This window comes from Aricia agestis, chromosome 7, assembly GCF_905147365.1.
Source record: "Aricia agestis chromosome 7, ilAriAges1.1, whole genome shotgun sequence".
NCBI classification, from domain to species: Eukaryota; Metazoa; Arthropoda; class Insecta; order Lepidoptera; family Lycaenidae; genus Aricia; species Aricia agestis.
Genome location: NC_056412.1, coordinates 14,027,530 through 14,168,788, shown reverse-complemented (window position 1 = coordinate 14,168,788; position 141,259 = coordinate 14,027,530). Strand labels below are relative to the sequence as shown.

General features: G+C 35.8%; 2 protein-coding genes and 1 long non-coding RNA gene across 3 annotated transcripts; 1 reads left to right on the top strand and 2 right to left on the bottom strand.

Annotated features, from left to right (window-relative positions):
* Positions 1 to 26,159: 26,159 nt before the first annotated feature.
* LOC121728609 (cytochrome P450 4d2-like) lies at positions 26,160 to 72,657 on the bottom strand. Its single transcript, XM_042116784.1, has 11 exons — positions 72,491 to 72,657; positions 50,227 to 50,333; positions 49,598 to 49,688; positions 40,213 to 40,398; positions 39,917 to 39,986; positions 39,014 to 39,207; positions 36,786 to 36,895; positions 35,439 to 35,572; positions 35,139 to 35,239; positions 26,760 to 26,942; positions 26,160 to 26,318 (listed from the first exon to the last, which is right to left on the bottom strand). Exons 1-11 carry the CDS (start codon positions 72,627 to 72,629, stop codon positions 26,164 to 26,166), a joined length of 1,470 nt encoding a protein of 489 aa, XP_041972718.1. The 5' UTR covers positions 72,630 to 72,657; the 3' UTR covers positions 26,160 to 26,163.
* Positions 72,658 to 75,413: 2,756 nt separating this feature from the next.
* On the top strand, positions 75,414 to 76,230 carry LOC121728733 (50S ribosomal protein L27). The gene is made up of 3 exons (XM_042116973.1): positions 75,414 to 75,459; positions 75,545 to 75,708; positions 75,971 to 76,230. Exons 1-3 carry the CDS (start codon positions 75,414 to 75,416, stop codon positions 76,172 to 76,174), a joined length of 414 nt encoding a protein of 137 aa, XP_041972907.1. The 3' UTR covers positions 76,175 to 76,230.
* Positions 76,231 to 102,882: 26,652 nt separating this feature from the next.
* LOC121728876 lies at positions 102,883 to 109,587 on the bottom strand. The gene is made up of 3 exons (XR_006035880.1): positions 109,578 to 109,587; positions 103,760 to 103,766; positions 102,883 to 103,068 (listed from the first exon to the last, which is right to left on the bottom strand). It is a non-coding gene; the product is annotated as an uncharacterized LOC121728876 (long non-coding RNA).
* Between the last annotated feature and the right edge of the window lie 31,672 nt (positions 109,588 to 141,259).

Sequence of the window (141,259 nt, the reverse complement as noted above, 5' to 3'; positions counted from 1 at the left end):
ATATTCGCGAAACCTATCAACTACTCGTGGGTCAATGGGGTTCCTGGATGTGGGAAGACAACTTGGATCATTAATAACTTCAATAAGGAAACAGACGTTATAATAACAACGACAATCGAAGCAGCCGAGGATCTAAAGCAAAGGCTATCGCTACGAACTGGCAACAAAGTTAAAGATAAAGTTCGTACCATGGCCTCTTTGCTGGTAAATGGGACAAAAGAAACCTACAAAAGGTTGATAGTTGACGAGGCCCTCATGAACCATTTCGGCTCAATCGTCATGGCGAATCAGTTAACAGGCGCCAACGATGTCATCCTCATTGGAGATATTAACCAACTCCCGTTTATAGAGCGTGAAAACCTCTTTAAACTTAATTACACTCGTCCAAACCTGGTAACCAGCATCACCCAGGAGTTGTCTTGCACACACAGGAGCCCTATGGATGTGGCATACGCCTTAAGCATGGTCTATAATAACATCTATTCATCGAAGGAAATTGTGCGGTCCCTAAAGCTAATGAAGTATACAGGAGCGAGAATACCTAAAACCAATCTAAATACCCTGTATCTTGTCCACACACAAGAGGAGAAAGCAGCCCTCACTAATACAGGCTATGGATCGGGAACGGACTCTCGCGTCCTCACAATCCATGAAGCTCAGGGATTAACGAGTCCCTCGGTGATCATTATACAGACCAAGTCCCGAAAGCTGGCAATCCATGACAGCGTTCCTCATGCAGTTGTAGCCATATCCCGGCACACTAACACCTGTGTCTATTACACTGACACTGATGGAGACGCTGTGGCAAGCTTCATAAAAAGAGCCACGGAGGTGTCAACCGAACACATAAAAGATTATAACATAAAAATGGCTATAAAAGACAGGAACGATAAAGTCCTAAGCCACATGGCGGGTAGATTCGACACAGAACGATATCTCTTTAACACCCTAGAAACTCCACCCAGCTTGAGTGACCCCTCTCCACCAAGCCAATGTCACAACATCTAAAGGCAAAGGGTGGAGCAGCATAAAATCTAAGGAAATCGTAAAATGTCGGACCTACTGGCCGCCACACCGACTAGGACCTCACCGTTCAAAACATTAATATTATTATTATGTAATTTATAAAACAATAAATATATATTTATTTATTATATGTATAATATATTATAGTCTATTCTACTAAGTATATATATATATATATTACTTATATTAAAAAAAAAAAAAAGTGTCCATGGCGTGATGGACCACAATTAATTAAAATTCATAATATTATTTCAATTATCCTTGGTGCGAAAAATCTAAATAATAAAATAACAAAAAAAGGATATGGACAAACAGTCCATAGACGGCCACAATTTTATAATAAAAAAAAAAAAAACCTATTCGGTTAACAAAAACCACTTTTAAAAACAACTTATTATTAGGCGTAACCGAAATTAAACGTTAAAATCGATAATTCATAAAATTAGCAAAAAATTTGACAGATTGCACTCCATCAAAACCAATTAAAGGTAGAGACCTTTTTCTTATGAATGCTGAGTAATTTGCTTTGAAGCAAATTACTCATAAGAAAAACAGTCATGAAAGGTGAATTATATGGCGGTCAGCAAATATTAATAGCATCTATGCTATATTAATAACTTTTTTTCATATGAAAAGAAGTTATCTCAGCATTCATAAGAAAAACAGTCATGAAAGGTGAATTATATGGCGGTCAGCAAATATTAATAGCTACTAGGCTATATTAATAACTTCTAATTGGCGAAAAGCTGTATAGATGGAACTTACTTGGCTAGAAATTACTGTATTGGGAGCTTCCACATGACAGCTGTGTAAAAACGCTATATAGAACGTCTACAGCGTAATTTTACACAGCTTTTAATGAAAAAATATAGTTGGCTATGTAATATGGCGCTATTTGGCTTTTTCTAATGTAAATCACCGCTACATCACTGCAATATGACCAAAAACGATATAAGCCAAATCGTACATAGCATTTGTGCTACCTGGGATGTGTCGTAACCTAACGTAAACGATTTGATATATTTGATTTGTGTAATACTAAAAACAAAAGGTTTTTACTCCTATTTTCTATTATCAAGGCACGCGGCGAGCGCGTAACCGGCACTGTACAAGGCGCGCTGATATGAATGTTATTTTAATGTGCTTAACGTCGACATTCGTACTGACAGACATCGACCTGCTAATTTTAGGGACTACTGGGCCTTAAGAGTCTAAAGTCTAAACATAAAAAATGACCAACTTAAAAATATATATTGGAAAAGTAGGATCACCGCGGAAAAGTGCAAACTATGCCTTAATATCTAAACTTAGTTGATCTTTTTTGGTTTCTTAGGAGCTGTTTATAAAATATTATCTTGATAATAATTTTAATCATTGCTTTTTTCTTCCTTGATATAAATGCGTCTCTAATGGCTACTTAATAAAGTTAATTAATGGAGCAATAATATTATTGTTTTATATAAAAGTTATTGTAATTGTAAACATCAGCACGTTACGTTGTATTCGTTGTTTTTTTAACATTGACCTGAGGGCCTGGACAAGCGGCAAGCGATTATCATAAACGCCAACACCAACGCCACAAAATGTATGGGATTTGACATTAGTATTCGCTAGCGAAGCGATTACTTATGTCAAATCGCATACATTTTGTTAGCGTTTACGATAATCGCTTGCCACTTGTCTACTAGGGCTGACGTCCCGTCATATCGGCCAAGTGCGAGTCGGTTGTATCGTACTACCATTATCGACGGAGAGCTGGCGACCAAATCGGTCATGTGGTTTCAGCTGTATTAAAACTCCGTTAGCTACGAACCTTTTCTTATAATCTGCGTGCTGGCAGGCCGTGGGCGGTGGGTGTGGGAGTAGTGGGGTGGGAATAAAGAAGGGAAAAAAATGTAGGCTCAGCGACTTCATTTTTTTTCAAACAGCTGCTCTGTACTTCCTGTGCACCCAAAATTTTTTTTAAATGATCTGGTGGTGGGAGGGAGTTTCCAGCATTAATTAAAAGTAAGAAAATTATTATTATTTTCATGTCGGCTCAGCTGTGTTGGCTTTTTTCTGACGCGAGATTAGTTAGTAGGTATGTACCCAAAAAAATAGCCATACAAAAATATCGGTGGAAAACAATAATTTCTTGAAATCGGCGAATTTTCGTACAAATTCAACTTTTTCGAGAATTTTTGTTTTCGGTAAACAATTATTGAAAACGTTGATTTTCTTGTTATGTGAAATTTTTTGCTCATTAAAATTTAAATAGCTCAAACACTTAAAGAAAAAACTTTAACTCAATTCAACACCTTTTTGTAACAGCTTTAAAAAAAGACAAAATTGAAAAGTTTAAGGCAGGGGTTCCCAAAATTATTTTGTCTACTGCCCACTTTGCGAAAAACATATGTTTTAGCGCCCCCCCCCCCCCCCCCAAGCCTCTACACAACGCCCCCATTTTTTTCTGGGTCCCACACCGCCCCCCTTTAGACCTCCAGCGCCCACAAGGGGGCGTTATCGCCCGCTTTAGGAAAGACTGGTTTTAGGTTTAATAAGGTTTGCTATGTTGGCTTTTTTCTATCAAATATTTTATCATAATCACCATCGAAACCACAATATTTCAGGATATATTATATTTAGAATGCAAATTGGTGTTTGTTACACTTTCATGAGTTTCACACAGTAGTTAATCTTAATGTACTTACTTCGTATTGTACTTGATACCTAATTGATAAAGTAGAGAAAAAGAGGTAGAAAAAAATATTAAGAAAAATGAGAAAACAAATGACAATAAAATAGAGTTGCCATCTATAAACTGAAATGTAATATTTCCACTTACAAGTAAGATAAAATGTAATATTTCAAAATTTGACAATTACCACCAGCTAAATAAATCCAGACAAAAAAAAAATCTTACCATTAGGTTTCATCCATGCAACGTATAGCATGTTTCCTATTATAGGCAAAGGGTTCGGTCCAGGCATCGATCTATTATTTTTGAAATAAATAACAGATCTCACGGCTATAACAATTAAAAATATAAGCAACAGAATAGGTAATCAACATTTTTTCTTATAACTGAAACCACTTATGAGTTCGGTCCAGGCATCGATCTATTATTTTTGAAATAAATAACAGATCTCATGGCTATAACAATTAAAAATATAAGCAACAGAATAGGTAATCAACATTTTTTCTTATAACTGAAACCACTTATGAGTGTATCACAGACTGGACTGACCGAAAGGATTGAGTCTGCAGTGTTTCCGACCGGTATCAGAAATTATGTGAAATATTAACATGCTAGCTTTTGCCCGCGGCTTCGCCCGCGTGGTATTCTGAGAACGAACATATAAATTAAAAAAAATACTAATCTGAATAAGTTATAGTCTACCAATATGCCAAACATCCAGTTTTATACGGTGCCAGCCGCACATTATAATTTCTGATCAGAAAAATTCGGACGCCCGCCGGACCACTGCACCGCACCGTACACCTATCCGAAATTTCCTTACGGCAAGTCCGATTTTAGTTAGTGGTTGGCCGGCAGCCTTGCTAGAATGTTCTGGGGTTTACTAAAGTAATAAAAAAAAATAGAATGGACGACGATAAATTACGTTTATTAGCGTTATAGTTCTCAATCTTCATCCTAAGTCGGTACCAGCTTACTTATGTGTAAGTTCCAGATTAGGATCTAAAAAAAATTCCGGGCTGGTACCGACTAGACTTCAAGAGAATGAAGTTAAATAGTTGAAATTTAGACGAATTATGAAGAAGGCACTAAAAAGCTACTTACATACGGTTTTGCTCGATCGAGCAATAACGTCGAGCAAGACCCGCGGCTTGGGATTTCGTCCACACATTCAGCATTGCTCGATAGTTTTATTCTAAATCGATACATTTAATTCCATCAAGCCGGCTCGATGCGAGCCTTCGAGCTGTGAGTTTTGCGGTCCACACATTAATTATTACTCGATTTGGAGTAAAACTAAAAACCGCATGTGAGTACTTACTTACCTTAAAAGAGTAAGTAATAATTATTTTTAGTTATTTACCTCAAAGTAAGCTGTCAATTGTAGGTAGATAGGATTTAGGTATGAAACTATCACAACTATTAACTGTACTTAGGCGGTTTTCTAAAAAGTTATACACTACGTCTAAAAAGCCATGACACTACCCTAAATATACATTACAGACCTTTATAAATTTCTTATTTTAACATTAATAATGTATATTTTATTGTTACAAAATATCATTAAAAATAAACCATATATCGACCAACTGCATGGCAGTTCGTTGGCGGTTAAGGTACTGTTACTTGGTGATGAAAAAAATAACTTTTCTTAAAACAGGAATAATTTTATTCAGAAAATTTAATATTAATCTTAATAAAAGAAGACCTGCACCCGACGAAGGTACAATTCGATCTGATCAAAAATCTGGAAAATAGAATAATAGAAACTCATGGAAATGCATCTGAAAACTTAAGCGTTTTTACCACACATACATAATAATAATAATAATAATAATAATAAGGGGGTGAAGCCGGTGCCTCCTAGTTGGTGTCCCCGGGCAACACTTGGGTACGCCACCCCACCTTCTTCGGGGTGAGGTGCTCACGTGGCTGATCGTCGGTTCTTTCCTTTTATTCACTGTCGTTTCCACCATCTTTTTATTTGTCAATTCTTGTGTTTTGCACCGTTTTTGTTTTGTTTTGTCTATCTTTCACCGCCTTCGTTTCTTCTCGTACTGTCTTTCCTTTTTGGTTATCTCTTCAATAGTGTTAATATTTTAGAATTTATGAAATGCGTCTCCGAAATAGAATTATACCCCAGGCGGGTACCGGAGCTCTACGCAATGGAGAATCCCGCCCCGGGCCTTCGGGCTCGGGCTGCCCCTCGTATTCTGGGGGGGGCAACGAGTTGCAACAAGCTGCCCAGTCTAGAGCTGCTGCAGCAAGTGTTCATCCTTTATCACCGACCTCATCAACTAAATCACTATTTTCATCCCCATCATCGTCACCTCCATCTTACCTTGATATTCGCCAGTTAAGATCCTCTAGTTCATCAACATCTTCATCATTACCAACCTCTGCCGGGGATGTTGTGCAGGAGGTTACTACAGCCAAGCATACTGCACCCACCCTAGGTTCACGACGCACGCGTAAAACGTGGACGAAAGAGATGAATACGTTTATAATGCGTCATTATTTCATAATCACCGATTTAGAAACTAAGAAAAGAGCATATCTCACACAGCTACATACTCTATTTACAAGTGAATACCCCGAAATGGACGCGAGCAAGCAACGTGTAGGAGACCAAAGACGGGCTATTGTAAATTGCAACCTTCTTTCCAAGCAGGAACTATTACAGATCAATGAAGAAATTAAAGACACTCTACATAATTCACAATCCCTACTAAATATCCATAAAGATGCACCAGACACATTAAATCACAATAGATTAAATTGGACAGACGAACTAAACGAATGCATAATTAAAAACTATTATCGGATCACACATTTAGAGACAAACAGGACCTCATATAGAAAACCACTACACGAAGCCTTCATAAATAATTTTCCTTCTCTAGCACATCTAAGCGAGCAACGAATAAGTGATCAATTAAGAGCAATTATTAACAATAAGTATATAAATGACCAAAGACTTAACACCATAAAGCAGGAAGTAGCTGAAGAGCTTACAATAACTGACGATAAATTAGGTTCGCAAGAAGTAGCTCAGAATAGTTTTAGTTTTGAGAATGATACACAAATACAAATTTTAGAGCCAGACAACCAACAAGTTAATCCTGACAACACACATCTACCTAACAGAAATGCAGACATTGATGAAACATTTAATTTAGTACTGGAACACTTTAAAGGTACAAACCCTACAGACAGAATATTTATACCGAAACAGAAGACTTCAAAAAATCTAGCTAAGACAGTCAACTACATAGATAAATTTATTATTCTAGAACATATAAATGAAGAGACAGACTTTGATTACTTTCAAACAGTTATATATTGTGCAGCGTGGACAGCTGCCAAAATGAATAAGACCAGGTTATCATTTACTATTACCAATATGTCACATCCGGCCAAAAATAATAAGAAACCACAATGGCAAATAAGACTAGAAAAAAGAGTGCAAGATATACGAGCAAAAATAGGTAGAGTAATGCAGTACAATAATGGAGGTCGAAGTAGAAAACTGATTGCACATGTCAATAAAATTAAAGAAATATACAAAATTCATTCTATACATGAGGAACCAAACACACAAATCGCTCAGATTCTAGACACATTAAAACAAAAGCTTTCAATATTGACATGTCGTTTAAAGAGATATAATGCGTGCACACAAAGAAAACAACAAAATAACCAGTTTAATCACAACGAAAAAGAATTCTACAGACACATTAGGACGGCCGCTACTAACCTACCACATACTGAAAATACACATACTGAGATACCTGATGCTGGTGATTTCCAAAGATTTTGGGCTGGAATTTGGGAGCAGCCTATAAATCATAATTTAGAAGCAGAGTGGATAAAAGCCGAGAGAAAAAAGTACGATAAAGATCTACTAGAAATGACATTTGAAAAAATTCCTTTTAACATATTTCAGCAGGTAATACGTAAGTTACACAATTGGAAGTCACCAGGATCAGATTATATTCACAATTACTGGTATAAAAAACTTACAAACACTCATAGCATTCTATACAAATACCTAAATAAATTTATTGAAGACCCTAATTCAATCCCCCCGTACATTACATCTGGAACAACATTAATGATACCCAAAGACTGCAACGAACTTACAAACCCCGCTAAATATAGACCACTAACGTGTTTACAAACGATATATAAAATATTATCTTCTTGTATGGCTGAATTAATATATAAACATGTAAATGATAACAATATACTAGCTGAACAGCAAAAAGGATGTAGAAAATTTAGCCAAGGTTGTAAAGAGCAATTAATTATAGACTCAGTTATTTTAAAACACGCTACTAAAACAAAATCTGACCTATATTCTATTTATATTGATTACAAAAAAGCATATGACTCTGTGCCTCACTCTTGGTTATTGCATGTTCTGGAAATTTATAAAATACACCCAAAAATAATACATTTGCTGAAAACTACGATGACTCTGTGGAATACTAAACTTAAACTTAAAACCCCAACTACTTCAATAGAGACCCAACCAATTAAAATTCAAAGAGGCATTTTTCAGGGAGATGCACTTAGCCCGATATGGTTTTGTCTTGCGTTGAACCCACTCTCCAATATATTAAATTCTTTAGAAGCAGGATACCGCATTAATTATAATGACACAAACAGACATACTGAGACTATAATCAACCACTTACTGTATATGGATGACTTAAAAATATATGCTGATAATGAATTTGACCTGTACAAGCTGACTGAACTGACTGAACAATTTTCAAATGATATTAAAATGGAATTTGGGGTGGATAAAACTAAAATAAATTCTGTTAGGGCGGGAAAAATATATCTACACTCATACACACTACAATCTGGGGAACGAATAGAACCTCTTGACGAAGGAGAAACATATAAATATTTAGGTTACCATCAGTCTCAACAAATTCTATCTAAAGATACTAAATGTAAATTAAAACAAAACTTTCAACATCGGCTTAACACAATACTGAAATCTAAGTTATACTCTAGAAATATGATAAAAGCCATAAACACATTTGCTATCCCAATATTGACCTATTCTTTTGGCATAATTAACTGGAACAAAACAGAACTCATAGGAATACAAAGAAAAATTAATACAACGATGACCAAGTACCGTAAACACCATCCAAGATCATGCATACAGAGACTGACGTTGCCAAGAAAAGATGGTGAAAGAGGCATCATTGATATTGTAAACCTACATAACAGACAGATCTTAAATTTAAAGCAGTATTTCTTAACTAGATCAGAACTTTCTACAATACATAAAGCAATAGTTACAAATGATAATAATTTTACACCTCTCAATTTACAGGATTTACATAGCAACAAACATAAAATAACTGATGATAAAACCAAACTTTCCGAATGGGCTAAAAAAGCTCTCCATGGTAGACATCTGCACGACCAAACCAATGTGGACAAGGAAGCATCGAACACGTGGCTGAGTCGTGGAGATCTCTTCCCGGAGACTGAAGGATTTATAATTGCAATACAAGACCAAACAATAGAAACAAGGAACTACCAACGATACATTACTAAGACCCTTACGACAGACAGTTGCAGAAAATGCCATAGTTGCCCGGAAACCATCCAACACATTACAGGAGCTTGCAGAACAATCGTACAGACTGACTATAAACACCGACATGACCAAGTTGCAAGTATAATGCATCAGAGCCTCGCCCAACAACGAAATTTTATTGCTGACCTAGAACCATATTACAAATATAAGCCTCAAACTATACTAGATAATGCCGCCACCAAAATCTATTTTGGCCGAACTATACTTACTGACAGAACTATACAACAGACCAGATATTACAGTAGTAGATAAAATAAACAAAACTGCATATCTTATCGACATAGCCATACCTAACACTCATAACTTACAAAGTACAATAGCTGAAAAATTCACAAAATATATTGAACTTAAAGACGAAATAGCCCGCCTCTGGAACCTGCAAAAGGTAACAATAGTACCAATAGTATTATCTACTACAGGTGTAATCCCTATTCAGCTATTTAAGTCTCTTGATACCCTTCAACTACCCCATAATTTAGTCTATTTAATGCAAAAAGCTGTAATATTAAACACTTGTCGTATAGTAAGAAAGTTTTTACAAACAGATGATGAGCTAACAACATTACATACTCCACAAACACAACCAAATTCACACATTCATACATCACACATAATATCACAACCTGATCATACAGCACATCACCCTTCGCCTGACACACCTTCGTCCATTCATACTAACAATTTAAATATTTAATTTTTAAGTACTTACCTGGTATGTACTTGGCTTCGGCCCGTACATACTAGTTTGCCGGTGAGAACCGAGATATTTAGAATTAAAACATAATAATAATAATAATAATAATAATAATAATAATAATAATAATGTGAATCAAACCTCACCGCTTTCAGACCATCACTGCATAAAAAATTTATTGAAGTTTTCCCAGAATTAAGTCATATATCCGAACAAAGGCTAGCAGACCAGATTCGAGTCATTCATCGCAATAATAGAATATCACTTCCAAATAGAAATAAAATAAAAGCAGCTGTTGCCCAAATTATTAATAATTCCGATTTAGACACTCAAGATAACCTAACACAAAATTCAGATATACAAACTACACCATCTACTACGCTGCATACAGATAGTTATCCTTCCACCAATGATGCAATCCCATATCACTCTCCCATCACAACCACAAACCCACCAATCAGCTCGCCAAATATTCCGGATACCTTCGAACAAACCATTACGATTGAGTCAATTAACACAAATGTTAATACCGATTCCGCTGAAATTCAGAAAATTGAAAACATCTTTACAGAAATGTTAATAAAGTATTCTGGTACTGACCCAACTCTTAGACCTATTATCCCAAAACTTCATGTAACGCGCAACATAATTAAAACTGTTAATGTACTCAATAACTTAATTGCAAAATATTTAGAGGGAAAGGAGTTCCCTGGCCTAGATGAAATCCACATAGCCATATACAGTGCAGCTATGACAGCTGCAACTTTACACAACAAAATAAAAAAAACACCTGAAAATACAAACACAAATAAAACAATAGATCACAGCAACCCAAAATGGCAACAAAGAATTGAAAACAGAATTAAGGATTTACGCAAGAAAATAGGACAATTGACTCAATATCTCGCAGGCAACCTCTCCCCAAGAAAGCAGCAAAAAGTATACCCGAAAAATCTCTCCAACGCACAACTATTAGACCTCCTAGATAACTTCAAACAAAAACTTCAAGCCCAATCAAAACGATTGCGGCGGCTTAAAATCAGCAACTCGCGAAGAAAAGATAACATCCTATTTCATAGTAATCAAAAAATATTTTATCAAAACCTCACTAATGAAAATTTCAAAATCACACAACCGCCTAATATAGATGAAGTAAAAAGCTACTGGGAAAATCTATGGTCCAAACCTGTCAATCATAACATGCAGTCTTCTTGGCTTGATTCTGAAATACAGGAATGTCAAAATTTGATCCCAATGCCTGAGATTAAAATCAGCAAAAATGATGTCACCGTTGCAATAAAGAAAACCCTAAATTGGAAAGCCCCGGGACCGGATAAAATACAAAACTACTGGATAAAATACTTCACAGCAACGCACCGATACATCGCAGAAATTTTCAACACATTCATAGATGATCCCCGAACAATACCTTCATATCTGACACGGGGAATCACATACCTAAAACCTAAAGATAGTAATAACACAACTGACCCAACGAAATACCGTCCCATAACTTGCCTCCCAACCATATATAAATTGCTTACATCCATAATAACACAAAAACTTAATACGCATATTACACAAAACACAATTATACCAGAAGAACAAAAAGGATGCGCTAAAGGGTCTAAAGGTTGTAAAGAACAGCTAATCATAGATGCTGAGGTACATAATCACGCTAAACAAAACCATAAAAACTTATACTACTCATACATTGACTATCAAAAGGCGACTAAAATCCTTAATAAATGCCACGGTTATATAATAGATAAGACAAACAAAATTAAACTAACACACTTGCTATATATGGACGACATAAAAATCTATGCTACAGATAGGCAACAACTGGAACAACTACTGAGACTAACGGAAAAATTTAGTACAGACATAAAAATGACATTCGGGACCGATAAATGTAAGATTAACTGTGTCCTCAATGGCAAGCACACTCAAACGGAACCTCATAATCTGGAACTACAAGAAGGCACTATAGACAGTATGCAAGAGAAAGACACATATAAATACTTAGGATATATACAGAGTACAGCAATTAATCATAAGGAAATTAAGAATATGCTAAAATCTAAATATAAATTAAGACTAAATAAAATACTATCTACCCAATTATCAGGCCGAAATAAAATCAAAGCTATTAATACTTACGCCGTACCAATATTGACATACTCTTTTGGAATAATAAAATGGACAGACACAGAACTCGAAGCTCTTAATATCGCAACCCGAACCGCTAGCTATAAGCATAATATACATCATATCCATTCCGCAACCGAACGATTTACGCTAAAAAGAAAATTAGGTGGCCGCGGAGTCATAGACATAAAAAATCTGCACTATAATCAAATACATAACTTAAGAACTTATTTTTTAACTAAAGCCAATACGAGTCCACTACACAATGCATTAATGAATATTCCCCACTCAGGTACAACTTTAAAACTAAATAATAACCAATTCGATCCAAAACATAAAATAGTAAAAGATAGTGATAAAATAATAAAATGGAAAGGCAAAGCACTCCATGGCAAGTTCCCACATCAGATAGAACAAGAACACATAGACCAAGAGGCATCCTTCAGCTGGCTAACAAAAGGTAATATTTACAGTGAAACGGAAGGCTTTCTCATAGCAATACAGGATCAAATAATCAAAACACGAAATTACTCTACATATATACTAAAAGAAAATATAGAAACCGATAAGTGCAGACTATGTCACCAAACAACCGAAACCATAGACCATATCACTGGAGGATGTAGCGCTTTAGCCAGCAAAGAATATACACATCGTCATGACAATGTAGCCAAACAAATACACCAACTACTAGCAATAAAACACAACCTTATAGATACACATACACCATACTATAAGTACAAACCTAGTAATATCCTTGAAAACAGCTCTGTTAAACTTTACTGGGATCACGACATTGTCACAGATCGAACCATCCTCAGCAATAGGCCAGACATAGCTCTCACAATAAAATCTGAAAAGACTACATACCTTATAGATATCGCCGTCCCCAACACCAATAACCTAAAACAAAAGCATACTGAAAAAATACAAAAATACATTCCCCTCGCAGACGAGATTAAGCAAATGTGGCGTCAAAATACTGTTAAAATTGTACCTGTTATCATATCCTCAACCGGCGTCATCCCTAAAACTCTACATTCTGCCCTGAAAACAATAGATTTACATAAAAATTCATACATACCAATGCAAAAAGCCATTGTCATTGATACATGCTCTATAGTTCGTCGATTTCTTAACCCGTCGTCATCTTTCACCTCATCACAATCATAACTGTGCTTAAGAATCAGGTTACTTGGCATTAGCCCGTACCTGAATCTTTTATCCGGTTAATAGCCGAGACTCGAATTGTTTACAACATAATAATAATAATAATAATAATAATAATAATAAGTTTGTGGCGAGCTGTTGGGGAGTAGCGACCCCACGAACCCGAGTGCTCCCAGGGAAGCCCCTGTTCTCCATCTCCGGCTTGCCTTCACCGGCCGGCCGGAGTGAACACTGACGGAGAATCAGGCCCTACCTCTGCCTTGCCTTAACCGGCCGGTCAGAGTGGAGTCGCAAGAGCTTCGGCTCAGAGGGAGGATGTGAAGCGTAAGTGGCGAGTGGGCGACGTGATGGGACCCTCTGAGGGTGCAAATGATCGGCGTTTAAAGTCCAGCGACACCTCTCCTGCCTCAAGCCGCTCTGTCAATGTTGCCGCCTCGGTGCACCGTGAGTGCGACCATTTTGAGGGGCCCATTCAAAGAGTTGGCGAGTCACCGTCTGCCAATTTTTTGATACATGTTTCCACGTTGTATCGGCAGACGCCATAGTCCTTCCATAGTCCTAGTTACCCAGTCCACTAGCACCTCACCCCCATAGCCCGGTATCATTTCTAATATCCATTCCCTGTAATAGTCCTACACTGGCCGCTGGCTCTCCTTGGTTGTACTCCCATAGTGCGGACAGGGAGAGTCGCCGGCCAGTGTCACATAACATTTAGATTAAAACTGTGTAACGGGCCTCTACGTGTTGGCTTCGGCCCCACGCATGCCTTCCAAAGGTCCGGGATTTAATTGCCCGTGAGCAAGGAATACCTTACACAAACATAATAATAATAATAATAATAATGTTTATTCGACAATATGACACAGCATTACACTACAATAATAAATTACACGTTACAATACAAAGAAAGGAAATTAAAAACATCTCATACTTACGCAAAAGACACAAAATTATAAAAAAAGAGAAAATAAAAAAGGAGGAATAATTCATGAGACACGGTGATAAGACAGTAGGTATGCATAACGTAAGGACGTAAACTATGGGGACATCCCCATAGTGCTTATGGGTCAGCCATACGAGTAGTGTATTGTTATGTCTATTGTAGAAAAGGATACCACTCAGGCTTATTACCGTGGTGTGCACCACAGTGCCTGGTGTTATGTGGTTCCTAAAAACAGTCATCTAGAAATAGGGACAGATATGCACTCAGCGTTAACATTTTAACCTAAAAAAATGTATTTTAAATATTACTTATATAATTATTATTATACATTCTATAACAATGATGAAATACTCAAAGCAGATATGTTACTACCGCGCCCGTTGTGAAGATTCAAATACGGCCCAATTGGGCCGTCTGTTGTTTAGTCTGCATCGAGCGCAGTCACGAACGTGCCGCGTCTTGTCTTACCTACATAATTGAAATTGACATGCGACTTTCGATATTGTTACGGTACATGGTATACGGACACGTAATGCCATCTAGCGACAAACCAGCGAAACTTACCGAGGGAACACAGGCAACCTAAATCCCCTACTCAATACTAGATGGAGTGAGATGCGCAAGAACATACTCGAACCTTCTAGAAAAGTCCAATATTTGTTTACGTATTTACCGGTTAATTTTGTTTACGTATTTAGTTGTTTATGTTTATTGTGGTACATGCTCGAGCCTCCTAGAAAGTTCCCATACTTGTTTAGTTGTTTACGTGAATCGGGAACTTTCTGGAATTCGTCTCGCCATATAAAAAGCCGCAGGTAGACGGCCAGTCAGTTCAGTTCGATCTGAACGATCTTCGAGGCGACAACAGGTGATCAATAGTGAGTGAACCAGTGAAACCTGCGACTTGGCTACGACCTAGGACGATAGTGCTTAGTGATTGGACCTAGTGATTAGTGTTTGGACTTATTGCTAAGTGTTGTGACCTAGTGTTTAGTGCAGTGTTAATAAAGTCTTCAAGAGAGTCACCAGGTCTTTCTCTCCAAATCTTCGAACCCTAGCACGTAACAATATAATAGTACCATCGAAGAAATTGACTCATAGGCAGTTGATGGATCTGCGGCATTTGGTCGGATTATATCATAGAGTTAATATACCTAGCGGAATAGAGCAACAATCTCGAGCTGTCAAACGAAACCAAAATTGGTTTTCATCTGTGTGAAAAATATGTATGCGTATACACTTACACAAGCATGATTGAACATGATTTCTATGAGATTAAATTGTCAACGTGCGGCACGTGCCGACTGGACGTCAAAAAAAGAGTGCTGCTGTCATGTATCACACGTTTCTTTTTACCACGCAGTGTTACTGATAGTGACATCTCTCTTGCTCAGGCCTTTGTTTCTCTATTCCGCTAGGTATATTAACTTTATGGATTATATCAACTTGCGCCTCTAATCCACCGACGCTGCGAACTGCGAAATATCTAAGCTGCGTGAGCCTGCGTGTCATCTGTCGGCTGACAAAACGCGACTAAAATAAGTAGGTCCGCCATACGTCAGTCAGACGTGGGAGAGCCATATAGACGTGGGAGAGCCATGCTTCGGCACGAATGGGCCGGCTCGACCGGAGAAATACCACGTTCTCACAGAAAACCGGCGTGAAACAGCGCTTGCGCTGTGTTTCGCCGAGTGAGTGAGTTTACCGGAGGCCCAATCTCCTACCCTATTCCCTTCCCTACCCTCCCCTATTCCCTTCCCTTCCCATCCCTACCTATTACCCTATTCCCTCTTAAAAGGCCGGCAACGCACTTGCAGCTCTTCTGATGCTGCGAGTGTCGATGGGCGACGGAAGTTGCTTTCCATCAGGTGACCCGTTTGCTCGTTTGCCCTCTTATTTCATAAAAAATATATATCAGACTATAAATCAACTTCTGTGATAGTATGTAGTTGGTAACAAAATAAACATATACCTAATTTTTTATTATCATAATCATAATCATAATATCTTTATTTGCTCGAAATGTGGTTACAAAGGATGACAAAAAGTGATACAGTACCGCACTTCGCTAATATATTGTTAGCATGCAAATGTTCATTTCTTAACAAGAGTAAGACAATATTAAATATAAACATTCTCACAAAATAACAAAATCAAATTTCAATAAGTAATACAGTGCTAAGTGTCATTTAAAGAGTAATTAATCATCTTTATAAAATGTTTTATTTATATTTTTGATGGTCATCATCCAAAATGTCATAAGATACAGATTTAAGTCAATAGATTGAATTAATTATTGAAAATATTGTCATAATTATGGGTATAAAATTGGTCATTGATTAGTAAAATATTAATAAGTAATGTTAAAGAAATATATTAATAAAAAAAATAATGATAATAATATATACTTAGTGTCAAAATTAGTTCAATAATAAGAAAAGTAAAATGTCAAAAATAATAATATTAATAGTAATATGTCGAAGATTAATAAAATAATAATAATAATAATAAAATAAAATGTCAATTAGTCGAGATTACATTAACAATAATATGTGATGTCATTAATTTCATTATAATAACAATAATTTCTAATGTCTAGGTTAAAATTAATGATAACTAAAACTCTTTATATTATTTTGTTGTTATCATTGAAATAATCAGAAAGGTTATAATAGCATTTGCTTATTAAAAGTTCTTTGACAGATTTTTTGAACAAGTTTATACTGACATTAGTTTTTCTTATAGATAGTGGCAATTTATTATAAATTTTGGATGACATACCTAATACACTTTTACAAACAAGTGACGTTTTATAATTGTTTGTGTATATTTTATCATTGTCACGCCCACAGTATAGCAATATGACATATCCCTACAGTAGTGAAACGAATGTACTTGCGCAGAGCAACGGAGGGGTACCCGCGGGGAAGCGGGCGGCGCGGGCCCGCGTACACAAACTCGCGGAGTTTGTATACGGTCTGCGCCCACAGGGGTGACGTTGGCGCGTTGTCTACGAATTTTGTGTTGTAAAACGATAACTTATCTTATAAACAATGGGATTTTATAATAAATGTTCAGTGTACGGATGTAAATCTGAATCAAAAAACAAAAAGGATTTAAATTTCCATAAATATCGGCTCACAGTTTACACTAATATTGTGTTGGCCTTGGCGGCATTTATTTGCATCTCTGTTTTATTGTTTACGTTGTAAGAAGTGTAATAAATTAAAAATCTGTCAATTACCCTGTTACATACTAATTAGTACCTACCTAGCTAGGTACACACACCAAGTGTAACATTTTGTCCTTTGGACCGCCCTTACCGCGCACGTAATAAGAGTTTTAATCAGGGATGTTAGACGGCCACTTGGAAATCCTTGTATCGAGCTGGCTGAATACTGGTATCGGAGACAGAAAACTGGTACGCCTGTGCTTCGCTCCGGCGCTGCGAACACTGATGACTCATGACTAGAGATGGGCGATGGGTAAATACCCAATCTACCCACCTGGGTATTTACCGGGTAGATTGGGTATTTACCGGGTAGATTGGGTAAATACCCAAAAATGGTGGGTATTTATAATTTAGCGTACGTTTTCACATATTTTTTTTTAGTAAATCCTTAGTAAAACCTCCATTAAATAATGCAAATTTGGTCACTAGTTCGTAACTGTTCGAATAAGCCCCTTTAAGTCTTAAACTAATGTATGTTTGCAATACAAAACCATGTTTTTCATGAATTTCGGCCGCAAGTCACGCTGTGTTTTTGAACTTTTTTCCTAAATTTTGGTTTTGTATGTGTGATATTAATATTCTTTAAAGTATACCGCCTTTTAATGGTGATAACATTTTGAGAATTGAGTAAATCGTCTTAGTGGACGCCTTCATCGTTAAGGGAAACACGCGTGCGAAATTTCAAAACATTCATCCCTCCTTTAGGCTAAACTTTGAAAAATTCTAATATACATAGGTTCTCGTAATTCAATATTTGTTAGTAATTGTAGGCACTTAATACGAAATATTGTTGTGTAATTGTGTCTAAGAAATTATAAGGTTCCACTAACTAACCTTGAGCCTATACTATTACAACCTCAAGGTATAAAACCTCTTTGAGGTATGAATTTTGTGAAATACAATTATAGTGGATGCCTACTTTATTAGAGGAACACGTGTGCAAAATCTTGTCTCTTATATAACCAGTACACAATGTCACGATGACCCACTGCAGGCCACGCCATTGCCCGCCACGCCTGAAAATCGTCCGCCATCATACACCATTACTCCGTTTACACAATGGCGATGGCTAGTAGTGGGCCAGTATGGTCAATTGTGAAGAGGCACCTTTACAGTCTTGACACCTATATATTATGTACATGCAAATTAATGTATTATGTAAATGAGTACTGTTTTTGTATAAACGCAACTAATGATCAAATATAAAAAGTTCTTGGCCTGTGCGTTACTTAAAAGAAAAAAATTCCCTTTTAACCATGGAAGAGCGATTCTTCGGTACGAATGGGTCGACTCCGAAAAAACCGGCGTGAAACAGCGCTTGCACTGTGTTTCCTTCAACACGCAAAAGAGAATGCCGATCTTATGACATGTCCTCATGTCATCCAACTCGACCCTTTATGATGAGGGCGGAAACCGCCAACCGGTATGGTTGGTTATGGTAACGAAGTATGAGTGTCATGTCGGATATTCGGTTTTATCAGCGCTCAGTGCAAGTAGCTCCAGTGAGTGCTCCAGAGTTGGCTCCGGTCTTTACGCGTCTTTTTTGGCTCAACTATCCTACTCACATAGTTTCGGCTTCTTGAAAGACAGCTTTTTGAGAACCCGATACTTAAAGAATGTGACCGTTCCAATTCTTCCAACAGCAGATCAATCGCTATAACCTTCTCGAAGATGATGGAGTCCATCATCAATAGCCAGCCCCTTCGACACTTGGACGCTCAGGGATTACTAAGGCTCGGCTCGGCTCTCTTGGCGTACCTAACTCATCGTTGGCTCAGGCGATTGAAGATATGGGTATTAGCTGTCAGTTTGGATATATACAATTTCACTATTATCCAAGATTCCATACATCCAAGAAATAATGCAAGAGGGTCACAAGTTTCTTAGCAGTCGTAGTTGATGGTGAATGCTCTGATACTCTATCTGTTGACGCTGGTATCCCTCAGGGCTGTGTGCTCTCGCCTACCCTATTCATACAGCATATCAATGACATGTTACAGACCAATGGCATTCATTGCTATGCAGATGATAGTACAGATAATGTGACTTCTCGCATATTTCTCGGGGTGGAATGGGGTAGACGTAACTCAGTCTAATTTAATCGCACCAAAACACAAGTCAGCGCGTTCACCACAAAAAAGTCACCAATGGTATATCCTCGTTTAAGGGAACCACTTTAACAATCTTCCCCAGCATGAAAATTGGCGTAAACATTTCACCAAAAATACTAAAAGAGCTACCAGAAAGTAGAATCAAATATCTCACACAAATCCGCGTGTATTTAAAAAAAATTGTCCCCCCGCAATGTAAAGTAGAGATTATAATATTAATCCCCAAACCCGGAAAAGATCCATAGGATGAAAAATCTCACCGGCCTATAAGTCTTCTGCCAGTGCCCTCCAAGGTCTTAGAAATACTCTTCCTGAAACGCATGATGCCAGAAATCAGAGCGAGTAAACTGTTATCCGATCACCAATTCGGGCAAGCCAAGCGCATGGGACCGTGGAGCAGGTACACAGACTGGTAGAAGAAATTCAAAAAGCTTTTGAAAGCAAATCTTACAATTTTTCTGGACATATCACAGGCCTTTGATCGATTATGGCATCTTGAACTGTTGTATAAAGTTCGTAAAAAGCCACCCTTAAACTTCTACCTCTTTATAAACGCATACCTCAGCAATAGGTATTTCTATGTTGAGTACGGAGATAGTGTCACATGTCTCCATGAAATTGAAGCAGGAGTGTCGCAAGGCAGTATATTGGGCCCTTATCTCTACCTTCTAAACACATTAGACCTTCCAAGTACTGATGAAGCTCTGACATATACATACGCAGATGACACAGCAATCCTCGCAGTAGACCAAACAGCCCATGGAGCATCGGCAAAATTGCAAAGAACCTTAAACGAAATATCATAGTGGTTAAAAGATTGGAGGATAAAAGCCAACGAGAATAAATCTGTCCATGTAACTTTCACATTAAGACACGAAACATGTCCAGAAGTAGAACTTAATCGGATAAAAATACTACAGTCAAACGATGTTAGATACCTAGGACTTTATCTCGACAGGCGATTAACATGGAGAACACATATATGGAACAAAAGAAAGGCTTTAGACAAGCAGCTACGAAAGCTTTACTGGCTGATAAAATAAACTTATTTTGTATAAAAGCATACTCAAACCCATCTGGACCTATGAGATGCAGTTGTGGGCACAACCTCCACATCAAACACAGAAATTCTACAACGATTCCAATCTAAAACCCTGCGTTCAATAACTGGAGCCCCATATTATGTTACGAATAGCCAAACCTACAATTATCTAAAAATCAAGTATGTAAAAGAGAAAATTAAAAACTCCCTTCCAAACTATTGTAAAAGGATAAAATGACATCCCAATATATTGGCAAAAAAATTGATAAAAACTCTACCAAACCGAACATTCAAAAGATTAAAAAGACGAGCCCCACAAAATCTTCTGTAAATAAAGATAAATAATAAATATATAGACGCATCAATGGATGCGTGCCATACAAAGAAGAAATTCAAAACGACTAGTTCAATGTCTAGAAGTCAGATCGCTAGCAGAATGAGAAGCTAAAAAAATCAGAAGCAAATCAAAGCAAATCAGATTTTATATAAGATAGGACGTGTTATATGTATAAATAATAAAAAATTATACCTATATATTTTTTATATAATTTCTTTAACCAGGTACTTATACATTGTCTATTTTAAAAGTAATTTTCAAGGGTCTTCTAATATTTTTTCTAATATATTTTTTAAATATTTTAAAGGTTTTTCAAATATTTTAAATTATTAATAAAATAATAGAATGTAAATAAAAAAAATCAGCCAAGTACGAGTCGGACTCGCGCACGAAGGGTTCCGTACCATTATAGAGAAAAATTAGGACAAAATTTGTGTTTTTTGTATGGCAGCCCCTCTTAATTTTTTTATTTTATATTAATATTATTATTAAATATTAAAGTTAACATCCATCTAAAGACTGTGTAAAAATTCAAGTACCTACATTTTGCTATTATTGATAAGATAGCAGAAAAGGCCAAAAAAAACATGTTTGTTGTATGGGAGCCCCCCTTAAATATTAATTTTATTTTGCTTTTAGTATTTGTTTTTATAGTGGCAACGGATATACACAATTTGTGAAAATTTCAACTCTCTAGCTATTACCGTTCTTGAGGTGGTTGTGACTTAAGTATTGAATTTTATCTACCCGCCCTTTTGGGTAGATACGGGTATTTACCGGGTACGTGAGGGTAAATACCGGGTAGATGGGTAAATACCCAGGTACGTGCCCAAGTCATGACAAACTGTGAAGTCGCATCCCAGTGGAAAAAATTAATATTTCAATTTCGTATACTGTTAATAGAGGGCAGTAATCATCGAACGCACAGAAGAAATATCATTTTGAACTGCATTATCTTTTTGATATTATACTGCATAATTCGGGTATAAAATCTATACTAATATTATAAATGCGAAAGTATCTCTGTCTGTCTGTCTGTCTGTCTGTCTCGCTTTCACGCCAAAACTACTGAACCGATTGTAATGAAATTTTGTACACAGATAGTCTAAAGCCTGAGAAAGGACATAGGCTACTTTTTAACTGGAAAAAGGGGTTGTAAGGGGGTGAAAATGCGTAAATTTGGTCAAATTAAGTAAGTTCCAAAAATGCAAAACAGATGGCGCCAAGAGTCCCCTAGATCGCGCTATTGCTTGCTCATGCGTATTTCTATAAGAGGTGGTACCATGTTGAATTAGATTTTTCGATTCTTTCGATTGTTATACACGTTACTAACTAATAACTCACCTACCAACTTAGATATCAAATTCAAAAACAACAGCGCCAAAACTACTGAACCCATTGTAATGAAATTTTGTACACAGATAGTCTAAAGCCTAAGAAAGGACATATGCTACTTCTTACTGGAAAAAGGGGTTGTAAGGGGGTGTTTATGCGTAAATTTGTTCAAATTAAGTTAGTTCCAAAAACTGGAACAGATGGCGCCAAGGGTCGCCTAGATCGCGCTATCGCTTACTCATATGTATTTCTATAAAATCATCACATCATATTATTAATAACATTAACTCAACATGGTACCAGTACCATGTTGAGTTAATGTTTTGATGATTCTTTCGATTGTTATACATGTTATTAAATAACTCACTTACCAACATAGATATCAGAAACAACAGTCTACCGATAATAAAATATACCAAATAGTTTATGGGTATTGGGCAAAGCTAAAGTTGTGTAATGCATTATGCAGCTAAGTTGTGAAAGTTGTAACGCTAAATAAGCTTGGTATAAAAAAGTTTAATTTAAAAAAAATCATATTATGTGCACACTACACGGCTGTTTTGGGTATTTTGATTTAAGGGGTACCAGGGTTTCGAAAAAGCTTTTGACACCAATTTTATTGACACCGCGCGCTATAAACTGAAGTCCACGCGGACGAAGTCGCGGGCAACAGCTAGTGTAAAATATATTGAAAAAAATAGATAAATGATTCATAACGAAGATTTTTATAAGAAACGAGGGTTCGTTTGCTTAGCCAAACAATGGAAAAGAAGTCCGAAGTAAACAAATTGAGATTTCGAAAAAACATTTTTACACACATGACACAACACAACTGTTTATCGAGACTGCTTGCTATAAAAAAGTTTTATATTATAAAGGAAATCTGATTGGAATGTTTTTTTACATGCATCTTTGAAATTTGCCGGTTATTCTATATGGTCAGTGTATTTTGGTCGGTCAAGGGCCAATCTTGGTATTTTTGCGTACAAGAACCAAGTAGTCTTGGTACATGGTACGTGGAACCAAAACCGTATGTGTACCAAGAAATTGGTACGTCTGACGTCCCTAGTTTTGAAGTGCTTCTCTTACACCTGACGTGTGATTAATTATTGGATATTTTATATATTCGAAATTTCGAATGCGTCTTCATTGTTAATCCTTCGATCGTGATTCGTGGATCCTTGGAAATCTATTGTTATTCTATTGTTTCTCCCTCACCGGTGAGTTTATGGGGCTTGATGGGTTAATTAAATTTTTTAATAGAGAACTTAAATCATTTATAAATAAAGTTTCACGTAAATATTTGGCAGTACGACATAACATGTAAATTATAAATATAACACGCTGATTAAACAGATTAAATGATAACATTTCCATTACAAGCACAATATTTTATTTTTATTTTATTTCCCGTTCCGTGGCAACCCTGGCATATCTGCTCGGTACCTGTCATCGGTGGCGGCATCGTGCGACATCAAAGGCGTTTCGTTACTGTAGGGACTAATATTGCTATACTGTGGTCACGCCTGTTTCTTTTTACGACCTCAGAAGTTTTTGAAAATAATTCAGGATTTTTATAAACAAATAGTACCATTTCTAATATATACAAGGACGGAAGTGATAGAATTTTTTGCTTGAGAAAATATGCCTTGCAGCTATCCGTTACCTGCAAACCAAAACGTTGCCCGAATATATCGTTTTTGCATTTTAAAAATTACGTCTTTTTCAGGTGAATTTCCCCAAAATATTATACCATAGCGTAAGAGAGATCCAACCATACCATGATAAGCAGTTAATATTCCATCAGTGTTCATGATAGGAGCTAGCTGAACAAGTGCATAAGAACAGCTACAATTTTTTTTGCTAAGTTTTTCTATGTGTGATTTCCAGTTTAGCTTACTATCAATATTAATTCCTAAAAATTTACAGTCATCTACGCGGTTAACTTTTGTATTACTATAGTGCACATTAATTTCGGGAGGAGATTTTCTTTGTGTGAAGTGTATGATGCTAGTTTTGTTTAAATTAATTTTTAAATTATTATTGTTTAGCCAAGATATTATATATGTCAAAGTTTTATTAATGTCATTTTCATAATTACTTATTATGTCACAAGCTATTGTTAAGGTACTATCATCCGCAAAGAGTGTCATTGGTTTGTCAGTTGTTTTAGGGAAGTCATTTATATAGATTATGAATAGAAGAGGGCCCAAAACACCACCCTGTGGAATGCCATAAATCAAATATCTCAATTCAGATATAAACACGTCCTCCTGCAGTGTTTTGGTGTTTATTCGCTTTATTTTTGTATACTTTTTCCTATTTGATAGGTACGACTCTATTAGTCTCAATGCATTTCCGCGAATACCATATGCCTCAAGTTTTTTTATTAAGATTTTGTGATCAATGTAATCAAAGGCTTGGGTCATGTCGCAAAATATAGAGCATATCGGATTTCCATTATCTACATTATTCAGTACTATCTTTAGAAAATCAAAAATGGCCCTGTTTATATCCATGTTACGACGGAAGCCCTTTTGTTCCTTACATAGTAGGTTATATTTTTCTAAATAATTGTATAACTGATTGTTAATATGTTTTTCAAAGATTTTTGAGATCACGGATGTCAAGGCTATAGGTCTGTAATTATTTAGTAATTTTTTGTAATTTTTCTTAAATAATGGCGTGATGACGGAGTTTTTTAGTTTTTCCGGGAATACGCCGCATACTATACTCAAATTTAGGACATAGCTTAAGGGACCAGACACTATTTCACTAACGTTTTTGATCACAGGAGTTGATACTTCATCCCAACCAACACTCTTTGAGTTTCTTAGACCTTGAATAATTTTCTGTATATCTTTAGGTGTGCTGGGGGCGATAAAAAATGAATTCATTGTAGATGGAATATTGTTTGTAATATTTTTGCCGTGTCCAGGGATGGGGTCAATTTTGTCTACGAAGTAATTATTAAATGCGTTTGAAATTTGCTTTGGTTCTGTGATCGTGTTGCCATTTACTATAATTTCTGATATATTATCCCGAGGTAAATTTATTTTAGTTTGTTTGATAATATTCCAAATAGACTTTGTTTTGTTTTTAGACATTTTTATTTTGTATGTATTTTGCGCTTTTTGAGTTAGTTTTATTATTTTCTTTAATGTCTTTGAGTACTTTTTAAATTTCATTTTATTTTCATTGTTAGGAAATTATCTATATAACCATAATAGTTTTCTTTTATTTTATTATTAAATTAAAATAACAAAAAGTACCTAACTACCTAAATAGAATTCACATTTAATATTAAGAGGATACACCAGGGGCGAGAGAAATTGAAAATAGGTATTTGAAAATGTATTGCTGTCTCACCAATCTCAAGTCTCCCACCGTAGAGCGCGATAGAGACAACACGACAAAAGTTCTAATAAAAGAACAGAAAATCTTCGATTCGTTGTCCGCTGATTCCTTCTCCAAAACTTAACCGATTTAAGTACTTTTTTCATTAAGAATTAAAGCAAGGCTTGAGCTGTGTTCCTATGTTTTATTTTTTTGTATATTCTAGCCAGTTTTGTTTTCTGGGTGTTTGAACACAGAGGAAAATCTGGCCATTTTTTTGGGGTTTTGGACGTTCTTATCTTTTTTAATAATAAAATTATGAAAAAAAGAAAACATAGGGACATGCTAATAGTGGCCATAGATATTCAGGAAAAAAATCATAACTCTAACGGCATTATCCAGGGAAACATTGGAAACAGGGGACGTTTGTATGGAAAAACGGCGGTGTGGACTCCTCTTAACAAGGCTTATAAAAATTGGCGTTTAATATCTTTTGGTGAATGCGACTTTGATGCCGTTTTCGGATCTGAGTATGAGGTCGGCGCACAAGACCGGCTGCTCGCTCGCGGGGAACAACTTGAAACTCTTCACCACCGCTGATATTGTCACCTTCATCTCTATCAGGGCGAATTTTTGACCTGAAATCGAATATATGCTCATCATGTTTTCTACAAATTAATAACCTGTAAAGGCGCTTCCTTACCGGATGCGTTGACCAAATAATTATACAGATAAATTCTAGAAAAACAAAATTTTCTTTATGGTGGAATAAGGCGGACCTTTTTTTACAGGAATAGAAAGAACCAATTTCAAATTCCAAAAAAAAACTGATTTTTTGATCTTAAAAAAGAAATTAAACATAACTCTTCCTCTGGTGGAATATGGCTAACTTTTTTAAAGGAATAAGGCGAATCTATTTAACTTACGAAAAATCTTACAATATCTCTTCAATTTTTTAATTCATCACTACGGAAAGCGCCATCCGTACAATATTTAAAACTTATCTGTCTTTGTATTTCCGTTATTCTTATTTTTATCGTGTAAGGTAATAAAAGAGGGTTTGCCTTGATTGCTCTCACCTATACAATTTCTGGGACCAGCACTGAAAGCCAGCCAGTTGAAAGCGTTATTCCCTGAGCTGCCCGCTTCGAATCTCTCAGGTCGGAATTCCAGGGGATTGTCGTAGAGATCAGGATGTCTTTGTATTTCCAAAATATTGACTAACACCGACGAGCCCTTTTTGATTGTGAGTCCTGATATTTCTGAAAACCAATAATTTAAAATGTTATACAGTGTGTTAGTGTAAACACCGTTGTCCTTGAAACCATCAAATGAGCCCGTCAAAATGAACAACTTTTTCAATGAGAACAATGCTGGGAACTCAAAAAAAGAAATGCCGTCTTCATACCCATATGACTCATACTGCCCAGATCGGCAATTTGTATGGGTATGAAGATGGATTTTTTTGAGTTCCCAGTATTGTTCTCATAGAAAAAGTTGTTCATAATGACGGGCTCATTTGATGGTTTCAAGGATAACGGTGTTTACACTAACACACTGTATAACATTTTAAATTACATATTACATAGAAAAAGTAGTTCATTTTGACGGGCTCACTTGACGGTTTTAAGGATAACGGTGTTTACACTAACACACTGTATAACATTTTAAATTACATATTACATAGAAAAAGTTGTTCATTTTGACGGGCTCATTTGACGGTTTTAAGGATAACGGTGTTTACACTAACACACTGTATAACATTTTAAATTACATATTACATAGAAAAAGTTGTTCATTTTGACGGGCTCATTTGACGGTTTTAAGGATAACGGTGTTTACACTAACACACTGTATAACATTTTAAATTACATATTACATAGAAAAAGTTGTTCATTTTGACGGTCTCATTTGACGGTTTCAAGGACAACGGTGTTTACACTAACATCTTGTATACGTGAAAATATTGTATTCGTCTGCCTGTTACTTACTGACGTTTAAACCGTTAAAATTTAGATACATTTCTTACACTTTTAGAATTATTGTGCTTATTGATATAAATTATAAATAATTATATTGAGTATATTGATGATAAATAAGTGAATTAGCCTGACGAGAAGAATCGGCGTAACAAAATTAAATACATATAATAGAGACGACAATAATTAGTAATCTGTTGACATGATTGATAGGTTAGAATTAGATGTCCTCATCCGCGTATATACAGGCAGTTATGATGATACAATGTTTTGTGTTTGAGTAACTCGTGAGAAAAGTGTCTTTGTAGACAAGGTTATCTTTGTATTGATTGGTTTCTTTAGTTATTAGGAGGATAATGAAATAATACATTTATTTCATACTAGCTGACCCGGCGAACTTCGTATCGCCTAACAGTCGATTCTTTAACTTTTGTGTGGGAGTATAGAAAAGTGTTGTTTTTAGACTTTTTCAGGAAATTTAATTTTTTTTTTAGAATTTTTCTCTCCGTAAGAACCATCCTCGTATTTCAAAGAATATTTTTAATTATTATTTTTAACAAAAAATTAAAACCGACTTCCAAGGTAAAAACAATAATATCATCCTCATAATATGAACCAAAAAGTATTAAATAATTTTTCCTATCTAATAGTGCCTTTTTCCGAATTCGGCTAAACCTCAACTATTTCTGTACTCAATCTTCATCATTTTGAAGTCGGTACCAGATAGCTGAATCTTTAGTTCTCTGACAGAATATTTGAAACTTTTGGAACTCGCACCGACTTCAAAATTATGAAGATTAAGTACAGAAATAGTTGAGGTTTAGCCGAATTCGGAAAAAGGCACTATTAGATAGGAAAAATTATTTAATACTTTTTGGTTCATATTATAAGGATGTTATTATTGTTTTTACCTTGGAAGTCGGTTTTAATTTTTTGTTAAAAATAATAATTTCACTCTTTTTAGTTACCTACTAACCATCGCGTAAGTATATTTAATATTCTACGTATCTTAATTCTTATTACAATTTGTTAAGGCGGGATTATAGGCAACTGACATTTTAAAATTTGCGACCAACGAGCTCAATAGATGGCGCTCGAAAGGTACATATTTACATATCAAGCCGTCGTCGATTTTAATATTTTCAGAAATAATGTGATCACGTGGTAAACTCGACATACAGAGTAATGATTAACAGAGAGGCCATGTTCACCACTTAATAAACGAAATCTTTAATGAATTTTGTATTATAATAAAATTATGTATTATTTATATATGATGTTTGTTCTGTACTCACGAACATAAAAAAAGTATTTCCTTATAATAATACAATTTATAACAAAATAAAGTATTACCCATTTAATATAGTTCATTGCATAATATACGTCTTATCCATGGAAAATACGCCAACATTATGAATATGCTATAAAATAGTTACAAAGAAATACCGTATTCATGATATTGGCGTATTTTCCATAGAAACATGGAATTCAAAAGTAACTCTTTTAGCGCTGCTATTTTCACAGTGAACCTCTATAATATCTAATATACATATTATAAACCACAGTAGCTTTTTTCCCTCATGTCCCTTTGTTCCGTTTAATCTTTAAAACTACGCAACGGATTTTGATGCGGTTTTCTTTAATAGATAGAGTGATTCAAGAGGAAGGTTTATAAGTATAATAACATTCATTAAATAGTGGAGAAATACTGTTTTTTTGGGGTTTCTAATGTGATGTCGTAAATAATTACATTTTTTTCCCGCTTACATTGTAAACGCAGACTGAACCCTACGAGATTTATCAAAACAATGTACCAAGTATTGTACACATTGAAAAGGTCTACAGAAAACTCTGCGAAAGTATATTATGTCTATCTCTTATGGATATCCCACAATAACATTTTTTGTTATTTACTTTTTACGACAAATAATGGCTAATATTCGAAGCAATTTTAATAAATACAGCATTAATCCTTATCCGATTAAATAACTTATATACATTGTTGATTTAATGTAGATTTATATGGCCCTTTACATCATATGATTTAAATGAATATTTTCGAAGATATTACAGATTTGAAAATTGCGGGACGTAGCTTTTGCGGCGGTACCGACCAATGCGGGGCACGGGTAGTAATAATGAATATAAGTCAAAACTGCTGAATCGATTTTAATAATTTTTTCAGTGGTTATATATTTTATACCCGAAGCCGGGGCGGGTCGCTAGTTATATTATAAGAGACACATACAGACCCCAAAGTATTAATACCGAAGTAGATTTAAAATTCTGTAAAGTAGATTCAAAAGTTCTAAGCTACAATTCAACATCGTCAGCTCGCTCACTGCTGGAAAATATAGAGCTTATTTTACGACATCAATGAGAAGGGTTCAAATATTTTTTTGTGCTTGGGTTTATTGAAATAGCTTTAATAAAATATAAGATGTAGACCCATGACGATCACATAAATGATCAAAGTAGGATCTCAGACAAAAAACAAATTATTTGGTCTTTTTTGCTCTATAATGATAAATCGCGCGCGGGTCCGACTCGCACTTGGCCAATTTTGTTACTTAATTTAATTAAAAGCATAAAAGTGGCTCTTATGTTGACTGTATGGGACTATGGGAGTGAACAAGACTAATAATAATATTCCAACTTACCAACAACCTACGTATGTACTATGTAACCTACATTGCATCAAATCGTCGTGAGTATGTGAGAATTAAGTTACATATGAGAATTAATAATTGCATAAAATGCAATCTCTTTACACTTTACTTTTAAATGCCGTCACGATTTTAATTCATAAAAAATATTTTTTAATAAAATCAAATATTAAGGTTTTAGGACATATTTTCATTTCGATCAATATTCTTTTTTCTGTAAAGAATCCTTAGTTATTTCCTCTCGTGATGCACCAAAAATCATGGTGTATCTATAAATCTATATCAATCCGCATGATAATATTATTTTTACGATTTCTTGTGCAGATTTTACTACCCCAGTGCTAAGATGCAATGATTCTTTTCATTGCTATGGATTGGACATGTTCAATAAAATAACATAATGTTATCATTTTATAATGTTTCGACACATACGTCATAATCTGTCTCTGTGTAGCGATACTCTGTACATTGTTTTCTGACTTAGCTGTAATAATGAATATTTACATATTTTTATGACTTTCAAACCTATCAAAAACGTAAAAATGATCGTTTGGTGAATGTAAATTATCAAATAGCATCTTATTAGGTAGTCTCTCACGAAATAATTAGGAAACAAAACAATATTGTAATATTTGTATACCAAAAATGTTGACTAGGTTCCGAATAAAAACCCAGTCTACTGACTAGTGATCATGACGTCAAATTACGGCGCTGTATTGTACTGGTATTCCACTAGTTATACAAGTGTGACGTATTGTAATTATATCAAAACATAGAGATATATATACGAAAAAGCACTGGCAAATATTCCGAAACGAATCAATGGTAGGGGACCACGGCAATTCCATACAATTTCTATACCTAAGGAGCTCTGGCCAGTATACTGGGATATATTTGTGAACATACTTTAAGTTTTCTATAATAGACAATCAGTCACTGATTGACAGATTTGACTGATTGTCATTCAACCATTATCTATCAAAACGCCTGTGGATTTCTTGTGGCAAATATTCAAAGCAATATTTGCTTTTGAATATCAACAATTCGTCCGAATTTGTGATCTCAATGATTTATCATTTATTGTTATTATTTATCAAAAACGAAGACAATGGCTGCCTTCGAAATCATAATTTAAACATTTTGGCATAAAAATATTTTTTCCTGTACTTATTTGTTTTCGCTGAATGCTAGAAGAAATAAAAATTTGAAAGTATTATTTTTTAACACACTTTTTCAGTGGTAAAATGGATATAAATCAAAATTTTATCCATTTTACCACTGAAAAAGTGTGGGAAGGAACGTAACAAACCTACAAAAAATGTTTGAATGCTTATAATTACTTCTGGTCAAAGATTTATCGAAAATAAAAACATGAATTTGCATAGTATAGGGCCTTAAGAGTCAGACGTCGTGCTCACAAATATCAGGTAGATAATTTTTAACAATACATTTGAAAAAATCGAATTGAACAGTAAACACGTGCTAGCCGCTAGGCAATTATTGTACCTATAAACTTGCATAGGAATTCGATCTGTATATGTATCAAATGTATCAAAATCGTGTAAATATAAACCGTATAAACGAAATATTTTTTATACTAATTGCGATTGTGTTTCTTATTCCTATTACGATGTAGATTAGCTATGTATGTCCACACTGTGTACTTTCATCTTCAATTTTCGTCATCTTCTTTCATTCAACTTTCGTATTGGCGCATTCAATAATTGAATGCGCCAAAGAACGCAACGCCAACATTGTAATTTTTTTGTTCGGTTGGCCTGAAGGAAACGGGGCACTATGGGAAAAAGACGAAAAAATAAACCCGCAATGACCACCCCTTTTTATTATAGCAATCGATAGGGGGTGCCAAGGGGAACAAAAAATCTTAAATAAACTTTTCTCAAAAATCAACCCCTGTCGAATGACAGGCCGAAATGTGACCCTCGTTAGTATGGCGAAAACACTTCAACCCCTTAATATTATCTTAATCTTGGTAAATGTTTACAAACCTACCCCAATTTATTTGACAAACTACTACAAAAGAAAGTCGACGGAGCCCCGCTACGCGGGGCTCCTATTTCTGGGTGTTGTGGTATAAGTTCCAACCTAACATAACCTACTTTTGGACTTACTGGATTGTGTTTGTTTTTGTTTTGGCGGGGGGCTGCGCCACCCGAGCCCCCCCCTTTAGGGGGGCTGCGCCCCCCCCCGTCCCCCCCCCCCCTTCGGTATTCGTGGCTGAGTAGTTAAGTAAGACCCACTCATCACAGCCTTGAGATGCCTTAAAAATACTTCGTAAACATCAGAAAACAGATGATCTTATTTGAAGATTACGAAAATCTCAAATGCAAATTTCTTCTAAACGGAGAGTTTACTGGCGGTGGAAACGGTAAGTAGGAGTTTTTCTCACCCAAAACAATCCTCCTTAACCCATGTCACCAACATTTAATTGACGTAGGTTCCTAAACCTTAGCCAAATTTTTCTAAGTATTTTCGCCATACTAACAAGGGTCACATTTCGGCCTGTCATTCGACAGGGGTTGATTTTTGAGAAAAGTTTATCTGAGCTTTTTTGCTTCCCTTGACGCCCCCTATCGATTGGTATAATAAAAAGGGGTGGTCATAGGGGGTTGTTTTTTGTCGTCAAAATTTTTCCAAGTATTTTCGCCATACTAACGAGGTTCGTATATCGGCCTGTATCTGGCCGGGGGTTGATTTTTGAGAAAAGTTTATCTGAGTTTTCTTACTCCCCTTGGCGCCCCCTATCGATTGGTGTATTCAAAAGGGGTGGTTATAAGAGGTTGAATTTTTTCGTCCAAATTTTTCAAAGTATTTTCTCCGTACTAACAAGGGTCACATTTCGGCCTGTCATTCGACAGGGGTTGATTTTTGAGAAAAGTTTATCTGAGCTTTTTTGCTCCTCTTGGCGCCCCCTATCGATTGGTATATTCAAAAAGGGTGGTTATAAGAGGTTAAAATTTTGACGAAAAAATTTTTTAAGTCTTTTTTCCATAGTGACCCGTTTCCTTCATTCCAACCCAAATGTGTGCCTTACGCTCTGGAGTAAAGGTTGAATTTGTTACTTATGTTTAATTTTGTGGTACTTGAAATATTATGTATTTTGAAACAACATTAAGTATATTTTTTTGTATAAAAATCGCTTTGAAATGCCAAATAAATAAGGACATAACGTGATGAATGATTATATTTTATGGTGTTGTGTGTAGGTATATTGTATCCATATACAACCATGTGAGTTGTGACATTGGTGACCCTGACATGGTAGTGATGATGATGATGATGATGATGAATGCAATTTGCATAGCAGCATATGCTTTCAGTTCTTAAAACAACGCCGGAACCCCCAAACTTGTATTTATAAGGAATCCGGAGTTCTCTTAGTATCTTCGGAACCATAGTATACCTTGGTGCAAAATCTTGCGTTTTGGTAGCATATGCTTAGGATGCTTCTCATAAAACCAAAATCACCATATGTTTCCATATAAATTTTGAGGAGTTCCCTCGATTACTCATGGATCCCATCATCAGATCACCATTTTTGTGAAAAAGGGACCAAATTGGAGTGAAACCTAATATAACAAAACAAAAATTTTGAAAATCGGTTCACAAACGGCGGAGTAGTGGTCGAACATACAAAAATAAAAATAAAAAATATATCCACAGCCGAATATATAACCTCCTCGTTTTTTGGAAGTCGGTTAAAAAAGAATTAGCGAAATTGGTCCAACCGTTCTCGAGTTTTGCGCTTAGCAACACATTCAACGACTCATTTTTAAATCCTACTATCCTACTAATATTATAAAGGCGAAAGTTTGTTTGGATGTATGGATGAATGGATGTATGGATGTGTGGATGTGTGGATGTGTGGATGTGTGGATGTATGGATGTTTATTACTCTTTCACGCAAAAACTACTGAACGGATTTTAATGAAACTTTACAATAATATAGCTTATACATCAGAATAACACATAGGCTACAATTTTAACGGACTTTCAAAATGGGGGAGGTGTTATGTTCGTTTTCTTATATTCAACGATTACTCCGCCGTTTGTTAACCGATTTTCAAAATTTTTCTTTTGGTATATAGGGTATCATCCCAATTTGGTATTATATTCACAAAAGTGGTGATTTGATGAAGGATCCATAAGTAATCGAGGGAACTCCTCAAAACTTATAGGGAAACATGTGGTGACTTCGGTTTCGTGAGAAATATTCTAAGCATATGCTAACAACAAGTAAGATTTTGCACCGAGATATACCTGGTATACCGTGGTTCGGAAGGTGCTGAGAGAACTCCTGATTCTTTATAGATACAAGTTTGGGAGTTTCGGCGTTGTTTTAAGAACAGAAAGCATATGCTACTATGCTTTCAAATTACATTCATCATCATCATTATCACTACCATATTATACCATTTCATGGTCTTTTAGATCGAGACTCGAGTTTGTCAAGGGATAATTAAAAAAAATCTATACTTACCTAATATTATAAACCTGAAGAGTATGTTTGCTTGAACGCGTCAATCTCAGGAACTACAGGTCCGATTTAAAAACTTATCTCAGTGTAAGATAGATCATTTATCGAGTAAGACTATAGGCTATATTATATTATCACGCTAAGACTAATACGACCGAAGAAACTCAGGAAAATGTGGGAAAAACGGGGGAAATATTTTTTATGGGAAAATGTACGGTTTCTGTAAAATTCCTAATTCACGCGGGCGAAGCCGCGCGGGACATCTAGTTATATAGACATATACTAACTAAAATATACAACTGACGAACTACATACCAGAATCTTTGGTTATCATCCGTTCTATGAGAGGAACTGATGGATACAATCTAAGGCCTTCTCTGATAACCGTATCCAAATATTTCATCTGTTGTATCTCGCTGAAAAAATAAAAAATTGCATTTAAGTATTATTTAATAATATTTGTCTTTGTTAGCATAATCATAATAACGGTTATTATTAATATTATTAAAATTATTCATTTGATGTATTGTAAATTTATCATGATTCTTTTTTTCATTAAAACATTCTCGTATTTAAAGTAGTATTAGTTTAATGTAGAAAGGCAAATAATCTCACGTGTATGTAGGATCTCTGCCTAAATCATCTCCAAGTATACTTCTCTGTTCATCTAATATTTTCTGTTGTATCTCTTCGCTCTTTGAAATACAGTATAACGTGAATGCTATTCCTGATGTAGTTGTGTCGTGACCCTGAAAAACATTTAAAAGATAAAATTAATTTTAAAAGCTTTAATAGGAACCATTACAAAAATTGCTTTCAGAAGCGATCTACAGTTAAAATTTCATTGCTATTGATTTCTTTGATTATGCTTATTATTATACTTATTGTTTTCATAACTATAAAATTAGGTACGTAAATAAAATATATAGTAATTTTGAAAAAATATAATATACTTAGGTAATTTTGAACAGGTTTGGTCATCTTTTTATAAAAGATGACCAAACCTGTTCAAAATACTTTTATTTTGAACAGGTTTGGTCATCTTTTCAGACGTTACTATTCAGCTGGTATAAGTTATAACTTTTTATAACTTATATCAGCTGAATAGTAACGTCTGCACATTTTGATGTTAATCTATTCAAATTGTGGCGATTAAAGTGTCTTTTGCATGAGGCATTTGCCTCGGGCTTTTGCGTTTTACAATTTAAAGTGCGACGTTTTAGCACCGATTTATGATCAACTCTTAGCATTCATTAGAACTGTATGTTTTTGTGAAGTCATATTATACTGTCGTAAAGTTACGTTTTAACATTAAAATAAATTATAATATTGGTTAGTGTGTGTATATAATATATATTATAATGTTTTATAGCACTGAATTATTATAATATATTGTAATAATTGAGCTAGCTACCATTTCTGGCTTATGTGAACCTATGAATAAAACTATGCCTAGAGTACCGTATTTAAAGTTGCAAATAGCGTTGCAGTCAAACACCTTATACTTAATAATTTTATGTTTAGGGTGAATATTTCAAAATTCGTTGAAAATTTACACCTCAAGGAGAACTAATCCAAAAATGTATTCTGAACACGACCAAAGCATTCAAGATAACTAAGGATAAATTCAGACCCCAACGCGACGCGTACCTAGATGCATTTCTTTTGTATGGATTTGCTAGAGTCTCACATAATTGAAATCTGTCAATTCAGTACAATTTTAGAAATGCATATCTACACGTTGCGTTGCGGTCTGAATTGACCCTAAGACAAAATTATCATTAACAATAATAATAAGATTATTATCTATCTATAATATTTTTCATTAGGTAATCAAAAGTTAAAAGCTAACAACCCAAATTTTAGCCTCACTCACTCGGGGGTTAATTATACACAGACTGTCAAAATAATTATACCTAGTTCCGGTATCGTCGTAATCGGAAAAATCAAATTTCAACCAACCTCAAACATGAAGGTGTCAACCTCCTCTCGCACGTGCTCAATATTCATTTTCTCCCCTTCTACCTCCGATAAAAGTAATAAATCTAAGAACGCGTGCTTATTTTTTAAACCTAAAAAAATAGTTTTGGAGGATATAAAAAAATTACTATTATAATAATATGATCTATAGGAGGATCTATTAATTATCACGAAACCAAGACGCTTAATTTATATATTAGGTTGGGGAAAAAGTTTCTTCGCATTTTATATAAAAATTCAAAAGGCTTTTTTATAAAGTTTTTATTTCTTTTTTAGTTTTTATTCAATTGACTAAAGTATATAGGTGCCATTTTGTTCGATAACTTTTTGCCATTTTGTTGACGTAGGGACATGATCCCATTGCCATAAAATTTTTGGGGCTTCTGATGAAAAAATTGCAACGAGTGGTTTTGGTAGTCCTCTTGTGATGTCAACCGAACACTGCCTAAGGAATTCTGCAGCGACCGAAACAGGTGGAAATCTGAAGGTGCAAGGTCAGGACTATACTTCGGATCCATTAACACCTCCCAGCCAAACTCCCGTAATTTTTGCTGAGTGGCTAAAGATGTGTGAGGTCTAGCGTTATCATGATGAAAAACCACACCCCCTCTGTTGATTAATTCCAGCAGCTTTCTCTTAACCTCTTGCTTTATTCTCATCAGTTATTCGCAGTACACTTCAGAATCGATGGTCCTGCCTAGCGGTAGCAGCTCATAATGAATAATGCCCTTCCAATCCTACCACACACACAGCATCACCTTGTTGCGAGTTAACCCGGGTTTCACCACAGTCATGTGAAGCCTGACCGGCCTGTGACCACGATCTTTTTCGCATGTTCTTGTATGTGATCCACTTTTCATCACCAGTTATCAGCTTCTTCAAAGATGGTTCTGTTTCATTACGTCGTAATAAAGAATCACAAATGAGTAAGTACACGGTTCATTAGGTTTCTTTCAGTGAGCTCATGAGGCACCCAAATATTGAGCTTTTTTGTGTACACAGCTTTTTCCAAATGCACCAAAACCGTTTTGTGGTCAATCCCCAGTTCTTCAGCTACATCGTAACTACTAATATGCCGATCTTGCTCCACTTTTTCAAAAATGGCATCAGTTTTGTCCGTAACAGGGCGACGTGCATCTTTGATATCAAAATTTCCGGATTGAAAAAGCTTAAACCAAATTTGCGCTACTCTCACAGATACTGCATTAGGTCCATAAACATCACAAATTTTTTTCGCGGCTTGTGTTGCATTTTTACCTTTTTTGTAATAAAATTTTAAATTGTATCGAATTTCTTCATTAGAATCACTCATATAATGCAATAAGAAAAACAAATGAAAATCTCACATTTACCTAATTTGAATTTGGAATTGTCTTCTGTAAAATTAAAACTTTTTAATGATACCAAAATCAGCCCGATACAGTTGGTATAGCTCAAGAGATTTTACACTATAATGCGAAAAGACTTTTTCCCCAACCTATTATTACCCGACTGCCAGAAAGGGTTAAATGTTTTTAGCGCGTATCTTGTATGTAATATTCTTTATTAGCTTGTATCTCCAGAACCGCTAAACAGATTTTTACGCATCTTGGTTATCCTTGCTAACCTGTGTTGCTAACGCTATATTCATTAAAAAAACTTCAATCGTTGTAAGAAAAACATTAGGAGCTATTCAAATTAACTTGAAAAACTAAGAGAGCATGCTACGTTTCGCAAAACAAAATGAAGATAATGTATCAGATATTAAAATAAACGGAAATCGACCAATACATTGTAACGACTATATTATTTTATATTATACATCCAACCAATTTTCCATTGCAAATGGAATGAAAACATTTTATTCTGAAATATTCTTTAGAAGTTTCGTTTACTTCCGGATGCATAAAATAATGTTTTAACAATTTCTTATGTTCCTTTTCCTATTCTTGGCTCCTGGCTCCTATTCCTTTTTAAATAAATAAATAAAAATTGTTTTATTTCTGAATAAATTTGAATCAAATATTTTCAGAACGTTGAAGTACATGTTGCCTACCATGTATATTTTTAAAATATTATCATGTATATTTTAAAAATTTAAAACATATTATCATGTATATTTTTAAAATATTACCTACTGGCAGGTTTTGCTCTAGGGCCTTTCTCACCTTGAATTTTTGGTGTTAGATATACAAGAACTAGTATAGCCCTGATTTTGAATTGCTACTTACCAATATCATTACGATCAGCCATTTTTAAGTTTTTGTTCTTCAATTCATTGCTCCTATTCTCTATCACACTCATACTCTGCTCATGGAGAATCCTCAATGCATCATCTTGCATTTTTTTGTACGGCGATAAATTAAAAATTAGTTTCGATGCGATTATAGGATTTCTCATTTTCATCGCTATTATTTGGGAAATTCTGCAACAAATAAGTTTCACTATGCTAGAGAACCAGTTTTTATAATGTTTTGAAGTGGTCTTGAAAAATACATAAGAATTAAATAAAATAACTATATTAAAGTTTTACGTAATTTAAATAAGAATACATGCACGTGATAAAAAAATCTGTGTTTTGAAGAAAACAATACATGATACAATTTAAAATATTCATAATAATATGAACACTTATACGTGGGAGAGCCATGCTTCGGCACGAATGGGCCGGCTCGACCGGAGAAATACCACGTTCTCACAGAAAACCGGCGTGAAACAGCGCTAGCGCTGTGTTTCGCCGAGTGAGTGAGTTTACCGGAGGCCCAATCCCCTACCCTATTCCCTTCCCTACCCTCCCAAATTCCCTTCCCATCCCTACCCTCCCCTATTACCCTATTCCCTCTTAAAAGGCCAGCAACGCACCTGCAGCTCTTCTGATGCTGCGAGTGTCCATGGGCGACGGAAGACGCTTTCCATCAGGTGACCCGTTTGCTCGTTTGCCCCCTTATTTCATAAAAAAAAAAAAAAAAAAAGAACAGGGACTTTGATCCCTGACATTTTTGACTTGCACATAACAACGAAAGACAAAAAGGTATTTAATATTAAAATATAATACAAAAAATCAGGGTTAAAAACAAAATTAAATATTATATAACATTAGAAAATGGTCTGATTTAAAAATATAAAGTACTTACGTTTCAATTGATTTCACATATTCAGAATCAGAATGGAGTTGAGCGTTTGCTGGTACCCCCATTATTGACTCTGAAAATATCTTTGTTGTAATTATTCGTAATACTGCACCAGCTTCAGATACGCAATTTGCAAATTGCAATTATTAAAATGACAATGTAGAGTCTTACTGCCGCAATATTATAATGATCACTTGATTTTAACTTAATAAAAAGATTTTGACATTTTCTGTAATATTCTTCATTTCATTTAAGTTAAGTAGGCATTAGTGACATTAACAAAAGCTTATTACAATTACCAGTGACATTATCAAGTGCCGTCAAAGCAATGATCGGGAATAGATTGACCGGTTCCCCGTTCGCAAGCTCGCTCAACTTTTTCACTAGAATCTTTTCGTTTTTCAAAAACACTTGAAGAAAATTCTGTAGGATGTTAAAATGGAAAGCTGGCGTCAAAAATTTTCTGTGCAGCTTCCATCTTAGACCTGTGAAAGAGAAGATGCCTTATTTTTTGTGATTTGTATGGGCAAGAGCCCGCGCGTCATGAATTTATTCATACAAAGATGAAAAAAATAATCTTTTAGCGCTGCATCATTCACAGTGGACTCTATGTAGGGGTTTAATACACACCCTAAAGTATTATCACTTAGTTTTGATACACCTTGTATATTATAACATTGCATTCTTTTCGACAAATGTAAGGTCAAAAACAATTAGGGCCTGTTTCACCACTTTCTGCTAAAGTGCCTAATAGGCTATTCACAACTTTTTTGACAGATTCTCAATACTTGATCTATCAAGTTAATTAAATAAAATAAATAAATAAACGTTTATTCAGTAATCTGGACATTACACAAAATGTCCAGATTACTGAATAAACGTTCTGTACATTTAAATTTAAAGATACCACACCATACAAGTATCAGAAACGCACAAACAAAAAAAAAAACAAAAAAAACAACAATACAAGAGGAAAAAAAAATAACAATAAAACAAAACCTAATATGCATTTAGCAAGGCGGCAGATACAAATTGGTAGGTGGTGTAATGCCCAAACTATTGAAGTGGAATCCACTCAGGTTCATGACTGTGGGCTCCACAGTCCCTGATATTGTATGGACCCATTTTGGACGCGTTAGACAGACCACGTCTTGAGGGATTGAAAGCGGTACAGTAATACCGGTATTATACCGGTATTACATTACGATACCGCTTTGATTTAAAGGTTGAGCCAAAACGGTAGCGATTTACCGTACCGGTACCGCTAAATAATGAAATTATACCTTAATTTTTTTATGGTATCGTTATACCTTTATTATATTGGTACCCCAACCAAAATCATTTCGGTACCGAAAAAATACAGAGTACCTACGCAACGGGCGGCGCGGGCGCGGCGGCGGCGGCGCGGTTGCCAGCTCGAAACTTATCATGTAAAGACTTGAACAATCCGGGGTAGTTGCAACTTACATGCGTCCCAGCCCTGAACCTGGCAATATTAATTAGTCAATTTTCATTCGCTCGCTAATTGCATTATAGTTTTGACGTGTTACTTTAGTTTGATTCTCTAAGCGTTTTACCTACGTTGCTAATTTTTATTGGGTGTTTCTTATTAAAAATTTAAAAAACAATAATGGGAAGAAAGCGGAAGAATGCGGTTTACGCATACTTTACATATGATAAAGACACTAAATATTCAAAATGTTTAGTCCCTGGTTGTGAAACAAACGTTAAGGTTAGTAATTAGTATGGATTTTTTCATTATTCCTACACACTATGTATATAGCTGTTGCCCGCGGCTCCGCCCGCGTAAATACAGTATCCCTCGGGAACACTGTACTTTTTCGGGATAAAAAGTAGCCTATGTTTTAATCCAGAGCCCAAACTACTACCATGCCAATTTTCATCAAAATCCGTTCAGTAGTTTTTGCGTGAAAGAGGAACAAACATCTATCCATACATCCTCACAAACTTTCACATTTATAATATTATTAGTAAGAAGTAAGATAAGATTAAATAGCTGTTTGTCGCGGCTCCGTCCGCGTAAATATACTATCGAGAATCCCGCGGGAATATGTAGGTACTATAATTTTCCGGGATATAAAAACCTATGTTTCCTTGATGTGAAAGTGGTTTCGAATAGTTTTATGCCTACAATTTATAAAACTATGAATGATTTTAGAATATTGGCTCTGGTTTTTGTTTACATAAATAAAATAAAATATTTTATTTCAGATAAAAATTTCATTACATAAAAGTAAAATAATATTATAAAATAAAGAATATGCTATTTTTTTAAATAAGCTGTTGTCTATTTTCTTTCTATAAAGCACAAATATTAAATTAAAATAAACATGTTATTATTATTTTTTTATAATAAATTTAAGTTAGGCCTAGATATTAGGTTCAAAATAATGAATATTATTTGCCTTTCAGGGCGAACACGGTACAAACTTACTTTATCACTTGTCTTCGAATCATCCTGATGAATACAAAATAGTCAAAGACCGAAACAAGTTAAACAGAAGCGAAGAACTTGTAGAGACAAGTGATCAAAATGATAATGACATTTTAAAATCGCTGAAAAAAAGCTCAAAGTACATATATTTACAATCGCAATGTGTTGACTTGGTAACAGCACATGGAAGACCATTTTTATTGATGGATGATCAGGCATTTAGGAACATCATAGCAATGACAGGCGTTAGCCCGAGAGAATGCCAATCTTTGAATTCACACTCAATAAAAACATTAGTTACAGAGACGGCGGAAAAGGTGCGAAAAGATATATCTAGAGAAATTAGAGGCAGATTAATTTCACAAAAAATTGACAGTGCCACTCGATTAGATCGAACATTTTTCGCAGTCAATGCCCAATATGTCGAAAATGCCTCAGTGGTGATTAAAACCTTAGGTATGGCAGAGATGTGGGATAGAAGTACATCAGATTACCTTCGAGAAAAGTTGTTGTACATCATAAGGAAATACGAAATAAATATTAATCAAATTTATTCAATCACATCAGATAATGGTGCCAATATGTTAAAATTGACTCGCCTTATGAACGACATTTTGAGAGAACATAGAGAAGACGATATAAGTGACGACGATGAGTCGGATTCGGGTCCAGAATACAACGGTAACCAAATACTGGAAGTGACTTTCCAATCCGATGATGATATGCCGTACGAAATTACATCAGTACGGTGCGCTGCACACTCACTACAACTCGCAATTCAAGATGCGCTAAGAGAAGACGAATCACTCCCTACGATTGAACAAGCGCGCTCAATTGTCAGGCAACTGCGAACACCTAATATGAGAAAATTAATTAAATCGACCAAAAAGAATAAGGCTATTTTAGACAATAACACACGCTGGCATTCGACATTTGATATGTTAGAGCGATTGAAAACTCTGAAGGATTGTTGCTCTGAAATTCCTGGGGATCCGTTGTATTGTTCTAACACCTTTTGGGATACTATTGATGACTTGATAAGTTCTCTGAAACCTGCTAAAATATGCACTAAGGTGTTACAAGAAGAACAGCTTACTTTAAGTGATTTTTTTTACCACTGGACAAAATGTTACGTAAATACTTCACACGTGCAAGTCCCTCTAGCGCAACAGATTTGTATATTCATGAAAAATAGACAAAATATTTTAATGGCCAATGCCACATTCCTTGGTGCATTATATTTAGATCCTCGATTCCAGGTAGTGTTATCGAAAGAGGAGGAGGCTTTGGCTTTGCAACACCTAAACACCACTTGGATACAAATTTTGAAAACACAAGCAAATCATGCTTCTTACAATCAAGAAGATGACGAAAATGTCTGTCGTCCGAGTACATCTTCGGCGGTTTCAGTACTATACGATGAAGTGGAAATGCTGTTGGCACAAACAGAAAGAGAGAAAAGATCTCAACAACGCGCTCGATATATTCACACTCGGGCTGATATCACAAATCTATTACAAAATTTTTCCAACCATACCCGTCTACCACCAAATGAAAATATATTATCATTTTGGCATAAGAAAGCTTTGTTGGAGCCTCAACTATATCTTTTATCGAAGGTGGTGTTAGGAGTGCCAGCCACGCAGGTGAGCGTGGAGCGCCTTTTTTCTTCTTTAAAATATGTGATGAATAATTTACGTTACAATTTAAACGAAAATATCGTCGAGGATATCTTAGTAATAAGAAATAATAAATGAACACTAGAAAATATTTTACCGATTTTGTGATCTTCTTCGCAACAAGATTAATTCATAACTTTAAAAAATAAATAAATAAATACATAAATTATTTAACAAAAAAAATATATACTTATGGTACTGCATATAAATTTACGTTTTAGAAGATTGTGTAATTTTTAAGAGGAGATTTTATGATTGTTTTACTTATATTTCATATATATGTAATTTCGTGTATAATTGTAATAAAACTAGTAAAATTGTAAAATGTTGATAGACTTTGGACGCGAATATTCTGCCTAATTTAACACATTTTTTTCGTTACATTATAAATATATAGTTATAAATATTTCGACATATTTTTACAATCTCGTTAGTTATTTTACATATGACATGTATATATATATATATATATATATATATATATATATATATATATATATATATATATATATATATATATATATATATATATATATATATATATATATATATACACGTATACGGTTCATGACGTGTCAAGAATTGTGTACTTTATCCCATTTTTTTTTCCACTTCGTAATCGGACTCTGACTAGGTGACGGGAAATTAAAAAGTAGGCCTCGCCTTAATCGTATAAAAATCACAATTTAAAGAAAATACTTGGTGTTTTGATTTTTGTATTATTGTGATCGATTAAAATAAAACATTGTTACAGAATTTGTTTATTATTATTTAATAATCAGTCAGCATTTTAATTAATAGTAGTTATTTTAGTATTACTTTAACAAAATTATGTAGTATGTAGGCACCATTTCTTAACCATCTACTTCAGAGTCAGTCAATGGAACGTTTTTGTTGTGCTTCCCTTCCAAGGAATGTAGAAATACTAAGATTCTTGAATACACACGAGTTCTCATACAAGGTTCTATATTTTTCATTTCTTCTTTTATAAGTAAGCTAAAAATGTCATTTCTTTGGTCCTTTTCTTCTTGTTTGATTGCTACGCAGTGGTAACATTCAGGTTGATGTTTTTTGGTGTTGTATTCCAAATGTTTAGCTATTTTAGGATGGAGAACGGAGGGGGACAGTGGTCGCTCCGAATCCCCTAAAATGTCTGGCGAGTGATGACGTTTTATTGCTGATTCTGAAAAAAAAAATTTCGGGTAAAAATTAAAACTCACGTTCAAGTTGGCTGGTATCAAATTTAAAGTAAGTTTATATATGTCACCGTAAAATTGTAAAAACCGTTAGATTATTATATAACTAGTGAAATTGTAAAATGTTGATAGACTTCGGACGCGAATAAGCTGCCTATAATTTATTATTTTAACACATTATTTTACGTTAGATTATAAATATGTATATTATGTATAACATGAATCTTTCGACATATTTTTACAATCTCGTTAGTTATTTTACAATTTAACGGTTTTTACAATTGTATGGTGACATATACACTTAAGTTCGTATGTTCGTATAAATAAACGAACAAAGATTAACTGTAGATCATCATTTCTCAACTTTTTTTATGTCGCAACGAAAAAGCCAAAAAGTTAAGTAAAAAGTCTTGTGATCCCGTCACGATTTTTTCGACGTTCGATACAAAAGGTTCGTTCGAAAACCGAATCTTTTGTACCTATATGTAGTTTGTATTAATTTTTTTTCAACAGTCTGCGACCCCCTTTAAAAACAATCTCGGACCCCCCTAACCTAACCTAACCCCCCCCAAGGGTCGCGACCCACCGGTCGAGAAACGATGATGTAGATATCATGTATGATGTAACGGTCGAGGTAGCCAATTTAAGCATTGTGTATTCCTCATGGACGTAGAAAAAAATTCCTACACAAAATAGGTATGTGCATAGCCACGCCACACAAGTTTCGATGTTTTGTGTAATGTTTCGAAATAAACGCGCACAGAAGTAGCAATAAGTAGTTTTTACAATTTACATATATCTATTTACATCAGTACCATGAACCATGAGTACCATGTCACAAAATATAGCGTGTAGCAATAAGGGAGATTCCTGTGTCTACCGCTGAACAGAACTGAGTGGAAATCTGTTTGGTGGCAAACTGCTGATGACACTAATGTAATCATTAATAATAAAAAAGTATTTACTTACTTTTATCCATCTTGGTCTACTCGTTCTTTTAACAAAGTACACACGCAAATTATTGACAACCTACGCGGCGCGGCAGGCAGAATAGAAGTCAGTCTATAGGTTTTTAAAAACATCGGTTGTTTGTTGACAACGCCGCGCCGCACCGCGCAGTCCGGCTCGCTTGCGAATTGCGATGTTGCCGTTCCGCACTATACCTTTATTTTACAGGTTTAGGTATCGAAAAAAAATATTGGTACCGTAATTTTGCAATACCGAAAAATAGCGGTACCGTTATTTAAGGCTATCGTAATTTAAAGGTATGACGTCATACCGTTAACCTTTTTTACCGATATTTTTCGGTTATTCAATCCCCTGAGGCACACAGTAAACAATAATAATATCAAGTGTAATAAATGGTTGTGTATAAGATAATTAATAATTATTATAATAAAAACAAATAAAATAGATAACATTGACTGTAAATAATGATATAAGCAATATATAATATACGATTTTACATAAAAATATAATTTGTGTGTGTAATTAAAGTAGAACAAAAAAAAAAAAACTTAATAAAAAATATAATATAATTGGTGGATAGCCTTATCAGGAAGTGGTGCAACCTGCCCTTAATCTCGAATTTAATTTAATAACAAAAATGAATCAATTAAATTAATTAGCTGTATCAGGTCAACGACTTTTTCAGTGTCATAATAATCAGTAGTAATGGTGAAGCCAAACGAGCGTAATTTTGAGTCGTGAGTCGCAAAATTTCGGTTGGCAGAAATTCTGCTGCATTCAGTTTCATAGAAAATTTCTACTTCATTCACGAGAGCGTAATTTTCTTACATGATTAGAATGAAAATTTACACGACTGAAATCCGCTTGCATGAAAGGGTCAGATCAGACCGCAATGCATCTACGCGTCCCGTTGCGGTCTGAGGTCTATCGACGTGTCAAATATTTATATGTCGCGACAAATGACAGCTATTATATTTTGACATATGACAGCAGTTTGACACCTAAGGCTACATAGCGGCACCTGGTGACAAATAGAATATGAAATACCCTCATTAGTATCAGTGGTAGGACTGAGTAATGATACTTGCTATGATCCTTGCATGTGTAAGACAATAATTATTATCTGATTCATCATTATTCACGTGAATAATCTGTGTATATTTGGCACGTGACATACATTATATGCATGTTTAAAGTTTTGTTTTTTATCATTCTATATTATCTTAAAATTCGTATAAGTACACAATACAAATAACAATCGAAACCTTATAAACTAATCGTCTTGATCGAATCGTCTTTAAATATTTAAAACATATGTTTTAGAGTTTTGGAGAACAAACGGTTTCATGGGGGTACTGAGGGGGAGCAGGGGGAGGCAACTGCCCCCTCCCTGGGTCATGTTGACGTCCCTACTAAGTATCATATCTAGTACTGTTATAGAAAACTTATAAAAGATATGAGCGATTCTTTCACAGAAGACGTAATAAATCGATTTGCCGAAGACCCTCGAAAATAACTTTTACATTAGATAATGTATAAGTACCTGGTTAAAGAAATTTAAAAAAAAATATGTAAGTATAATTTTTTATAATATAACACCTATTTTTAATAACCCCCCCCCCCCCCCCCCCTCCCGATTACATCAAAACTGATTAATAGGCAGAATCAACCTAACAGTTGTCTATGTGGGTCAGAGAATTGATCACTTAAATTAACTGCAAGCATTAAAACTAAATTTAATTTCAAGATTTCCTGAATATTAATTGATTTATTTTGTAAAAGATTTTAGTTTGTTTGCTCCTAAAGTAAGGCAAACAATGCTACGTACGGCTGCGTAATAAATTTGAATATTTTGATGGATTTTTATAAAGCATTGGAATAAGTATAGCATACGAAATGAGTGATAACAATAGTGCTCATTTAAATTGATATTACAACATTAGAATAGTTTTGTACTTGAAATACCACTGAAGAGCTGTTGGTATTAATACTATTAATAATAAATGTCGTTGCGCACATACTGAATGATAGCAGAATCATGGATTTGAATAGGCACTGTATGAAATAACAAGTCATTGTATTGTGGGGTTTTCTTTGTCGGACCTACTTCGGTAATAATTAGATACTGTTTCTATCATACTATGTTATTTACATATTATCACAGAATATATTATATTAGTAGTACGAGTACCAAATATTACATAGTATGACAAAAACACAATAAGCAATAAGTGATAATATGACCTTGAATGAGATACGTGGTTATTACTAATCACTCTTTTTACTAGCTGATTCCTCCACCTAATATTGTTACCGCTATATTCCGAAACAACAAACTAGTTAGCTACATTACTTTAGTAATAATAATATAATAATAATATCTATGGACGCTTCACACCACGTCAGTCTGGCCCCGTGCTAAGTACCTGAAGGACTTGTGTTACAGGTACCAGACAACGGAAATATATTTAATACAAAAGTATACAAATATAATAAATATATGTATAGTATAAAAATACTATACATATATTTAAGATTTTTATTATATGATACACATATTTAATACACATCCAGACCCGGGAACATTGAAAACTTTTTGTTCCGTCGGCGGGATTCGAACCCGCGACCCCCGGCTTGAGTGCCACACACTCAACCAATTGAGCCACAGAGGTCGTCTAGTAGGTGAAATGTGAAATGACTGATCCCTGTGGTACACCTTTTTATTCGGCGTACAGTGCGTTCGCGACTGTGGGTATTCTTAATAATAATAAGAAGTATAATAATCATGCGTCAACATAGCTTTCCTAAATTGGACAATGTGGAGATTATGATGGTCGTTGCAAGTAAGTTTTTAAAAATAATATGAAAACAGGAGATACGTTCTAGAAATTACTAAGAAAGGATTCAAAATCAAAACCTACCAAAGTTTGTATTACTGGAATGTCTACTATTTAACGGAAAAGTCGTGAAAAAGCTAGTGAAATACATATCAGTTTTTATTTAATTACTAATAATTGAGATGTCTAAAAACAATAATTAGGGAAATAGCTATACTGTACTCGGCAAAACATGGCGGTAGCGGTCATTGACTCCCTGTCAAAAAACTTGTCATTTTCTATATAAACCGCGATTGACAATGGATTAGGAACATCTGACACTTTATTGTCTATCGCGGTTTATATAGAAAATGATGACAAGTTTTTGAAAGGGAGTCAATGACCGCTACCGCCATGTTTCGCCGAGTACCTACGCCCTACTATAAAAAGGTAAAGTGTCGTTCAATTATTATATAAATAATGCGAAACGGATACAGATAAACAGAAAACAAAAAGGTTAATTTGCACAAACAATCTTCGAATAAGATAAGCTACTAAAATAAACTTACCAGTTGATGTCAAGAGACCGTCGCCCAGCCAAGGGTGTAAGTGTTGGTAGGATCTCCCCTTATTAATGTATTCTACACTAGATAACAGTTCCTGTAACGGACAATTATTATGAAACACCAACATTTTGCATACAGGATCAAAACATACCTAAATATAATCTGTTCGAGCTTAGTTGGCATTGATCCATAAGTGCGAAATGCAACTATAAAAATATGACTTATTACAATTATAGGGAATATTACTCAGAGGTCCGAACAGAGGGCGCTACTAACATATACAGTAATTAATACGACCAAAATCTGACCATGTTGCACACGTCAGATAAGAATATTGTCAGAAAAATTCGCAAACGTAATATATGCTATTCGTAGATATAATACTTTATACTAATTGGAAGATAATATTTATAATTACTTAGTACTATTAATGGTACTTTTAAGTATGCTATCGTTTAACAAAAACAAACGCATTTAGTCTTTAGTAATACTCTCAATTGTAAAAAACTGTACCCAAATGCGCGCCTTGTGGTACCCCGTATATCTAACAGGGTACCACAAGACGCGTCCGTTCGTTACGCTTCGAATATGTTTTATTGATGAACGGTGAAGATTAATATAGTATAACATACCTCAGCATATTTCGGATGGTATATTAGCGCGTAAGGCTGATGGAACAGATGTATCAAGCAGGTATCACCATACGTGTCTTTGAAATAGCGTAGCAGAGGGAGAAATTCTGAAAAAGGTAACAGATTTTTTAAAAATGATATTATTAGTAGTTGTAGTATTATTGGTACGTTCTTTTTTTATGAAATAAGGGGGCAAACTAGCAAACGGGTCACCTGATGGAAAGCAACTTCCATCGCCCATGGACACTCGCAGCATCAGAAGAGCTGCAGGTGCGTTGCCGGCCTTTTAAGAGGGAACAGGGTAATAGGGGAGGGTAGGGATGGGAAGGGAAGGGAATAGGGGAGGGTAGGGAAGAGAATAGGTTAGGGGATTGGGCCTCCCCTTAACTCACTCTTGGTGAAACACAGCACAAGCGCTGTTTCACGCCGGTTTTCTGTGAGAACGTGGTATTTCTCCGGTCGTGCCGGCCCATTCGTGCCGAAACATGGCTCTCCCATGCATAGCATGGCTCTCCCACGTATGTACGTATTTTAGGTAGCTCTTAGTATTAATTTCACATTCAGGGCTTCTGGCTTTATCTTATTGATTTAATCGCATAAATGTTACAAAACTAAGTGATAAATGAGTTTAGGGTGTTTATGGGTCCCCTATATAGAGTTCCCTGAGAAATTAGCAGCGCTGAAATACTAACTTATTTTCCACCTTTGTATAGAAAAATTCATGACGCGGGGCCGCGCAGCGCTTGCCCATACAAATCCCAATAAAATTTGCTCTTTCAGCACTGCTACTTTCACAGTGAACTCTATATAAGGGCCACATACATACCCTAAAGTATTACCACTTAGTTTCGTTACACCTCGTAAATACAAATTAATTTTATAGTTGGGGAGGGGACGAGGGGATTTCGGGAGTAGCTCGACAGCGTGTCAGATTAAGCTTGTATAGGCTTCCGACATGTGTCTAGTTGTCATGGTATAGAAATCAGATTTCTCATGTGGTGGGTTAAATTTTTTTTTACATTAAAATATCATCGGATCTGTCAGATTAAGATACTGGATGTTTAGTATACCCCAAAGAAGCTTCCATTATAAAGCACTGACGATTCAAAGGTTCGGTAAGCCTGTAGGTACATTTTAAAATATAAAAAAGTAAAGCTTCATATTTTCCTAACTAAGCTTCGCAGATATTTTATTTTGCACTAAACTAAATGATTTAATCCTTGCTGTCTAAAATATATTTATAACTGACTTAAATAAACAATTTTCTGAATATATTTTCTTTTTCAAAACCTTAAAATGGCTGCAGTTTCTGAACCCACCACTAAAATAAAAAGCACTCTTATTATTTTTTAATCAGTTTTATCTAATGTACAAAACCTACTAAGTCGCCATGACGCTCGACTGACTACAAAAATAGCACTCTCCCCTCCTCTACTATTAAATTTTCTTACACCTTGTACCTAAATATGCAAATTAATTTTAATTTATCTTAGTCTCGCTCAAACTCGAGAATGGCTGAACCGATTTGGCTATTTTAGTCCTGAAATATTTTTACCAGGTCATCTAGTAGTAAAAAAAATTACCAACTTATAGAAATATACAGGTAAAGTACTATCATAGCTCTAAAAGTTGGATTTTTGGTTCTTTATAAGCTGTTCATAATCCATCTTGATAAAAATAATTTTAATCATTGCTTTTTTCATTGTTGATAAAATATGCGTCTCTAATGGCTACTTAATAAAGTTTAATAGAGCTATTAAATAAAATAAATGACTTAATAAAAATTAAATACAAACTTGTACAATATTAATTACTACACAGAAACAGCTCTGCAGGGACCTTCGTCCCACGGACGAATATCCTTATAGTATCTATCATTCATGAAATCAAAAATATAGTATGCTTTGGTACACAAACGTTCTTTAACGACTTTTTTAAATTTAATAATTGATAGATTTTCTGGGATCCTATGATAAAGGCGTAACTTTTATATGAATTTACGGTATAATACAAAGCTTATTTATTTTAGTAATCATACAAGTGGCTCGTCGTAATTTTGGTCTGTCCGTCCGTCTGTCTGTCTGTCTGTCTGTCTGTCTGTCTGTCCGCGGTTTTTCTCAGAGACTATCTGGACCTACAAAGCTGTAATTTGGCATAAATACACATATTAATGATGCCGACAAATTGGTACATAAAATCTTAAAAAATATTTTATTGATAGATCATTTTCTGATTTAGGGATCCATTTGTGAAATATTAAGTTTTAAAGTGGAAAAAATCGTTTGAGTCCAATTGATACTAGGTATAATAATATTATTATCATTAATCATACCTATGAGTTACGACGCGTGACGAAGTATTATAATTATTGATGTGTATAAAACCTATAGAAGCGGAGCCCTAGAACAATTTTTTTTATTACTATCAAGCTAATTGTTTGTGAGTAGCTTCATTTTGATAACACGAACAAGATTTTTATTTGCGAAAAATCTTGAAAGTGGCAGCTAACAAAGATAGCAAGGATTTCATACTTTGACTCGATGATCCTAAAATATGGATTGTTCTATTTGTAGGACAGTGTTACTCTTAAATTATATAACTATTAACCTACCAATATACAAAAAATCTGCTGGCTAGGGTTCCGTTTTAGGGTACCGTAGTCAACCAAGTTTTGTTGATTACAGAACCCTGTATTGAACTTCTCAGTAAGCATTATGTAAAATTTTTTGATAATTAAAATTTGAATAGCTTAGCTAATTAATTGTTATCAAATTCATATTTCAAACAAATTATAGTTTTTAATTTTCATGTGTAGACAGAAACTTTAACTCTATTCAACACCTTTTTATAACCGTAAAAAAGTCAAGTTGAGTGTAAAATTTGCTAAATTTGCTTTTTCTATATGTATCCAATATTAAATCATATCATGTTTAATACCAAAACATCGAATACAATATTTCAAGATAGGTACATTATAAATGCGAATTTTTGACATTCGTTACGCTTTCATGTTTCACACAGTAGATAATTATCGTAACACGTACTTATATCGAACTTATTCATTGACAAACTGGACTACTTGTACTATAATATCTATTCTGTGACTGGACTAAGAAAACGAATTTAGTATTATCAAAAAATTAGAAAACAAATGACAATAAAATCCAGTTCCCATCTATAAACTGAAATGTGATATTTTTACTTACAAGCAAGACAGAATATATTTAAAAAATATGAGACTCCACCGACTCAACAAATTCGGACCCAAAAAAAAATCTTACCATTATTTTTTATCCATGCGACGTATAGTAAGTTGCCTATTATAGGCAAAGGGTTCGGTCCAGGCAACGATCTATTATTTTTGAAGTAAATAACAGATCTCACGGCTATAACTATTAAAAATATAAGCAACAGAATAAAAAACATTTTTACTTATAATTCAAACCACTTACGAGTTTACTTATAATTAAACCACTTACGAGTGTATCACAGAAGAGACTGAACGAAACGATTTGGCGTGCTGTCGGTCCAACCGGTATCAGAAATGATGCGAAATATTAACATTTAATATACCTATTAGTACGGGGGGCCCCCGTACTTAGCCCCCGTAGAACATTTTTTTTTATTACTATCAAGCAAATTTTTTTGTGAGTAGCTTCATTTTGATAAGACAAACAACATTTTTATCTGCGATAATACCTATATACTTTCAATCACTCATTACAATAAAATATACTTTCAATCAACCACGTCTAAACCCTTCGACCTTCTAAAAATTAAAAAAAAATCTTATCTGTTATATTATAATAGTCATAAGACAAACAACATTTTTATCTGCGAAAAATCTCGAAAGTGGTAGAAAGGATTTCATACTTTGATTTGATGGTCCTAAAATATGGATTGTTCTATTTGTAGGACAATATTACTCTAAAATTATATAACTATTAACCTACCTATATACAAATAATCAGCTGGTTAGGGTTTCGTTTTAGGGTTCTGTAATCAACAAAACTTGGTTGACTACGGTACCCTAAATAAATAAACTCTTTTAAGACCATCAAATCAAAGTATGAAATCCTATCTATCTCTGTTAGCTACCACTTTCATGATATTTCGCAGATAAAAATGTTGTTTGTTTTATCAAAATGAACAAAAAATTAGCTTGATAGTAATAAAAAAAATCTAGGGCTCCCTGACTATAATAATTATAACAGATACCTAAGATTTTTTTTATTTTTAGAAAGTCGAAGAGTTTAGATGTGGTTGATTGAAAGTATTTATTGTCACTAATGCAAGCGTGGTTATTTTCGAAGCTTAAGTGTCTAGACACAGTAGTTTGAAAAAACGCGGCCGAAGTTCCGCATGATTATGGGCCAACCCACACGTACCACAACCACACGACAGCCACAACCACACGACAACCACACCACGTGGTCGGGCGTATATTTCGTATTGTAAATGAACTAGACCATTCACACGTACCACATTTTGCAATCGTTGTCGACCACTTGTCAAATACCGACCACATCGCAACCACGGCCAACCTAGTCGCAACCACGTCGTAACTACGTCGCAACTACATCGCAACCACATCGCAACCACAACATTGCGTCGATGCAACGACAGTGCGCGCCCACCGCTCGCGTTCTTCCCATCTCCGTTTCATTGACTTTCATACGTAACCACATCGCAACCACTGGCGACAACGCAACCACGTCGGCATTTTGTCTGTACCACAACGCAACTACAAAAAGCTGCAGCGACACCATTCACACGTAACTACTTCTCGACGACATTTTGTCGTTGCGATGTCGTGTGGTTGTGGTACATGTGGGTTGGCCCTTAGCCAGCTGCAATGCATGTAACTACTTCTCGACGACATTTTGTCGTTGCGATGTCGTGTGGTTGTGGTACATGTGGGTTGGCCCTTAGCCAGCTGCAATGCATGTAACTACTTCTCGACGACATTTTGTCGTTGCGATGTCGTGTGGTTGTGGTACATGTGGGTTGGCCCTTAGCCAGCTGCAATGCATTTTAAATTACCGATGACACACCATGCCGAAATTACGTATGCGGTATGCGTTTGAAATTATTGCTGACGTAATCATGCGGAACTTCGGCCGCGTAACTTCGGCATAGTGTGCTTAGACATTAGACACTGACTTTCGACGTCAACGTTCATGGGTTATATTAAGTTGGGGCAAACAAATAATGTTTTTTGGATAGGACAATAATAATCAGGTTACCTGCGGGGCTAAAATGGTCAGGTCAGCAATTCCTCTCAATCAATTCAACAAATGAATTGTTAAAACTGTCAAACAGACAAAATATGTCAAATTAGTACGAATTACTAGACATGAATTGCAAGCAGACTTGCATTATGCGATTTTAGAAAAATGAATCATATTACGATTCATAATATGATTCTCCAAAGCGACCATTTTAGCCCCGCTGATTGTTTGACAAAAAAGATGACCTATGCGTGGGGTGGGTAATGGATATGCTAAAAGAAGGTCCTGCGCTTGATCTCGCGACAGTCGAGTTCCTCTCGGTTAAGTTTTTCGCTGTCTCTATCTATTTTTTTAACTGAATCTATTTTCCCTCCTACGGTTTCATGTGAAAAGTGCGCCTTTATTTATTTGATTCGGTTCCCGCGTTGTAGAACAAAATAAAAAAGACGGGTTGCACTCCGGGAGTGCCGGCAGAAGTGAAAACTTGATTATTAACGTTGTGCATTATTTTTTTTAACCGATTTTTTATGAAAATTGTTTTTTTTAAATCGTTTTTTTTAATATTCGAAACCCTTACTTACTTACTTACTTACTTACTTAGTACGATGGCTCAGCGACCCAAAGTGGATCTTGGCCTCCGACACGAGTTTGCGCCACTTGTCGCGGTCTTGCGCAGTTTCTTGCCACTCTGTGACTTGAAGATCGCGCAGGTCCGACTCCACAACATCTAGCCACCGGTACCGTGGACGGCCGACAGGTCGTCGCCCGATCGGACGCCCAAGAAACGCCACGATCCTCCCCCATTCTTGCAACATGACCGAGCCATCGGAGTCGCTGGACTTTTGATACGCCAATAATATTGGGCTCAGCCGTGAGGTCTTCAACTTCGGCGTTGGTTCGGATTCTGGTTCCTCCGTCTTCTGTCTTCACCGGGCCCAAGATCTTGCGGAGGATTTTTCTTTCGGCTACCAGTAATTTATTCTCTTCATCGAGTGTGAGCGTCCAGGTCTCGCATCCGTACATAAGTATTGGCCTTATTACATACTTGTAAATGGCGATCTTACTTTTTCTACTTAGGAGATTGGACACTAACACTCCATGAAGTGCCGCGCTGCATGGTAAGGTGTTTTGGATGCGGGTGTTTATTTCCTCCTGTCTCGTGTTGGTGTCGGTAATGGTGCAGCCTAAGTATTTAAATTTGTCCGTCCTTTTATAAGAAATCCCTCTCACATTCAGGTCTTCTCGTTTTGTGCGCGTGTTTTTATAGCGTTTAATGGTATTCTGTTTTCTCGCGGTTTATACTTAGGCCTACCTTAAGGGCTTCGTTTTCTAAGACTTCGGCCGCGCTGGCCACTTCCTCTGGAGTTTCACCCAGTAATGCCAGGTCGTCGGCATACCCTATCAACCTATGTTTCCCATTCAGTTGTAGCCCTACATCTAGTGCAATCACTTCTTTGAGGACATATTCCAGAACTAAATTGAAAAGCACAGGTGACAGCGCATCTCCTTGTTTAAGTCCTGTGACCACTGCGAACTCGTCCGTAAGCTCTTTAGCAACCCTCACTCTCATTTTGCATTCCTTAGTGGCGACCATTATCATGTCAACTAGCTTTTTAGGGATGTTGAAGTTCCTTAAGATCGTGTATAACGTATTACGGTCGATGCTGTCATAGGCTTTTTTAAAATCGACAAATAACGCGTGTATGCTTTGGGCGTATTCCCAACGTTTTTCCATAAGTTGTTTCAGAAGGAAGATCTGATCGATTGTGCTGCGGTTTTGCCGAAATCCACACTGATAATCGCTGATGATTCGTTCCGCATGAGGTTCTAGCCTTTTAAGCAACACATATGATAAGACCTTGTACGCAGTTGGCAAAAGAGCTATTCTTCGAAACCCTTACAATCGATTAAATTTTTAACCCATTTTTTATGAAAATCGATTTTTAAAAAATCGATTTTTTTAATTAATCGAAACCCTTACAATTTTTTTAACCCATTTTTTATGAAAATCGATTTTTAAAAAATTGATTTTTTTAATTAATCGAAACCCTTACAATCGATTAAATTTTTAACCCATTTTTATAAAAATCGATTTTAAAAAGATCTATTTTTTTTAATTAATGGAATAAAAAATATCGACAATTGAAAAAAAACAATCGATTGTTCGATTAATCGATTTCGATGTTTTTTTTTTATTATTATTAAAATTGGGGCCGTCTATGGACTGTTCATCCATATCCTTTTTTTGTTATTTTATTATTTAGATTTTCGCACCAAGGATAATTGAAATAATATTATACATTTTAATTAATTGTAGTCCATCACGCCATGGACACTTTTTTTTTTAATATATACATATATATGTGTGTATATACCTAATAGAATAGACTATAATACATACATATAATAAATATATATTTATTGTTTTATAATTTACATAATAATAAGATTAATGTTTTGAACGGTGTGGTCCCAGTCAGTGTGGCGGCCAGTAGATCCGACATTTTCCGATTTCCTTAGATTTTATGCTGCTCCACCCTTTGCCTTTAGATGTTGTGACATTGGCTTGGTGGAGAGGGGTCACTCAAGCTGGGTGGAGTTTCTAGGGTGTTAAAGAGATATCGTTCTGTGTCGAATCTACCCGCTATGTGGCTTAGGACTTTATCGTTCCTGTCTTTTATAGCCATTTTTATGTTATAATCTTTTATGTGTTCGGTTGACACCTCCGTGGCTCTTTTTATGAAGCTTGCCACAGCGTCTCCATCAGTGTCAGTGTAATAGACACAGGTGTTAGTGTGCCGGGATATAGCTACAACTGCATGAGGAAGGCGGTCATGGATTGCCAGCTTTCGGGACTTGGTCTGTATGATGATCACCGAAGGACTCGTTAATCCCTGAGCTTCATGGATTGTGAGGACGCGAGAGTCCATTCCCAATCCATAGCCTGTATTAGTGAGGGCTGCTTTCTCCTCTTGTGTGTGGACAAGATATTTAGATCGGTTTTAGGTATTCTCGCTCCTGTGTACTTCATTAGCATTAAGGAAATTGTGCGGTCCCTAAAGGACCGCACAATTTCCTTCGATGAATAGATGTTATTATAGACCATGCTTAAGGCGTATGCCACATCCATAGGGCTCCTGTGTGCAAGACAACTCCTGGGTGATGCTGGTTACCAGGTTTGGATGAGTGTAATTAAGTTTAAAGAGGTTTTCACGCTCTATAAACGGAAGTTGGTTAATATCTCCAATGAGGATGACATCGTTGGCGCCTGTTAACTGATTCGCCATGACGATTGAGCCGAAATGGTTCATGAGGGCCTCGTCAACTATCAACCTTTTGTAGGTTCCTTTTGTCCCATTTACCAGCAAAGAGGCCATGGTACGAACTTTATCTTTAACTTTGTTGCCAGTTCGTAGCGATAGCCTTTGCTTTAGATCCTCGGCTGCTTCGATTGTCGTTGTTATTATAACGTCTGTTTCCTCATTGAAGTTATTAAAGATCCAAGTTGTCTTCCCACATCCAGGAACCCCATTGACCCACGAGTAGTTGATGGGTTTCGCGAATATGTCCCAGTCCATGCTGGATTCGGGGTCCCCAGATAGGACTTCTGCCATTTCTATTATCCTGTCTTCCAGCATTATTCTGGTACATTCCGCTATTACCACTATTGGATCCTCAGATGTTGTGATATATTTGAGCGTTCCCGTACGTTTTGATTCATCCTCGTCCAGAACCACGAACCTGTTGTCCGCACTTAGCGCCGCCATATACTTCCCTGTCATCGCCCCGGCAATTATTGTGGAGGTGACATTGTTGTATATTGCAGCTTTTGCATCCTCGAGTCTCACTTCTAACAGCTTTTGATTTTTTCGCTGATAGGCCTGCATGATCTTATTGCAGGTCAAGAGCTTTATGATTTTATTTGCTCTTATTATCGCCTGGAACTCGAGGAAGGCATTTATTATATGATCTTCATGGTTCTGGGCCAGTCTGAGTTTTGGCGGGAGCACTTGTCCGAAATCAGCTCTATATCTTTTGTTTTTATTTGCTGGTTTTTGTGGAGATGGTTCCCTCAAGAAAGCCTCTATTGCTGAAGCCTGCCGGTTTGTTTGTGATGCAGCCTTGATCTGAGAAAGGATGTTTTTATCTTGACTGTTTGGCTGCATTGCGGTTTTTTCACGATAAGGTACTTTTTTGATGGAACCCACAAACACTTTTAATTTGGCCATTGATTTTTTACTTAAATTTATTTTTATCGCTCTCTTTCTCATCCTCTTTTTTGCTCTCCCGTGATGCTTGGAGTCATTCACTTGCGGAGGATGAGCTCGCCTCGTCGTTGGGTTCGGAGGCTGTTGGCTGATCGTCATGATTCCTTTTGAGGAAGCTTAGGTCATCCCCTCTGTTCTCGTAGACGATTGCCTCATGATGTTCTGAGGCTTTTACTATTCCATAGTAATTTGCAGCCCTGCCTTTGTCCTGTCCCAGTGACATGGCATCTACGCTGATTATGCGTGGGGTGGTACTGTGTCTTGTTCCCATTGCTCCCAACTCCTTCAAAGACGAACATGCACGTTCAAAGGCTGTTTGCGCGTCCCATTCAAATACTATTATCGTTTTGGTGCCCGATTGCAGTATTTTGCAGGGTTGGCCAGCGAAGTTAGATGATGGAAGAGCTAGATATTTGCTCATTTTCATGCTCGTCTTTGATGTACTCCCGTTTAGGATTTCTGCTAGTCCCGGTGATATGTTGACGTGGTTGGGAGTGTAAAGACGGCTGTATGTTATGCCTAATGTTTCTGTTGGATTTGACATGAAAAGAGGGATCGGCCTTAATTTGATTTTCGGTTCTCCGTTTTGTCCACGGGCTAGTAATTGTTGGGTTTGTGTTAGGGTCGGCTGTGTTACAATTATTGTGGTTGAAACTGCCTGTTGTATTTCTGTGTGCACCTGTGATTGTGTTGGCGCGTGTGTTTCTCCTGGCACAAGATGTAATTTACTGAAAAAAAGATACATGCAAATTTATGCATTTATCTCATGAACATTAAACTTAATTAAAGGTACTTGCGGCTACTTTTAACAAGGCAACCCAACATTGATCCATTCTATACGTTCTAAAGATTATTTTAAAATATATTTGATCGAAAAAAACGATTCCTGCAGAATTTTACGGTCGGATCTTAGGATAAAACCAGCGCGCGCGGCGTGGGAAGCTATTATAAATGCTATTATGTTTTGTTTTAACACATAAAAATGTTGAAAATTGATACTTTTTTTATTACGCAGAGGTGAAGTTTTTAATTAACAGTATTTTCAGAGTGTATTTTTATGCACGTTATGTATTATCTTAAGTAAAGCCGGTAAAGCCGGGTTAATTCAGACCGCAACGCGACGCGTAGATGCATTTCCAAAAGTAGGTACTGAATAGACAGATTTACATTAGGTACGTAATTGAACTCACGCAATTAGTCCATTGAAATGTTACATTTTAGGGACCGAATATTGCATTTATTAGAGGACGCAATTTTATTTTTGGAATACGTTGGGGGGGTCAATAGAAGCTTAACCTCAAGTTTGTGGGGTCGCCACCCTTGTCCCCCAGTCGCCTCCTTGAAAAAAGGGGTGACAACATTATTTTCGCGATATTTCGGAAACCATACGTCTTACAAAAAATGTGTGAGATCATATGTTGTCGGGGGATTTTTTCCTCAAGAGATTATCTACAAGATTGGTTTGAGGTAATTTTTTTTGTAAATTATATTTAAAAAAAGTAAAAGAGCAATAAGAAAACTTTTAAAAATGTTTTTACTTTTTTGCTTATAAGTAACTTTTTTAATTTTAAATTTAGGGTAAAAACTTAAAAAGTTATATGAAAATTATTTGTAGGCAAAATAATTTGCAACAAATTATGTTCTTACATTTTTTTTGAAAGACGTATAGTTTCCGAAATCTCTCTCCAAGATGGCGACCCCAATAACTTGAGGTTAAGCTTCTTTGACATTTAACATAATTATATCCCAAAAATAAAATCGCGTCCTCTAATAAATGCAAAGCTCATGTAACATTTCAATGGACTAAATTGAAATCTGTAAAATCCATACAAAAGAAATGCATTTACGCAAGCGTTGCGGTCTGAATTGACCCTAATGTGTAGTGTAATAATTGTCATCTTTAAAACGTTCTTTTTTATAAAAATTAAAGATTATTTTGTATTATTTTTCAGAAGCATAATGGTTTATTCCGAATATTGTTATTGTTTCTTTGTTTCAGATGTAAGATTCTAAATGTATAAAAGTCTTAGTTCTTAAACTTTTTTTGCAGTATTTTTGCAATTGTTAAACTAATTCCCAGATAGTTTACTTAGTTGTTATAAATTGACTTTTGTTTTCACAATAGCTAATAAAATAATTTATGATTAATTCACACATTACAAGTTTCCACATTTACATTAGCCATAATCTTGATATTTATTCATAAAATATATAAATAATCGGCCAAGTGCGACTCGGACTCGCACACGAAGGGTTCCGTACTGTTATAGAGAAAAATATTGTGTTTTTTGTATGGGACCCCCCCTTAATTTTTTATTTTATTATAATTTTAATATTAAATATTAAAGTACGAATTTTAAGTGCCTATCTGTTGCCATTATGGATTACGAGCAAAAAAGGCAAAAGAACTCTATTTTGTTGTATGGGAGCCCGCCTTCAAATATATTAACTTTATTTTGTTTTCAGTATTTGTTGTTGCAGCGATACAACAACAGATATACGCAATCTGTGAAAATTTCAAAAGTCTAGCTATAGCGGTTCTCGATATACAGCCTGGAGACAGACAGACAGACAGACAGACAGACGGACAGATATCGAAGTCTCAGTAATAGGTTTCCGTTTTTACCCTTTGGGTACGGAACCCTAAAAACAATTCCTATAGTATCTATATTATGAGTAAGGTAAGTACTTATAAAAAATCGGCCCAATGCGAGTCGGACTCGCGCACACAGGGTTTCGTACCCTTATAGAGCAAAAGTAAGCCACAAATTGTGTTTTTTATATGGGAGCCCCCTTTTTTTTTAGGTTTCCGTACCCAAAGGGTAAAAACGGGACCCCATTACTGAGACTTCGATGTCTGTCCGTCTGTCCGTCTGTCTCCAGGCTGTAACTCAAAAACGGTAATAGCTAGTGAGTTGAAATTCTTACAGATTATGTATGTGCCGCTATAACAACAAATACTAAAAACAAAATAAATTAAATATTTAAGGGGGACTCCCATACAACAAACGTGATTTTATATATAAAAAACCCAATATTTTACTATTTTTGCTCTATAATGGTACGGAACCGGAACCCTTCGTGCGCGAGTCCAACTCGCGCTTGGCCGATTTTTTTAAATTTTTTTTATATTATTATTAATTATTAAAGTACCTACACATATAATAAAGGATTTTATAAAAAATTTAAGTGTCTAATTGTTACCATTATTGAAATCGAGCAAAAAAGGCCAAAAATCACGTTTCTTGTATGGAAACGAGACCCTTCATTATTATTTTATTTTGTTTTTTGTATTTGTTGTTATAGCGGCAACAGAAATACACAATCTGTGAAAATTTCAGAAGTCTAGCTACAGCGGTTTTTGAGACACAGCCTGCTGACAGACAGACAACGTAGTCTTAGTAATAGGGTCCCGTTTTTAACCGACTTCCAAAAAGGAGGAGGTTATATGTTCGGCAGTGGATATTTTTTTGGAACTGGCACCGACTTCAAAATGATGAAGATTGAGTACAGAAACAGTTGATTTTTAGCCGAATTCGGAAAATTATTTAATACTTTTTAGTTCATATAATAGGAATGTTATTATTGTTTTTACCTTGGAAGTCGGTTTTAATTTTTTGTTAAAAATAATAATTACCCTTTGGGTACGGAACACTAAAAATTAAAAAAAATGTAACTTGAAACTATTCTCGTTATTCCGTTCAACTTATACATTGGCATAGCTACATAATATTATGTTTACTCTTTGTATGTCTGTTTCTTGAAACTAAAAATATAACATACCTCAGTACATATTTTGTAATTTATAGCTATAAAACGACCTTAATTATTAAAATATATGTTTCTCATTTAATTGCTGTTCTATTTTTAGATTATCTTGTAATCAGGAAGAAAAAACTTATTTTTAAATTTAATATTACTCTCGAAGGGTAACAAGTGCAAGATTTGTCAGCTTATCTCTTTATCTGTAAGGCTGTACGGCCTGTAGCCCAAAAATGTAGGCTAAAGGAGTGAGCACACTGAGACGGGCTGTGCCGGGGCTCAGCGTGCCGGGGCTCATCGCAAAAATCCGCCTCCATACAATTTGTATGGAAGGTCAGACAGCACTGAGCGACACAAAACTTAAATAAAAAAATCTGAATCGAACTTTAACATGCCTCCTCGTTTTACCCACTGTCTAGACCAGTGGTACTCAATCTTGTGGGCCTCACGGTCCGCCAATAAAAAATTTTGGGTTAAAATAATTACCTACTATCACTCGTAGCTATTACCGATATAAAAGAGGAAACATTTTCACGACTTTTACGATGACATCACTAATCCAGAGTAGACAGAATTATAGAGTATGTCGACTTAGAACCGATGTTGAAATTTTTAAATTTGACGTATTATGACGAAAATCGTCGCTAGGGTTGTTAACTTGTTACCTACGAATTTAAAACTATGACATATTCCCTGGACGTGTTCCTCTTTGGTCGTATTGTTTGTGTTTTGGCACATGCGATTAAAATTGTCAGAATCCAATTTTAAAATCTTTATTTTAAATATTTAAAAATAAATTATATCAGCCAGCGCGAGGCACATTCCGTTTATAATCCTAGTGAAACCCGACGAATTTGACAGATATTGAAACCTGTCCGTTTCTTTGCAGTCGAACTACTGGTAGTTATGTCTATTGTGACTAATCACTATATTGCCAGTGGGCGTGAAATTCAAAAGGGTAAACTTCGCGCGGGCCGCAGGTTGAGTATAGCTGGTATATTTATTAATATTTTATTTAAATCTTACTAATAAATCGTGGGGAACTTTTAATTACCCAATAAGGCGATGTAACTTATACTTAAGCAAAACGTTTCATCCGTTGAACGTAAATGTCAAATTTTCGTAGAGGAAAAACCAGTGCTTATACGGTCACCTGGGCCATTATGGATATTAAGTATTAACCATGATCACGATGTCTGTAGCATGCACTATGAACTATCGACGTCGATTTTTGGCAATCATAGTGTTCTTCATAAGCAGTGCTTATTAAGAGCTGTAGGTAAGTTCATATTACATAGTTTCATTTCTACCTTAGGTGTTTATTCCCTACTAGACGTCGTGCGCGGCTTCGCCTGTGTAAATTAAATAAGCTTTTTTCACTTTTTGCACAAAATGTAGCCTATGTATTTCTCCTTGCTCTACTTATGGTGTTCTTGTGCCAAAATATTGCATAAGATTCGGTCCAGTAATATACCCCGTTTTTCCATTATACCCCATTATACCCCATTCATTTGTTTTCTGATTCCTCGAGGCTCGACAGACATGTTGGTCGCACCTTGATAGTACCTATATAGCCTTCCTTGATAAATGGACTATAGCTAACAAAGAAATAGTTTTTTTTAATTCAAACCAGTACTTCATGAAATAAGCATGTTCAAAGTTCAAACAAACAAAGTCTTCAGCTTTAAAATATATAAAGTAACTTTATAATATTATAAGTACTTAAAGATAAATTAATGCAGCTAGCCTAGCAAAAGTTTTGAAATCTTTGGCCGAGAATTTGAACATGTTTGTAATAAATTACTACTTATATTTACATATTTCATTCATCTATTGCTAAGAAACGATACTCGTACCGTAGTTGTTTTGTGGTAGCGATTTTTTGTAATGGATAGGCGTAGTGGATAGGCCAAAATACAGGAAAAATATTTGATAAATTATGTCACGGTTCGCTTAGAATTATTAAATTGTTCGTGATAATACTTTAGGGTGTGTACGTGTTCCTTGTAGAGAGTTCACTGTGAAAGTAGCAGCTTTGAAAGATGAATTTTTTTTTTACTTTTGTATGGGCAAGGGCCCGAGCGTCACGAGTTTCCCCATACAAAAATGTAGGTCTTTCAGCGCTGCTACTTTCACAGTGAACTCTCTACAAGGAACATGTACACACTCTAAATTATTATCACTTATTTTTGTTACACCCTGTATACATATTACATAATTATACATTCAAGAAATAAATTGAAAAAGTTAAAATAAATTAAAAAAGGTACTTAAATTATAAAATAAAATATTTTAAACAGATAAAACTGATTTCCATATTGTACCCTTCGATCACTAAGTGATCGAAGATTGTACCATATTTAATATTTATAATATTATAGAAGAGTTAAAATTCCCTATTTCAGACAGGCTGAACCGATTTTGATAAAACTTGCAGAATTCCTAAAGTTGAACAAAACCTAGTTAGTACAATAAAAAAGAATCATTTAAATCGGACTTGTAGTTTCGGAGACATGCGAATACAAACATACATACATACATACACTTTTAAAATTTGGCACATTTGTTCAAACGCCGATAATATACTATATAAAGACGATTATATGAATGCTGGGCAGTTCTGGAAATATTATAATATTTATAATATACACGTCATAATATAAGTACTTACACATAATATTATATCGTCACCCTCCTGGCTAAGTGTAGTATCTAACAAACTGTCGTAACTACACTGATACTACCTTCGAAATCGTAGCTTCTTTTTGCATAAGTTCTCTCTAACAATCGTATCGGTATCTTCTACCGTTATAGAGATATCACATTATTGTAAAACGCTTATCTGTCAAAGTATGAGAAAAAAGTAATGCTAACTGTAGTATGTACATACGGTTGTATGATTTCCTCAAAAAACAGGACATAATTAAAAGGTATTCATACCGTATACTTATTTGCTGATGGGTGCAGTGGTCAGAATAAAATCTCCATTGTGGCTTCAACCCTCTTATACTTACACTGTAAATAATGCTCAAGATATACAGGAAATAATTTTACGATTTTCGGTACCTAATCACGGGCAAAGTGAGGGGGATTCCGTGCATAGCTGCACTATTGGATACGCCTCCGTGATCTAGTGGTATAAAGCGCGGCTCTTGACTCGGAGGTCGTGGGTTTGATTCCCGCGTTGGAAAAATATTATTTTCAAATTTGGTTAAGACAATGCAGGCTGATCACCCGATTGTCTGACAAGTAAGATGATCCATGCGTCGGATGGGCATATAAAAAGTCGGTACTGCTCCTGATCTCTCGCCGGTCGTGTCGGTCCCACTGGGTTATGAGAGCAAAGGAATAGAGTGCTCTTGTGTACTGCGCACACACTTGGGCACTATAAAATTACTTCTGCGTAGCTGGCCTGGTTTCAATGAAATCGGCCACCGTCACCGAAACCGGTGTGGGAGCTATTATTATTATTGGATACGCTCTTAAGAAAAGTGGTTACTTTGTCGTACCAAGCCAGCTACATCCAATATTCAAAAGTGAATATACTCGGATATGCTGACTTTCTGGATTTTAAAAAGTAATTAATCAATCTTCGCTTGCTTGTAGTACGGAAAGACAATGAAGGACAAGAAATAAACTGGAAAGAAATTGTAGAAATTTCTGTACAGAAATGTGACTCTAAAAAGTTGTTCTTAGGTTACTTTACTTTAAATAAGAAATAGAGATATATTCAATTCGAGACTGATCGTTTCATAGTTTTGATAATTATATTAAAGAAGACTTGCTAAGTTTCTTGTAGTTCATTGATTTTATCATGGAATTAATATGTACTACCTGTACGTAGTACATATTAATTCCATGGATTTTATTAATACTGTTCATTTCATTGTTATAATTAATATGTTTCTAAGTTAAAAATATATAATTTCACATAGAATGTACTTAGATTAATTTGATAACACCTATATAGAATTGTCGTTGTAACTGATACTGCTCACACAGAAATGTAAAACAAAGTTCTCACAAAGTGACGTATCTGCTTTGTTCGAGTTTAACTAATTACCAAAGTTTTTAAAGCATTTGCGACTCATATTAAAGCATAAAGATAGCCCAAAGGATCTGAAATCAGTCAATAGTTTGTTGATAAACCTAAAAATAAGAAATCCATAAGGCAAAATACATAACACTCAACCGAAAAATAGTTGCCCTGCAATAGTAATACTTTCCAGTTACGACACTTAGCCAGGAAGACGACGATTTGAGTCGAATTGATAACCTCCTTTTTTTGAAATCGGATAAAAATTAATGCCATTTTGATGTCTCGGTATAACTAATAATTTAGGACGGCTACACCGGTTTCTGATTTTGATCAGGTTCAGGAATCTTTAAACGATGAGTATCTAATTAGTAATTATAAATAATCGGCCAAGTGCGAGTCGGACTCACGCACGAAGGGTTCCGTACCGTTATAGAGCGCAAAAAAGGATTTATTTTGTGTTTCTTGTATGGGATATGCCCCCCTTTATTATTTATTTTATTTTAATTTTATTATTTAATATTAAAGTACTCATATTATAATTGAGGATTTTGTGAAAATTTCAAGTGTCTATAATATGTTGCCATTATGGATTACGAGCCAAAAGGACCAAAAAATAACGTTTGTTGTATGGGAGCCCCCTTAATATTAACTTTATTTTGTTTTTAGTATTTGTTGTTATAGCGGCACCAGTGCGCCTAGCATGCGCCAACGAGATAATTTTGTCTACTTGTTTTCTCGATGTTTGATGGTTTGTCTCTTTATCTCTATTGACCCTAACATGACATACATTTTACTCGTGTAGATTTGTCGTCAAAATTAACGAACCCTAACATGACAACATATTTTTATCGAGTTTTGTCGAGATTTTGACATTATGAGAAGAGTAGTTTTTAACTACTTACACTCGAGAGTGAGATATCGCGTTGGACGCATGCTAGACGCACGGAAATACATAATTTCTGTGAAAATTTCAGAAGTCTAGCTATAACGGTTCTTGAGTTACAGCCTGGAGACAGACAGACGGACAAACATCGAAGTCTCAGTAATAAGTTTTTTACCCTTTGGGTACGGAACCCTAAAAATGATTAACTAAACGTTACTTTCTTAAGTAGGTTAAAATAAAAAGGTGCTACACACAAGATTTCTTTTTGGAACAAGATATTTTACCCTTCCAAGGTTAAGGTTGGGCATAACTAGTTTATATTTAAATTTCCGAAACGATTACATTTTCCCTTTAAGTCTTAAAATAATATCAACATATATAATATTTACGCGATTACTTATCTCTGGGTTAATTAAAATTAATTATTAATATAAAAAAAGTAAGTATAATTACTTACTTTATAATTTAATATCACATAATAAAATTATGTCGTAAAATCGTGTATATTATTATGTAGAGTTAAAAAATTCATATTCTTTAAAACTTTAACTTAACTTCAATACTTATTTACTTATCACTACATAGTATAAAACAAAGTCGCCTTTTTCCCCTATGTCCCTTTGTTCCCTTTAGGGCCGCGCCACACCGCAATGGCAGCGGCGCGGCGAGCACTTTAAGTCTCATAATATAATGTATTACAATAATGAACATAAAGTTTAACTTTATGTTCATTATTGTAATACATAGTATCGCTTGAGAAATCGCCAGGAGCGGCCACGGGCGGCTGCTGACTTCTCAAGCGACACTATGTATTACAATAATGAAGATAAAGTTTAAAATCTTATTATGACATGCCATTCCGGTGTGGCGCGGCCCAGCCATCTTTAAAACTACGCAACGGATTATGATGCAGTTTTCTTTAATAGATAGAGTGATTAAAGAAGAAGGTTTATAAGTATAATAACATTCATTAAACAGTGGAGAAATACTGTTATTTTAGGGGTTTCTTATGTGATGTCGTAAAAAAATACTTTTTCAGGAATTATTCTTCACTATAACCGTAAACCAACACAAGTTTAAAAAGCATGAAATAAAATTACTTAAATTAAGAAATTAAAAAAAACCCCGCCAAACAACTTTAATAATATACTTTGAGTCATAAATCATAATTCCTAATTAATATTTTAGTCCATAATTATTGTTGTCAAGGTGTGTCGGGGGACCGCGTTTATAGTTTTTAAGGGTCAGGTCACAGCTAACAGAATCAAGACAATCGGCGCTCTCGACTCTCGTAGCTACTTGGCGGTCCCCCGACACACCGTGATAACAATTATGGACTAAAATATTACTTTTCACTTAGGAATTATTTAAACTCAAAGTCATTAAATATTATTTCAGTACTTTTAAGTTGTTTGGCGGGTTTTTTTTTCTTAATTTAATTATCTGATTACTCCTACTTGTCGCATCGTGACGACAATTTTTGTATTCGAACCAGAACTTCCTGAGTTTTTTAAAGGAACAAACAAACCAACGTACACAGTACACACTACACAGTTACACACCCTTCAGCTTTATACTAGCTATTTGAAAAATGACATTTTCTAAAAATGATTCAAGTATAAAAATGAATTATAAAATCGTCAATTTAGGGTTAGTCGCCCCCATAAGATAGTGATAGGGTATTAGAGCGAGCGAGAGAAATGCGTAGCTCGATTTTTATTCCTCGGTATCCGCTTTTCTGACATTTCACTAGATTTCGTTTAGTGAAATGACATATCACTAGATTTGTTTAGTAAGAAGACGTAAGAAACAAGAATATTCGGTATCTACCGCGATTTCGTGATATCCCTAGGAATTACGGGATATCCCTGATATCTTCTTTTCCCTGCGAAATATATACAAGAATTGCTCATTTAAAGATATAAGATTAAATTATTATTATTAGTGTGAATTATTAAAGTCTGACTATTAGGTAGTTAGGTACCTATGTCAAAACACAATACATGTCTTATATTAAGTATATATTTTAATAAGTAATTATTATTATAATACAATTAAATCATCACACTAATATTATACCCACCTAAAAATGTTGAACTAATATTATGTCTTATTTTTATATGTAAGTTTAGCATGTTAGTTTAACCTTTAGAATTTAGATAAACACATTTACTTACATAGTTTTTAACCCAAATTATTATTTTCTAACAAAAAATTAAAACCGACTTCCAAGGTAAAAACAAAAGTAATATTCTTAAAAATAATCTAAAAAGAATCAAATAATTCTTATTCCTTATTATAGTGCCGTCTTCAGACTTCGCCTGAACCTCAACTATTTCTGTTCTCAATCTTCGTACTTTTGAAGTCGGTACCAGCTTACCTTAGCGTAAGTTCTATGTCAAGGATCTCAGAACTTTTCCGGGCTGGTACCTACCTTGGAAGTCGGTTTTAATTACCCTTTTTAGTTACCTATGAGACCCCAAGGCTATATTACTTATAGCTTGTTGTCATCCCGGGATGTAATGTACATATAATATACATTACCTGCTCTGTCTGTGACGAGCTTTACGGTCAATTCAGACCGCAACGCTACGCGTAGATGCATTTCTAAATTTGTATGGATTTGACAGATTTCTATTGCGTCAGACGTCTTGCGAATCTGTCAAATCCATACTAATTCAGAAATGCATCTACGCGTCGCGTTGCGGTCTGAATCAAGTATCAACCCTTAGAGTTGTACATATTATTATTACTAGCGGTCGCCCGCGGCTCCGCCCGCGTGGATGTCGGTTACGGCGGCAAAAAGCCTAACCAGGAAAGACTCGGTCAGCAAAATGATTCCCAGGTCAATTCACAAACTCCAACACTGACATCGACGACGCGGACGCAGTCATTATCCGAATTCCGAAGGGATGCATAATATAATACTGCACACTGCACAGATTGTATTCCTCCCGCACGCGCACCCCCGCTTAGTGACGCACACTATCGTTACGTCCAATTGTAATCATTCAAAGACCAAATGTTATCTACATAAACTATACTTAGTAATGAAATAATTTATTTTCATAAGGATTAATAGCATAAGTAAAATAAACGCGTTTAAATGTAGTCCAAAAAAATTCAAGATTTTTTAATAAAAAAATGGTTATTGTGCCTCACTCGACATATATAAGATATTTATCCTATATATTATGCGGACTTTTTTGTAGATATTTATAAGATCTACAATTACTTAGAACATTTTATGTTTCTATCTTTTATAGTTTAGGCAGCGTACGCAAAATAAGTAACTTTTCTGGTTGATTTTACACCTGGCGTCCGAAAAACCCAAATATCTTACGAAACCCAATTTTTTCCAAAATAAAATTTAGACTATGTTCAGCAGAAATAATGGAGAATTCATTAGCTTTTGCTTGGAGTAGTTTAAATAAATCCAAAATCCTCGAACTTGTATCTATAAGGGTCCAAAAGTTCTGTTGGGTACCTTCGGAACCAGGGTACATCCTGGTGCAAAATCTTACTTTTTGGTAGTATATGCCTGAAACACTTCAGAAAAAATCAAAATCACTATATGTTTCCATATAAATTTTGAGGAGTTCCCTCGATTACTCATGGATCCCATCATCAGGTCATCACTTTTATGAACATATTGTGACCAAATTCAAGTCAAACCCTATAAAACACCAAAATAATTTTGTAAATCGGACCACAAACGGCTGAGTAATCGTTGAACATACATAAAAAAAATACATACAGCTGAACGTATTACCTCCTCCTTTTTTGGAGGCGGTCAAAAATGGCAGTATTATCGTTGGATTTATTGACCAATTTTATAATTTTAATCTCTATGTGTATGCTCTAACTTCTCAGCAATAGCTAGTAAGTAGTAGGCACTTAGTAACTACTCAATTATTGTAATTGATAACAATATGACTATTTAAGTGCCCCGCAGTGACCTCAGATAACAAGGAATAAATCGTGCAAAGACTCGAATCGATGGAAGCACACTTTTGACTAAACATTTCTTGGCAAAAACTCGCTAAACTTACTTAAGTACTACTTAGTATTTTGTACTCACTTGATCTTGTGACGCAAAAGTAGAGGGTGTCCCCTAAAAGCGGTAGGGGGCTCGGTCCCGGCAGGTTATGACTTCTTTTTGCCGCGTTTAACTTCCACCACGAAATGAATAAAACCGCCAATAACAAATAAAAAAACATTATTGATTATAAGCGTCTACTTCCTTTGAATACCACAGACGTACTACACCAATTATACTACACAAAACACATCTTGTATATTTTTCAGACCCAGACAGTTATTGTATATAGGTAGTTATTGTTACATGTGACATAGCTAATAATGCGACAAAAACTTGTTTCGCGACAAAAAACTAGTTGTAATAAGTAATTAAAAACCGGCACGGTGCGTGTCGGGCCACGCGCAATATTAGGGTTCCGTAGCACCGCTAATTTTTGATTGGTCAATGAGAGTTGCAGCTCATCTGATGCTGCGAGTGTCCATGGGCGACGGAAGTTGCTTTCCATATGGTTACCCGTTTGCTCGTTTGCCCCCTTATTTCATTAAAAAAAAAATCTATCTCGCGAGATTGTGAACGGTCGAAAGATTGTGAACCGCAACATACTGCTTACAATTTACGTATTATTTTTCGGTAGATTGTAATCTAACGATTAAAATTGTCAAATTGTCAACAGTTCGAAGGCTGTCCCTGATTGGTCGGCCTTACAATAGACCGTTCTGTGTCCATCTTCGATCACTAATATACAAGATACACAGTCCCATACAAAACCTCTCGAAAATCTGTCGCCGAGTAATAGAGTTTACAAAAGTATACATTTATCTAAAATCAACCTTAATCGTAGTAATTATTAAAGATCTTTTTATAAATTTCTATTTATAAAAATATTTTTTTTACGATCGACGCATGCTTCAAACAAAATTCAACCATCCGCGTATATGCCTTAAAGTTTAAATTATTACAGTGCCAAAACAGCACTTCAATTTTACGGCCGCACTTCGCCGCTGGAACAAGGCGAAGTGAAGTATGAGTGGAGCCGAACTGTTCAACATTTTTTTGTTGATTGTAAAAGTGGGGTAATTATTTTTTACTTGTAATATTATGTTGTTCTTATATATTTAATTTTATAATTAACTAAAATATACGTGTATCAGTGGCGAAGAGTCCATATAACCCGATTCCCGTCGGCTTCCCTTTTGGAAAATCGAATCTATGGGCAAAATACATTTTTATCTAATAAATATTTTACATACTTAAAAAAACTTTGAATTCACTAAACGCCTACAAAATTTTTTAGGCAATAAATTTTTCTCTCACTTGAAATAGTTTGGAATATAGGCAATGCAACGTGCAGGCCATCTCCCATAGATAATACATATATATCGACTGCTCCTAGGTAGACTATCGTAAGCCACAAAATGGCAAAATTCGTTTTATTGCGAAAATGCATATATTTTAGTTAGATCTTTTAAGATCTTCAAGAAAAAATATTCAATTCGAACTACAATAAACAACTACAAGACAGTGAAATTTTAATTCCATTTTAATTTGCTATGTACTAAATCTCTAATTTTGTGTGATCTTGACGAACCTCTACCGAGGAGATGAGGGGACACTGAATACTTTGCGATACTCAGCATTTGTCAAATCAGCAGTAACGGTCAAAGTGAACCTTGCTCGCCTCCCCCCAACTACAGATGCTGCAAAATATCATTCATGGAGGATTTACCACCAACTACAAAAATGGTAAGGGGTTCAAAAGAGCCCGTGTGATTGGGGATGGGAGACCAGCGAACAAGGTCTAATGCCTGTCACAATGTGCGCAGAGCCCGCTCCTCAGACCCTGCTTAAAATGATGGCTTACAAATGCAAGAAAGATTGCTTAGGTTCGTGCACTGGCAGAAAAGCCGGGCTCAAGTGCTCTATATTATGTTCCTTTTGCCACGGTCGAAATTGCAACAACGCCATCCCTATCGTTCTGGATGCTGAGGATGAGGATGAGGACAATTCATAATATGCCGACTCACCTTCACCTCCAGAAAACACTATCCCTCCACCCCCACTGATCTTTATGCACTGGCCATAGTTTTATAGCCGAAGTGCCATAATAAGAAAAAAAATATTCAAATGTCAATGTCATTAGGAATTTAGACATAGATAAAGTAAGTATAGATGTAGTTTTAGCCCGTCATCGCGTGGCCATTTTGTGCTTAATTTCATACAAGTAGTGTGCGTTTATTTTCTTGAATATTTCTGTTTGTCGATTATTTAGGAGCAGATTATGATACAGGAAAGAAAGTCAATTAGTTCATCATATCGATTAACTATAGTTAAAGTGATGAGAATCCGTAAACACACGTAAAAAGCTATGCAATTTTTATAGCCAAATTATAAATTGATGTGACATTTTTAGCACTAATGCCTTATATAGCACGAATAAGGGATTGAAAAGCCCAAAAAACGTTGTTCAAAACTTACGTATTTAATGTTAAATCCACGTGTTTGAGGCATTCTTTGGCCACTCTTATGGTTTATTATTTAGCGGAACCACAAAACTCAATAATATCTAGCATTAAATGTTCACTAAAAACTTTTATTAACACTTTTATTACATGAAATCTGCAGACCGACTCCTTTGTTATGTCCTAGTAAGTAGGACATAACATTACACGCTTTTGACGCTTATACACCCATAGACTTACTATATACTAGGTTTATGTATACACCGATATAAGGCTCGCTCTAGTCTATAGTACCCTCAGAACAGGAATTACTTCTAAAATCTGCCTGTCAATGGCTGTATGGGCAACAAAATATATAATAGTAATTTGTGATGGGCAACGCTCCCTTTGCCTGTCCCGAGTCCCGACCGGGACGAATTAAAAAAAAAATTTAGACCTGTCAAATATCAAAACAACATTAATTTATTTTCAATTAAATTATCACAAAATTATAAATTCAAGCAATGTCTTGGCAAACAATAAAATTAAAGTCTGCGTCATCGCTACTAGGTAATAACTAACAACCAAATACGTACGAAACAACAAGTGCATAAATTTAAGTAATCTATGAGATAACCTAACTCTTATTTTACAGGCTTTGTACGATATGCCAGTAAAAAAACTGGTGGAAGTACACAAAATACCAACTGCAAAGTGAAACCTAAACGCAGAGGATGGAAGGTGCAAGACGGACACTATGTGAACTCAGGTCATATGCTGGCCACCCAACGAACCCCTAGGTTTCATCCAGGTTTGAATGTAATGTCAATTTTATGCTCTTATTTGCTTCTAAGTCCATCTTAAATTATTAAACTTCTTCGGGGTAACCCACCCCCGTACCAACCCCACAACAAGGAGCCCCCCAGTTTTGAAGCTACAACACAGTCGAGTTAACTCAGTACCTGGCGGCCATATAGTATGGCCGCCAGGTACGTAGTTAACTCGACTGAGTTGTACTCATCTTTGAAATTAAAAAAAGACTTGTATGATGTGTGTCTTACACATATTGAAAAAATTCCAGGTTGGTTTTGGTTGCAATGGTACTTTATTTGCAATGGAAAGTGGCAAAGTTGTTGTGACCTGTGAACAATTTGACCCTAACTGGGAGCACACTTGGGTCCAAAGGCACTATGGAGGTCGGGAGCATCAAAAGATCTATAAAAAGTACTTTAATGTCATTCCTGATCCACAACATAATAGATTTAAATTGGTTGATGAAGTGTAACCAGTTTTATTATGAGTGTAGAAATATTAGACAATAAAGTGTATATTATGTAAGTACTATTGTTTGTTTTTAATTTATTTATTTTGTTTTAAACCCTAATATTATCATAAGTGCGAAAGCGTATTCATAGGTGTTTCTATTACCTCTTAACAGTTAACCGCTGACCAGAATAATATGATGAAATTTTTAATGAAATAAGTTTTTATCATGTGCATGGGAAATTATAAATTAGTTATCACATCATACACTAAATTCTGTGTGAAAGTGCAGGCAATATCTAGTAAATTATAATACTAGACATGAATCATGATACATCTTAACAGTAATTGCTCCTATTTCGAAAGTGGGCTGATACTAAAAACAGTTTTCAATACCAATTATTCACCTTTTTTATAACTTTCAGCATACTTTCAGCACCTCTGTGATAGAACTAAAACTAAATTGTCATTGTGAAGATACTAGACAAGTTTTTGGTTCAGATTTGCATTTTAGTTGTATCTCATCCCAATAGATGTCGTTTTTTAGTGTTTCAAAGACTGCAAATCGAACAGTAGTGTTTTTTTTATGTGATAAGGGGGCAAACGAGCAAACGGGTCACCTGATAGAAAGCAACTTCCGTCGCCCATGGACACTCGCAGCATCAGAAGAGCTACAGGTGCGTTGCCGGCCTTTTAAGAGGGAATAGGGTAATAGGGGAGGGTAGGTATGGGAAGGGAATAGGGGAGGGTAGGGAAGGGAATAGGGTAGGGGATTGGACCTCCGGTAAACTCACTCACTCGGCGAAACACAGCGCAAGCGCTGTTTCACGCCGGTTTTCTGAACGTGGTATTTCTCCGGTCGAGCCGGCCCATTCGTGCCGAAGCATGGCTTTCCCACGTATAAAACACAAATTATACATTAGCCAGAGTAGACAGAACTAAGGAGTATGCCGACTTAGTAGCACTATAATAACTCCCAAATCGGTTTCGGTGACGGTGGCCGGCTTTATTGAAACCAGGCCAAATTACGCAGGAGTAATTTTTATAGTGCCCAAGTGAGTGCGCAGTACACAAGGGCACTCTCTATTCCTTTTAGGCGTTTTGCAAACGACGCCGGTCAATTTCGATTTTCGCCGCGTACGCCCGTCGACGTCTACGGCTGCGGGCTGCCCGCGCCGCCTACACACTACACAAAGCACACGCCGTCTGCGTTTACTGCATGTAAACTGGTTTGTGTGTTCCACGGCGCCGCCCGCCGGGCACCAGCTGCGGCGTGGTCTTTTTGCCCGCCGTGTGCGTTGGTAATATTATAGGATTCCCATTGTGCGATCATTCGCGGCGAAATTGACCGGTCCGCCTCGCCCCGTCGTCTGCAAAGCGCGTAGGTAAGTAGGTACCGTTACGTAGGCGGTGGGTCCCCCATCTGCCTAGGAATCAACTTCTCTGATAGTTGGTACTGCTAATATATATTCTGTGCTCATAGTACATACCTACCTTATACATTACCTACTACGTTGGTCAATGTGAATTATGAATACAGTACTTACTTAGTTTTAGGTATGTTATAGATTACAACAATTTAAATTTTAAACAAGAACAAAACTGAAAACCTAAAACTACCTATAAATATCCACCCAATCAAAAAACCTTTGCCAATTTCGATAATGTTTACTCTCTCGCAGCAGATGTAAAAATCCAGGTGGGGTAGGAGATTGGTGTACTTCCGGTCGCGAATAACGTCCGGCGCAACCGGATGTTGACCGGAGAGCTTATCAGGTTTTTACATATCTACATACATACTTGTGTTTGCCTCGACATTTGATTTTTAGAGCTCCGTAGTCAAATGGCAAAAAACGGAACCCTTATAGATTCGTAATGTCTGTCTGTCTGTCCGTCCGTATGTCACAGCCACTTTTCTCCGAAACTATAAGAGCTTGGCCGTTTTTTTTTAATATGTAGCATGATTCTACTAAAGTTATTTTACATTATTCAGTTTCTATTTCTATATTTTGGTTTCTGCAGTCGACTTGTTAGACGATGGTAAGTATACACTAATACTATAAGTTGAATTTGAAAAATAAAACATTTTTTTAAATCGAATTTTCATTCGATTTAAAAAAATGTTTTCGGTATCTTCCCAGTTCCCACCGGTATTTTTGTCTGGCTATTTTTTTGTTATCTCGCAAACATCAACAGCACAGCTAAACCCATATGAAAATAATAATAATTTTCCAAATTTTTAATAAACGCTGGCCACCTTTTCCCACCATCCAACCGATTTAATTTTTTTTTGGATGCACAGGAAGTACGGTACAGAGCCACTGTTTGGAAAAAAAATTAAAGTAGCTAAACCTACATTTTTTTCCCCACCCCACAACACCCACCGCCCACGGTCTGCCAGCACGCAGATTATCAGAAAAGGTTGTTTGGTCGCCAGCTCTTAGTCCATGGGCGGTCGCCCTCGTAGCCTACGCCTTACGCCGCCACTGCGCTGCCTCAATGCGTTGGCCCAATGTTGGTCCAATGACCAATGTGTACAGCGGGCTTTACGGTAACTGGTAAATAGGTAAGGATTGAATATTACAACTATAGTTGTAAAATTATCATTACCGAACTGTAATATTTCGATTTTGTTGTTTACTAAGTACTAACGTAAAACCTCTAAGGAGCGTTCAAAGTTTATAAGATCTCGGAAGTCGACTGCAAGTTACTTGAAACAATAAACCCATTTGAGCTTGTCTGCCACGAGAAAACAATGCTCAAAGTTAGTCAAGTGCAGTACGCCGGCAATATTAACATAAAATAATGCTCTTTAACCCAAAACTTGTTAAGACTTCGAAAATATACGGTTTCAAAGGTTTATTAGTAAGATTGATGAACGGAGGAAGTTTTAAACTTGTTAACTTGACACGACGTTCAGCTTATTAGCCAAATGGGCACTATAAAAATTACTCCTGCGTACCTGGCCTGGTTTTATTGAAACCGGCCATCGTTACCGAAACCGATGTGGGAGCTTTATTATATAATTTCTCCTTACTCACCGACATTGTTTGTGAAAGACGAAGAGGTCGACGTACAGAATGTGAAACTTAAAAATCTTAAAATAATAATAAGCTCATTTTGCAGTGACATCAAGCCGGCAACAAAATATAAAACGTAACTGAAGTTATACTTTTAAAATTATTCACGCACACGTTAAATATGGTTTCAATTTGCGGAGCCATAAAGCGTGAGTTAAAAAATACCCGTCATCGCCCTTAAAAAAATTCACCCCCTTTTTAATCCACCAGATCGTGTTTTACGACTACACCTTGGAAAAGTTTTGACACCCGCAATAAACATTAGCCAGACGTCTGTTTTATATTCTCTTTTTATTTGGGTTCCGACTGCCGTGTTTGGGGACAATTTTTATCGATCGTTAAATTTAATGTACAAAATTCTTTTCAAATGACTCCCTTAACGTTTCTTTGTTTTTTAAAGTGTTTAAAGTATGGTGAATGAAAAGTTTTGTAGATTTTTATTCGTCTCGAACTCGTCTTGTTTTTGGTAGAATGTTAGCAATCCAGCCCCCCATAACTACCAGTAGTTCGAGTGCAAAGAAACGGACAGGTTTCAATCGTCTCGTCGACGAATCTGTCAAATTCGTCGGGTTTCACTAGGATTATGAACGGAATGTGCCTCGCGCTGGCAGATATAATTTATTTTTAAATCTATACTAATATAATTCTGCAAAGTTTGTTAGTTTGTTTGTTTGTTTGACGCGCTAATCTCAATTTAAAAATTTCAACATCAGTTCTAAGTCGACAGAGTAGACAGAATGATAGAGTATACCGACTTAGAACTGATGTTGAAATTTTTAAATTTGACGTATTATGACGAAAATCGTCTCTAGGATTGTTAACTTGTTACCTACGAATTTAAAACTATGACATATTCGCTGAACGTGTTCCTCTTTGGTCGTATTATTGTTTGTTTTTGGCACATGCGATTAAAATTGTCAGAATCCAATTTTGAAATCTTTATTTTAAATATTTAAAAATAAATTATATCAGTCAGCGCGAGGCACATTCCGTTCATGATCCTAGTGAAACCCGACGAATTTGACAGATATTGAAACCTGTCCATTTCTTTGCAGTCGAACTACTGGTCGTTATGTCCATTGTGACGTCGGCACACTCTACAATTCTGTCTACTCTACCCCCGATGCACGATCGTCGGAAAGTTCTCACGTGAAAAGTGTTCATATTATTCTGTCAGTGAACATCCATCACACCTCGAACAAAGACTTCTATTTAAACTAAATAGAATTCTTTGACCTCGAATGTGGCTTCGATAGCTGACTGTTTCATTAGCGCGCACACAGTGAGACAGCTTGAGATCAGAATGACATTCGAGTTCTGAAAATCCCCGAAGAATGAAAGGATGGAGACTGAAAACTGAATAATTAGGCGTTTGTGCACTAGACGGAATTTTACCATCCGGCGCGGCGCGGCATCTCGATTTCCTACCTTATTTATATGGCAAACGTGAAAGTTATGAACGGCGGACGGTAAAATTCCGTGTAGTGCACAAACGCCCTTACCCCTTTGCATTGGATTCCGCCTTAAAAAGCCGGCAACGCTCCTGCAGCTCTTCTGATATTGAGTGTGTCCATGGGCGATGGTAGCTGCTTTCCATCAAGTAACCCGTTTGCTCGTTTTCCCCCTTATTTTATTAAAAAAACCTTATTAAATCATCAATAGCACCATGGCTTTTTAACCAACTAAAAAAAGAGGAGGTTCTTTGTTCAGCTACAGATCATATATTTTTTTTCTATAAAATAAATGAAAGATTTATAGCGTAACAAACATCCACCCTTACAAACTCTAACATTTATAACAGTTACATTGGCATATTTATTCAGTGCAGAATTTGAAGTTAAGAACCGTAAAATTCGGTCCGCAGTTGGTTCTTTATAAGTTCGCAACTCGTAAACGTCCGCCGCAAAGTTGATTTATCTCTCTTGTGTTATGTCTTTAAATATGGCTGCCCAAAAATCAGTACATACTACTTGTTCGAGTTTATAATGTGGCAGCTTATTTAAAGTGTGGCAAGCAAGATACAAGAGGCTATGTAGAGTGTTTTAAGCTATTATGTAGCTTTTATTGCGGGATTTGAGCGCGGCGACCGAATCAAGAGATTTCGTAACGAAAAACACCTAACATTCGTCTACCGTCGTTTCAGTTCGACAGACTTTATCTCGGTGTGGCTCGGGGTGTGGCACCGGTTGGTGCGACGTTGCCAGACTTCGGTACGGTGTTTGTTTGCGTGCAACTAGACGTTTACGAATTATAATTGTAAAAGCTGATAAAAAATGCTATGCAATAGCTTTACCGCAGCAGTCTTTACCGAAGCAGCCACTGATTTGTAGTGGCGTAGACCAAAATGAAACCTACAGCCTTGTTCATAAAGTGCCATTTTATTTAATTTACCTATGCCGGTCGCGGTCGCGTGCTGCGAAGATGTGAAGACCTTTGGTGTCTAAAGCCTAAATACACTAGGCCGAAAATACGCGGCCGAAGTTCGGCATGATTACGTCAGCAATGCGCTACGCATACGTAATTTCGGCATGGTGTGTCGGTAATTTAAAATATGTAGGCGTAATCATGTCGAACTTCGGTCGCGTATTTTCGGCCTAGAGTGTTTAGACAATACTCGCTACATCCTCGTAGCCTTCTCCGAGTAGGTACGTTGTAGCCTTCACGCAAGGCGCTACGCGTGAGCTACGACAAAATCTTATGACAAGGTACTAGGAGCTCAGTTTAAGCCTGGAATTTTGAACTTTATTTACTACAAGAGAAGGTCGGTCCGTCCGCGGTATTGGGTCACCTGTTCCAATTTTGAATTGCTCATTTATCTAAAAATTAACCCTTAGATTTTTTACAAAAATATTGTACAGAGTCACAAAAAAGTCATTATTCTTTAGGGTCTATATATTATGTACATAGCTGGGCATTAACTCGTTAATCCATTAATCGTTAATTAACGAAGTTAACATTTTGATTAACGGATTAACTTTTAAAAATATTAACGGACTCGTTAACTTCCGTTAATATGCAGAAGTCCGCTAATCGTTAATCCAATGCCCACTATTTACCGCACGGAACCGCGGCGCGGCGCGAAAACAGGTTCAGACAGTATGAAACGACAAGTGCCGGGCGGGCGGGCAGCGCGGCGCCGTGGCACGCGATTAGATTTGTTTCGTTTTATCATTTCATTATTCAACCCCGGTGCTTATAGACTGAAGAGTGATTTCAGATTTGTTTATTATTGTTAAAAATCATTTGCATGTTGATAAAGAAGAGTGCCGTGTAATTTAGTTAGGTAGAATACAATAATTATAGAATTATTTTGTTTTGTCCCTAACCTGTTTACTTTCAGAACCTAAACCAACAGGTTTTGTATGTGCACTAACGCAATGATATAAGTTATAACAAGGCCGTATTACACATATTAACGGATTAACGATTAACGTTAACTTGCGTTAATTCGTCCGAAATGTAACGCTTTAACGTTTAACGAAGTTAACTTTTTTTAACGGATTAATGATTAACGAAGTTAACTGTTTGATTAACGGTGCCCAGCTATGATTATGTACGGCATCCTGTAATTACTAGGTACTAATTAATTATTAATCAGATATTGCCTGGGTTCAGTATAATATAACAGGTACTTCCTGGGTTCAGTAGTGACCGATAGACGGTGTTTTTATAAAAAAGCTAGTAGGGTATTGACTGGTGATTTACATCCGGGCCTCGTAATGCCTGGCAGATAAATCAACCGGCCCGGACACCCGGACAACCAGACATTTATCCGGGAAAAACTGAAAGGGACGAGCCTGATCAATGTTATTAAATATAGGGAATTTTTCACCGGAATGTATCCTTTAAGATTGATTTATGCTAAAAGGTTTAAAAAGGGTACGGCAGAGTTATGTTTTGTATGCTATGAATTTATGGGTAAAATTTTGTGGGTTTAGTTTTATAGTTATAGCAACAGATTTTAGTAATAAGGCTGGAAACGCACCTGTAACTCTTCAGATGTTCCGAGTGTCCCTGGGCGACGGTAGTTGCTTTCCATCAGGTGACCCGTTTGCTCGTTTGCCCCCTAATTTAAAAAAAAGAGATATGTAATGGCCAATGGGGGTGCGTAGCCAAATCGTTTCGCGCAATTATTCTGGAGATAGGTTTCAGTAAAACTACATGCTTTTGTTTTGCAGAGTTTGTAACCAATCATAAGCTCATTATTCATGTATGCGTGGGAAAGCCATGCTTCGGCACGAATGGGTCAGCTCGACCGGAGAAATACCACGTTCTCATAGAAAACCGGCGTGAAAGAGCGCTTTCGCTGTGTTTCGCCGAGTGAGTGAGTTTACCGGAGGCCCAATCCCCTACCCTATTCCCTTTCCTCCCCTGCCTTATTCCCTTCCTATGCATACCCTCCCCTATTACCCTATTCCCTCTTAAAAGGCCGGCAACGCACCTGCAGCTTTTCTGATGCTCCGAGTGTCCATGGGCGACGGAAGTTGCTTTCCATCAGGTGACCCGTTTGCTTGTTTGCCCCTTATGTCATAAAAAAATGCGTAATGCGTATACTATAATCTTATGTCTTAATAATTTTTTAAATTGTTCTTTCATTGGCGTTCACTAAAAATAAGCGTTGCGAACCATAATACTCTTTGTTGTTTTTAAAGAGCGGGCCCAACCGACATTGTCCTGTATGTAGGTATAACTGTTTTTTTAAGTCATTTGAAAAAAGCTATTGCTATCTAAATAAGAATAATGTAACAGCTTATTTTAAACGAGTCACAACTCACACGTCACTACTTACTGTTACGATGGCCCCTCATTTACCAACGATCCCTTCTAGTCGCAAAAAAACTTAATTAATAAACCAGTTTTTCAGAAGACAACTGCAAGTATTCAACTGTAAACTGTAAGAAAATATTCATACTCTTTTCTTTAATCTGTTATTGATTTTCAAGATGGATTACGAGTAGCCGGAGTAAGTAAAAGTAAATAGTAAGGGGCGACAATACCGTAAACAATAAATAAAATTACATACCAACAATTGCCGCTGATCCGTATAAAGATGTCGCCGTATCTCAAACTTCAAATAAAGCAGAAAATACGACGTCGCGTATAATATTCATGGAAAGACATAATTTAATTCCAGTAGACAGCCAGGGCGACAAGATCTCTTGTCTCGAAAAAATGGGCAATGAGAGCTTCGCCGAAATATGAAATTATGGACTTCGAGATAATATTTCGCCGTTATTGTCGAAAATGTTTCACGCGGATTATCAAAGTAGGTCAAATTTGTTTCATAATCTCATTGCTTAGTTTTTATTGGATTTGGCATTTTTATTCTTGGGAGTACATCTTGGGAGTAGGATGGCTTCTTGCAAGGCTACTTATACATCATTATATTATGACTTACAATTATGTATGTTGACATTGTATATAATATTAAGTTACAAAATTGTAAACTTTTTTTTAAAAGAATATTTTTCTTTCACTTTTTTGGTAAAAAGTGGAACCCGTGCGAGTTTCTTACGCCGGTTCTTCTCGCCAGGGTAGTTCCCGAACCGGTGGTAGGCATCAGGTAGACATTCTGAAAAAATTGGATTCAAATTTACTCAGAAATAAAACATTTTTTATTTATTTTATTTTTATTTTATTTTTAGGTTCTTTTCTGCCATTTTCTGCCCGTGTTGCCCGGAGGACCGGAAAACATTTATGAAATGATAGAAATATGCGGGTAACATCCGTGCAGACCATGGTGTACGTATACACAAGCATGATTGAACATGTATTCTATGAGATTAAATTGCCAACGTGCGGCACGTGCCGACTGGTCGTAAAAAAAAGAGTGCTGCTGTCATATTGTATCACACGTCTCTTTTTACCACGCAGTGTTACTGATATTGACATCTCTCTTGCTCAGGCCTTTGTTTCTCTATTCCGCTAGGTATATAACTTTATGTATACCAAACTGATATCAGATTTTTGACACTTTATACATCTAAAATAAGAAACAAAATGTCTAAAGTGTCAAAAATCTGATATCAGTTTCGGGAATAAGGCTGCAGATTCGCGCGCGGGTGATGAGGCGCATTACAGGAAAAGCGCTCTCTAAGTTCATCGCATAGACGCGTTACGTTACTCTTATTATGTAAACCCTTTCAAGTATCGAAATAATTAGCAAAGTACCAATCGAAAGAATAGCCGACCATTTTCGGTGTCCATTTACCTAAAGGGTCGTCGGCGAATCGTAATAAAGATCAACGTAATGGTTATGTTCGCGAAAACGTCTCCAGATTCGATTAGATCGTTTTACCCTTTCTCTCAAGGACGCAACATTCGCACATTATTTTCCTCAGTTATTGTGTAGACAATTAACTCAGTAGTAACTAGTATTTAAGGTGACATCGATAATGCACTTAATTGTTTTTTTTTATGAAATAAGGGGGCAAACGAGCAAACGGGTCACCTGATGGAAAACAACTTCCGTCGCCCATGGACACTCGCAGCATCAGAGGAGCTGCAAGTGCATTGCCAGCCTTTTAAGAGGGAATAGGGTAATAGGGGAGGGTAGGGAAGGGAATATGGTAGGGGATTGGGCCTCCGGTAAACTCACTCACTCGGCGAAACACAGCGCAAGCGCTGTTTTCTGTGAGAACGTGGTATTTCTCACCGAGCGAGCGAGCCGGCCCATTCGTGCCGAAGCATGGCTCTCCCACGTATATTATCCACGTGGTTGTTATGTTTCCATAGTCCAGTGGCTTAGGCTTAACGGAACGGAATGGAAGCGTCAATTTTCCTAATGACTCCCGCGTCATGACACCTTTTGGGTGTAAATTGAGCCGAGCCTGATCTTGATTTGTGCGATGTCATAGAGTTAAGGTACCGTTGGATAAACGTGGCAAGCGACCGCGCGACCGACCATACTTCGAATAAAATGCCACTTTATGACAGAGGCCATAGGTATCATTTTCACCGAAATCGGTCTATAGCGACCCATGCCGCCGCTGCTTTGTAGTGGTGTAGACCAAAATGAAACTTATAGCTTAGGTCATAAAGTAGAGATTCGCGGTTGTGTATTCCGCGTATCCCGTGGCTCTGCCTTGAGCGGAAGAGAAAAAAAAAGTAGAGTGAAAAAAGGAACAGACTTTATGTATTACACACATGAACATTATAACAATTTGACAGGCGCACCGTTACGGAATCGGTGAGTCAATTAAAGATGCCTTTAAGCATCGTCGCGTTGCGTACTCCTCGGCACGAACCTGTTATCCAGCTCTACTTTAAACTTTTTTCAGCAATCAAGAAATTGACGTCAGGTAATCTTCACCGTGAATTCTTCTCACGTATTTCTTTCCTCGTCGCTTATAAATTTTTTGCGTTCAAATCATACTTTAGATTCTCTAGGACGCCTGAATGAGAAGCTCTTCTTATAAATAACTTATTAAAAATACCTAGTCTACGTTTTTATTTAGTTTAGTATTTATTTTTCGCTTTTGTATTTTTTTGCTTGATCATTCTATTATGTAAGGCATTTGCTACTTTTATTTAAGCAGGTGAGAGAAACTTATCAAGTACTTGATATTTGTGTCTTTATTTTTCTCAACGAAATAACATAATTATGTTATTTCGTTGTCCAAAGTTCAAAGTTTTTTGCTGACGTATAAATATTATATTAATACGTCAGCAAAAAACTTTGGACCCCTTTTGACGAAAAATGCGGAAACGTAGGTGCATGAAATTTCGCACACAGAAGGAGTGCATTGAGCCAATATTGTTTTAAAATTATCCTTTTTTCGTACTTTATTTTAATAAATAAAACATAACACACTACAATGTGCACACTACGATATTTTGAATGACATTAAGCTTATACACATAGCTTATACACATAGAATTATACTCTTTTATTTGTGGTTGAAGTCTGTTGTCATATTAAAATTAATAGATTGTTGTTTTTTAGGGTTTCGTACCCAAAGGGTAAAAACGGGACCCTATTACTGAGACTTCGATGTCTGTCCGTCTGTCTCCAGGCTGTAACTCAAGAACCGCTATAGCTAGAATTCTGAAACTTTCACAGATTGTGTAATGTGTATATCTGTTGCCGTTATAACAAAAAATACTAATAAAAAACAAAAAATACGAAGGGTTCCGTACCATTATTGAGCATAATTTTCTCCCTTTCCTGACTAAGTTGCTACTGGTACAATCGCTCATTCTTCCGTTGCATGACTATGCTGATGTGGTTTATTTGGACCTGACAGAAGTGTTACTAAACAAACTAGAACGCCTGCAAAACCTTTGTATTCGCTATATGTTTGGTTTGCGTAAATATGACCACATTACTGAGTTTCGCAAGCGTCTTAACTGGCTCCCAATACGACAGCGTCGCTCGGAATTCGCACATCCTCACGCTCCTCTTTAAACTGCTTCGTACTCACTCACCTCAATATCTACACGAAAGGTTCTCTTTTACTCCACCTAGCGAGAGACCAGTTCGCTCCTGTGCACTTAAGAGACCACTAGCTATTCCTCACTGTAACACAATCTTCTATGAGGGCTCATTTTCATGTAAGGCGGCGCAACTATGGAACAGTTTGCCAGATCACATTCGTGAGGCACCTACTGTTTTCACATTTAAATTAAGATTGAAACGGTACTATTTATCACAGGCTTAATTTACTTGTAAGTCATATATTTTTGTTACAAAATCTGATTCTTCATATCACATAATACGAGTATCTATGATTTTTACTAAGTTAAAATTACGTTCATTTATATTGTATGTAAGTATTGTTTATGTATATTTATTATAATTATGGTACTTATTTAAGTATGTATATTAATATATTATGAATTTAGTTATAGGATTTAAGTTTTAGTATTATGTCTTTAAATTGTACTAGTTTAAATGTTGTGTCTTTAGTGTACATTGCCCTGTTTTTACATCATTTTATATCCACTTCTGTTTATGGTTTGCTGGAAGAGATCTCTTAAAGAGATAAGTACGCCAATGTTATATTGTCACTTTTATAAATATGTCTTAATTTTGTACATAAAGAGAATAAATAAATAAAAAAATAATTAGGCCAAAATTTGTGTTTTTGTATGGGAGCCCCCTTTACTTTTTTATTTTATTTTAATATTATTATTAAATATTAAAGCACACATAATATAACTTAAGACTTTGAGAAAAATTCAAGTACCTTACCTACCCGTTGCCATTATTGATATAGAGAAATAAAGGCCAAAAAAATCACGTTTGTTGTATCGGAGCCCCCTTTAATTATTTATTTAATTTTAATTTTATTATTTAATATTAAATAACACATAAAATTAAGGATTTTGTGATTTTTTTGTGTCTATAATTATGTTGCCGTTATGGATTACGAGCCAAAAAGACCAAAAAAATAACGTTTGTTGTATGGGACCTCCCATAAATATTAACTTTATTTTGTTTTTAGTATTATTTGTTATAGCGCCACCAGAAATACATAATCTGTGAAAATTTCAGAAGTCTAGCTATAGCGGTTATTGAGTTACAGCCTGGAGACAGACAGACAGACAGACAGACAGACGGACAGACATCTAAGTCTCAGTAATAGGGTCCCGTTTTTATCCTTTGGGTACGGAACCCTAAAAATAACTTAGTTTGTGTGCCTGTACTATTTTACAGGAGCGGATAGCCACAGAATTTAGCTAATATTTTTAAAAACAATTTCGTAACGTAATTTGAATATGAGAAACTGTCAAATTAATTAAATTCATAGTAAGATTAATATTTAAGTACACTGTACGGTATTAAATTGCGTTGCGTTGCGTCGTGAATAGGCACATAATATATACCAAACAGTGTACCGCCACATAGTATTACCTACAATATTGTAACAGAAACGAATCAGAGCAGTCACCCAGTCCAAAGTACATTAATGTGGGAGCAATTAATATACTTTACAATTATACTCGGAGTGAAATACTAATGGTACAAAATGAATTGTCTAGGTCCTAGGATATTTCGTATTCCGGAATAGTGCCCATTTCTCTGCACGTACTATTAATTGTCTCTACAGGCCAGGTGGGGAGAGTTCTCATTTAATGCATACTATTATGCAAAATATGATATAAATTTTTCAATGAAATTAATTTCGTATTTGAATAAAAAGCGAATACGAGATAAAATGTTAATGTAGCTTTTTCCGCGCTCCATGCTCCGCGCCCAGCTGTCTTCGATATTTATACGAGAACTATATATTTTAAAGTGAATTTAAGTTATTTTTAAAGTTTTCTGGTTTTATGGATATTGAAAAAATTACATTTAAAAAGACAATTTCCATTGTCAATATCAAACGTTTTATTTTGCAACGTCGTGAGTATGCCTTTTTACATGGGGAATACGGCTGCCTTCACATGTCGCGAGTAGTGCGGCAGCCGCGCGGCTGTGAAGGCAGTCTTATGTCAAATCCCATACATTTTGTGGCGTTAGCGTTTACGATAATCGCTTGCCGCTTGTCTAGGGCCTCTGGTATTTGAGGGTTTAGCAGCAGAAATAAAACAAACTGCTTAAATAATTTGAGTATTTGTAATGATACATTGAGTCCTAGGAAAGGACATGGGATAGTGTTCATCTCTGAAAATGTACGTTAACAAAATGAATGAAGCATAAAATGATTATGAGGGTTGTTTCATAATATAATGTAGGATGCAACTAGAATAACAGGATACTAATTTACATAAATACGTTGAGTATTGTTGAGGCAGAAACATTATAGTTGCTCTCGAATTAAACACTTCATCATAATGTTATGGAGAGGTGTAGTTGACTGTTGTAGTTTATATTATTATAATGGAAGATTTTCCTAGTGTCATCAGCAGGCCTAGCATGGTCACCATAGAAACAGTTTTTTTCTATGGAAGAATAGACAAAGTGACAGATTGACAAAGGAAATCCCCCATTTTGTCACTAAAATCTCTCACTTTTCAGTATGTCTATTTTTTCCGTTTCTAATGTTGTTAATTGTTATGCTAAGCCTGCTGTAGTCTGTTAAGTAAGCAGAAGATCATATTAATTACAAAATAATACCTGTAGTTGTTTTTAAATAGTGCATAGCTTTTGTCGCGGGCTTTGAGCGTGGCGACCGAATCAAGAAATCTCGTAACAAAAATAAACTTATCACCCCCTACGGCAACGGTAGGCAACAGGCGGACCGCGGTCCGTTTGCGGACCGCGAAAGGTCGAATCTTGGACCGCGAAATATTGTAATATATTTTATATACCATGTAACAATTAGATAAGTTATACCTTTATTAATTAAAATAATATTTTTAAGACACTTCGGACAAGACGTGTGTTTTTTTCTGGACCTCGTTAAAATTTTCCCACAGTATCCGGACTTCACCTAAAACTTCTTGCCGACCCCTGTCCTACGGCGTTGAAAGACGTGCATCGTCTAACGTCGTTTCATTTCATTCGGCTCGGTGTTTGTCTGCGTGCGACTAGACGTATGCAAATTATAATTGCATAAGTTGACAAAAATGCTATGCAATAGCTTCGCTACGGCGGCAGTCCCCGAGTGACAGACGTATTATTTTTGCACACCTCTTTCAAGGGTATGCGAAGTTTATTTATCATTTACTCTTCATTGTTCCGTGTCACATTGTGACGGTCGCCGCGGGGGCCATTTTAATTTTCCGCCTTCATCTATATTTATACGGTTTAAGAATCATGGCTCTTCACGTTCTGCGAATTTCACTTAATTGGCATTCGCTATGAGCTTATTTAATAAGCATTATCATAAATAGTACCTGGAAGCTTCGTTCGGTATTTCAGTAATATCCGTATTCCTACATTCTCTGCAATTTAAATCTCGTAATTACATATCTACTTAAAAAAAAATCACATTTTGCCCCTACACGAACGACGATGTATTGCGGATTTAACATATCTCTTTAAGATAGCCAACGGCACGGTTGATTGCCCGGAGTTACTTGGCGAGCTAGGTCTGGTAACATGTCCCGTCAAAATGCGTAGGCCAAAGCTGCTCCATATCCCATTTGTTAATAGCACATAATATAGGCAAAATAGTTTCATTATAAGAGCTAGTAAAAATTATAATACGATTGCATATGATGTAGACCTAAATTTATTTAATACCAGTATTTCCAAAATGAAGAACAGTCTTGTTAAAAAATTCTTCACATCTTAATTTGTACCCTATGTCTTTTTGTATTGTAATGTAACGTACTGTTTTTACCTTATACTATAATTACTTTGTTAACCAATAACTCCAATTTTGTATGTAAGTTTTTTTTCTGTTTATCTGTGAAAACTTGTAATTGGCCTTCATGTTTGTGTAATTTGTATTTTCTCTTGTGTTAAGCCGTAAGTTTTCCGAATTTAATAAAATAAAATAAATAAAATACCTATACTAATATTCTAAATGCGAAATTGTGTCTGTCTGTCTGTTACCCCTTCTCGCCCAAACCGCTGAACCGATTTTGCTGAAATTTGGTAAATAAGGTACTTTGAGTCCTGGGAAAGGTCATAGGGCAATGTTTATGTCGGAAAAATGTACGGTTCCCGCGTGATAAACGAATTTTGGCGCAATGGAGTTGCGGGCTTCATCAAGTACAAGAATTGAAATGAAAAATAATAGGAAAAAAATCATTTGGCTGTTAGTAATCGCAATTCGCAACATTAAAAACTACACAATATAATATCTGTGCAAGTTTGTTATAATTAAGAAAATAAAAAGATAATAAATGAAATACTCCAAATATGCGCGGATTCTCTGGAATGGACCCAGCTTAATCGTTTTTCTTATCTCAACGTCTATAACGCAAACAGGCATAACTATCCTTACTTACAGTGTCTGTCTGTCGGTTACCTTTTTTCGCATGAACAACTGCACCAATTTTGATGAAAATTGGTATGGAGATACTTCGGGAGCCAGGGAAACACATAAAGCAGCCTCTACACGTTGGCCGTGTTTGCCGAACAGAAGAGGACTTCGCTATATTAAAAAAAGAGATTGAATTATTTGCGTCTTTCTTTCTGGTATAGCGCCGTCCCCTTCTGTTCGGCAAACACGGCCAACGTGTAGAGGCTGCTTATAATAGTTTTGTTTGCGGAAAAATGTGCGGTTCTCGCGAATTTCTGCAAAACGGAGTTGCGGGAAATGTAGTAGTTAAGGCTGATACCGCCCTGAAATTAGCAGGTCGATGTCTGTCAGTACGAATATCAACGTAAAGGACATTAAAATAACATTCATATCAGCGCGCCTTGTACAGTGGCGGTTACGACGCTCGCTTGATAGGGCGAAATAGAAGAAAATTATACTTTTCACATGGACGTTATTGTTCGATTAAAAATTCCTTGTGAGGAACTGTAGTGTAACTGATAATGTAGTAAATATAAAATTGTCAATGCTCTAAGGTTAGGAAGTTTATAGAATATTTGCAGAAAAATCGATGACCACGGTACATTTTTTTTCTGGAAACCTATTGAGTTTGGAAAAAAATACTCGTGAGCAATTGAAGATTAAAGACCAGTCTACAACATATATTTTTTTCGGTATTGTGCTTTAAGTTGCACCAGACTTTATAGAGGTTGAACTAAGATGAAATTGCCAGGTAGCCCCTTAATAAGTAGGTAGCTCCTCAATAAAATCACGACAAACGTCCAATATTCACGACGAAACACATAAAACCTGAGAAGGAAAGTCCCCGCGGTCCTCGATCGTCCAACTGCGGCCTTGCGTAGGGTTGTCACCGCTCGCAAACTTTATCTTACCTTTCTTGTAATCCGTACTGATATTATAAATGCGAAAGTGTGTCTGTCTGTCTGCCTATTACCTTTTCATGGCCAAACAGTTAAGCAAAATGTTGCAGAAAGGTATGGGGATATTTTGAGTCATGGGAAAGGACATGGATACTTTCTGTTTCGGAATAAAAAAGTGTACGATTATAGGTCACAGCACACACATCAACTCAGAAAGGGATCGGCACCGTATCGCCTCGAGCCGTTCAATATTGTTTGTATGAAACTCACTAAGCGGAACCGTAACGTAATCAACGGGCGTATATAATATAGCTTTGATAAGGGGGGGGGGGGGGGGGGGGTCCCTAACGTAAAAAAACTGTTCTAGGTCTACTTGCCTTCTTCTCTGTGGCCAAATTAAGTGATGATTTGCTGAAAATTAATTTTAAATAAGATATGCTTTTAATATTATGCCTACAGTCTATATTTAAAGACAATACTATAAACATTCATTACTCTGTTTCTACAACCTCTGTTACCTGGAATCTTTTGGAGATTTTCAGAAAGGTTTCAATATGTATCTGTACAAAATTGTAACCAGCCCTGAATGCCGATATAACGGCGGAACAAATAAATATTTTTAAATTTGAAGCAATACGGCGGACCGAGGGTAGTCATAAATTTAAAATGGCCGACGCACGACTGGAATCCGTTATGAAGGGATGGCAATAACAAGTTCTGTTTGTATTTAGAAACAAACATTTTCGATTACAATTTACTTCGATATGAGTATGATTGAACAGCCAAATGTACATACCGTTTTTTTGAAACACTAGCAGCTGTGCTCCGCGGTGTTACCTGCGGTTTATTAGGGAAAATAAATTGTAATGTTTTCCCGCAGTAAAAAGTAGCCTATGTATTAAACCAGGGTATAAATTTTATTAAAATCCCTCCAGATGTTTACACGTTAAGAACTATTACAAACATACAAACTCACAAACTTTCGCGTTTATAACATTAACTTATGATAGGTGGTACAAGCTGATCCAGGAAACGTTATTTTGCCATATGCGTTGATTAAATATTATGCTTGAGCGCCTTGTTATTATTTCAGACGTTGTTAGTATGTCACGTCGCGGCTGGTCTCAAAAAAACTTTGATAGTGCGATTTAGGACTGTGAGACCAGATTTTTTTAAAGACTTACAATGTTTTTAGAAAAATGAATTAAAAATTCTACAATTTTATGAAACAATTGGATAACTATATCTTTAAAATGGAAAAATCTCCGTAATGGCTTGTTCAAATAAAATCGTCTAGAGGAACTAGCCCGAGGCGCGCACTGTGGTGTTATCTCAATTCATTTTAACATTTGTACAGAAAATACAGTGTGGTCTCAGAGAAGCCTTTACACTTTGTTCGGGAGAAAATTGCTATAAATAAGCTGGTACCTACATGCAATTCAAAACGTGGAAACAGTTGTAAGACAGCTTATTCGAGACAGCAAGTTGAGCTTAACATTATAATCAAATATTTCATTCCGTGTTAAACTAATTCATGTTTTTGTTGTCTGTTGACGGACGTTCCTATTGTAAGTATGACGAGTAAGACCACACGTGGTTTGGAATACCGACAAACCTGGCTCATGTCTCGTTGTTGATCGACTAGCAGAACAGTCGCAAACACATCTCCTTTCGTAGTTTTGCATGGCGAGCCGAGTAAAAAATATAGCATAGCGACAACGAGCCAGTGAGCGAGCTTTACCGACGAGCCAAAACCGTAGTCTTACTCGCCTGTCGATCACTCGCGTGACAAAAGAAAGCAACATAGACATAGTATTGTGATTATAATAATTTTTAATTAGTGGTTGGTTTGAGTCCGTTTCAGGCGCTGTGCGAGCAGTAAGTAGCTTTAAATTATTTGTCCACAGTCTACATATTATACTTTATATTTGATAGAGAGAAAACTTCCTGATTACCTATTCGTCACTTATTAGCTTTCTGGTTCTTAGCCTCCGTACAAGATTTTGCCCGCAAAACCTTGTTTACTGTATAAATATAATATGAAAATTTCCCCAACATCTTATGCAACTTCCGTGCTACGCCCTGGAGTCAACTCAAACGAAAATGGTTTCCTGCTACTTAAGTGCACTGGCTACTGGTTTTCCGACAAAAAAGGCAACCACGGCCTAGTACTTAATGTTAATAGAGTTGTAACTTGTAATGAGCCGTTTGCCTCCCCACGGCACAGCAACACTGCAAAAGCATTACCACATCATTAAGGAAAACGACTATGGCTTCTATTAAGGAATATTGTTTTCTTATTGACTTCCTAGTTTAAATTGTTAGTGATGAAAGGTCCATATAGGTTCGCAAATCGTCGTTCTATCACCATGTAAGTCATTATTAGAAGCTTTTTAGGGGATACAAAAGCCAACTAATTTGGTAAAACATGACTCATGTCATATGTATCACATTTTGTACTTTTACAAAAGATAGTTTTCATATTTTTTATGTATACTTGAATTACAAAATGTTACTTACATACATGTCTATATCAAATATTAAGTCCTCAGATTAACCACCATAGACATAACTACTCTACTGTGGATTAAGTCTCATTAGCTCGAAGAAATAGGATTTGATTATTTGACAATGGCGCTTGACATATAGCGCGGCCCAGGGGTTGATTTATAGAAAGTTATAAATTAACTAGATGTCCCGCGCGGCTTCACCCGCGTAAATTAGAAATTTTACAGAATCCGTAGGTACATTTTCCCATAAAAAATATTTCCCCCGTTTTTCCCACATTTTCCTGAGTTTCTTCTGTCGTATTAGTCTTAGAGTAATAATATAATATAACTTTCTCGATAAATGATGAGTCTTACTCGATAAATGATCTATCTAACACTGAGATAAGTTTTTAAATCGGACCTGTAGTTTCTGAGATTGACGCGTTCAAGCAAACATACTCTTCAGGTTTATAATATTAGGTAGATATAGATTTTTTTTAATTATCGCTTGACAAACTCGAGTCTCGATCTAAAAGACTATGAAATGGTATAATATGGTAGTGATGATGATGATGATGATGATGAAGAATGTAATTTGCATAGTAACATATGCTTTCTGTTCTTAAAACAACGCCGAAACTCCCAAACTTGTATCTATAAAGAATCAGGAATTCTCTCAGCACCTTCCGAACCACGGTATACCAGGTATATCTCGGTGCAAAATCTTACTTGTTGGTAGCATATGCTTAGAATACTTCTCACGAAACCGAAGTCACCATATGTTTCCCTATAAGTTTTGAGGAGTTCCCTCGATTACTTATGGATCCTTCATCAGATCACCACTTTTCTGAATATAATACCAAATTGGGATGATACCCTATATACCAAAAGAAAAATTTTGAAAATCGGTTAACAAACGGCGGAGTAATCGTTGAATATAAGAAAACGAACATAACACCTCCCCCATTTTGAAAGTCGGTTAAAATTGTAGCCTATGTGTTATTTATTTAATATTTTAATCAGCACATGAATTGAATAACAAAATTTTTTTCAAATTAATCGTAGCACCATCTGTCAGGACAAACTAAAATTGAAATAGAATAATATTGAATGCGATGATAGCGCCGTCCGCCGGATCTAATGTAAAACATTCCAAAATCAACAACTCCTTATAAATAAGAAATTAATTGAAAAAACATTTTCCAGTAGACCAAACTGTAAATCTAAACCATTCTCGAATCTCCACGAACACACACAAAAAATTTCATCAAAATTGGTCCAGTCGTTTAGGAGGAGTTCAGTCACATACACACGCACACAAGAAATATATATATTAAGATGTGAATTTGAAAAAAAAAATGAAAGTTAAAAATTAATATCGGTAGGAGTAGAAACTCCTACGTTATTTTTGATTAATTTTGTTGCAGGTTCCGAGACAGTTTTAGCATATCCCTCGGGTCCATGAGATGTAAAGGGCTTTTGAGGTCGGTTGCCGCTGTCGATCCTGAATTACAGGAGATGCAGTGGTGGGAATGTCCGGTGCACAAAAAACCCAACGCTTAGATACGTTAAATATGTTATATATTTATTTCTAACTCAAGGATTTTAAAAATAATTTAAAATCCTTGAGTTATAAATAAATTATTTTGGCACCTACCCAAACCTATATTTACCTAATGCTATAAAATGCTCACATATAAGAGACATCGTATAGCTATGAACCACGAGCCCTTTATTACGAGTCATGAGGATAGACACGATGTTAACCTTTAGTTAATTCAGTGCTAATTTTACTTAAGCTTGTTAAATTTATCGTTGATCAAACATTAGATTTTAATATATTAGTGAAAGAGAAAGCATGATAGACGAAACATTAACATTTTTTTACAGTACTCCCAAATTAATAACGCGCATGGAAATCTTCGCTAATTGTCGTTATCACGAAAACACTCGAATCTATGAAACTTGCATTTTGCACCTTGTTCAAAGGAAGTAGAAGTAAATATCATATAGCCGGTGGCTGTCCGCTGTCGCTAACTCACCGGGAAGCCATCTCGGCGTTACCATGGTAACGTCCAAGCAACGTCAGGCGCCTCTGCGTCGCTGCAAAGCGCTGTTTTTCTTAAAGTTAAGTTTAAAACAGCGCTTGCAGCGACGTCTTCCGACGCTCGGAAAATACGACCGTTGCCGAAAATTAACAAAAATTTCTATGCGCATTATCACTTTGGGATTAGGATCACTGTATGTATGTTTATTAAAGTTGACATAATAAGTAATTTCGACCTTTTGCACTCAAACAGAACCCAAATCAAATAGTTTTGACCGCAGCAAAACCTCGTTGGAATTTGGATGAGTAATAAAACAAGTGAACTTGAATGTTTAATTCACCAATTTGTAAGCACATTCGTATGGTCCATTAAAACTTTCTTGGAGGATACATTATTGCTTCTGTTAACTACCTTAACATTTACAAAGGGCTTTCGTTTGTTTAATACTAAATGAAGCCCGTAACGGCCGTAACTCGTTGAGCCAAAATTAGTTTTTCGCGGAAGACTTTCCCAAGACTCAAAGTACGTTTATCTCAATATCAAATTTTAGCAAAATTTGTGGTTTGGGCGTGAAGAGGTAACAGTCAGATAAACATTTTTATACGTGGGAGAGCACGACATGCTTGTTTCGGCACGAATGGGCCGGCTCGACCGGAGAAATACCAAGCTCTCACAGAAAGCCGGCGTGAAACAGCGCTTGCGCTTTGTTTCGCCGAGTGAGTGAGTTTACCGGAGGCCCGATCCCCTACCCTATTCCCTTCCCTACCTTCCCCTATTCCCTTACCTTCCATACCCTCCCCTATTACCTTATTCCCTCTTAAAAGGCCGGCAACGCACCTGCAGCTCTTCTGATGCTGCGAGTGTCCATGGGCGACGGAAGTTGCTTTCCATCAGGTGACCCGTTTGCTCGTTTGTCCCATTATTTCATAAAAAAAGCCATGATAATATTATATGTATAATTTTACTTTCGCATTAATAATGATCGCTTCTCACCACGTCAGTTTGGGTCCCGTGCTAAGTACCTGCAGAAGAATCCGTTGTTGTAACACAAGTTACAACAACGAAAATATAATATTTACTACTTTTATACTTTACATATATTTAAGACTTTTATTATAAGAACTACCTATTTAATACGCATCCATGACCCAGGAACATTGAAAACTTTTTGTTCCGTCGGTGGGATTCGAACCCCACCAGTGTGTAATTTCAGCGCTGACCGCGCGCTCAACGACTGAGCCACAAGAGGTCGTCATTCATAATATTAGCACGGATCGTCTACAGGTAGATAGGCTATATTTACGTCGGGAGCTAACCGTGCAGCGACGTAATGGGTACAAACTGTCCCACCTCGCCTCCGGAGCTTTTTAATTTTCCGCTAGCTTTCAGATTTATATGTTTTCAGTGCGCCCGTCAATTTTCAGCATTTTTAATTTAAACGCTAGGTTGGGTTCGAAAAGGTGGTCATTTAATTTTTCATTTAACATTCAGTTATGGTCGTGAATGGATTTTGCAGTTGCTATTCGTAAAATGCCGAATTCGCAGTATGTAGCTTTGTCGTTTCTATCGAAAATATATTGATATGGTTATTTAAATTGACTGTATATGATAACGGAATATTGGTAGAGTTGCGGTGGCTTGATCGTGCCCGTAACTAAGCCTAAACGGGGAGTGGAGCAAGCAACATGGGGTTTTAGGTGGGTAGATCCTCGGAGAGTCCCACATACCTCGGCCGATATCCCCGATCCGCCGGGGATGCGTAAAGTTTTTCTCCATGTAAAATAGGAATAACGGAACATAGATAAAGGAATTAAATATAATATAATAAGATTTTGTGATAGAGTATATCATATTATGCTCTTAGATACGATACGCTATATATTAGGAATCTGAATTTTTGAGTTATATAACATTTGTTTATCGCGCAAAAACATTTTCCACCACAAAAGCTATCCTATATCCTTTTCCGTCCCACAAAATATCTGCAAATCAAATTTTAGTAAAATCAGTTCAGCGATTTATGCACTAATCATCAAAGTTTATCACGCGAGGATCGCATGTTTTCTTCGAGATACACCTTTGAATTTATAATATTAGTATGGATTTTAACAGATTCGTACGGAGATATTTAAAAAGGCAATCGGTTAAATTCAGGCTTGATTAGATTACTCAGTATTTTCCATCTGTTTAGTCGCAGTGTTTTGTCTGGCGAATGCTGTAGAGCAGGGGTCACCAATTAGTTTCGCTCGGGGTCCGTTTTAAGACATGAAATGACTTTCGCGGTCCACACATTTTATAATAAAATATTTATGACACAAAAGTAATTACGGAAATTACAAAGTTATTTACGTATCAATGAGAAAAGTGTAAATTTTTGTAGCTAATTATAACCGAAACTTATCTAATATCACAGTACTTTATGTTGAAAGTTCTATGTTAGCTATAATTGAGTATTTATATAGAAATGGTTGAAAGTGAATAAAGATTATTCAATTTACAATAAGATTTATAACTTGAATTGACTTGATTCGTACTAGATACGGAAAAAATCCAGTAACAGTAAAAGTCTAGGGCTGTCTGTTGACCATACCGGCTCCCGGTACCACAGACACAGCAAAGTGCCTAATGTCATTTCAACATGCGAAAGGTTATTATCTCTCTGATGTTTAGAGTAAAACTGGTGCAAGCTATTGATATTAAATCATAGAGATGTTCATCAGTAAGTCGAGACCGAAATTTATTTTTAACGAAGTTCATCTTCGAAAATGCTTGGTCCACACACAATGGTTGGTCCGGATGCGGACCACGGTCCGCCATTTGGTGACCCCTGCTGTAGAGTGAAGGGGGACTCGCAGACATAGAGTTCGCAATAGGCGTATCTTATGCACCGCCCCATTACCTCTAATGGCGGATGTCCCGAATTTATTTTATCTCGCCTCGCGACTCTCATTAAATTTTGAGAAAAGCAGATGTCGAAAATTATAATTTAAGTAATTATTGTTTGTCACGATTAAATTTGTATTGTTCTTGTTATTTCGTCTTGTTTATGTACACTACTATTATAAAGAGGAAAGATTGGATTGTTTGTTTGTCTTGAATAGGCTCCGAAACTACTGGACCGATTTGAAAGATTCTTTTACCATTAGAATCCTACATTAATTCTGCTGAACATAGGCTAAATTTTATTTTGGAAAAAATAGGGTTCCGTAAGATATTTGGGATTTTCAGACGCAAGGTGTAAAAAATCAACCAGAAATGTTACTTTTTTCACATACGCTGCCTAAACTATAAAAGATAGAACCATAAAATGTTCTAAGTAATTGTAGATCTTTTAAATATTATCGAAGATCTATTGTGTCTGCGATACCGACGATGTCTGCGATACCCACGATGCCGATGGAAGTATAATTAGGTCAGACTTTCAAATTAGTAGGTATCGATCTATGAAAATAATGTTTTACTCATGGTCAACTATACGTTGGCCTATCCCGAGTTGGAGCTGCTGATAATCAATTTATTTTGCTGCCACAAAATAAAACAACATCAAATACAGGGAAGCTTTAACCTAATTTTAATGGAATCTTTTACGTATGTATGATGTAGGTAAGCATAAAATAATAAAGCATAAAACTACAAAAAAAAACATAAAACCTTTAACAAGGTACCAAAGTCAAAATTTCTGCTTTCGACTTTTCCAAGCAGAATCATTCGTTTACTAGGCTATTAGTGAGGGAATGAAATGTTTTTAGAATTTTACTAGCCTTTGTGGATATGATTATTAGAGTATTTAACAGTTACCAGAATAAAGGTTATTACTGTGAACATCAACAAACAAAACTACTAAAATCGGTATAGGATTACATTTTTAAAATTAATAATTAATTATGTGCGCTATTATTATCATTTTCAAGTTTCATCTAGTGTTAAAACATATCGACATTTTATTACATAACTATGGTTTCTGAATTAGAACTTTATATGTAACTTTATTACTTACATTTTCCAAGACCACGTAAAGACGCAGTGAATAGAAGTAATATATGTTCTAGTAAGTAATTAAAATGTATTAGAGCTTTAAGGAGACCTGCGGCAGTTCGCTAACGTGTGGTTAATTATTCCAAAATGTTAGGTTTCCAAGTAAACATTAAACATGTTAAGACGCTGCAAATAGCTGAATATACCAAATAAAGTGTAATATACCAATTGTGACATAATATTATGTCACGACAGCGACATAATATTATGTCAGCCTATTTCTATAGTTTAAAAAATAATAAATAGAAAAATTACAAAAATATCAATTTCTAAAAGGAATGCCACAAGGCGTTAAAAATTAGGCCTTTGTAAATTACATAAATCGTATAAATAAATAAATAAAATAAAAAGTGTTTTAAAATAAATAAATAAAACACTCTTACAGAAATTTAAAGTTACTACAGGCAAAAACAATAACGTCTACTTAATGCCATGTCATCTAATATTTAAATAAAAGCTAGTAATTAATAAACAGTTATTGTTTGTTTTCTTGCATCAAATAAATATTATAATAAGGACGAATCTAACGGGAAAATGCTTGTTATTCGTTTAATTACTAAATAAATTAAGAAAACAAATTATCAAGTAATGCTCTGTTTCATAAGTTATCATATTATAAATCTCTTTTTAACATAGTTTCAATAGCCATTCAATAAACTTAAGTTTTGCTAAGCTCTTCCAAATGGCCTTGCAAGGAACACAGCTCCAAACAAGGCCAATGTTATACATCAGTCGCTTAACTTGAAAATAGAGTAACAGTTATTTATTTATTTGCTTTTACTAAAACGACATTATAAATTCTTTCAATTAAGCAACACGTTAAATGCTCAATATATTTATTTCATCTAAAAAAAACTATAACGAATATTGCTTGAACATCATCTTATAACTAAGAATATATAAATGGAAATTCTTTAAAAATAGTAGCAATGAGTATCACATTGACACCTTATAACTAATTGCCAATGCGTTTTATAATACAATCAACATTTTTTTTAATCTAAAATGGCCTTCTTATATAAGGCCATAATGTACAATATGCGTGTATAAGTTTAATAATCCTAATAAGTAAAGATGTTTTAAAAAACAAAATTATTTTAATTGTTACGGTACGCATTTATAACTAAAAATAACTGTTTATATTATGTTAATGATGTTTAGATGTTCCTTATAGAGAACCACCGGCCTTCCTAGGAACATTACCAATATTTTAACGTAAATCGAGGCAAAAGTATATTTTCTTTTATTAGTACCATACATATATCTCTATACGATAAACTAAAGTTTTTCAGGGTGCGGAAAGTACAATCGTAGCCTCGACAACCAAAGTCTACAAACAGTGAGATCTCACTGCCACAATAGCGGAGCGATCGACTCGCCGCCGCGTTTGTGGCCATAAGTTTGATGGCTGTGTGTAGTAGAAGGAAAATATCTTTACATGACGATAACTGCGACTTTTTGATAGTTGGCCTTCAAAGGAACATGGCCTTACATGGCTCAGGGTCCTTATGTAAATTGTAGGATACCGGATTTTTTTAGCTTTTCTTTCTTTATCTATAGGCGTACCTATAAGACGTATCTTATCTTCAGAATTAATAAATGCAGGTATTTATCATGCCGTATTCAGAGTAACTCGAAAAAGAGTAATTAAGAAAAATCTCCATTGTCTTTAATTCTAAAGAAACAACAGTAATTTTAAATAAATGCTCAAGAAAAGCTACGTTTGCTAGGACCAAACAAACCTCGCATTGTACATAGTGTTGTGTCAAATGAAAGCGACTACAGAAGTTGAAAAGTTGCATCATAAATCATGCTTCGCCTTAACAAACATTACCTGAGCTCGACACGAAGCAAATTGAACTTTATGTGGATAGTAGACGGGTGATTATGAGCGCACAACTCGTGTAAAACAGTGCGAACCCAGGGGGAAAGTGTAGTCTAGGAACAAAGATAAGACGGGATTGTCGCAGGCTCGTCTCGAGAAAATTACAGCGACAATACAAAGGCTGAACCTCTGCTAGTTTATGTAAAAATGTCTTGGATTGGATGAGTCTTATGCCTTTCAACTGCAGCATAAATATAGTTTGTTGATGAAGTCTTGAAACTTTGTAGTTTTAACTTTTAGTTAGGCACTTGATATCTGGAAATGAAGGCTTCTTTATATAATCTTTATAGATCCGAAAGTGTATGTCTGACTTTATATCTGTCTGTGGGTCCTTCACGTTTACACCGCTTAACCTTAATTTTGTTAAAAATTAAATTAATTTTGTTTTTATAGAAAATTGAGTCCTGGTAAAGGATTGTTTTCTTTTCGAAAAAAGTTGCTGTTCCGGAAGCAAGTACTAGCACAAGTCGCTACCTTGCTTACTTGACTTCTAAAAGGAATATAATATATAATGTATAATAATAAGGTTGTTTCAGAGGAAATAAAATAGTGCATTTGCAGCGAAACATAATATTATTATATTCTTTGTGACGGTCGAAACTTATAGTAGGTAGTTAGCAGTTAAGATGATGATGTTCTTGTCTCTTAGCTATTTAACAATACAGTATAAAGCCAAAACCACGTGGTGTAAAAATGAAGCCTGATTTTCGCCAGTAATTAGGAATGCGAACAAGATACTTAATATAAAATATGTTCATTAAACTATCGATCCATACCCAGCAGGGTTTCAAATACCGTTTCCCCATTATGATTCGATATTCAAAAGGTTGTAAGGCCAATTTTCTGGATATTTGAAATTGATCCTTATGTGTATGACCGTAGGAAGCATACATTTTCGTTTTACGTCCATATGTTTCGGAATCGAGGAGATATGCCAAACCCCAACGCAGACGAAATATGAGGATTAAATTCCTGCAACGCTTTTAACAAGGCTAATTTATATACAGGATGCCTGAACGAGTGGAGTGTACTCATCTAATTGAGTGGGAATGGGCTAAATGAAGCTGTAATATTGCATTTCGTGGCTGCTCTATCAATACTAGTAATTGTTGTTTAAGAGTTTAGCGTGATATTGGCAAGGACTGTTGCTTTGTTTACCTTGATTTTGTATTCCAATGGATTTAAAAAAAAGGTGGCTGTAATATTTGACGTAGACTTTCTTAGGTCTTTATTATTTGAAATCTCATTTATTTTGTTTATTTCGGAATAATAATTGTGAAGCAAAAATATATTTCAGCACACTTTATGTCATAGAATATCTATAGTTAACAAAATTGTGGGAATATATAAATGTGTTGCAAGTAAAGTGAGGAAAAATGTATAAAAATAATGTAAATAAAGTTACAAATTCAGCCGCGTAGCCGCCATGTTTGTTCGAAGAATTACACACAGGGCCGGATCTATCACGTGATGGCTTTTTAGGCTGAAGCCCAGGGCCCTGTGGGTTCCTAGCTATGTCAAAAATAGTCGATATTAATGCGAAAGAATCCATAATTTTATTATATTTAAACAGATCATAATCTTAATATGGTTTGTAGCTCCGCAAATCCTACGATCAATCACAAACTTTCAATTCATTTAATTAAGACCTACGTTTACTGAACTTAGACTTCTTTTTTATGAGACCATCTTTGAAATGTCTTCTTTCCAATAAAAAAAGAATTGTCAAAATCAGTTAAGAAACGACGAAGGTATCCGCGAACAAACATAAAAAGCCATATAATAGAGGGTCGAATTAAGAAACCTCCTCCTACTTAAGTCGGTTAAAATGTTATAGCCCTAAGTATTAGTAGCCCAGGGTCCCTAACCTCAGGGTGTCTTTCTTTAGGCAGACCTTTGCCATTGAACGGAGAGTCCGTTCAACGGCTGATGGCAAACCGCAGGTGGTTTTAGTGGGTCGGCTGGTGGCCAGTCCCACATACCCCCGGGATACTTCAGAACTTATTTAATTTTAACTTTTTATGATGTTATTTTAATAGGAATGCACCTATTCTAATTAATTTTTATGAATTTATTTTATATTGTTAATTTAAACGTTTTGTAATCTAATCAATTTAATGTATTTTTGTAATTGTTAGTATTATTGAAGTGGTTTTTATTTTGCCTGGACATTTTACCAATTTTTAATGATTTTAATTTATATTGTTTAAATTTTTAATGATATTGTCTTAATTTTAAATTTACTCTATTTTAATTTTAAATTTACTTAATTTTAAATTTTATTTTAAATTTCAATTTAAAATTTACTCTATTTTGTCTTTTTTATATTATTATTATCAAGCCGTTCTTTTATAGCATGATGTAATAGCCTGTAAGTAAACGTGCAATAACCGTGATAAATGTTATAATCCTTAATGTGCATGTTGTAACATTTGTTGGCTATTCATAGCAATAAATAAAAAATAAGAACTGAATTACATCCCTAACCCAGGGCGCGCATAGAGCGTTTCCCCTGCGAATAAAAAAGGGCTCCTAAACTCTAGCTCCGTTCCTGATTACACAGGAGGCCTACGCCGCGTACGCTGCGCGCCGACGGGCGTGAAATTGTCTTCGTCGAATATGTTGCACCTAAGATTATCTTATTTAATTCAAAACGAGGCCGCATTTGCACGCCGGGTGAGCCGATATAATAGACACCTTGACAAATTGTGTTTACACTCCTTATGTTTCCTTATTCTTTGTCATTTCCCATGAAAAGGAATTTATTTTTGTCAAAGCCAAATATGCTTTTTGTGTTCGTGTGGTTGTATTAAAATTATTTTGGTTATTATAAAAAGATAGGATATTTTTAAATTCAAAGTACTAGTTGTCTAGAATCTAGATATAATCTAGATAGAGCATCAATTATTAATAATTTATTATTAATACATACATAATATGATAATAATAATTAATACTTATATAACATTGCATTCACATCGAAATATTATTCGTAACTTTTTAATTTTTATTTATTTATGTAGGTACATGAAATAATTTTTTTTTCGAAAAAAAACGGCACGCAGATCTCAATAATACGTACTTCAATTCAAGTTGAAAACATCGTTTAAAACTTTTGTTTCAGAATTTAAAAGGCGATGGAAATGTTAACAATACAATAACTTTCGAAGGGGAGGATTAGGCACAAGGTATGCACATATTCGTAATGCCACAATAAAAACGTCAGAATAAATTATAATAATTATAATGAATGACTCCGGATAACATTTTGCGTTCTCGTTTAACATTTTTGGCGAACGGAACGTAAAATTTCCAACATGAGTGCATTACTTGAGGCATTGTAAAAGTTTGGATGCTTGAAATTTCGGCAATGTTTCACATTTTCACTTGGAGTTTCGACAATGAGTTCGTCCGTGCATCGAATAAAAACTTATTAACGTAAGTTCGACTTTTTAATAAAGCAGATATAAGTATCTATCTATGCTAATTAATAAGACCAAAAAAAACCTAAAAATGAAAGATAAGCTGCACTGAGGATCCACTGCAAACATAACTCAAATAAAACCGGCCAAGTGCGTCTCGGGCCACGCGCGATATAGAGTTCCGTAGTACCGCTAGTTTTTGATAATTTTTGTATGGTCAATGAATGTACATTTATAACATTTTTACACTACTTACAACATCATCTCAGTTACGTTCAATGGAAGTTTAACGAAAAGTTCCTTTATAATTCACCGAATATTTTTTTAGTTGATCGTCTATTACTCAATAACTTATAATAGCTCCCACACCGGTTTCGGTGACGGTGGCCAGTTTCATTGAAACCAGGCCAGTTACGCAGGAGTAATTTTATAGTGCCCAAGTGTGTGCGCAGTACACAAGAGCACTCTCTATTCCTTTACTCTCATAACCCAGTGGGACGGAAGACCGACACGACCGGCGAGAGATCAGGTGCAGGACCGACTTTTTACATGCCCATCCGACGCATGGATCATCTTACTTGTCAAACAATCAGGTGATCAGCCGGCACTGTCCTAACCAAACTTGGAAATAACATGTTTCCAACGCGGGAATCGAACCCACGACCTCCAAGTCAAGAGCCGCGCTCTATACCACTAGACCACGGAGGCGTTACTCAATAACTTATGAAGTCTTCTTTCCTTTTAAATTCAGCATATTATTTTCTACTCAGTGACTTTTTTCACATTAAAAAAACAACCGTTTAGCTGGTAGTAGGGGGGGACACTGGAGTCTAACGATTTTTTCCGCTTTGAAACTTCATATTTCACAAATGACAGACAGACGGACGGACAGACCGAAACTATAAGGGTTCCTTGTTGACTACGAAACCCTAAAAAGGCGTGTATTTTCGATAGTAATGTGCGAGATTACAGCACATAATAATATTCAGACATAAGACTTAATTTTCAATGTTAAACTATAAACCTAAGTTTAGGACTAAAACTATGTCGTCATAATATGTACAAACGATAGCCAATAAATTTACAAATATTGCGCTTACAACGAAAATTCACAAAAATATGCCGATGCTGAAATATTCAGTTAATAATTTATCAAAAACTATTCGGTTATTCCCCGTTGAAACTGCTGGTTATTTTGAGCTTCGGTCCGCGGAATTCATTAAATAACAAATCGGAATGCTGCTATTAAATAAACAAACATTTAATGAAACAATAGTTTATTAATAATTGTGTTATGTGGTTAGCTTTGTGTGTAAATTATATCGTTACAGCTTTTCCAGAACATTTCGAATAGTTATTGAAGTTTAACGTGTGATTATATTATTTTTATTACTGTACAAATTCATCATCGGAGGCACGGCATTCTGGGGGCACGAGAGTGCCCCGAAAAGATGAGCCAAGCAAAGCGCGCGAATTTATTTTTACCAAGTCAATAATGAATAGTCGTAGATTCTGCATCTTAATTTAAAATCAGTGTTGCTTCGATACAGCCTGATTATATGAAATATCAAATTGTAACTCTCTAAATAGAATTTTTATGAACCGTAACGTAGTATAAAAATAATAACTTTACTCGTATTACAGAGACTGTATCGTTAGATAAAATAAGCAGAATCAGAATAATTATTATACTTAAATAAGCAAAATAACGTTACAATAGTTAAAGCTTGCGATGATTTTAAATAGAATGGGCACAGTCATTCAAAATCGAAAGTAGCACACTCGAAATCGAGTTCATGAAAAATAAAGTTGAAATATAAAATACAGTAAAACAGGTCTTCAGTGACACGGAGCCAATATTGAAAACATGTGTTGAATTGAACGCACCGTAATATTTTCTTTTCAAGCTGAATTTGAATGTATAGATAAAGAGCTGATACAAAGGCAGCATCGGCCATTGTACATAACAACAATACGGGCTGGAGTGGTGACCTAATTGTACCTATGCTGAAAATATCTAAAGTTATCGCTGTTTTTTCCATGTCCCGGCCTCGAACGTAATAAATTCCAACGTAGTGGTTTTACAATACCAAAGAAACAAAAGCCATTTTTCAACTTGCATTACTCGTTTTTGCAAAGAAATTCTTTTGATTTCAATACTATAAATTGGAATGATGAGTAATGTAACAATATAAACTGTATGATGTTAAGAATATTTTCGGCTTTGTTTTGGAAATCTGAACAAAAAAGTATAAAAAATATAATATTATGTTGATTGCAATTCTATTGAACATTCATGAAAAAGTTATATACCTATATCTCTTCAGAAGCAAGCGAACGGAAGTTTGTTAAAATTATAGTTGTCGAATAAAAATTGTATCCTAACTTATTTAATTTCTTTCATACCGTATCTGAAAGACCAAATTTTGCTACAAGTTCAAAGGAAAAAAAAAACAATAATTTGAATATGGCTTGTCAAAGATAGGAACTATTTAGATCAATTCTATCTCTCCAACAAAAGCGAAGCCGAGGAATTGATTTTATAGCCTGATAAATAAATACATAATTATGATTGTCTCGTTTAAAATAAAAGGCAAATATGTTTATATCAATAAAACGGAAACTTCTGAAGACTGGAAGTCTTCGGGGAAGGAGCATCAAAATGCACACTCGCGATAGACGCTCCACTCAATAATAAACACCAAACTTTAGCAAACTTCTCTATTACGTGCGCGGACGAAACTTACACCTTGAATAAACTCTAACTCTTGTCTAGAATGTTCGAAAACTGTACAAACATGAAGGCTTTATCTGTATGGGGAGAGTAATTTGTTCCGAAACACATTAAATTTACATGACAGGACCGTTTCTTGTGTCCGCCGCCGGACATCTTGAAATTCTATTTTGACGTCTGTTCGGACAACGTACGGTTTGTTTTCGAGTATTTCAGGAGGGGCTTTGCACTAATCTGCGTTATGTTTACTGAATTCAAATGTTGTATTAAAATGCACCCCGATGCAAAACCGACCTGACGAATCGTGTTGAAGCATAAACCCATAAAGATAACTTACAATTAAAGTTAGACTAGTTTTTGCCTGCGGCTTTTCCGTTATCTTTCTGTTGTCTTTGCCCCTGGTTCAATTTCTTTAGAGGTTTAATTTTGTATGTTTTTCTTATCGATTCCGAATTTACAACAGTGTACTTAAATTTAATAGCACAATCTATTCTTAGGTTGTAGATAGCTATAACCTAAGAATGGATTTATTTAATAACTGGTTTGATAATACGTAGGTATTATGAAACCAGTTATTAAATTATATACAATTAAGAGTTATAATTTATACATCTAACACATGAAGATACAAAGTAAATCGATAACTCGAATTTGCAACAAGAATTGGGGCATAAAAGCGATTTATGTTTCCCAAAACCCCAATCACAGAAAGATACAATACATATTTCACTTGTTTTCGTGCATTTAAATATTTCGGTCAAAAGGACCGTCGTAAATCGCGCGATCGGCCCCGTGACCGTCACTTCGCGCCATTTTAATCGATTCAAAATTCGAATATGCGATTTAAAAATGAACGCGTAATAATTTTTTACTTTTTTCCATTTCAGTTATTTTCGGTCTGCATTCATTTTTTTAATTTGGCAAGGCCTTAGTCATTACTCTTTGGTAATGATATTTTGGAAACGGTATTGTAAAATATCGGTAATACTCAATACGCTATAGCTTTGTTCAGTGCTCTGACAAAAGGCAATCTTTCAAGAATGTAGGGCAGGTTTTCGTGCCGAATAGACGTTAGCATGTCTGCCAACACAACAGCATGCCTGCATGAAGTAAGATATTTCTCATACATGTTTGCATGGCATTATTACGGAATAATATTGAATTAGTTGCTTTTTATTGTTTTCAATGTGTTTATTTGACGCTAACAAAAGTACGCAAACGATATAAAGGGAAATATTGTATTCTGGTTTGCTTCAGTGACCAGTTTTAAGCAAATACCACTAAGAAAATTTATTTAAGGTGGTGGAAACACATTTTGTCAGGTCACATCTATATATATAAAACTCAAAGGTGACTGACTGATTGACATAGTGATCTATCAACGCACAGCCCAAACCACTGGACGGATCGGGCTGAAATTTGGCATGCAGGTAGATGTTATGACGTAGGCATCCGCTAAGAAAGGATTTTGATCAATTCTACCCCCAAGAGGTTAAAATAGGGGATGAAAGTTTGTATATAATACTTCCTAACGCGGGCGAAGCCGCGAGCAGAAGCTCGTCTAAAACATAAAGTTATACCTAGCGGAATAGAGCAATAATCTCGAGCTGTCAAACGTAACCAAAATTGGTTTCATATGTGTGTAGAAATATGTGTACGTAAACACTTACACAATCATGATTTCTATGAGATTAAATTGTCAACGTGCGGCACGTGCCGACTGGACGTCAAAAAAAGAGTGCTGCTGTCATGTATCACACGTCTCTTTTTACCACGCAGTGTTACTGATAGTGACATCTCTCTTGCTCAGTCCTTTGTTTCTCTATTCCGCTAGGCATATTAACTTTATGATCTAAAAGTCATTAATATTGTCTTGACATAAATAGCGTAGACCCACCATTTGCTTTTCAATCTTTCAATTGAATCAAGGTAAGACAATAATGTTTTGTGTGCGCTGCAATTTAAAATATTATATCGCAGCACACACAAAACATTAAATGTCTGTGTGAATATTTTGCATACAAGATCGTGGGTAAAATAATGCTCTGTATCTTATACTATTCCGGTGAATTTAAACCTCAAAAACGGTTATGTAAGCGTATAATTTCTCAACGTAACGTATAATATTAGCACAACTAGGTACTACAATGTGCCTACGTATGTTGAGTAAGCGGTGTCAGCCTTTTAGTTTCGACTACAGACGTGGCTGAGTTTTGTTTGCTCAAACTAAGCTAATTTTACTATGAGAGCTGTAATACTGAGGGTAACACTAGGATAACACGATATTTGTTGTTTTTTTTTTAGGGTTTACAATGCTTTTTTTGAATGCCTCATTCTTATTTTGATTAGCTCATTTTTAATTGAGCAATTCAAAATTGTAATCGGCACTAGGCAGCCCAACGCCGCGGAGCAAGAGTGCCAATTCAATGTGCATCTTTTTGTGTAGTAAATAAAGTTCAGTATTAAGAGGACACACCAGGGGCGAGAGAAATTGAAAATAGGTATTTGAAAATGTATTGCTGTCTCACCAATCTCAAGTCTCCCACCGCAGCGCGCAATAGAGACAACACGACAAAAGTTCTAATAAAAGAACAGAAAATCTTCGATTCGTTGTCCGCTGATTCCTTCTCCAAAACTTAACCGATTTAAGTACTTTTTTCATTAAGAATTAAAACAAGGCTTGAGCTGTGTTTCTATGTTTTATTTTTTTTGTATATTTTAGCCAGTTTTGTTTTCTGGGTGTTTGAACACAGAGGAAAATCTGGCCATTTTTTTGTGTTTTTGGACGTTCTTATCCTTTTTAATAATAAAATTATGAAAAAAAAGAAAACATAGGGACATGCTTATAGTGGCCATAGATATTCAGGAATAAAATCATAACTCTACCGGCATTATCCAGGGAGGAAACAGGGGACAACGTTTGTATGGAAAAACGGCGGTGTGGACTCCTCTTAAAAGGCATTGCATCGACTCGTCATGTTGCATTGTGAACTGACCCTTACGCCACGATCGCTACGATGATTTCGTTGCGCTACGAAATAATCGTCGTGCTACGAGATTATCGTAGCGCTACGAAATAATCGTCGTGCTACGAGATTATCGTAGCGCTACGAAATAATCGTCGTGCTACGAGATTATCGTAGCGCTACGAAATAATCATCGTGCTACGTGATTATCGTAGCGCTACGAAATAATCGTCGTGCTACGAGATTATCGTAGCGCTACGAAATAATCGTCGTGCTACGAAATAATCGTCGTGCTACGAGATTATCGTAACGCTACAAAATAATCGTCGTGCTACGAGATTATCAACAAAGGTATACAAAAATATTTTTATTTAAAGTAGGTAGAATTTAGAATAAATCTCGTAAATATAATCTTTTTTATCACACAGACAAATTTTAAGAATAGGCAGGGTTGCATAACTATGCTAATAATACTTATTTATTTTCAAAATCAATTAATAAAAAAATAATAATCAATAATCTTTAGTCTTTTATAGTCTATACTTTATACGATTACTTGTAATTGATTGAACTCCGTTGCGCCAAAATAGTTTATCGCGCGGTAACCGTACATTTTTCCGAGATATAGATTTTCTATGTCTTTTCCGGAGACTCAAATATCTTCATACCAAATTTCAGAAAAATCGGTTCAGCGGTTTGGGTGTGAAGAGGTAACAGACAGACACACTTTCTCATTTATATTGGTATTGATTATAATTTATAAATATCTTTTCTCGAGCAGTCGAGTAAAAACAACACAAACTCTGAAAACAAATTACGGACCTTATATCGTATGTAAAAATAAACAAAAGCTCACAATTCTCGAGCGAAGTAATTGAAGAAATTGACTTAAGGAGTCTTTTCTATTCGTTATAAGCTCTTCGGGAGCTTTATGAGTGAAAGTTTGGAAAGTTTATTTGACGTTTCCCTAAAGGGCCCTCAGCTCAGGGAAGTTCACGCACAGACGCGTAGGGCTGTACCTGTAATCAAATTTATGGCCCCAACGATTTTGTTTCTAATTACAAAAAGATTTACATTCAGATTTGATTCCGCATTTTTTTGATTTGGGAAAATAGCTTTTATTCAATAAAAACGCTAATTGGAATTGATAATTTTAAATCAAATCGGGGTGAAACAAATTAGACGTTTTTACTAAGCTAGCGGTTTGCGACAGTGCTACGTTTTGACCTGGGCATTTAGCCACGATCGCTTCGTTAATTTTCTAGTTGTGAAATGGACAATAATATGGGAATTTGACATAAAGACATCGCTACGAAAATATGTCATTAGAAGAACCTTTATCTACAAACTTATTAAATACTGTTAAGGTCTGACATTTTATACTTTCTTAGAAAACTTCACAACTTTTATAGGACGCTTTATTAGGGTCTACAACACAACGACGAGCTCATCAGAGCCGAGCTCTCCGCCGGGAGGTTCCGTATGTAAATTAGCTGAAACTTGCTTTGTTGAATTAATTTATGATGTTTGTTGGTTAAAGGTTTTCTGACTAGCTGCTATTGTGACTTTGTTTACTTAAGAAAATGGAACTTAGAAGATTTAATGTTAATATGGAACCAATATTAGATAAGCACACCACACCACATCGCAACGACAAAATGTCGTCAAGCAGTGGTTACGTGTGAATGGTGTCGCTGCAGCTTTTTGTAGTTGCGTTGTGGTACCGACACTATGCCGACGTAGTTGTGTTGTCGCCAGTGGTTGCGATGTGGTTACGTACGAAAATCAAAGGAGGGGGGAAGAGCGGGGGTGGTGTGCGCGCACTGTCATTGCATCGACGCAACGTTGTGGTTGCGATGTGGTCGGCCGTGGTTGAGATGTGTGGTTGAGAAGTGGTCGACCACGACTGCAAAATGTGGTACGTGTGAATGGTACAGTACATTTACAATACGAAATATGCGCCATACCACGTGGTGTGGTTGTGGTTGTCGTGTGGTCGTGGTACGTGTGGGTTGGCCCATAGTCAAAATGCATTCGTTAGTTTCAGCGTTAGCAGTTAGCACCATGACACTTGGCGATGCGTTATGTCGAAACATATATTTTTATATCAAACTTCGCTATCGAAACTACCGAATCGATATTGAATATACTGTACTCGGCGAAACATGGCGTCAGCGGTCATTGACTCCCTGTATAAAACTTGTCATTTTCCCATAGACTTAATATATACTGTCGTATAGACCACCTGACAACCCGAAAATGCGTGACCATTTTCGATCTGTCAATGTGTGCGTGTGCTAGTGATGTATATTTTACTATCGATAGTATAGTATTTTGCTATCGATAGTATAGTCCGTTCGAGTTATTTTACCTGAGTTTCTTTAAGAAATAAATAATATGCAACTTTGACAAATTTTTTATTTCAAATTAATGTATCATAAATTTTTATTGGCAAAAAAAGGTGACGATTGAAAAGTAGATACACATTTTCTTTTGGAATGATTTTTCAATCGTCGGATATGTTATGACATGAGGTTCTTATAGGGGTAAATAATATACACATAACACATTATAAAGTAACTTATTTATTACTCAGGTAAAATCTATCTAATAAAATTTGTGTAATATAAGAACAATAGTACCTTTAGTTACGCAAAATATGAAAGTAAAAGGGAGGATTCACAATATTTTATTTGAAATAGAGAACTAAAGACAGAATATAGCAAAAATAAACACATCGTAACAATTAGGACATGAAGATTAATTACCTGTGAAATGTATATTTTTCAGGATTATTCTTATGATTTACACTGCAAACACTTAAAGCACAAGTCACTATTTTTAAATATAATAATATTTATTAAAAATAACAAACAAATTGAACAATATATTGGAAATACCGAAAGGGCATAAAACGACTGACGACTTTTGACTACCTGTCAAATAAAAGTGGTTACAATTTTCATTAGACTGCCTCTCTCTTTTCATCTTGTTATAATTCCATAAAGGATTTTCTTCTCTCTCGCACTCTTTGTTGGTCTTTAGCATTATAGGTTTATGCATTTTCCATATAAACCGCGATTGACAATGAAGTGTCAGATGTTGTCAATCGCGGCTTTGTATAGAAAATGGAAAGTTTTTGACATGGAGTCAATGACCGCTACCGCCATGTTTCGCCGAGTACAGTATAAGGACTCTGATTAGGTTACAACGAAACAATGATGACGCAATAAAATGTCAAGCGGTGTTACATTAACTGACATTTTGATTATTTAGGTAGCTTTTGTTGCTCTCAAAGTCACGTTTCGTCTTTTTAGGGTTCCGTACCCAAAGGGTAAAAACGGGACCCTATTACTAAGACTTCGGTGTCTGTCCGTCCGTCCGTCTATATCAGTAATGGCAACAGATAGTTACATGATATTTTCACGAAAGCAATAAAGGCTATGTATGTCTATTTCAATAATTATTAATAATATTTAAAAATAATAATAATTTACGGGGGGCTCCCACACAAAAACACAATTTTTGGCCTATTTTTGCTCTATAACGGTGCGGAATTCTTCTGCGCGAGTGCAACTCGCACTTGACCGATTTTTGATTTTGGCGTGAACTGACCATAATGCTTGTAATAAAAATCAATCTCTCCATTCTATAAAATCCTTTGTTTCTTAACTTACGAATTATTTATAGGTTCGTCTGAAGTTTGAGCATATTAAATTCTGTGATTCTTTACTAATTTGCAAAGATACCAAACTTGAAACTTCAGTGTATCAGAAAATTTATCCTCTCTTAAAAATGTATGCTAAAGTTGCATCAGCGAGAGCTTTGTAAAGCTTATCTGAAACTTCCACATCAGGACGTTAATTTTGAAAATAAATTAAAGAAGTAGCCCGAAGCGAGCGCCAACAGTTAGATCTTAAGTTTAAAACTGTTTAGATGAAAATTTCAAAGCGCTCGGCGGAGCTTTGTTCAACTTTACCTGACAACTTTAATGACGGCTTATTATGTAAGTAATTGCCTTTTAATTATCATAATTACCCTGATTTTATTGTTTCAGGTTACTTCTGTTGTTCATTTGCATGAAACTTTGATGTGATCACGTTTTGTCACGCCGCCTCGGGAGGAAACAAACATGATTATGCCTTTTCTACTGGATTTAACGCAAATAAAAAAGGAACTGATTTCTTAATAGGAGCAATTATTTCCGATTAACTCTAAGAAATAAGCTCTTTTGTAAGTTTTGCACTTGCGTTTCTCTTTGATGCAAAAAAGATAGAAATAAAAATAAAGTTAAAAATATAAAATAACAACGATAATTAAACTTATGGATTCTCTTATATATAAGAGAGTCCATAAGTTTAAAAGATATCCATTATCCACGTATCCGTATCCATATATGTAACGCTATAAAATAGAATTATAATTTTAGACCAAAATTACATTGTGTGATGAAAAATATCTTAATTTAAGACGTAGTATAACGTTTTACTGTTATAATCAATTAACACGAAACTATACTAACTTATCAGAAAAATGACAATAAATAATTCTGCACTTTTCCTAAACTAAGCGTTTACATAACAATCTAATTAAGGTTGATACACCACAGTCCCCTCAATTGCGTTAGTGTGGCCCACCATAAATTTGGCAATTACTGACTGACTAAACGGGGGCGTAAAATGCTGCTGTTCAAGGGAAAATATAGTTAAAAAGGTAATAATAAACTAATTTTAGGTTTGTTCTAGGTTTCACCAAGCTTTTTAGACAATTTGGCAATCAAAAATCTACTCGTTATTTATATATTAATACGTTAGAGAAAAACTTTGTAAACCTTTTTACGAAAAATTAAATAAAGAAATTTAAAAAAAACCCCGCCAAATAACTTTAAAAGGTAATGAATTAAAATATTTTACTGACTTTAAGTTTAAATAATTCCTAAGTGTAAAGTGATATTTTAGTCCATAATTGTTGTCACGGTGTGTCGGGGGACCGCCAACAGTGTCTTTTGCATTTTGTATCGCCATATCACTGATTGTCTCGATACTATAATGTTTCGTGAAATCAAACATCTACATTAGCGGTCCTCCGACACACCTTGACAAAAATTCTAAAATATCACTTTACACTTAGGAATTTTTAAATCTTAAAGTCAGTAAAATATTTTATTTCATTACTTTTTAAAGTTATTTAGCGGGGGTTTTTTTAAATTTCTTATTTTAATTTTATTTCATGCTTTTTAAACTTGTGTTGGTTATAGTGCAAAATAATTTCTATCAACAGGATCATATTATATCCCAATGAATACCATCTAGGAATGTCCTTTGGGACGAGGCCGTCACGCGTCAATATGAGTCCAAACATGAAACCTCCACTTTGGGTTCCTATACAACCTAGGTGATGCTGCAGCAGCAGCATGCAAAAATTTATTGGTTATCTACGTCTTAATAGTTGTCGCAAGTAAAATGAGCCCAAACACGAAACCATTGTTCTAAGTTGGGTATTCTATTGATTACCAGGTGATGCTGCAGCACCAGGTCAACTTTCCATTATTGTGTAAATATTCATGAATGTCATGACATAGAATTCAATAAAGCCCAACAAACGACTGCAAGTTGCTAATCGGCCCTTCACGAACCAGATGAACTGCGATTTTTCAGCACGGAGCAGGCTGATGATGATGAACTATAGCTAAGAACACTCTCAATTAAGTCAGCTTTCAAACAAAAAAAACTAGATCAAAATCGGTCCACCCGTTTGGATGCTACGATGCCACAGACAGACAGACAGACAGACAGACAGACAGATAGACATACCGACAGACAGACACGTCAAACTTATAACACCCCTCTTTTTTGTCGGGGGTTAAAAAATGGGGAAACGTAGGTGCATGAAACTTCGCACAGTTATAGTTTATATGGTGAAGGAGTGCATCGAGCTAATATTATTTTAAAATTATGCTTTTATCTATACTAATATTATAAAGAGGTAAACTTTGTTTGTTTGTTTGTTTAATTGTAATGAATAGGCTCAAAAACTACTGGACCGATTTTAAAAATTATTTCACCATTCGAAAGCTACATTATTTACGAGTAACATAGGCTACTTTTTATTTTGAAAAATATAGGGTTCCGTAAGATATTTCAGTTTTTCGGAAACAAATGTCCGCGACACACTATACCTATCTATGTCAAGTGAGGCACAACAACCATTTTTTTATTTAAAAATCTTGATTTTTTTTGGACTACATTTAAACGCATTTATTTTACTCATGCTAATAATCCTTATCGAAATAAATTATTTCATCTCTAAGTACAGTTTATGTAGACAATATTTGGTCTGTGATTGATTAAAATTGGACGTTTGGTTTAGAAGTTATGGCGAAATTAAAATATTGCGATTTACACCCGTTTCGAAGTGGGCGCTGCTACCAAGGCGGGGCCGGGCGGGAGTGCGCTCGCGGCAGAGGAGTTTAGATCTATTCAGAGTATTGACTATTGAGTAGTAATGTAGATATCTATCAGTAGTATCGACGGAGAGCTGACGACCAAATCAGTCATGTAGCTTCAGCTGTGTTAAAACTCCGTTAGCTACTTCCCTGAAAAACCCTTTCTGATAATCTGCGTGGCAGGCAGGCCGTGGGACCGTGGGTGTAGTAGGGTTGGGAAAAAATTGTAAAAATGTAGTTTCAGCGACTTAATAGTGTTTGCGATGATAAATGTTAATTTATATTTTTTTTCACATGGATAATAATGAATAACCGGCCAAGTGCGAGACGGACTCACGCACGAAGGGTTCCGTATTTCAGAAGTCTATCTATAGATACAAATTTCAGAAGTCTCTCGATAGCGGTCTTTGTGATACAGCCTGGACTCTGGAGTCATACAGACAGACAGTCATATTTTTTTCATTTTTCCCCACCCCACCACTCCCACCCATCGCCCACGGCCTGCCAGCACGCAGATTATCAGAAGGGGTTGTTTGTTGCAATGAGTTTCTAAAATACTAGAGTAGCAATGTCTTACAAAAGATTCTCAGAAATGCGTAACTACTTTTTTGTTCAAAAGACACTGTCAAGTCATATATTCGTTATGTCATTATGTATGTGAGATATGCCTACAGGCATCTTCGAAGTGGCAACGCGTTGCTACCATAAACTTCCAATCTAGTTACGTTAGTAACATAGAATATCATTGGTTTGTTGTGACAAGCCTATACATACGAATTATACTCTTTTATTTATGGTTGAAGTCTGCTGACAACAAGTTGACAAATTGAAAATGGATTATTGTTTTTTTTATTTAATTTTAGATACTATTAGACAATGCTTAAACAGCCAGTCTGAGATCAGCTGAGTCCCAGAGACAAGAATTGAAAAAAACTTTGATGAAGTCCATAGACTTATTTATATACTGATGAAGTCATTTTTTATAAAATATAGGTAGTGGTCCTAATGTCGTTGCAAGTAAGGTCGAATTTCGACCATAGGGAGATCTCTAGTAAGAGTAATAGTATGTACTTTCTTAGAATCTGAGAATAAAAAAACATCTTGTTGAACTATATTTACACATTTTTAACACAAAATGTTGCCCAAAGTCGTACATTTTACGAATGGGTCGGCTCGACCGGAGAAATACCACGTTCTCACAGAAAACCGGCGTGAAACAACTAGCGCTGTATTTCGCCGAGTGAGTGAGTTTACCGGAGGCCCAATCCCTTACCCTATACCCTTCCCTACCCTCCCCAATTCCCTTCCCATCCCTACCCTCCCCTATTACCCTATTCGATCTTAAAAGGCCGGCAACGCACCTGCAGCTCTTCTGATGCTGCGAGTGTCCATGGGCGACGGAAGTTGCTTTCCATCAGGTGACCCGTTTGCTCGTTTGTCCCCTTATTTCATAAAAAAAAAAAACCTGAATTATTACTATCCTAATATTATATCCTTGCTGGTACCTGTTCTCAAAATCGATTCATCGATGCGTGTAACATACATGCATAATTTTCCAATATTTAACCCCTTTTAATATCAGTAAAAGCGTCATATTATGTGCCCAATAGGAAGAACGGCGTAATGTGGTTGGCGACGACGGGGCGGCAGGCACTTCCTTGCAAGGAGTTAACAAAAATGAATTTTGGCACTACACGCTAAACTTATTGCTCGATATATTCACATCTTGCGGACGCTAGCAATACTGTTATGTTGCCTGAGTTGTTTATGGAGTTGTACACATTTTCTTTGCTATTTTTACCTATTGTAATAAAGAAGGCATTATAGATGTTTAAGGATGTACCAGCATCGATCGAATTGTTTGATATTCTTTGTAATACTTATTTTTATTTTACTCTGTTTCCAGGTTTAGCACTCAAAAAATGTACCTTAAACTAGATACAAAAATACTAGAATAAACGGGTTAGCATTTTGTCGTGAGTTAATATTAAAACCAATATTATAAATATATAACTACCAATAACCAATATTATAAATATAAGAACAGCGAAAGTGTGTCTATCTGTCTGTCTATCTGTCTATCTGTTACCTCTTAACGCCTAAATCGCTGAAAGGTACAGAGATACTTTAAGTCCCAGGAAAGGACAAAGGACATTGTTATCCCAGAATAAGGTTCCCGCTATAAACTAATTTTGGCACAACGGAATTGCGGACGTCATCTAGGTCGAAATAAATAAAAAAGCCACGGATATTTTGACAGATTTATCATTGGTGAACAGCCATTGGAACGTTTGACGAGCTTAATAATATCGTTCGAGTATAAATCAAGGGATTTATAGGTGATGTGACTTCGGAAACTCCGAGCCTCGATTGTTCGTTAATTTTCACGACACAATTAAAATGAGCCCTCAAGATCAAATGAATAGGATTTGAGTGCGAAGCCACGTTGCTCCCATGCGGTGCGGTGCGATGAGTCGCTAATACATGAATGACACCGACGCGACGGCTCTGAGTACTTAATAATGCATAGCGAATTTTGATGAAAAAAATATGTGATTTGATATAACGCATCGCAAGTGCCATGACACTTTTTTTTTAGTAAAGTATTTTGACCAAACACTCGGCACCTTATGCTTCCACTTCATCTGCCTATATTTCCATCAAAACATCGCGTCTGACAACGCAACTTGTCATCGGGGCATATCACAAATTAATATGTTGTATTAGATGAAACCCGAAATTTGTTTATCGCGCGGTAACCGCACATTTTTCCGGGATTAAAAGTATCCTATGTCCTTTCCTCGGGACTCAAAGTATATCCATACCAAATTTCAGTAAAATCAGTTCAGTGGTTTGGCCTTGAAGAGGTAACAGACAGTCAGACAGACAGACACACTTTCGCTTTTATAATATTAAATATGGATGTAAAATGTAGCCAACGCTGTGGCGAAGCACCGCAACGCACTGGAGCAATGTGGCCTTATTCTTACTTGTATTTTGAATGTTGGAAATTGAGAGATCTGTTTGGATGTAGATAAAGCTTTCTCTCTAACTCAAAATATAATTATTTATTTATTTATAAATGCCGTCCTATATAATACGAGCTTTTGCCCGCGGCTTCACTCGCGTTAAGAAGTATTATTATATACAAACTTTCATCCCCTATTTGAACCCCTTGGGGTAGGAATTTATCAAAACCCTTTCTTAGCGGACGCCTACGTTATAACATCTACCAAATTTCAGCCCGATCCGTCCAGTGGTTTGGGCTGTGCGTTGATAGATCACTATGAGTATGGGAGGTAGTGCTATCGTTTGCTAAGTCATTTTATACCGACGAAATTTTTATCCAGAGGTAGCTTAATATTTATCAATCAAGATAATCAGCGTCAGTCGCCGCACCCGTGGTGGGATGTTAACGGAGAGTATTTCAAAGTTATAAAAAAAAATTGCGAAAAGTGATTTTATACCGAATGAAAATTTTATGGATGATTATTGAGGCCATGCTCATCAAAAAATGCACCGTCAGCCGTATCGCAGATGGGGGATTCAACGTCAGTCGCGTTACTGAACTATGTTAAAAAAATTTAAATATAAAGTCATTTCATACCGTACAAAATTTATACAGGTGAATCTTGATACCTTTTTAATATTAAAGACCACCGTCAGTTGTTAATATGCGGGTGGAAAGCCCGTCAGCCAGCGATATAAGCTATAACCAATATAGCCCTACTTCGCGCTCAATGTATCCTAGGGCGTCGCGTAGACGACATTTCCACCTGCAAATATTCAGCTGACGGCGATTTTCGTTTGAATTAACCATAAAATTGTCTCACATAGCAATTTTAAGTAATTTTTATAATTGAACAGTCAATATTTGTAAAGAAGAATTATATACATTTTACTTTAAAAGCGCCATCTGTTGTTATATACTAAAACTAAAATAGCACCTACCAAACCTAAACGTGTATAATCTAGATATGACCTTTATTGGGTGCGAATTGGGATCTTTTTAATGTCAATTCAATACGATTCCCAACAACAACTTTGAGATACTCTCAATTTTCTATCTATAATATTTCTAAAATTCCACCCATACTGGAGTAGCTGACGATCAAAACTCTTATGTATTAATAGAATAGTATTATTGTTACGATTTTCGCTCGGTATGAAATGACTTTTTAAAACGAGCGCGACCTCCCCTACTATATGTCAATCAGTTTGAGTTTTGAGTTTTATATATACTTACAGATTAATTGATCGACCGTTCATTTTCTTTCCAAATGGAGTAACTAATCATACACAGAAGCCTAACTGGGCACTGCAAGCTCAATAAGCACCTTAACAGAATCGGTGTTAGTAGCTTAATGACTTTCAGATTCTGCGAGGAGGAGGATGAAACACCTATACACCTTCTCCTTGACTGCCCTGCTCTACTACACAGCAGGAATAGACACCTTGGTTGCTACGAATACACATCCACCGAGGAAATTCGTGGCACCAACCCCAACCACATCGTTCAATTTATGAGCAGCATTGGGTTGGGGACGGTACTCTAATGCGAAGGAGTCACAATAGATCCTCAAGGGTCGCAGTGACATCAGGGCTACTTGACCTGCCTTCAGCAAAAAAAAATAATCATACATTATTACTCGTATATCAGGCCACTCATAAAATCAAGTCATTTAAATTCAGATTTTTACAGCGATTTTAGTTCAGTCGCTTACCTATCTTTATAAAGTAAAATCCGATAATCCAAATGGTACGTACATATGAGTGTTCCAGTAATTTCCTAGACGCGAACTGGTAATGGCCAAATGTAAGCTCGGTACGAATTCAAAGCGGGCGGAAGGGCAACAAATTTCAAAAAATATGGCGCACTCCCGTCCCGTTTGCAAGTCCCGACAATAACCTGAAATTTCGTTAAAAAGGCTTGACTTAATCGAGGCGGCCCGAGCATCCGCTAGGGCTACCGACTCCCCCGGCCCGAACGCCTGATTCCCTCCAGCTCTATCCCATTTGTCTCAACCCTATCACGGGGATATGCTTAGGTCACGTTCACATTGCATTCGAAATTCAAATGAGTGTACTTTTTGGCCTGTCTGAGTACACGGTGAATTAAATTAGGGGACTTCCACAAACGAGATTCGGTTTTTTTGTAATGAACGCTGTCTATGCTTTTCATTTTTAATTTCACATGTTGCCTCGAAGGACCATACCCTGCAAACGGCAGTTTGTAGTATACCAGTTGATCATCACTGAAATTGTTAACGTTAAGTAGGATAGGGCTTAAAGTAAACCTCTGCCGCTTTCATAAACTTCTTTGATTTTTTATGTTTTCTCAAAACTCAATTTCGCCAAGTATTTTTGTCTTAAGAAAACTTTTTATGAGAACTAAACAGCCCTTGTCTGAAGGTTTTGTAAACGTTATAATGTTAATTTACATAAAATTATCTTATCGTCAAGTCGTTTACCGTTTGCAAGTCGGCGTTTCTCTCTACCCGCACTTTCAAAAGATATTAACTCTGTAATTACTGCCCTGGGCTTATTTTGAACAAACAGAAAGGCTAATTGTGTACTAGATGATACTAATTCCGACTAGCTTTGTCCGCACTTTGTTCCATTTTAATATTTTTAATTTACCTCCTTTCATTCTTTGTCCGAAAAAGTCTTTACAAATTTTGTTATTTATTTAAACATAAACATGACAGAAATATAATCACCACTAACTGTATTTTAACGTATACTACTGTCTGTTACTGTGCTACGTCTTTTAAATTAATATTTCCCATGCTTGGCAAAGGGGTATGAAGATTTTATATGGAGCCTGGCCGTCCTATTTTCCGCCATTGTGATTTTTCCGCGTTCACGAATATTTTTTTCAAAAATGGATAGCTAACATTAATACAAACAAAAAATAATTTTGGACAAATCCGCGAAAAGTGTCACATTTCGAATATTTGAGCTACCAAAGTTGCAATATCTCAAATTATTAAAACTTCGGCAGCTCATATCTTCGAAATGTGACACGTGGTTTTGTCCAAGATTATTTTTTGGTTGTCAATACAACCAAAAAATAATCTTGGACAAATCAATCTGTTAGCTATCCATTTTTGAAAAAAATATTCGCGAACGCGGAAAAACACAATAGTGGTACGGTAGGTCGGTCGGTAACGTTAGATGATGATGATGCACTATATCAAAATCGACTCTGATAAACGGAGTTTATACAACTAAATCTGAATGGCTTTCAATCAATATTATCGGACCGAACTGTGGACAGTGGACCAACTTGAAAGCCGGACTTAAACTCGCTCCGGTTAATTTTAGCTGCACTATCCTAATTGACATATCGGGCGATGGACCGCATTTCTGTCCCGGATTATACCCGGGTGTACCCGGGTACACCCGGACACCCGGACACGCCATTCATCGAGCCACAGACTAAACTTTGGTCTGTGAGCGCATACATGCTGATAAAACTTCGATTTCTAACTAATTTAAAATATTCCGCGGCTGAAATGTTCAAAATATTTCGAATAATAATAATAATAATACTCCCCACACCGGTTTCGGTGACGGTGGCCGGTTTCATTGAAACCAGGCCAGGCACGCAGGAGTAATTTTATAGTGCCCAAGTGTGTGCGCAGTACACAAGAGCACTCTCTATTCCTTTACTCTCATAACCCAGTGGGACGGAAGACCGACACGACCGGCGAGAGATCAGGCGCAGGACCGACTTTTTACATGCCCATCCGACGCATGGATCATCTTACTTGTCAGACAATCAGGTGATCAGCCTGCATTGTCCTAACCAAACTTGGAAATAACATGTTTCCAACGCGGGATTCGAACCCACGACCTCCGGAGTCGAGAGCGACGCTCTAACCACTAGACCACGGAGGCGTTATTTCGAATAATACCCACTTTGTTAAGTAATAACGAAATTTAATATTATGACTGTGTATCGACATCGACTTAGATAGAATATGCTAAAACAATGTTGGTTTTATAGTTAAAAAGTTAAATATTATGTCCTTAGAATTTATATTACTCAACGCTTAACCAACCGGCTAACCAACCAAATTCAGAATTGTTATCACGCTAACAGCGGTATTGTGGTTCCACAGTTAACTTAAAGTACTCCATTTTGTTTCAAGTCAGTTAAGTCAGTTTTCAATTTGTTGCGAAATTCAAGTGTAAGATTTTTATTTTTGTGGTTTACAAGTGGTTCTCAGTTAATTTTGTGTTTTGGTATGGTAATTAGAATGTAATTGTAGTTGTGGTTATAATGATTTAACTAGCTGTTTGACCGAGGTTTGCATGAAAAGCGATAAATCGATCTAGCTAGGAATCATTTCTAGAAAATGTCATTTTCATATACCTATATAAGATAGAGTACCGGGTTCAAAAGTATTTTTTTGTGTGTGTGTGTGTGTGTACTTAGTGATGAAATAATTAGGTATAAGGTATAAATGCAGGCTTGTTTTTACATCATACTATAAAATTCAAAACATGTTATCACACAAATGCTTAGCAATTACCAGTTAACGGTCAGTTAATTTATAAACAAAGTATTTACGGTTTTACTCAGAGAGACTATTACCATCGTCTCCCGTATCCGGTATCGTTTAACGTCACATTAGATTTAATTGTGATCGCGGCATTACCTCGGAATAGCCTAGCTAATTATTGGTTAACATTTGCATTCGCAAGATATTCACGATCTAGAAATTTTATTGTTGTGTAGTAGATCATTATTATCTATCAATGACTTCATCTTGATGAAACGTTATCTAATCTATATTATGTTTGGATTAGTCACCAATTATTATTGTAATTATAAATATAAAATCACCTTATTATAGTGATTTTTATGTGTAAACTTTGTACGGATTTTTGCCGCTAAATATAAATGAAAATGTCAAATACAAGGGTACCTTAGCTTCGTCTCTCCGTCCGTTCCTTCGTCCACCCCGGATAACTTAATCGGTTATTATATTAATTTAATGTATTTCTAAGTAAAATAGAATAAATTATTAGCTATTTCGAAATTTTTCACCTCTTCTCTACTTAATTTGTGATCTGTACACACTTCAAGACGCGAGTGGATGAATAGGGTAAGTAACATGAAAAAACTTCCCGTTTTTTGTTTTAATGGAGGCTTTAGGGCCGGAAAAAATATTTGAAATAGAAAAAGTATGGATTATATGTGTAGCCAGATATATTAGCTTGGTTATGAAGTAGATAAGTCACAAGTTTTATTAAAATAATTAGGGAAAAAATGACTTATTGTCCGTATGTTACGAAATGTTACTTGTTCGATTCTTCCACTCACGTCTTCAATTATTCTCTAGTGTGATGATTAACACATTACGAGTGTGAAGTAAGCACACAAGCACACGTGTTGCGATTGAAAAAGAGGCTCATTAGGTGATGCCAATCACAGCGAAATCATAACTCAAGCGAGCGCCTACCCCATTGCGTTTAATTATACCACCCCAACTACCTGAAGATCGTTAATCTTGCCCAAGATATATTCCCTTAGCCCCCGCTAATCGCAGCATTGAACACTTTTGCCCGACTTCACTCCTTACTCACCTTATTGATGTCTTTGAACTCTCCCCCGAGGTTTTACCTCAATCTCGATGTCAAAGTTTATCAATTAATAGTCGACGTGAATAAATTTCGGTGATTTTGCATTTATACATTACAAATTCATTGAGCCATTTATAACGGCACTAGGAGCTCCATTCAGGGTACATTATGGCAATTAATACTGAGCATTTAGTTAAATAGCTTTTAGAATAATTAAATCCAAAAATAAAATTACGTCTTAAGCTCTTAAGCATACATAATATGGTGTACATTGATGGAACGGCTATTCAACTTTCTTTAGAAGACTTTCCAACGTTTTACAATACAAATACGACCGGCTTCCATCCAAACAATTTGAATGGACAAGGTTGACAATGGACATAACGTCAATGTACACCCGCCTACAAGGATACTTAGGCACGTCGATGACAATGGCTTGGGGCGTTGATGGAAGCAGCTGTCAATCAAAATAACGCCAGCGATCGTTTCCATAGCGGCTACACGCACAATGAATAATGTGTATATAGAGAGAGTGGAAAAGCTTCAAGTAACATTTTCAAAATGGCGGACTTAGTTCTGAGGCCTCGAGCAAAGCAGCCTTCTACGCCTGTGAGTGGATCGGGCATTTTTGATTTGAACAACCTAAATAAGAATAGAAATTAATATAACTTATAATATTTGCATTTATTTTATTACCGCTTTAAAAATATCATGAAACTTCTGGTCCATTTCAGAATATCGTGCGGTAGTCATAATTCACATGAATGTCAATATGAATACTGGGAGTACGAGGACCATACCTGAACACAAACAGAGCGGGAACTTAATTGGAAAGCGAACGGCTTATTTACTGTGTACTCTACTCTGTGTTCTGTGGCCAGACTGTGTACACAGCGCTTGACCAACTTACATCAAAGACTTTATTTAGTTTCAAATTATTTCTATTAGGTTATATGTTTGTTAGATATTTATTTATGTATAAATCCCACCAAAAACATTTAAAAATGTAAAATCAGTCAAGCAAAATATTGCATAGCTTTAATACTTCTGTCGTAAAAAGTTTTCAGATCAGATTCAAGCCAAGCCTTCAACTTATTTTGTAATTTAAATCAATAGATTTCTTTATTTTACAATTATTATTAAAGTGGCTTGGCAATGAGCACTAGATAAATAATCAGCGACTAATTGGATTTATTGGGTAATATCGGCCACATGCGTCGTTACATACTAAAACACTTTACGCTTGCCGTCTGTGTATAGGTACTTAGACGATTTCATACTTGAAATGCTCCAAATATGCAGTTTTATAATAATTTGTTTCTATAGTACTCATTGACAAGCCATTATAATAATTATAAAATAAAGAAATCTATTGATACATTTACTGAGTGTTGATTTAAATTACAAAATAAGTTAAAGGCTTGGCTTGAATGTGATCTGAAAACTTTTTACGACAGAAGTGTTAAAGCTATGCAATATTTTGCTTGGCTCCTTTTACATTTTTAAATGTTTTTGGTGGGATTTCATTTCTTTTTTGAAGGTTTTTTTTTCTTTTCTTTTCAGGTCACGTTATAACTTTTCTGTACTTAGCTTAGCTCTCATTTTCTATCTTCTTTATATTTTTTCTTTGAGGCTTCGTTTGTTCTATAGGTGGACAACGCAACGTAAATACTTACTGAGTTCTGAGTCGATTATTATATTCATTCATAATTGACTCTTAAGCTTTAATACTTGAAGGTAGTCATTTTTAGGGTTCCGTACCCAAAGAGTTAAAATAGGACCCTATTACTAAGACTTCGTTGTCTGTCCGTCTGTCTATCTGTCGCCAGTCTGTAACTCAAGAACCGCTATAGCTAGATATCAGAAAATTTCACAGATTGTGTATATCTGTTGCCGCTATAACAAATACTAAAAACAAAATAATATTAATATTTAAGGGGGCTCCCATACAACAAACGTGATTTTTTTTGTCCTTTTTTGCTCGATAGCAATAATGGCAATGGGTGGGCACCTGAAATTTTCACAAAGGACTAAAATAGATGTGTACTTACTTTAATAATTAATGATATTATTTAAATAAAATAAAATTTTAAGGGGGGGCACCCATACAAAAAACACAATTTTTGGCCAATTTTTGCTCTATAATGGTACGGAACCCTTCGTGCGCGAGTTCGACTCGCACTTCGCCGATTATTAGCATTACCGTTGAATAAAAAGCAGCACTGATGTAAGCCTCTCGACGTTCCTCGCAGGAAAGGAGCATACCTTATATTTTCATGTGATAACTTCAAACTCCTATATTATATCGAGCGAGTAAGGAGTGTATATTACAGTACTGATTACATTTATATTTTAATCGAATTTTATATTTTTTTCATTGTTAACGTTGTAATACTATTTTTATTCAATTGATATCATTTCATTAAGTACATAACTAACTCAAAGCCTTTTGTATGTAAAACAATTAATATGCAGTCGAAACTTATACTGTTCAGTGTTCTTGCAAAGTTACAAACATAAAAATCTTTTCTGTTATTTATAAGGTATTATTATATTATTATTAATTATATTTCAGTTTATAGGTTTCCCTGCCCAAAAGATTAAAACGGGATCCTATTATTAATAAGTCTTCGCTGTCTGTCCGTCGTCTATCCGTATTCCGTATGTCACCAGGCTGGATCTCGAGCCATAGCCAGATAGTTGCAATTTTCACAAAATATGTATTTCTGGTGTCGTTATAAAAGCTAATAGTCCAATTAAAATAAATTATTAATAGGAGGCCTGATAGAACAAACACGATTTTTGCTCTATATTTATAATGGTAACAGTAAAGGTTTTTGAAAATTTCAGAAAATACTCAACTGTATTTTAACTTTAATTATTAAGAATAAAAATTAAATAAACTTATTATTTACGGGGGGCTCCCATACAAATTAACGGTACGGAACCCTATGTAGGTACGCGAGTATTTGATTGTTTATTAGTCAACGATTTAGTTGTATCCACGTAATTGACTATAACTTCGAATGATGACGTGAACATTTTGTTCAAAACAACATTTAAGAGGCAAAACTAAGTAAGACTGTTACACGAATTTTGACTTCCAACAATAGGAGGGATTTATGCACTCATACTAGACAATACAGACTCTCGTACTTGACAAAGTTATTTAAATTACGGGCCAATTTTCCCGGGCCATAACGTTTAAGCGGCAGACGCGTTGAGGTCCCATTAAATGAGGTTTTAAGCTCCTGTCCTCGTGAAAAGGATTCACAAAGCAGATTTCAGCCAGACGGGATCTTACAATGGCCTACGCTGACAATACGATTATTTTCCTCGGCACGAGCTTCATTATGATTATGATTTAATGGACTTATAAACTGCCTTTTGTTGTTGAGTCTTTTATGATTGATAATTGTTACCGTTTTAGTTATTTGTTTGCTACGCTTATGCGATTCAGATCTCTTGCATACATCAAAGGCAGCTTTTAAATACTACGAGTTAATTGTAGTATTCAAGTTAATTTTTGTTGGAAACGTAGAAATATGGAAAGCAAAAGGCGTTTGTTTAATATTTCTTTAATTGGTGACCACAAACGAGACTAAAGAAAAACTTGACCGAAACAAAAATAAAATATAAAACATATTTATTTGAGTAAAACTGTATTTTGAAGTAGGATCGTCGAGGTGAACATTAATTTAGTTTAAATTGAAAACTTGAAATAGCTTCAACAAGTTTATATTTTGTTTAATTTTAGCAGGGGCGGATTAACCATGAGTCACTTGTAGCACGTGCGTGGGCCCTGCGCTTTTAGGGCCCCGGCATTTTAACGTCTACTTTTCTAACTGCGGACCGCGGCTGCCCCCAGAGCAATTTTTAAAAACAAAACAAAAAGAGCGCTTTCCCTATGTACATTTCGTGTTAGTTGTAGTAGGAATAAAAGAAAAACAATTTTTTATTGTTAGACCATACTTTTAGGTACCCGTACTAGGTCTTTATCCTGAGAATCATGTAAGCCAGGGAGACGCCTGGCATCAGAATTTGCTATAGGCCCCGAGTTAGCTGAATACGACACTGTTTGTTAGTTACAATTCTACAGGAAGGCGCCAGCAATAAATTTACGAAAGCCATTCTACTTTTGGATGCAGATTTTGGTTAATCCCTTATCCCTATCACCTAAGGTTAACACCATTAAGGCCATTTGAGGCTATCTTTATTTCTTAGTTGCAATTTATAGCACATTTTAAATCTTTAAGTGCAGTTTTAGGTGAAGTTTGGCAGTCTGTATTTCTGTTTTCTGTTTCTAAGGTTTTATCGTGAAACTTTATTGTATAAATATTCTACACTGGTGTCCGACCTTGGCGGCTAAAGGGTTAAAAAATCTCCTGTGTCATTTTAATCAAATTATTTGACTTAGAACAGGATTTGACAGATTCGCAAGACGTCTCACGCAATTGAAATCTGTCAAATCCATACAAATTTATGCTGCGCCGCGTCTCGCCTCGCCTCGTCGCGTTGCGGTCTGAATTGTATCACATGAAAAAAAATTGTCATGCGCCTTTAAATGTAAACAAACGTACATTTTTCCGCAATAAAAAGTAGTCGTGTGTCGTGTCCTTCAACGTCGTGCTCGACTTTATGAGGTTCCCCAAAGTCGGTCCGGTGTTTTCGGAGCTTTTTTGACACAAACAAACCTTCCCCTTCATAAAGATCGACGATCGTGTTTGCTTACATATATAATTGCCTAATTAACTACAATCTAAAATCATATAGGTAACATTATCTTTCATCTATACAACGTACGTTTCCAGCAACTTAAAATATTAATCTCCATTAGAAATACCTTGCGAACTAAGCAACTATCATAAGGCAGCGGGAGACGAGATTCCTACACTACATAAGATAAAAAAAAATTAGCTATATAATATATATTTTAGTGAAGGTCAGGTAGACTTTCAGAACTGGATACCTTTTAAAGTAATCGCGACCGAAACTCTACAGATGCTGGTTCTTCTTCACTCACATAAAGGTGAATACTGACGAACGTTACAAGATGTAATGTAACACAGCGAGCATTCGTTCAGTCACGTCGTGTTACGGGTACTACGGGTACGGCTATAACATAGCAAGCACGAATGCTCGCTGTGTACTGCGTAGTAAGTTACATCACACCGCGTAACGTTGGTCAGTTCCAACCTTTAACAGGGGTCACAAACAGGAAAACTTTCAGCTTTGTTCAAACCTACGCGACCAAGCGACTGCGAAGCGGGAGCGTCAAGTTGCGTCAAGTTGTCAAATGTGTGTTTTGAAGTGTACATAACTAGACTTCTTTTTTAAAACCATTTGACAACTTGACGCTCCCGCTTCGCAGTCGCTTGGTCGCGTAGGTTGGAACAAAGCATTACAAATTGTCGAAAGTCTGACTGTCGCTGGCTCCTACTCTATAACATAATATCTCACCTAGCATCTGTCTAGATCCGACTAACGTTATTTAGAAGAAAATAAAAAATGAGATCTGCTATCTGCTCCCTCGGGGATAGTTTCAAAGAAATCCTTAGTTTAACGTAATGCATGCACTTAGTCATCGGAACGTTATCTTGGAGAATTTATGGGCGAGTCTTCGCCGATTAATCAGAAGACAGTTGCAAGGAATCGCCGTTCTCAGAACTTGAAGCCGTTTATTTGTTCAGTCCGTTTTCTCTGATTTTATATTTACGTCTATTAATTTTGGTGTTTTCTTTTGGCAGCACTTGTTATTTTTTAATGTTTCTTATTTATTTTATTTACTAAATATTTTTATTATATTTGCTAAGTGTTGCGTCATTTTCCAAGATTAAAACTAAAATCAAAACGGGATTAAAATTTTTTGGGACCCGAATTACCATGACTAAAACGCACCATGACTAAAACGCACCATGACTAAAATCGCATCGGTTTATGGTGCTTCAGAAATCACCATTGAATTCTTAATACATGAGTATGAAGTACTTTAATTTGTTCGAAATAATTCATGTTTTTGAAATTCCAAATTAATATTTAAGTTTCAACGAGACTCAACGAAAATAAAACAAGAACGACAGCACTAATTTTAGTGCAAGTAATTCGCGCTGGCAATTCGCTGAAACGCCCAAACAAAAGTGAGCACACTTAGCTAATTGTCACCGTCCCGTCGATCCCATTTGACGGAGTAGTTTCATGTTTGCATAAACTCTATCAAAACATACTCCTAATTTTAACAAAATGTACAGTATTGACGACCTCTGTGGCTCAGTGGTGAGCGCGTTGGTAGCTCAAGCCGGGGGTTGCGGGTTCGAATCCCGCCGACGGAACAAAATGTTTTCAATGTTTCCGGGTCTGGATGTGTATTAAACATGTGTATGATATAATAAAAATCTTAAATATATGTATAGTATAAAAAGTATTAAATATATTTCCGTTGTCTGGTACCTGTAACACAAGTCCTTTAGGTACTTAGCACGGGGCCAGACTGACGTGGTGTGAAGCATCCATAGATATTATTATTATTATTATAGTGTTGCCGTGCGAGAATTTACTCGAGAACGGCTTCTGTACTGGGTGGTCGAATGAAACACGTCGTCACTATTTACTATTATTGGGAGTCGAGGTAAACGCGATTTCCGGCCAGCCTTTCTTCTATTTCCGATGTAGCGATGACCCAATAATTCCCCAATATTTCCCCAATTCTTCTTGTCTTGCTGTTTCTTCTAGGTAGGCTGGCTCGGGCCGGCCGGCGTGTGTTCAAATATCCATATTATTATCTATACTAATATTTTAAATCTGAAGAGCTTGTTTGTACCAACGTGATAATCTCAGGAACTACTGAACCGAATGAATATACTTTGAGAGACGGGAAAAGGCAGGTTAGAGGTTAGTTTTTGTTGCGGAAAAATGTACGATTTGAAACATAGTCATCTAGGTTGTCCATGTCATTTTTCCATGTCACTTTATTGTTTTTCGGAAATGTCAATGTTTCATAAAACCAAATTTCATCAAAATCAGTTCAGCGGTTTGCGTGGAGCGTGGAGCGGCTTAGCAGACAAGTAGACAGACAGGCAGACACACTTTAACATCTTAATATATAAAAATAAGTCGGGTTTTCCTTCCTGACGCTATAACTCCAGAACGCACGAACCGATTTCCACGGTTTTGCATTCGTTGGAAAAGTCTCGGGCTCCGTGAGGTCTGTAGAAAAAAAATCAGAAAAAACTTAAAAAAAAAGCAGGAAAACAGGGAAAATCATTTTATGGCAAAACAACGTTTGCCGGGACAGCTAGTTAATAAATAAAATTAAATACTTAGATAGTATAGAAGTATAGATTATAATATTATATAAGTACTCAAAATAATATTAGTAGGCCAAAATTGTTACTGGAAAACGTACGTTATTTGTGACTTGTTACTCGGCGACTTCGGAAGCTGTTATCGTGGCAGCCATGATCCGGGCTAACAATAAACGCTTTGTCAAACTTCAAGAGAGATAACCGACTTGTATCCCAGTTTATTCTTCTAAAAATTTGTTTCGACTTTATTTAGACGGCGAGCTCGGAAAGTTAGTAAAGTGACACATGCACTAAATGAGTTTACTTTTTCTGGTGATACAAGAGAATTGTACATTGTATTTGGTATTTAAATTATATTTAAAGATAATAATTGAAGAGGCTCATGACGTTAAATATAAATACATGAATATTCATTTCATCAATCATTATAAAACACATGTCATACACAGTCTAATATGCAACAGTCAGACATGCTTCGTTTTTGCTTGAAGAAGTTGAACACATTTGCAGCTTTATAAATTATATTTGTGACTATTAACCTCATCAATAATCATATTATATTTTAAAGTGTGATTATACAATCTTAAATATTGAAATCAATTTTTTTTTGTTTAGGAACACAAAACACACAATATGCACAAAAATATTAATTTTAGACGTCATGCATTTTGGCATATTCTATGATAAAAATCTATATAAGGTGATTTTCCGCGTTGTTTTATTCGCATTTTCCGGTCTTTTCTCGTGACTCCATCGATCGCTCAAGCCTTCTATAAAAGTTAAGTGCAGTCTCCCCCACGCTAATCTCTAATGTTACGTGAGGTATTAACAATTTAGGAACATCACCCTCCTTTAGCTTACTTGTTGTTGTCTTTGTTATTGTTCCTTTGAACACTGAGATTCTTCATTTATTGGATTAGCTTTTTGTTTGATATTACTATTTCCAACCCGATAATTGTTTTTCGACAGATGCATTATTGGTTGATGCGTCATTGTTTTTTTTATTGGTGTATTCTATTTTTGAAAAAAAGCAACTTCTAAAGGTACAAAAGTATAAGCTCGCACAAGTATGTATTCATACATAAGCTGGGCCGACGCATTGTTTGATATGTAATTTTTTATTGAACTCAATATAACAAAAGTGTTAATTTATTGTTAATTATGTTGAAAAACCGGTAATTTTTTTCGCTAAGCTAGCATGAACAATTGAGTTGCGGTAGGTTCTATCGTACCCGCAACTCTGCCTTAAGCCATGAGTGGAGCACCATGGGGTTTTAGTGGGGAGACAGGAGTCCCACATACCCCGGCCGATATTCCCAATTTGCCGGGGATGCGTAAAGCATTTCCCCATGTTAAAAAAAGCAAGAACAATTGAACATGCATACATGAGGGGTCAAAACACACGTCATGAAATGGCAATGCTTCCTAAGTTTGGTTATTATTATAATACCCCCTACACCAGTTTCGGTGAAGGTGGCAAGTTTAATTGAAATCAGGCCAGGTACGTAGAAGTAATTTTATAGTGCCCAAGTGTGTGCGCAGTACACAAGAGCACTCTCTATTACTTTACTCTCATAACCCAGTGGGACGGAAGACCGACACGACTGACGAGAGATCAGGCGCAGGACCGACTTTTTACATGCCCATCCGAGGCATGGATCATCTTACTTGTCAGACAATCAGGTGATGAGCCTTCATTGTTCAATGCAGGTGAGTTGCGTACTCTACCTGAAGCGGTGTCAAAAGGCTACATAGGCTCAACTCACTCTGGGGCAGAGACGGACCGACGCATCATTGTCACAGGCACACATACACACTTTCGCATCATTATATTAGTAAACGAGCTTTTGCCCGCGGCTTCGCTCGCGTTAAGAAGTATTATTATATACAAACTTTCATCCCCTATTTGAACCCCTTGGGGTTGGATTTTATCACAATCCTTTCTTAGCGGATGCCTACGTCATAACATCTACCTGCATGCCAAATTTCAGCCCGATCCGTCCAGTAGTTTGGGCTGTGCGTTGATAGATCACTATGTCAATCAGTCAGTCAGTCACCTTTGAGTTTTATATATAACGAGCTTTTGCCCGCGGCTTCGCTCGCGTTAAGAACGATTATTATATAAAAACTTTCATCCCCTATTTTAACCCCTTGGAGTTGGAATAGATCAAAATCCTTTCTTAGCGGATGCCTACGTCATAACATCTACCTGCATGCCAAATTTCAGCCCGATCCGTCCAGTGGTTTGGGCTTTGCCTTGATCACTATGTCAATCAGTCAGTCACCTTTGAGTTTTATATATATAGATTATAGATATTACCCCCTCCTTTTTGGAAGTCGGTGAAAATATTTTACATATTGTTAACTTAAATAATAACTCTCTCGAAGATAACATTACTTTAACTATTAATCAAAACCGGGACAATAAACGTAAGGGGATTCGATCGTGACAGGCGAATGCCGAATGTGGAATATGTCAACCCGAACATATATTTCATAAGCTATGACGGCGTTTAGCATACTCGCAGAGCATGCTCTAGTGATGTCTGCGTTAAAAGATAACAATGATGAAAAGTTTGTATAATTTATAAAGTATTCAGATAAGTTTTACTAGATTTCGTTTGATAAAGTTAATTTTAATAATAATTAATGTCTAAGAAGCGATACCTCATATTAATTATTATATCGTCACACCGTTTTGGAAAAAGTAATGTTTGCTGGATTAGCTGGTTATATAGAGGTAATAATAAATGACAAGATGGCATTTCCAATGCGCTTAGATTGTAAGAATGCAATGCTACCCATCTATCGACAAAGTTGATACTAAAAGAGACCAGTGGAAAATCGGTTAACAGCGCAGTAGAATTGAGCGCACACAAACTTGTCTACGTTTAATCAGGGCGAGTTATAGTATATACCACAACCTGTACATTTTGTGGTACACTTTACGGAAAAACTATCACGCCTATTTATTTGTAGATGTGTTATCAAATACCATTGATCAGTCAAGGTTTGGTTAATTAAAATATATAAAAAAACTGCCTTACAGATTATTACCAGGCAGGAAAATGAGCGAGCGAGCCCTCACAAAGCTCGGCGTCAACCGTCAATCACTTTATGATATTGAAATTATTTACGGCTTCCCAGAGATAAGGATTGAAACTGATCAATCCGTAATTAGCCAATATGTTTTCTTAATCGCTTCTTTATAGATTCACCGATGAAAATATATGGAATTGACATAAGCGTACGATAATTTGAAGTCGACATTCGACTCTTGAATCGCGTGTCGCAAACCGGCTAAGCCAAGCTAAGACAAAAGTAACTGCTTGACCAGTGGGTGAAGTACTAACTTTTTTCTCTGTCAAGTCTGTCAAGCACTAATATTTTCCATGCTAAAGCTATTGTAATATCGAGTGTATCACTTCACTATTCATAACTACTTAACATTCAGGGCCTGCGGGCGGGAAACGACTAATCTCGTGATATATCGACCCTCACCTCCCCTATCTGAGATCTGCGAAAAAGTGCTCCTTTATTACGCCACTTGGATCCCCAACATCCCCTACCCTACAAAGCCTTAAGATCAGCACCTCGACGTGGTTTAAATTTTATAATTCGAAAAGTGACAAATGGATTACCGAGCACTCGGCGTCTGCTATAACCTTTTTATGTAAAACTCAAAATTGTTATGAAATTTATGATGGTTTATTTTATGGTTTTTGGAAAAGTATTGGATTTATCAATTATGATAGTTGACTAGCTAGTCAACTAATAACGTACTAGCTAGTCAATTAATAGTAATAAACGTTTGCCGGGACAGCTGTCGCGGCAAACGTTTCTTTGCCATATAAAGTATTTCTCCCGTATTATTTTATTGAAGTGACTAAATAAGTATGTCACCATGGCAACGTCCATCGCTATCCCGTCGCTTCGCGTTTTTATTCAACATTTAATGCACTTATTAAAAAATACCCAGTAGCCGATTCTCAGACCCACTGAGTATGCATATAAAATTTGGTTAAAATCAGTAAAGCCGTTTCGGAGGAGTACGCGGCCTAACATTGTGACACGAGAATTTTATTTTTAAGATAAATTCTTAGCGAATTTTATCGAATATATTATATTCGTTAAATATGATTATTGCACTATATGAAATCTATTTAATTTTTGTAGATTTTATTAAAGTTATTATGGCTGTTAATTTTTTCAAATACACTTTATAGTTAACTTCTTTTTATGAGTTTCAAGCTCACTTTGTTTTATGAGTTTATTATCTGCTCAGTGGGCTGAAAAAATATGTCTGAAGTAAACTTTTACAGCTATCTTACGAAAGCTCTTTAAAAGTTAGGAAAGCTATAGCAGCTTTCAGTCTGGAGTTATGACTTTTCAATGTTTCAGTTACTTATTACATCAGCTAAGTTCGTGTTTGTAGAATAAAAAGTGTGCAGCTTTTACGTTAAAGCTGGTGCACGTCATTAGTGTTAATACTATAATGTGTGATAAGAAAGGTGATCCATGTTATAAGTTAACTCTGCGCCTGATCTCTCGCCGGTCTTAACGGTCATCCGTTCCACTAGGTTCGCGATCAAAGGAAGAGAGCATCTTGTATACAGCACACATAATTGCGCAATATAAAATCACCCCTGCATAGTTGCCTGTTTTCAATGAAACCGGCAACCGGCGATGGGCGCTTAGCAGCAACGATGTTCCATCACTGTAGCTGACTGCGTCGTGTTAAAAAGTGGCTGTGACACATGGATGGACAGACGGATGGATAGAACCACGGACCCCACTACGAATGTATACGGTTTCCGTTTTTTTGCTATTTGGCTATGGAACCTTAAAAATCATCATCGATCAAATAAAATGCGCCTGCTCCTTATTAGACAATGAATCAATACACAATATGAACTTCATATTTAGTTGCCGCTTCATTTAATCCCATAAGGGTGGAGCAAACTAAGCCGATTACAATATTCGAGCAACGAGAAGCCCCGTCGACTTGTTAACTCTAAGTTTGTCTTGTTATAACTCCACCAGACATGGCCTTTTAGCTTTGACTCTGGATGTGTATTATACTGCAAAATAAAGTTTGCCAGTTCAGTTTTAATGCAAGAATCTTTGTGTTATATTAGATCATTTTAAATTCTAAGTTAATAGAGAAAACGTATGAAATGTCTGTTAGGAAATACAATCATTTAAAATAACTATCATACTATAATTTTTTCGATGAAAATGTATATATTCTGTCTTTTACTGTTGTTGTAAAAAATGATACATATTTAGCCCTTTTCTATGTTCGGTATTTCAGGTTCTGTACAGTTTTTCTTTATTATAAATACTCAAAATACAACTCAAACAACTGCATTAATATAGTATCGGACAAACATACAGGGTTTACAGCGAAATTCTGGAACTAACAAATTGTTTCTACTCGCTGGGGAAATTTAATTGTTTGCTATGCTTAATACGTGCTGGGTACAACTGTATACTCTTGTGGGACACCCCTTACTGACTACATTCAAAGTTATTTTACCCCTATCGTGACCTTTATTGCAACAGCTATATAGCGACACCTCCTACGTAAATTATCGTAATCAACAATTTTAGGTATTTCACTTTTTTCAATTAATGATCTTCTTTTTATATATTTTATCAGATGCACTAATCAAAATTATGAAATTGTCACTTATAATACCACAAGAGCTTCAAAATTATCGGGTATTTCCCGCTTCGCGCTCGTGATTTTTTAACCTGAAAAACTTGACTCCTTCATTTGTTTGCAACGAACCTATCGGGAAATGCCAGATAATTTTGAAGCTCGTGTGGTATTCGGGGGATTATTTTTCCGTCCCAAATGTCGGCCAATAGAATTAGAATTTGTTTTTTATATATAGCAACTACCAGAGAAAATTTTCAAAAAATTATCAGTATAATACCATGTAGGTTGTACCACGTGACGTCGAATGGTGCAATTCTATTGGTCGATATTTGGGTCGGAAAAATAATCAATAGAAACCTCATTACTGCACCCGTAAAATATAGTATGTACGTATTTATTCACAGTAAAGTATCGTAATATTTGTTACGACAACGTACACGGGGGGGGGGGGGGGGGGGCGAGGGGTCAATGCGCTGCGAGAACGCCGCGTAACTATAAGTTCCCATAGAGTACGTGGGAGGTGCGCACGCCCGTGCTTTTGTAGATCAATGCTTTATTTTTGCATTATTATGATATTAGTACAGGTTATTTGGAGAATTTGGAGTGTTGCAAAGTTTAATATCGTAAGTATAAGTAACTTTATTATACGCTGAATTTTAACATCGTTTTGCTGTCGTATGTAT

What these genes read in the sequence shown, in the direction of transcription:
- LOC121728733 (XM_042116973.1), top strand. Translation starts at nt 75,414, where the DNA reads ATGTCTTGGCAAACAATAAAATTAAAGTCTGCGTCATCGCTACTAG. An exon ending in GTCTGCGTCATCGCTACTAG is followed by an intron (nt 75,460 to 75,544) that starts GTAATAACTAAC and finishes CTTATTTTACAG; the next exon opens with GCTTTGTACGATATGCCAGT. An exon ending in GGTTTCATCCAGGTTTGAAT is followed by an intron (nt 75,709 to 75,970) that starts GTAATGTCAATT and finishes AAAAAATTCCAG; the next exon opens with GTTGGTTTTGGTTGCAATGG.
- LOC121728609 (XM_042116784.1), bottom strand. Translation starts at nt 72,629, where the DNA reads ATGTTTTTTTATTTGTTATTGGCGGTTTTATTCATTTCGTGGTGGAAG. An exon ending in GGCAGAGATCCTACATACAC is followed by an intron (nt 35,240 to 35,438) that starts GTGAGATTATTT and finishes TTATTTTTTCAG; the next exon opens with CGAGATACAACAGATGAAAT. An exon ending in TGGTCCCAGAAATTGTATAG is followed by an intron (nt 26,319 to 26,759) that starts GTGAGAGCAATC and finishes ATTCGATTTCAG; the next exon opens with GTCAAAAATTCGCCCTGATA.